General features: G+C 38.6%; 2 protein-coding genes, 2 long non-coding RNA genes and 1 other non-coding gene across 8 annotated transcripts in view; 4 read left to right on the top strand and 1 right to left on the bottom strand.

The window, feature by feature from the left end:
• The first annotated feature begins 36614 nt into the window (after nucleotides 1–36614).
• ERCC4 (ERCC excision repair 4, endonuclease catalytic subunit) lies at nucleotides 36615–51296 on the top strand. Its single transcript, XM_021545787.2, has 11 exons — nucleotides 36615–36815; nucleotides 38272–38452; nucleotides 40038–40233; nucleotides 41576–41783; nucleotides 42859–43039; nucleotides 43388–43522; nucleotides 44096–44206; nucleotides 45370–45958; nucleotides 46675–46767; nucleotides 47369–47481; nucleotides 48541–51296. Exons 1-11 carry the CDS (start codon nucleotides 36642–36644, stop codon nucleotides 49272–49274), a joined length of 2715 nt encoding a protein of 904 aa, XP_021401462.2. The 5' UTR covers nucleotides 36615–36641; the 3' UTR covers nucleotides 49275–51296.
• Nucleotides 51297–65335: 14039 nt separating this feature from the next.
• Nucleotides 65336–134662, top strand: MRTFB (myocardin related transcription factor B). 4 transcript variants are annotated; one of them, XM_021545782.3, is made up of 17 exons: nucleotides 65336–65403; nucleotides 68401–68443; nucleotides 82888–83060; nucleotides 107463–107528; nucleotides 108524–108579; nucleotides 109149–109224; nucleotides 109723–109884; nucleotides 110418–110602; nucleotides 114661–114801; nucleotides 116222–116469; nucleotides 118455–118608; nucleotides 120736–121758; nucleotides 123095–123250; nucleotides 125514–125672; nucleotides 125954–126091; nucleotides 127480–127540; nucleotides 129211–134662. In XM_021545782.3, exons 3-17 carry the CDS (start codon nucleotides 82907–82909, stop codon nucleotides 129747–129749), a joined length of 3318 nt encoding a protein of 1105 aa, XP_021401457.2. In that variant the 5' UTR covers nucleotides 65336–65403; nucleotides 68401–68443; nucleotides 82888–82906; the 3' UTR covers nucleotides 129750–134662. The 4 variants fall into 4 exon arrangements, with proteins under 4 accessions (XP_021401457.2, XP_021401460.2, XP_021401458.2 ...); XM_021545785.3 differs by lacking the exon at nucleotides 123095–123250 and having other exon boundaries at nucleotides 65337–65403; XM_021545783.3 differs by lacking the exon at nucleotides 65336–65403 and having other exon boundaries at nucleotides 67544–68443.
• On the bottom strand, nucleotides 94165–138577 carry LOC110478889 (uncharacterized). Its single transcript, XR_002466832.3, has 4 exons — nucleotides 138502–138577; nucleotides 137313–137380; nucleotides 136303–136378; nucleotides 94165–94250 (listed from the first exon to the last, which is right to left on the bottom strand). It is a non-coding gene; the product is annotated as an uncharacterized LOC110478889 (long non-coding RNA).
• Nucleotides 138578–138967: 390 nt separating this feature from the next.
• TRNAT-CGU (transfer RNA threonine (anticodon CGU)) lies at nucleotides 138968–139039 on the top strand. The gene has a single exon. It is a non-coding gene; the product is annotated as a tRNA-Thr (tRNA).
• A 4576-nt stretch (nucleotides 139040–143615) lies between these two features.
• LOC110474521 (uncharacterized) overlaps nucleotides 143616–144179 on the top strand; it is a 1956-nt gene continuing 1392 nt past the window's right edge. Inside the window, exon 1 of the long non-coding RNA XR_002466088.2 lies at nucleotides 143616–143783. This is a non-coding gene — a long non-coding RNA (uncharacterized LOC110474521). The remainder of the gene's footprint in view (nucleotides 143784–144179) is intronic.

Genomic DNA, 144179 nt, shown 5'->3' with positions numbered 1-144179 from the left:
ACCTCAAATTTAGCCATTTTTTGGGGTTTTTTTTGGTTTGTTTTTTTTTTGCCAGCCCAGCCAACTCAGATTAAACAGCCACTCTGCCTTTTCTCTCATAACCCCCATCACCACCAGCAATGGTCTGACCCTCAAAAAGCACAGCTGCAAATTCATTATCTTTAAGGAACACACATAAAATGACAGTTTTCTCAATATTGTGCCTCATGGACAGGTTTGGCGCTTTCCACGCAGTTCAGAGGTGCAGTAAAACACCAGTTCACCCTTCTGCATTGCAGTTCAGGGGGAGGAATCTGGTACCAGTAGTCAAAAAACTCTGGACAGCACTTCTGCAGCTTTATCACTTCTGTGTGCCAAGAAAAGTAAAAATAAAAGAAATTCATTTTAAAAATCACCTACTTGAGTCACTAATTCAGCAGAGACAAGCAAGCAAAAGATCTGAAATGGAGTTCTGTTTTAATAAAGACACTCCTTTTAAAGAGCAGTTTAATGCCAGGAGCACCCATTTCAGCCTTGTGGCCCATCTGTCAAAACATGGAGGAGATCATAGTCCTTCAAATGGCTCAACAAAGGCTTTGTACAGCCCATTCCCCTTCAGTGAAATTCCTTTCTAAAAGCTTTATTGTTGTTCAACTAGATAAAGGCTTGGCCTCTTTCTTTCTAACTTTTTTCTCCTCTCCTCCTTCCCTTGCTGTAAACACACATTTCAGGGAAGAGAAGATATTAAAGAGGGACAACAGAACAGCAATCACTACCTGAGCACTGCTCCATATGAAAATGATTTTACAGAGTCAGACAGTGCCTGTTCTCCAGAGAAAATAACTGGACCCATGCCACACACATAGGGTATTAATGTTCTTTATGAAGTGGAAAAAGACTCAGATGAGGCAGACACAGAGCTATCAAGAGAAACATGCATGAGTTTCACTTCAGGACATGTCAGAAGCTGTAAACGCCTTCCACTTCAAAAGGCATTCACCCTTCCCAGTCAGGACATGTGTGTTCATGTCTTTGTTAAAATGCAATGTCTCACACTGTCTCTCCTCCACCTTGTTTACCTACCTAGTGAATCTCCTTCATGTTTCATGCCCTTTTGCTGTACAGCATCTGCTCCCTACACCAAATTAAACTTAAGTCAGTGAGTCTGCTTAACCAGGCTTGGTTCAGCTTCTCAAAAACAGCTCTTCATACTGTACCCTTGTGCATTTACTAAAAAGTGTCCACATGCACACACACTCTTCATAGCTTAAAATGAAAAAAAATAGAAATTCTTATTTGTGTCAAGCACTGGCACATCACTTTGCTGTCAGAATAATTTTCTTCATTTGACTGACACTATCAAATTAAATCTGCATATGAAAAATAAATACACATTTTACTGCAGAGAATAAAAAGATAAATTATTCTAATTTGAGATTTTTCTTTTAATCTTTTGTAAACAGTGTAATTCAATCCCATATTAAACAAGCATTTCTTCTGCAGCATATTCCCTTGCAACAAATAATACTATAATCAGAATAATATTGTTCATAATGAATACAGAAAAATCTTCAAATTGTTGCAGCACTGAGCCACCAGAATTCTGCTGGATATTAGAATATGAGTCTTTAGAGATCTATGGACAAAAATACTACTTAAAGCCACCAACATTAACAACCTATTGTACCTGTACTATTTAGAAATATGGTAAGAATTTATGTGCCTTGCAAGCTTTTATTGACAGAGGAAGAAAAAACAGTTAAAGCTGATGATTGAAATGCATGTTATAAATGCAACAAAACACTGACCCACCCATATACATAGATTGTAAAGATTTGCATACACAGCACCCCACTGCACAACACTCCCAATGGAACTCTACAGTAATTCCTTAACATCCTCTACCACTCCAAGCATCTCTGAAGAGATGTCATTTTGTATTCAAAATTATGCCATAAGGGATAAGTTTCTCTGTATCTTAAAAAGCAAACCATTTAAGTCTAACAGAGACAGGAATGGTGGGAAGAAGTAGAGCTGCAGTGCTCACTGCAGGTTTACACACAAACATGCTCCAAAAGCTTTGGGAGATAAAACACATAATAGTCATTCCTGGGAAATGGAAAACAGCACATCTCTAACATATTTTCAACATCCCAAAAATACTAAGAAATAAATAATTAATTCTGGTTACAAAATTCTCTAGAGTTCCCACAATCAGTTTCTTTAATGTGAGGAAACAGCAGGACCAGGGACAAGGGAGCAGGGCAGTGCCCTGGCTGGCAAAGGGCACCACCCCACAGTACCTGAGCAAGGAGAGGTGAGCTGGCCAGGAGCAGCAGGCAGGGCCAGGGCACCACCCAAGGCCAGGACAGTGCAACAGGGCTGGGGCCAAGCCAGGGAGTCAGCATCAGCAAGGCAAAAGGCCCAGAACAGGCAGCAAAGCTCAGGCAAGCAGCTCCCAAAAGAAGCACAGAGGTCTCCAGCACAGCATCACACTGGTGCTCCCAGAGCACCTGAGCTAAGGTTTCACAGCTGCCCCTCAGCAATGCTGCCTTTGAGTGCAGGCAGCAAAGCCTGAGAGGGGAAGGGGTTGCAGTTAAGGCCTGACACTGCTAATTGAAAGCAGGTGTCTTGTGGAATCCAACTTGTTGTTGGCAGCACCAAGTCATTGGCTATTACTACACCTACTTACCTAATTCTTAACTACCTTGAGCTTCTGGAAGATTACAAATTTTGAAATGCTCTTATAAGACTAAGAACATCAAAAAGACTGGTAAGATGCAGGGAGTTATGAAGCCATGTGTAATGAGGCTCTGAAGATCATGAGAAGCTGATTTAAGCTGCACAGTTTAAATGTCATTGGATTGTTTTTGACAGTTCTTTCTATTCTGACACGGTGCATTTGGGAGACACGTTCACAATGGAGAAAATGTATGCATTATATATAAACACACAGAGACCTCCCTACATAGTAATACTCACAGCTGTTTCGTGCTGCTAATAGTTGTAAATGTATATCATTAGGATAATTTCTGTCTTTCAGTTTATATTGCTTTTCAAGGGGCATAGAAAAACCTTTTGCAGATATAGGGCATCAATTTGGCATCCTGAAACATTAGTCTGGCATGTTAAAGGTGTGAGGAATATGGTTAGCACTTATAGCATATTTGTTCTGCCACCAGTGCTTCAGTTAGAAAACAAAACACCATTCTTGAGCTCAAGTGGATGCTTATTACTGAGTTACAACCTTTGCATCCAATTGCAAGGCTATTACTGCTACAGGGTATTAAATCTGTTGTGGCTCAGTGGAGAAGTGAAATTGCAGTTATTGCAACCCACATTATTCATCCATACAGTTGAACTGTGAGCAAGAGAACATTGAGATGGTATTTCACATATTTTTGAGAGAAGAGATACAGGTGTTTTCACCTTACAGCTGAATTTACCAGGAGTAATGATAGAGAGGGAGCACCTTGCTGTACTTTGCCTTTGGATTTCTGCTCTGAAGAAAATACATCTTTCATTTTTTACATGCCACAGTCTCACACAAAGTTACTTTACGCTGGAAGTATTTGTACTTTGCTAACTGCTTTAAAGAGTCACCCAGTATTATTAAGTGCTCATTTAAAGTAACATTTGTGATCTGCCAAACTACTTAACAGCATGTAGTAAGAAATTTTAAGCCATTATCAAGCTTGCAGTTATATATAATAAGGAGGATGGGTTTAAATAGAAATCACTTTCAAGTAGAGGAATGATTAATCATTGCTGTTCTCTCCTTCATTTGTATTCTTAGCAAAAGTTGTCAACCTTTGTCCCAGCATTAATGGTGAGTTTTATGTGACTGTACATGGTATTCTTAAACTTGATTAATTAGCAAGGCCACTTTTTATTTGAAAGTGCAGAATGGAGTCACATTTTCATTCAGTTCCCTAGGGAACTAATTATAAGGTCTGCTCCACATACATCACAACAATATCTCCTATATGGCACAAGTAATTATTTAGATACTGTAAATATCCTTCCAAATACTTAAAACAGAACAGCTTCAGCTATTTTAAAGTTTCAGTAGAAACTGGTGCTAGCCTCTGCTGGGAAGTTCCAAATATTTCCTGCTCAGGAGAAACAGCAGGTACTCAGCATCCTGAAAAAATTTAAACCCTCTAACGGGAATCTATCTGGACCAGTACAAAGGAGAAAATGAAGAAAAGGAGAACATAGTAGCTAAGATTACACAACCCTTTAAAAAAAAAATGAACATAAATGTTTTACAACCCAATGATGTTGTTTTTTCTCCCTTAGCTCCAAGGCAGCAATCAATTCTTTTTATTCTCCACCCCCAGTACACTGGCAACTGGCAGTTTTGCTGCATTAAAAATCAGAGTAGAATATGCAAAAGCCCATCTTTTAGCCTTTTCCTTTTAGAAAAGGAAAAAATCCTTCTTTCCCATCTTCCATTAGCCTTGGGGCAGGGACAGTGGGCTAAGGAGTGGGAAAGGCTGACTAGTCATATTCCAAGAGCTTTGGGAATGGAATCCCATCATACTAGGTATACAAAGACATCAAAAGAAGTTTTGCAGTAGCACAAGATGTCTCCTAAACTTTACACCAGAGCTGGGAATTCAGCTGCTACGAAACTGCAATTTACCACTCGGGAGCACACACAAGGAACAAAAAACACTGCCTTGGAAAGGGGCAGAGTGGCTGCAAAGTAGCTGAGGAGCTACACCAAGCATCAGTTTACTATTTTTTGGTTTGTAGAATTCTCAACTTTCTTAGGCTGTGCTCCAATTCCCAGGATTTGCCCCTAAAGGCAAATTTTAGGGGGGAAAAAAAAAGGCTATTTGATTGGCTCCAAAGCTCTTCTAAATTGGATGATACAGTACACATCAAGCAGTAGAACAGCTTCCATAGCAACACACACTCTCTGCTTCATTATTTCTAGGGCATCTGTCAGTGACTGCTCCCTGCACAAAGTTGCAGGGAGGGACGCTTGCTCACAGCCTTGTAAACAGCCGCTGTTATTTTCCAAGTGTATCTGTATTATTGTCAGAGTGCTCCTTGTGAGGGCAGGCAGCAGCAAACTGCTCTTCCAAATTGATTGCAATACAGATTTATACTAACCAGAATCTCTCAAAGACTTCAGTGCAGGCTACAAATACTGTAAAAAACACCCTGCAAGAGACCAGAATTATAGATTAAACTTTCTGGAACCAGAAAAATAAAGTAGAAAAGATCATGCCATCTAGAAATATGCACCAGCTATGCTGAAGCAGAAGACAAATGTTTGCACATAGGAAAACAGTTTTAAATATTTCTAAATCTTCCCCACATCCACTTTTTCTGAAGGCTTATAAAATAGGTGAAAGTATCAATTTATCTCACCTTCACAATATAGCAAAACAAACCAAGAGTATAACTTGAAGTCCAATGAGCATGTCAAAGCACAAAAATTTATACCATTATAATGCTTTAGTTAAAATTACTCTGTTTCATCTTTGAAGATTTTCTTATATGAGTTCACAACTTACACAGTATCAGTATTTCTCCTTATTTTCATCACCTTGGAAACACCATTATATGCAGGAAAACAAATACCAGGAAAATAAATACGGATTTATTATTTATAACACAAGAAACTTTTAATCCAGAATCTTCTGTTTGATATTCTTAAAGAATTTTACAATAACTGAGACATTTTGTATCCAACTAAATCTCTTCTGTAGCTGAGTAATAGCAGTTGTGACCACGATTTTGAAGATTATGAGTTAGATAAATAAACAAGAGAGGGCTGATGAGCACCTACCATTTCCCTGAGCAACAATACCACAGGACTTCTGAAAAAAAATTGATCAAATTCAAGAGAAATGTACTTTTGATGCTAGATACTTCTTATTTTTAAAATGTCTAAAATGTAAATATAGAAGAAAACAGCTCTAGAAAATGTCAGCAGCTGCTGAAATCATTAACAATTAACACTGTAAGTCACAGGAAGAAAACATAAGTGCTCTCTTATTATTTAAGATTTTTCTAAAATAAACTAATACCTGGATTAGAAGTAGTTTGATCTAGTTTTTAGTAAACAACACTGAACGAGTCACCAAGAATACACTTCAAGCACACAGTTAGTAGTTAAAAGCTTTTGTCCTTGGAGTATTTTGGAGCCCACTACTATATTCACTAAACAATGAGTCAGTGGAGAAGATACAAAATGCTCTGCATTCCATATAACAACTATATTACCAAATAAAATATAAAGGAAGAAAAATGTTATCTGAAGAAGAAGAAAACTCAATTTTTTATTACCCACTCCCTGTCCAAAACAGCCAGTGTGTGTTGACTTTCAGGCCACACAGCAAACTTTATTTAGCTTTATTTGGCATTTGTAAATATATTTATTTGGCATTTGAAAACAGACAGCATTTGAAGGGACTTATAAACAGCAAAACTTTGTAAGTCTCTTTACCAATGTTTAGTACTGCAATTAGTAATTTAACTTTTTACTCTTGCTTATGCCAGGGTTGCTTATATCCTTGGAAATAGTATTCAGGGTTCAGTAAAAGAGGGAACACCTGCAGACAGAGCTAAGGAAAATGGAGGACACCATGTGTGAGCACCAGAGAGAAGTGCCAGGGAGAGAGACACTTAAAATAGATCAGAATAGTCCTATTATGGTACCACTACTAAAGTGCAGAGCCTCTGAGTTAATACTCTTTTGCTATCGACAATAACTCATGAAATCAGCAATAAAATGCAAATCTCATTAGATCTCTGTCCAGTTAAACCATTGCTTCCTGCTGCTTCATCAGCTCCAGACACAAAGGGAGTTGCAATGGTTCTGCCCTCTAACACATGGTAAATAAAATAGGTACTTAATCGAATTTGAGTGGTTAAAAGGGAGCTCCTTTTGAAATATTGGAAAAATTAAGCAAAGGGATCTTAGGGGAAAGAAGGTTATGAAAGCCACATGTGTACAACTGTACGCCTGTTTCATTCCCATCTGTGCAACTGTATGCCAGCTCTATCAGCCTCCTGCATCACATAATATTCCAAGGCATCCTCTCCAGAAGTTTTTCCACAAGACCAAATTTCCAAATGGCATTCAAGGCATGAGGTCACACAATGCTGAAAACAACAAAGCCTAACACAGAATAGATTGCTCACCATGTAAGTGCCATTCAGCCTCAGAACTGACTGAATCAAGATGGAAACTGTCTCTGGTGAGGTCACTTGAGTGGTTTATAAAGTGTTTTAGCAGCACTGCCAAACCCAGCCCAGGTCACTACTCGGATCTGTGCAAAGCAGTCCTGCATGTCCTGTGAGAAATGTGTGCAGTGAAGAGCCATGGAAGTGGTTGCATCATCCGAGACTCCCATAAAACCTGCACCTTTTGGCTTAGCCTGAACCCTTACCTGGAATCACATAGCTGTTAGGTGAAATAACAAAGAATTATTGCTACTCTCTAGCCTGGTTTGTAAGCACATGCCAGCAGTATTGCATGTCCAGCTCTAAGCTCTCAGTAATCAGCCAGAGTCAGTGAGAGAAGCTCCTGCAGAACTTGGTAAAAGCTGGAAAATAGTGAGTCAGATTTCAAGCACAATATAGGTAGTATAAAACCACATCAGATTTGAAAGGCTAAATCAGTATCTATTAGCTACTGTAACACTCTAATTGCTGTTAGGAAAGAAGTTCTTATTCTTCCTTCTCCTTTACCTATAACTTCTGCTGTTCCCTGTGCAAAAGCTTTGCCATTCCCAGCAGCGAGCTGGCTCAGAGAAGGGGATCAGAACAATCTGTGTCAGCTGGGGTGAGATCTGTCAGTGCACTCCCCTGCCCAGACTCACTGAAGGCACTGCAGCAGCAGAGCCAGCCCAATGAAAGGGGCAGGAGCAGGGCAGCAGGCACTGCCTCAGCTTAGCTCCATCATCACACATATTCACAGCAGAATCCTACAGGAACTGCCTTCTATCGAAAAGTTGGTGTGATAGCACAGAGAGCAGAACAGAAGCATTCTGTTTCTTTGGGAAGAAAACAGGCAGCTCTTTCAAACACCTACCAGTGACTTTAGTATTGAAATATTTTCCTTACAAAATCCAGCATGTAATTCTTTAGATCATGGCAGAGATAGAAGCAGTAACAAACCAACATCAACAACTAATGGGAATGTTTAATCAAAGTGCCATTTTCATTAACTGAAAGTCAGTCCCTGTTCTTTGTAGCTTAGTTTTCACTGATAAGTGTCTCCAAAATAAAGCACCTTCTAAATTCGCTCATAATCCAATACATACAAAGATTCCGGAGCAAGAAATTCTCCATATAGTTTCTATATATTTTTTTTTCTTAAATCTCCCCCAAGGTCTAAAATAAACCTTTTTATCCTGCACAAGCTTCACATTGGCTCTTAGAACAGGACTAGACTTAACTCCTAGGTTATAGTTTCACTGCTATCATGAAAGGCAGGACAAACTCGCTCCCTTTTATGCTTCCAGGTTTTGGCAAAGCTAACAGGAAAAACTACAGGAAAAAGAATATATAATAACAGAATCCCTAGTGGAAAATAAGCTGCAATAAATAATTTTACAATATGAAAGCTAATTTAAATTTTGCCATATTTTTGGCAGAGCAGTGTTCTGTTTACAAAACTCATAGTGCTCTACACTCTACTGTGAATGCTCATTTAAATTTATCTGAAAGAGGAAGGTGAATCCAATTCAACTTATTTTCATGCTGTGTTAGTTAGCTTTCACTCACTTAAGAAGCAGAGATAACAGCATATACCTTCCCTGGCACACTATGAATTGCAAATAATCTATCTTTTGCATCAGTGGCACAAACCAACAGCAACTAAAACAGGGACTTACAAGCAGGCAGCAAGACCTGTACCTTCTGTAAGACACATCATGTATGCCACAGTACAGGGGAAACGGCGAGAAGGGAAAAAGTTCTTCCCAATTTCATGTAGTGAACCAGGTCACAAAATAACTGAAGCACTCTAATTCCCACTGAGTTGACTGAAACTTCTTCAGTTATTTCAGGGTGATAAAAAAAAGATAAATTTGCAAGCATCTTCAAAAAAATACAATGAAGAATAATGTCATCTACTGAGTAAAATAATGAACAATTAAAAAGGGACAAAATATTTGAGAAAAACTAGAAAACTAGTTTAAATAATTCTCTGCTTTAAGAAAATGTTTTTAAGTTACCAAAACCTGAGCATTTCCAATATCTCACTTTCAATGCACTTACAATGTAGTATTTTTGAGAGAACCAGAAAAGAAGGCCTTACACTTAAAAAAAAAATTATACTTAGAATAAATCAAATTATCTCATTGAAACCCTAATATTTCTTGCCTGCAGCTTCACCAGATATGTCAGAATCAGAAAGTGTACCAGCAGAACCAGATTCAGAATTGGTACCTCTGATTTAAAACTGATGAATCTGTATCATTTTATTCACCAAGACCTCCTATACAAGGGAGTTTACTTGGTGTACATGAACTTAATAGGTATCAGGTGGTTAATAGATTATTTAACAAGAGTGTCGTTGTAAAAAGAATGTTAAAAAATAAAAATCAACTATTCCAACTGACATTAGTTACCCGACCAGGTTTTGCCATATTCTTTAAGATATACTAAAATATCAGAAATTCTTATTTTAGCAACCTAAGTGCACTAAGCTATCTAAAATACATCCAAAGTATTCTGTTTGTCAGCAAATGTATGTCATTATATATAATTTAGGATGATGGACAAACTCTCAAGGCTGATGGAGAAGTAAGGTGATGAATCTATTGTCTAGTGAATTGTTATGCAGCAGTTAAGCCTGTCCACATTTAAGCATTTATTGAAAGCTCACCAGGATACTGGACATGGTTCTCTTGAAAGCAGAAAACATCATTACAGCAATCAAACAATAATGCTTCCATATAAAGGAAAATATTTTTAATAAAGTCATCCACAACAGCTTTATGCAGTCAATTACCAGTCCAAAGCTGAGATAAAGTGTAAGTGCAATAAATCAATATTTTAAAAATATAGCATAATTGTTATGAAAATAATTCTATCACCTCTTTAATTCAGTTGAAATTCAAACTCAGAGAAACATACCTACAAAACTGGTTCTGGTGTAAGACTGACTGGTGAAAATAAACATATTTAGCTGCTACTCAATTAGAGATAATAATTGTCTCAGTAACATTGTTCATAATCAGCTGGAAAGACATAAAAACATCAGGGAACAAAAACAGCAAAGGAGAAACACTGCCCCAAATGATAAAACAGCACTTCAACCTGCACTGCCTTATTTGTGTTTCAATAAGTTTTGCAACTCACTTTGATTTGGAAGCATCATACACACAGGAACAGAGTCAATCAAATGACATCATTTTAATATGAAACCAAAGAAAGATCAAGTTACATGAATTCAGGGCTTGGGTCAGCAGTACAAAATGGAAATAGCAGCAAATGTCATCAATAACCAAAAAATTGTCAGGCAAACAATGGAACTAAGAAAAGATGACCTTAAAGCAGCTTTCAAAGAAATTTTTAGTAACCAGATTGCAAAGATGAAAAGGTTTTTTTCTCCAGTTAACTTGAACTGAGAGAGATGAAGGGGAATGACTGAAAATGAAAAAAAAAAAAAAAAAAAAAAAAGGAAAAGAAAGAGGGACAGAGTTCAGAGAGTTCAGAGAGACTCAGCTGGATACCAGAAACAGCGGAACAAGAAACAGACATTCCAAATGATCGGAAACTTAGATTTAGAAATACAAGAATTTGTACTTGTGTTGCAAGTATTTCTGAAGAGATATAAGCAGGATAAGGAAGAAGCACAAGGAGATTTGACATTTTAATGATGCCTTCTCTGAAACTATGTTTCTTAGTTATTTTGAGAAATGAAAACTTTAATAAACATCAGTGGAAATTTCTAGCATAGCTGTCCAGAAATAATCAGTGTTTCTTAGAGACCAACTAGACATATCTAAATGGTCCCTGATAATCACTGTCTTCAGCACCTTAATTAAATACCTGGTTTTTATTTTTTTACTCAAATACAGGCTACAGTCTCCAGGAGTGATGTTTATTTTTCAAGACTAAAAATCCAGTTTTAAAACAATTCTGCATCTATCAATAAGAGACAAGAAAAAAATACAACTTTCCTATGCTTGAAGAATGAGTGAACTAAATGACCTTGCTATTGGAAACAATTTGGCAGATATGTCATGCAATTTATAATAACCCTCATCCACAAAACAAAGTCTAGGTCCTCTCAAACATGGATCTAATCAGGGACCAGTGTGTTACAGCAGCCTGAAAGTGATGTTTCCCTCACCTCTCAGGGCCATGGGGAGTGCTTAGCACTGCCCCACAGGAGCAGCTGTGCAGCCACCAACTCCATCACCTACGCTGTAAATGCCCAGGACTGGAGCATTTCCCATCCTGTTTTAGCTGTAATTCAGCAGACAAGGGACTATTTTTACTTATCATGAGAGGAGACAGAACCTGCTGGTAATTAAAAGAAAAAATCATAAAACACTTAAAAATCTTCAGATGATCAAAATGTTTAAAACTATTTTACAAAGAAAGTATTTAGAGAGTAGGAATGAAAGAAACTGGAAAGACTCTGGCATTGTGATCTCACATTGCAGGCCATGGGATGTACCTTTCACTTTTGAACATCCACAGAAAAAGAACTCTTGAGACCAAGTGGCAGAAGATTAAAAAGTCATATTGAAAGAAGACTTTTGACACTGTCTCAAAATAAAGAAATAAAAGGCAGTTTCTTAACATGCTCTCTGATTTAATATTTCGCTTCTGCAATGTTCTGCTTGACTGCTGCTGAGTGACTGAAAATGAAATAACAAAAAGCCATTTTGTGTCCATATCTTGCTTTTTTCTATGAAGAAGAAATGACAGAGCTGATCATTAAAAATGTTACAATTAAGTCCTACAGTCACGAGATGTACAGCTGAAAAGTGGGATCAATTCTGAAAATTGCATCACAGGTAAAGAGAAAGAAAAACTGGTGAATAAATAGAGGAAACCAATAGAAAAAAAAAAAAACCTGTAGCCTCTTCTGCTAGATTGGAGGGAGGAAAAGATGCAGTATCATGTTTTTTGAATAATTTCTGTTATGCCCTTTCCTATGAAGATGCAACTGCAGGTTTAATGCAGGCTGTGATGTAACTCATTGCAAATAACCAATTTGTAATTTATCCTGATTCTAACTAAAAATATAATAGCAGGAAATGTGTAGAATCAGAAAAGTTGATCCTGACTGGGGCACTCACATGTTTGACAGCAGACACTATGCAAGCAACTATGGGAAGTCCTTGCTGCTCAGGGAGACGTGAAATCTCTCAGATGAACAAGATGGAGACACCAAATGTCACAGCGTTTGGGGTTTTCTTAGTTTGATACAGAGCAATTAAACAAGTAGCAATTTCTAGTACCCTCCATGAAGTGGTTACCACACAGTTATTGAGTGGCTACAAATGCATATACAAGTAGAGAGCACCAGCCTCTCCCCTTTCATGTGGAAAGTGAATGAGACCTCCCCCAGTCCACCACCCCTTTCCTCTTATTTACCTTATTCATTCATGTACACTGAATTTTAGGTTGTTGTTTTGGAGTTACTATTTTAAATTCTGAACCCTTATAAAATACAGTTGTCAAAAGAGTACAGCTAAATTATATTTTTTGTTATCTTTCTAAACTCAAAGATATATTGTCATTGATACTTTTTCTCATATATTTATATCATATATTTAATTAATAAATTATGAACAATTCCTCTTTGATAGGTAGAAATAAACAATTTTAACCAACTTAAAGGACAGAAATATTTTAGAATAAGAACTGTGGCAAAGATACTAACAGAAATCAAATTTCTCAGTAATTCAGTTCTGTAGATGTTTGGAATTTTGACTTGAAAAGTAGATCAACATTAAATAAAACTATTAAAATTTTAAAACTTTTAAAAAATCTGCATGGTCTTCTTGTTACTGTTTACTATCCCATCCTCCCCTGTTGTGCAGACACTAAACCTCTTTGCAGTATATATCTGGGGACCTGGTACAAAAACCTGAGCAGGTTTACCTGTCCCAAGGCACATGCATAGCAGCAGAGTGCTCCACACCCAGAGCCCAAAGCATTCCCTGAGACACCAGTGCCTCCTCCCACCTCTGGGTTAACCACACCAATTGCTGAAAGCAGAGAGGAGCTCCAAGGGGTGGGAATATCCCATGCAGATCTAGAGAGCTCTGAAAGAATTCCACTTTGACTAGGGTGGGATAGAGGAGCAGGGCACAGCAGGCCCCATCAACACAATGGAACCTTTCTGGAACCTTTCTTTAATTAACAGCTAAACTGTAGAGCAGAGGGAAATAAAATACACAACTATTCAAGGATGGGAAAGTAAATTGCACACATTTTTCCAGCAGAAGGTTTCACCAGGAGGAAGTTATTCTAAGTGCAGATCTTTCAAAGTTATTAAAGAAATTATGAGCAAAACAAGCTTACTTTGGGTATTATGTAGAGAAAGGTAAGGAGAAGACACAAAACCAGGAGCCACACTTTCTTTAGCAAAGACTTCTTTGGTCATTTATCTTATTCTAAACTCACTGAAGAAGCGTAGAGGCTGCTGTGAACTACAGCCAACCAGATCAGAGGGAGCAAGGAGCAAAGAGAGGACGGCGAGCTGCCGAACAGATGGAGCGATTAACTACACTGGGGGAATCCAGTCAAAGCTACCAAGAATAACTAGCAGGGAGCAGGGCTTTCAAGAGCATTTCACAGGAAACTGGGCTTTTTGGGACTTTCTTCTGCTTTTCTAAGCTGGTATTTTATTGTAGTTTCTTTCTGTAGCCTGTTGCCTCTCCACTATCTCAAATCCTCACCTTACTGTTGCAAATCTGGAAAAAGTGGTTATTTTTGAGTTACAAATGGAAAATCCCCTAGATGTTTGTGTAAAGGTTCAAAATTATATTAAATAGTTTAATAGTGAGCCCTAAAACTTGAACTGCAAGGAAGTTCCCATGTTGCTGTAAAGACCCTGACTTGGCTGATCGTTTGCTTATTTTTCTGGACTTACTGTCATCCATCTATCAAATAAAAACCATGATCTTTTGAAGTACTGTCTGCAGCTCCTGCTAATTTCAGTCTATATTTATGGAGCTTAGGTGTTTTGGAGATAAGATAGAAATGTGTTCTAAAATTGATAACTGAGCAAACATGAAGATTCACAAATACCATATTTCATACACATATTCTGGCAATTTTTAAAAATAATGCTGAAACTAGTATACAATGCAATAATTGTTTACAATTACCAAAAGTAGACTCAAATGTATCTCAACATTTTCCAGACATGCAGAAACATATACAAAGATGTCAAATTTTCCCAATTATAAATATTCAGCTCCTAGAATGTTAATCAAAAGTTTAATCAGATTTTAAAGTGATGAGAAACTTCTGCGGCACAGTATTTCATAGAACTACTTGTGTTGTGCAATTTTTCAGCAGAGCAAAATTATGTGAGCAAAATTTTGAAGTCATGCAAGAATCCATCAAAATAGATACTGCACTGGGAAGAAGAATGCTTGGATTCTATTTCTAGGGCTAGGCCAGACCTCAGATAAATCCTGAATCTCTTCTTTCATGCTCATTATCTGGTCTGCCTGCTACAATTACAGTCATCATAATTCTGCAATGACAACAGACACTCTAACTGTCCAGAGTCTGTATTTTCTGGTTTGACATTAATTGCAGCAGTAAACCAGGTATCAAGTGCTGATGCAAAGGCAAAAAATCTGTAGCTGCCTGGCGATCAAAAAACAATCTGAGGGTGAGCAATATTTTTAACTTACTGTGCTGCAAGACTTGGTGAGATGGCTGTGTGCACATACACAATATGCAACACAGAATAATCTTCCATCTTGCAGACTTACAGGCTCTTTAATTCAAAAATTTCCAAGATTTCCAATTCTCTTTTTGCTATGTCAGTTTTACTGTGTGAAAAGATGAAAAATGTGGTCCTACATAGAAAATATGCCTACTGAAGAGATAAAATATGCTTTATAGAAAAAATCAGACTCATATGAACTTTGCCTATTCTTTTCTAAATAGATGTCAAAGCAACAACCGAAGGAACCATCTCAAGAGACATCTGAGATCAGGAAGGTGAAATGGTGAGAACAGACAATGGTTCACTAGGTACAGGTTTTGTCAGCATTTTGTTCTCCTTTGATCAGATGTTCAAACAAAGAAACCCAGAGGGGAAATACTGTCCAAATAAACTCCTGAGTTGACAGGTTATCACATATCTGAGAAACTATGTCACATGCAAAAATCATCACATATGAGGAATAGTGAACCTTGCATTAATAAAAAAGTTATTGCTCTTTTTATTTTGAGCAAGAACCCCCCAAATAATGGTATAGATGGCAGTGTGTACTGGGTTGGCAGATACCATTAGGATCTCTTTATACTGTGTGTAAGATTTGCCCTTCTCCTGCCTGGGAAGAACCAATCAGAACAACTCTTTAATTTTTTTTTTTTTTATGATTAATGATAATTTCTGAGGTTCCTGAGATCCAAGTGCTTGTTTTCCAGAGATTGAGTGCTGTGACCCATTGTAGACTGTATTTCTAAGTGACTATAGGTTACATAACAAATATGCACATATACATTATCACATGAGGAAAAGCAAACCTGTTTGTTCTGCAAGATAAGCATTATCAGCTTGCATGGTGATAGGGAAAAGACAAAGTTGTCCAGGGCAAGAGCTGGATACCCTGGGGCACCCCCAGTACAGCAGTAGAAAGGTAAACCCACTTCAATCACACCAAATGATAAAACTGAGCTTTCTGTGGAGCTGGAGTCACAAAAGGGTACTACAATAAAAGGCAAAGTTGAATAATGTTGTAAAGAGCAGGAGCTGGTTACAGTCTGTCTTCTTGAATATGCACCCCTCCTACTACAAGCTGGCAAGTGAATTTTTTCTCACAATATGGTGCACCACGTGCATGTTTTCACTGCTGTAGTTTCCTGGAATAGCTCAGTATACAGTAAGATATGGGGCATTGGCAAAGGAAGAGAGGAAAGAGGTCACATTCATAGGAATCCCAAAGTACCTTCACTTCTGTTTAAAATGCTTCAATCTATATTCCTGGAACTGGTCCTGCTAATGAGAAAAGGAAAAGGTAACATAAAATCCACTTCTTATTTTTTTAAATAACCCTTCATTACTGTGGCACAAATTATTGCTCTTTAATACAGCAGACACTGCAAGGATTTGGACCTTTCAGATTATGTTATCAGGGAGACATAAATTTAAGGAGTTATATCAACTCCCTTGGCCAGTTTACTATTGAATCCTAATTTTCTAATACATAAGATATTGTATAGCATTCAATCACACATAACACTGGTAGTACATATTAACAAAAACTACCCATTGTCTTTCTTTTTTTGTGAAATTTTGTTTATTTTTTCAGTAAAAATAAAAACATATTATCATGATTCAAATAATTTAATCTGAGCAATTTAGATCTAAATATACAATATTTTATATACAGTGTTATGGCTATCTACAATTCAGACATTATATCAACTAGAACTTTTGTTTCTTATGTGATCATTATTTCTGCAGAGGAAACTGCACAGAGAGAAAGTGGCTCCCTGGAGAATAATCCTCATTTCTAGAAAGAGTTGGTATCTTTCTTTGAAAATAATATTAATACCACACAAAATTCAGCTGAAAGAAACTTTGAAACTAAGTTCACACCAATGTCTGTGAAATTGATGTCTTACACACTGTAGCAATTACACCAAGAAAATTCCAGTCGTGTAAAAGACCAGTCAAACCTGTCTCAAGGCTATGTTCTATTTCAAGCCTATATTCTTGTTACATATATTTTATAGCTCCTGGTTTAGACTATGAAGGTGCTAAAACATCCCACTATGTGGCAAATGGGTTGCAAACCAGTAAAACTAACAGTAGCTGCCAGAGCTAAGTTGGGACTGACAGGTTATCTGGGGAATTGTACCTTTAAAACATGTCTGTAAGGAGCCAGAACTTGACATCAAATAAAGCAGGTGCTTCCATTATTAGCTCAGATTGGTTTAACATGATCCTTTTGGGGCAATTGTGTGGCTAAGCTGGAAAATTTCAAGTTCTTCAAGTTCCCCGCTGAGGGAGAAGCAGAGCTCAGACACTAAACAGGAAGAGGGAGCAGAATTCACAAAGAGATTTGACAGAACACGGTAGGAGAAAAAGACTTGGCACTTTGAAGGAACACCAAGAAAGAAGAAGCAGGATGATGAGAAAAGTGATCAGAAGTGATGATCAGAAGTTCCTCTGGAGCAGTCTGATCAGTGTCTACCTGAGAACTGTACTTCCAACAGTTGCCTTATTTGAAGCCTTTCCTTCATTTATGTACATCATCACACTGGTTAAATTAAGTTATCCCCATTCCAACATTCAAAATACATTGAAAGCACCCTAAATAAAAATTAATAGGAAGGTTATAAAAAAATCTTATCCTAAAATAAGCTGTCAAGCACAAATACAGAATATAAATTACAGCTGAAGCTATAAAGCATTTGGATAGTGGATCAGTTTGCAGCAAGTAAGATTTATCAGGTAAATTGCACAAGAAATGGAATAACTAATACATAAGCACCCACACAAGCATGCCTTAGAATGCACACACTGAGAACAAATATAACCAGCAAAGAAAACAATCGGTGATGTTAAATCTTGTTTTATTTTTTGCCAATAGCAGAATAACGTGAAGGTGGTGACAGTCTACATGAGGGATGTCTCTTAAAAAATGTAATAAAAAGAACAGGCCCAAACAGATGAAAAAGGAAAACACCCTGTACCATGATCTTTGAGGAATGCTTTCTGTCATTTACTTAGAGAGCCATTTTCCACACATGCCCATTATAATATTCCCTAAATAGATAATGATGCAACTCTACAGGCATTCAGGAGACAGCTTCTACAGTACTGTTTCATACAAAACTGTATTCTAATGCAGAAGGGCTGAAAATCCTGTTTGCTTGTTTACCTGTTCCGTCAGCTTCTATTCTGATCTTCTGCAGAGACCCAAGTTATAAATCACAGTAAGGAATGGATAAGTTTAGAAACAACAGATCATACACCCACATAAAGAGGGGAACCTAAAACAAGGCAAGGTGTTTAGGAGATGAACTTTCAAAGCTGAAAGGTACCTGGATATGAAGGTAGAAAACTTACCATTCACTCATCTGAAACAAAAGAGCTAAACCAAAACCAACTCTGCCTGATGAACATTTGAGGACAAAGCTGAAGCAAATTTAGGAGACTTGGTCTAGTGGTAACAGGCATTGAATACAGAAGCAATGTCTGAGTGAACTCAAGGATTTGCATTATCTGTTGCTGGTTGAAGTGTTTTCCACATTATTCTTAGATGACTGAACTATCAATAATTCAAAGACACAAATAACCAAATCAATCTGAATGCTGCTCTTTCCCATTCCCTACATATTGAGAACCTGCTGCTGTTGCCCCAGCACACATACCACCTCTGCAGAGGCCAGTTTTCAGCTCTCCAGTTCACCTGTCGTCGCTTGCAGCAGTCCCCCTGCACTGTAAGAGAAAGGTTGCACAAGTTAGAACATATCACAAAAGATATTTAGCTTTAGGATTCATTAATGATTTTGATTTTCTCCTTTTCCACCCCCTAATTTTTTACCAGGAAAAAGCATTAATAGTGACTATCATTACAGTTTCTCCATATGGATGAGGAAAATGTTATTTCTAGCACAAATAGATAATAAATAAAAATAATATTTTTATCCTATAAAATCATAAACTTTGTGCATGTCCTTTTTGAATTTTCATTATATTTTAAGAATTGAAAGTCACAGCAAAATGTGATTGAATCAGAAAAAAATTGAAATATTGTTATATGATGTAATAAGAAGCATTGTCCATGCTTATTGGTAGCTGCAATTTTTTTATTAATGTATTTATAAAGTAGACAAAAACAGAGCTTCTAGAGCTAGCATTAAAAAATAAATAAATAAAACAAAAAGCTCCTAAATTCAGAAAGGAAGAAACAATCAATTATTCCATTTTCTGAAATACTGGGAATATCAAGCCCGTCTAGTAGCTGGTGGTTTTAATTCTTCATGTCAGAATTTAGAACCATGTAGGAAACAATTTCTTGTTTATTGACTTAGAATAATTGAGTTTTCTTTCTTCTGGAATCAGTGAAACAGGCTGTCTTCACCTGCTTTGTTCCTGATCCCCCTTTTTGAGTGGCACAATTTAAATAGTGTATCTTTCACTGACAGGTTTCTTCATGTTGTCAAGGAAGAAAGTTTCAGTTTTACTTTTTATTTTTCAGGTCTCCTTATGCTTATTTAATGAAGCATAAATATGGATGGCACCTTTTTCCTTACAGCAGCTGAAAACACAAAAATACATTCAGCTGCAAAAGCACCTCTTTTTTAGCCAGTGTTTAAATTGTTCCCTTGGTTTCCATTATTTTTACAGAGAACTTTACTGCCTTCATACATGTGAGCAACACCATCTCCAAAACAACTGTCCACATAAACTCATCACACTGATGTCAGGAAAAGAAAAAAACATATGGAACACTGAGAACAAGAAAGTCCCTTCACACAGAGATCCATATTACTATTAAATTCATTTTCACTTTTTATGAGCTAAGTGCTCAACACTGAAGGCCACGTCATTCTTTCCTTTTTAACTGTAATTAACGAGTCTGTCAGGACCATTTTAAAGTACTTATTACCTAAAATATTGATCACTGACAAGTTCTTATCAAAATATACCTAGAAGTACCAGAATTTTATGGATGTGCTATCTTCTGTTTCTGGATTGAAATCATCGGGTTTTGTCAGAAATATCTTGTCAAGCATTTCCTGTGCCAATGCCATAGCTCAAAAACTGTGGGCACCCTTGAAAAGTCAGAAAATATTTTATCAAAATATACAACTGAAATGTCTGCAGGAGGTCTTCAGGAGACAGACTGCACATGTCTTTTTTTTTCTTCAGTTTTCTAGACCTCTATCTCTTGTTTGGTAAACACCTTGTCTGAATAAAGTGTTTCTTATTCTCCTTTTTCCTCATATTCCCACTCGTGTTCTATGCCTCATGGCCATCATTTGTCTATATGCAAGGAGATTTTTTCAGCTGGATCTCTGGGGCTCAGTTTTGCCTTTCTACAAAGAGAAGGATAAAATAAAGAGAGGAAGGAGAGAAGATAAAGCTCCAATTAATTCATCTTGAGTGAATAGGCAAACAGGTGCAGCTGAGCAGGGATCACCCCTCAAGAAAACTCATATATTCTTTTGGTGACATTTAATTATACTTTTCAAAATATCTCAGTTCTAAAAAACAGGCATTTCATTTTAAAGAAAGGAGAAGGTAGCAACATTCTCTTATACAGAGATGAGAAAGCACATCTATGAATCATAACAGAAAGCCAGCTAACCCTGCAGCAGATTCTTCTGCCAACCAAACCTAGAAAGGACAGAGTTTGAAGGATTTTTGCATTTACTCAAACTAAAACATTCATGAGCCTGCAATATTAACACAACCCCACACTGATTCCCAGTGACAGAGCCCTGCTCCTCAGCCAGGACACTCCATTCCAAGCTGACACATTTCATTATGGCTTTGTTGTATTTCCAGACCCTTTGCGGGTACACCAGGGGCTCAACTACAAAGCTGATCAAGTATCCACTGTACGTTAATGTATATTTTATAGCTGGGCTTTTTGGAAAAGGACAGATTTTGTACACTGTATGGATTCTAAAGAGTTCCTATAAAGTGTGAAAGAAGAGTAAAATCTAGAACTAGAGGAACAGATTGCAGGGCAGAGCTGTCCTCCAAATCTCAGCCAGCAGTAAAGGAACACAGCATTTGGAGCTGGAGTGGTAAACATAAAAGAAAAATAAGGAGAAGAGATCCTAAGAAGTTGTTTCATCCATTAGGCTGCAAATTCCACCATTTCTGTGGTAATATAAGAAATAATTAGTCCTGAGAAAATATTCCTCCTACTGGAGGACAACAGAAAAATTACAGGCTCTAGAACATGTGTAATCAAAAATGTGTCACTTTATTCTTTCTCAATGCTTCCTTCGTCTTTTAATATTTACCCCAGCCCAGACACTTCCATTACAGCTAATGTTAAGAATAGTTATCCAACCTCAATACCCACTGGGCAGGCAGTTGTAAATCAAGTACATCGCATCTCAAAAAAAAAAAAAAAAAAGAAAAAAGAAACCAAACAACAACCAAAAAAAAGTAGGAATAAAGTAACCAGACTTCAGGCAAAGGCTTTGTGAAAGTCCTGGAAGAAGATTTAGAAAATCACTGACTTTTTTTGTGCCACAACTTTTACTGTAATGCTACTTTTGGAGTGAAAGAGATAACTCTCTTCACACAAAGGGTGCCGTTCCTCAGTGACAACACACATCCCTGGGGAGCCTACAAAGAGCACAGCAGACACTGCTCCATAATGGGTTTATTACAGATGGAGCCTAGCTGCAGAAAAACAAAAGTTGCTCCACAACACATCAGACTTGCCTTAACTTAACTAGGAATGCCTTTAATCTTGTCTTGGATAGGGATTTATTACAGATTAGTTACATTCAGACTAGGAGCTCTTTGTGCATTTCTACAGAATTTCAGGAACAATCTGCATGTGAACAAGTTGAGATGGGCCAGGGAGATGGAACTATAACTCCACATAAGAACATATCATCAGATCTCAAATGTATAGAAGCCAAAATGAACTTTAATTTACAACTGAATGAGAAACCTCTTCATTCTATTTAGATAAACCTTTACATTCCAATACACCATTTTTAAGCCCTTTGTGTACTTTTAATTATACAGTCTGATAACTGCTGAGATACCTGCAAAGCACCTGATAAAACACAGGAACATTTTATTTAGGTGGGTGATCATAGTTGATGTTTCCTACCTGTGAACTTTGACATCTCCCTATAGAAAATGCAAGTTTCAGCTTGAAGTGAGCCCATGGATAACAATTTGTTTGGGTGCCATAATGCAAGGCAGCACAGCAGGTCTATTTTGGTGTGTTTACTGCATGTATAAATACAAGCAGGAAGTACAAGCATCTTTCCATCCTCCTCACAAAACCACCTTTCATAATTTATTATCTCTTACTAAAGCCTACTGTTGGCTTGATTGAAGTGTGTAGGTTGCACTATACTTACCTGCAAATAAAGCAACTTCTTTTGGTCCTTAAGTTACTTCAGAAGCCCTCCCTGTTATTACATGCCTTCTTTTCAAATTATGAATTTCACACACTTTGCTGCTTTTGTGTTTCATTTAAAGCCTTGTTTATTGGTGGCACAAAAGTAAAGCTTGACTAGTAATGCCTGCCTATTTCTTTTCATGCTTTCCCTTAAGGGATGCAATTCAACTCATATTATTGATGTGAATTATTCATTTCTGAAAGTCTTTCAAGTAAGTCTGAAACAAGCAGGTGCCTACTTTTTCTACTCTCAGAAAGAGGGAAGAATCAAATTAGAGAGTTTCCATCCTTTCATACATATGATTTAATGACAGAGCATACGTAATCTTCTTTCCTAACAGATACTGTTGAAATTAAAATCTATATCTAGATGGACTACTGTACCAAGCCAAAATCAGGTTTTCTGTGACGGGACCACAGGATTGCTTCTTATGACTTCTTCAAATGTAAGGTTACTTTAACAAACAAAAGACTGTTATCTCTCAAATGGCTTAAGACAAACATGCAAAAAAGTAAAGTAGGTAAACCAAATTATATCTATGGCTGATTTTATTTAATATAAAATTAAAATGCATTCATTTGGTACATGTTTTATTACTATTTAAATTATTTTATATTCTTTGAAAAATAAATCACTCACTTTACCTGCATCCAGAAATATATAATTAAAGAAGAGATAATTCTACTAAGTTGTATAATACCTAACTCTGTAAAAGACTTTTTATCCACAGACTGAAAATTCAGTAACTATATGATCATGTTCATGTAATGTTCAGCAACTTTTTCCTTTAGTCCTATTTTCAAAATTAGGTAGGTCTGTCCACTGTAACAGAGAGCACATTAGATCTTCAGATTAAGTGGAAACATAGTTGTCATCTGCTATTAGCTATTTCCTTCAGCTTTTCTCTTTTAGTAAAATGTTCACCATAGGTCAAAAAAAAAAAAAAAAAAAAAAACTAGAAAATCAATCCTGCTGATTGGGGTGGGTTTGGGTTTGGGCTTTTTTCCAAAATTGGCAGGAGTTAGGAAAACAAACTGAAAAACTGCTAGACAATGTAAGTTTTATCCTCAGGTACTCCAGGAGTGAATGTGGTTTATATATCAGTTTCTATATATCCACATGCACACAAACCCCAAATGATGCGGACTCTCAACATTGTGACTCAAACACTAAGTTGTGCACATTCACTTAGTCATGTGAATTTCTGTAAGTTCAGTTAAATGCAGGTTACTGAATTCCAACCGCTCATTTTGAAAATTACAAAATTTTGCTTTCCATGCTAGTTTTGCAAGGAAATAAATTACACAGATGCACTGCCAGCCTGTCGGTTCTCACCCTTTCCCTCATAACTTTTGAATGAATTGGCTAATTTTGATCAAATTTGACAAGAGGACTCGGTCTAAAAGATTTGAAGTTCCAACAAGTTTCCATGAGAACTGACAGTTGAGTAGGAGATAAAGACTGACATGAGTCTTCCCAGTGAGGAAAATATTGCTGTGTAAGCTCAGCAATTACCTATTATGCTTGACATACCCACCAGTTGATGATTGTGTATATATCAGCCACACAATCCTCTTATGTGGAATTTGGAAGCAATTACAGGTGTCCCATTTCTCTCTGCCAGCCAAAGGCTGGTAAACAGGGGAGTGGTTGACAGCATATTTTGTAAGTTTTAGCAACAAAACATGAATGAAGAAGGGAGCTGTAATTTGATTGGACATAACTTCATTTGAAACCAAGCTTCAGCATATACACTGTAATCATACCAATTTGTTAAAGTTCCAAAGTGTTTATAATCATGACCCACTACAATCTGAAACAGTAAAGCCCAGGAACAGGTTGGAAACTGTCACTTTGACACCTACAGTGAGTTAACAAGGCTGCACACAAGTTGCTGTTTGCATTCTCTAGGGCAAGTTAAAGGTGCTTCCTTGGGGTGCCAGCACTTGCTCCAGGAGGCCACAGGCAATCACAACCTGTTTTGTCTGGGTCCACAGGAGCCCTGCTGGGAGCTGCCCAGTTGGCACTGGGGTTGTTGGTGACACATCCTGTGATAACACCCGAGAAACCTGAATCTTTTCAAATGCTTGATACATTGTGAAAGAACTCTTGTACCTTTCCAGACCTTTGTCTGGTGTTCCTTGGCTCACATCTGAGAGATTCCCAGTGATGCTGGTTCCTTGCCTCTGCCCAGTTCTGCTGATGGCAGCCCCTGGCTTTGAAGGTTATGCTGTGTTTTTTCCTGTCTCCTCAGCCAGTATCACCAATGCCACATAACAAATTAAAACAAACTCCCCTCATTCCTCATCCCTGTTTAGTTCCCCTGCTTATTCAGGAAAAGGATTGCATTACCCTTGTATGCAAAGGCATCACACCAGGACCTCGTGTTCTGTTGTTTTTCTGCTACTATGAATTCTTGATCTTCTGCAGTCATTGCTTCCAAAGACAATGCATTCTGCTGATGAAGTACTTCACTTACATCTGCTCAGACCTAATAAACACTCCAGAACTGGAGGTCCATCACTGTTACTCAAAATACTTGTTTGAATTATCATTTAGGCAGTCATATACCTCCTTTATTCAGATGTTGCAGAGCATAAATTGTAAGAAACCATTCCAAAGAAATCTGCATTGCAGTCATAATCAAAGTGAGTAAATAAAGAAAAGCTGACAGGCCCTCACACAGTATGCAAATTGCTGTGATCTTCACAGAGAAAGGTAATGATTTTGTTTTTCTTCTTTTCTTTTTAATACAGCTTTTCTTCTAGATTCAGAGGCCTTCATGTTAAATTAAATATTTTAGCACCCACACGACCATCTAGAATTAAATTTCACCAGTTCCTTAGCATCTATAAAAGAAAGCTGTGATAGATCACTGTGATTCTCCTGTCCTTGTACAGAATCAAAGAATCATTTACTAACACTGAATGCTTCCAAAAGCAGAAATCACACAGCTCCATCTTGTGGAAGATCAGATTCCTAGTGAAATGTCAGCTCAGTTCATCTGTCTTTGGTAATGATTTAGCCTTAGATGTTTTAACATATAAGCTTTACTTACCACAGACATTTCCTTTCATGTATGCTTTACACAACATCACCGAGAGCAGGAACAATCTGCCCAGTGTTTTTATTTATTTTATCCTGTTTTATTATATTTACCTGTAGCATTCTCCCAAACTGGTCCATACTTCAGCAGTTCACATTTGTACTAAGTGGTGCAGAATCAGCTATTTCATTTTCTTTCTATCCTCTTTCTATGTTCTCTAAGAGCTTGAACACCTTGCAAAAATGTCCTCAGTGAACACACCATATGTAAGTACTAAATATATTTGATTTTCAGCCTAGTCATACTTTTTAGCAGGAAGCATTTCCAATACAGTTTGGATGACATAAAAATGCAGAGCAGCAGAGTTTGTCTCATTCATGTACCACAGAACTTGGATCTGTAATGTTTCCATAATCTAATGCCATTAAAGTAAACCAAGTCAGAACTACTTTTAAGTCAGATGAACGAAGTAACTTTTCACAACACTACAAAAAACATCTTCATGAATTCTGGAAACATCTGTGGAATTGGTCCTTATTTCCTTGTTACAGAATCTTTGTCCTTTTGAGAGCTTTGGAATGGTTTGGACATCAAAAACCAGCAACAAAAACATGTACTTAATGTAATTCTCTGTGCCACACTACCAAGAAAAATTGAATGTTTATATTTTTGACCGTACATTGTACTTTGGGATAGCATATTAAACCACATGTACCAACACAGGTCTACAAACTGAAATCCGCCAAGATAAAAGTACCTTGGGCTTCAGTATAGAACTCTTTGTAAAACTTCACTATGTATTTGGGTATTTCCAACAATCATATTTGAAGAAGGTATTTCTCATAAGCCACAGCCAAATGTAAAACTTCTCTATCAGATTATCTCAGCCCACATTCACTGAAGTTTTCAGAAAAAGCAGCAGTAATATGACTCATGGGACTACTCACAGATGACTCTGGAAACTTATTTCCCATTAATTTTCAACTGAAATGCGTGAGTGGTCAAAAATGACCACAAACCTTCCCTCAAGTCTTTTAATTTAATTAAAAGTATAAATGATCCTAAGTATTTTCATGTTTTTAATTAGTTTTAAATTAATTGTCAGTGTGAGAGCCAGAAGTCCTAAGAGAAAAGTAAGGAATTGCTCATAGAAACTTCTATCCAAATCTGCATAATGAATGTCAACATGATAACCAAAAACAGCTCCTTATTAAAATACTGATTATGGACTACATTAATAATTATATAGACAAAAGAAAAAACTAAGTAGAGAAAAATCTCCTAAAAATAATCTAAAATATGTATTTTTAACTAGCATTCTGGAGCCCAAGGGGGAAAAAGAATAGAATAGCATCATAATTGTTTCCCTACAAAGGATATTCCTTATTGTCCTATTGAGATGATTCACCACTACTTCAATCCCCTGAATTCGTCTACCATACTGAGAAACCTTATAGCATTCCTTCCTCCTAGTAGAAGTCAAAATAGCAACTTTCAAGATATGACTGACAAGAAAAATATCTCATCTCTTCTGCTAACCTTTTTTCTTGTATAAAATTTATGGAGCAGTATCGACTTGTTTTTGTTTTACTAAGTCTTGAAGTGATCTTTGTTTCTCTCAGAAGTATTCATATTACTATGAAACACTAAAAACCCAAAATCCACAGAAAGTATGAAGAAAAAAGGCCAAAGGAAAAGACCTTCCAAGGTTCATATGCCACCCCACTAACAGCTGTCAATCCTGACAAGAAACAGCTGCCTCTGAACGTGGGTGGATGTGAGAGTTCATCTTTGTCTGATCACTCTTTGGGCCATGTTTCAGAATCTGCCAAGAATGTTGGCAATTAATGTCAATCATGACAGGCTTTTCTGTGATATGGATACCTATTCAAGAAATATTTGACTTATACTATCAAACTACTTTGCATCTTTATCTAAAGATCCTCTGTATGACTTTGCAACCTTCAGTTACTACCACGATTAGCCATGTAGATAGTGAAACCATATTCTTCCATCATAAAAAGGCTACACTATGCAGTTTACAGCTGGAAGTTCTCTTAAGCTTTTTGAGAAGGTACCAAGAGACAACTACTAGAAAGGCCAAGTAATTTGTCCAATAAAGCTTCCATTACTTCATTCCCCAAAAGCAGAGGATTAAAAATCATGTTAATCAGGATAAATATTGAGAAAGTATTAAAGCATTATTACAAGACAAACCAAACAACAAGAGTTGCTGACTATTACAACTGCTATGATTAATACTTTACAGTGATACACTGTGTTGCCTATGTTGCTTAGAAACCACATAATTACACACATTTAATCAGCCTTAACCTATGTATTTTCATTACCTTGATGTATACCATTAAAATTCAAATGTTATCAAAATATGACATTATAAATAATTTAGTATTTCCTATTTTATATTGAAAAAAATACATTATTAAATGCTATCTTTGAGGCAGGTCATTCTAGTTTAAAAAAGGACAAAGGGCAGTACCTGAATCTGAAACCCACTCATCTATTTATCTATTCCTTTTCTAATCCATATGCATTTTGAATAAGATATTGAAAGTATAATCCCAATTTCCCTGGTAACCTAAATGGGAGATTTGACTGCAGGAGAAATCAAACACCAGCCCTAGAGCAGAGGGATATAAAAAGTAAAAAGCCTATAAGACTTTGCAGGTAACCAGTTTTAATGTAAAGGCTGTTGTTTCATTATGCATGAATAGAAGTATGGTTCTTTGGATTCTAAAGTACTTTAATCAATGTTCAAGGGTTTTTAAGAACCTCATTATGTATCTCTTTTACAGGATTATGAATATTTGCAAATGGCATCATGTGGTAAAGCTTCAAAGACTAAGAAGTTAAATCAAGATATATTTTCTAAAACTCTTCAAAATATTTCAAAATCAGAAGAGCTGCCCAATATGTATTACCACATTCAAGGTATCAACCTTCCCTTTGAATTTTAGCAACATCAATTTTTCATATGTATTATATATATATTAATGTTCTCCTTCCTCACTGCTTTCCTGTAACAATGATGATGTCTGCATCAAAAGTAGTAAAAGTTTCATTCCAATTAAAAAAAAGGTACAAAATTAAAGCTCTGTATAATAAAGATTTAACTTAATTTACTCAGCAACAGTTTGCAAGGATTAATAAATAAACTTAGATTATAGGTGAGCACCTCTACAGCAGTTTTGTGCCTCTTCTGAGGAATTTTGTGCTCATTAGAGGAACAAGAAAATAAAAATGGAAAAAATTGGATAGGTCTGCAAAGACAGAATGGGTTTTAAGCAGCAACACTGCTTGAAAAAAAAGGATGTAGAGGGTCTCAGGACAGATTTTTTCCATCTTCAGCTCTCTGTCCATAAGTGACACTACCGGAGGCTCTCTGGGAAGGCAAGACCCAGAGTTAAGCACATGGTTTGACAGCACTGGAGGGGCGCATTGTAATGTATTGCAGCCAAAAAAGCTTTAAAAGGGGGGTACAGTGAAATCCAGAAAAAAAATTAGTTCCAACTTCCCTGAAGATATTTTTTAATTGTATCCATCTGTAAGGGGTGTCAGTCCCACCACCTCTTACATTTCTCAGCCCCACAGCCCCTGGAGAAAGACTGGCCTCTGTCTCTCACCCCATGGGCATCATACCCTGAGAGGAGCCCTGCCAAGTGTTGCTTTCAGAAGTAAAATAGGTTTTGTACAGGGAGGAGAGGATTGAGGTCTATGAAGAGCCTTCAGAGTGGAGACAGTGGTTGATAACAGCACAAAGAAAGAACAGAAGGCAGATTTGGTACACCAAGAGTGTGTCAAAGGAGGCATAGCAGAAGAAATAATATTCATAATGAGTTATTAATGGTACTGAAATTGTACCATTCATTTGTTAAAATGAATATGCTTGACTGTAGATTTTCTTGTCAGTCTATATATTTTGATTCTGTGCACCACACAGCTCAGCAGTAAATTACTGCAATTAACTTCAATTCCTTAGGATCCACAGCACTAGCATTTCCACATCTCATGACTGAGTCTAGAATTCAATTATAAATTCTTGTCTAAAGTGCTTTTACAAAGTAAGTGGTTACTTTGAAAAGTGCTGACAAACTTCAGCAGATATTCTACACAGGCTTCTTTCTCATAAGAAAAAATATTTCTAAAAAAAATCCAAAGAAATTTTAGTTTATCCATCACAGTAAAGTTTGAAAAAGAGCTGAACAGCTTGATTTAATTCCTTAACAAACACCTTATGAATTCAGTCACCATTTTTGGATTCCAAATATAGATATTTCAGTAAGACTCTCTGCTTACAGATAAGATGTTTTTCATGCTGTTCCTTTTAAATTTTAGTAGCACATCCACTGTGAAAGTAGCACCGTTCCATCTGTGCCCTTCTAGAGAGTCAGACACTTTATCTCATAACAAATCTGTGTAGCTCGGTGGTTTTTGGCTGTATGAGTACTAAAGAACTTGACACAAAACAAACTGCAAATAATAAGATACAAGGTGTAACTCTGTGGAAGAAAGTTAGAGCCCTACCTTGGTTAGGAGAAACCACAAATCACATGTCAGTAGAAGGTGAGCTAGGGAGGAGACAAAATATTAGAACTAGGGGGACTAAGAGATTACACAGTAAAAGATCTGCCAGGAAATAGCAAGAATCAAATTTGACAAAGTGTAAGAAGAGTCAAGACAGGTATTTATTTCTGATGAAGAACTACAGTAGTTTCTATGTATGAGACATGCTCTTCTGGTTTTGTTCCCACAACTTCACGGTGATCTACTGGGCAATTCCCAGTGCTGAATTAATTTAACTTCCAAAAGAAGTGAGCTTCTTTGATTTGTAAAAGTCATTGTGTGAAACAATTAATTGCTGCTGCATCACTAGAGTATAATTCAGAAAATGATACACAGATAGCAGACGTAATGGAGAATTTTGTCCTGACTTGGAAATCCTGTCAAGCAATCATGACAAAAAGGGCAAAAGCCAGCACAGAACTGGACCAAATCTCCTTGCCAGTACTTTTTTTTATATCACAGCAGACTTCAGGGACCACAAAGAGCATCTGATCCTCTTTTGGTAGTGCACAAGCAAAAAGGATTTTACAAGCTATGACACGACTTGCTCCATTTGACTCCACTCTGAAGAGCCAGGAAGATTAAGCATGTACACATCTCAACCACTCACAGCTCAAACTCTGACCTAGCTGCATGAAACCATTGCCCTGTGAAGTAGCACTCTTACATATTCCATTAGACTACAAATGTGTGGAGATAATAAAGGTAGTTTTATAATTGCCAAATTAATCACTATGGTTTTGACAAATACCATGGCTAAGATGGCTGGTGCCTTTCCCAAAAGCACTCAACAAATCCCCTTTGCAGCTCTCTTGTAAAGTTACCTTGCACCATTCATCTGGTAAATAAAAATCCTTGGAAAAATGGAAACAATGAGAAAGCAGTTCTGAGCATTTTCAGAAAGTTGTAATTGCTATGGAAACTGTATCTAGTAATAGTCTTTTGCTTCAGAGCATCAGAGGCAAATCATAATAAACTGACAGCAAAACAAAGTGTAATACTGCCTAAGAATTCAAAGTTCAAGATTCAAGAGAAAATTAAACCACTGCATGGGAAAAGCTTTCATGCCTTCCCATCTTTCAGGTTCCTTTTGCAGAACATCTCTGTGGATGAGCACTTTGGAATTGATTTCTGCCCAGGCTTCCCAAATTGCAGCTGAAGCAGCGCTTAGGGCTGGCAGCATAGTTACATTTCTTACAAAATACAAGGATACAGTTTCTTTAGCCTAGAAAAAATCCTAATTTTATGGCTAGAAAATTTGAGAAGCCTGGAAACATGTAACTCCATTCAAGCAATGCCAATTTTTTCAAGCTTCAAAGAGGGTAACGGGGTCATGGATTCAGAGATCATCAATGATAGCAATTAGCTTTAATAGCTTGCTGACCTAAATTATGGTGAGTAAAATAAGAAGCTACTAAATCTAGACTAAAAAAAAATTTTTTAGAATATTATATGCCTTGCTTTCATTTCTGTATATGAAATATTCTCAATTTAGTTTACTGTATTTGTACTACACTAATGTGTTAATGGACAGTTCAGAATATTTTCAACATTTCATCTCCTTTCCTTGCAGCAGCCTATGTGCTGATACACCAGAGGTTATCTCCCTACTCTTCCTAATCAACCCCAACACCTCTTTCTGAGTTTTATTATACCAGTTCTCAAATGTGTGTTCTGAATAAAATTAGACTATGCAATATGCATATCTACTACTCCAAATTCTCTCTAGTACATAATTCCCAGAAAGGGTACCAGCTCAAATATTACTGCAGAAAAGCACTGGACTTCAAACAGTAAACACTCCTTTTCCTTTCTTCAGGGACATCCCATCCTATTACAAACTCAAATAAAATTCCACAAACAGTTTCATTTATCAAAGGCTTACAGTAATACATCATTACTGTATTTGTTTATAAGCAACAACTTCTGCTTTTTAAAAAGTTATTTTGTTTGAAAATTCCACACAGCTGCCTATAAATTGGTATTTGTGTAATTAGGGTTTGGGTTTATGATCATCTGAATCCTGCCTTTCCACCTTTTTTTTCTTTTTTTAATTAAGGTCTTCTAAGCCACAGAAACCAACCAACTTACCACAAAAAAAATCTAGGAAACACCCATTTTCTATGCTACAATCAGTTAGATGGGAACAAACAACCCCATTTTGTCAAGAGAAGCAAGAGATGCAAATTTGTTCTAACATCATTCTGATAATCAGAAGGCAAATAATAACTACTCTCACTTAATGCCATTTGTTTCAGCAATAAACCATCAACATTTTTTTAAATAAATGCGAACAGGTAGGATGTGACCCTTACAAACCATCTGTCATGTGGTCACAGCCTTTCCATGATAGCTATTGTCAGTCAGAAAGGTGGATTTATCCAACCACCAAATCACATCCTGGGCTTTCTGAAAAAAGAGTGACCAAAATATACAGCAAGTTACACAATCAGCTAAACACAAACATTTAAACACTTGTTCACAAGCCAAAATAATGTTTGGTTTTAAAAAATAGTTAAATAAAGAACGCTTTCATTTATAAAACAAAGCAATGTAACACAAATATAGCAAGGACATTAATTTGGCTTCTCTAAAATGTACCACTGGATATCACCAGAATTACCAAACTAATGTATTAAAAACTGGCAGGAAAATTGTCACTTCTAATAATACTCATAACATTATACTGTCATCAATATTTTTTTTTTTCATTTCAGATCAGAAAACACAAAATCTTCAACTAAAGTTGAAAAAGCAAGTTGGTATTGTCACTACCACACAACAGCTCTACACTGGTCACAATGGTGCAAAGGTTCCCCATTGCTTTTGTTAATAACAAAATAAGTTATTTGAAAAATTACTTCTATTAAATGAGCAGCTAAACATAATTGAGTGAATATGCCCATGGCCCTCAGAAGTGTGTGAGAGACTGGAACACATGTAATGTATTAAAACATTTCATCTATCTGTCATTTCTGTATATTGCTACAGTAAAGAAACCTCTTTGCATTTCATGAATTTTGTCATCTAGAAATTATTAAGTAGGATAGTGTAGACAGTCACCACATATATTATGTACATAAGATGCAGAAAGAGAGGGGGAAAAGGTCAAAATTAAAGTTGTTCAGGATACTGAAGTACAAACTATACATATGTATCTTTGAAGTTTTAAACTTACCTTTGTAATTGTGGAGGAAAAAAACACCCTGTGGAAATCATTAACAGCTGCTTAGGTCGAACTCAGAGTTTGCTTAAGACAAATGATACTGCAGACACTTGCTGTGGCTTGTATGGCAGTTACACCTGAGGGGAAACAAAAGGGGATGTTGGTAATTCCAGGGTCTCCCGGCCTGGCAGAGCCAGTGCAGGATGAGAACTCACCTTTGCCTTACTAATGGCCCCTATCCATCAGACCTCAGCCCAAATCAGCTCTTTTATTGCAGCTCATTTTTTACCCAGCAAAAACATATTTAGTTTTTACAATAGCCTCATTGAAAAATAATAATTAGATTTTATTTTATAGGGGTAATATTTTTTAACTTATAAAGAATGTTCTGTATGTAGACTGTTGGAGAAAAACCTATTTCAGTCAATTACAGATCACAGAAAGTGCCCCCCTCAAAACTACCTGTTCTAAGAATATGAAATTTCCAGATTATAGAACACAATTGTTTTCATTTCCTATGTATATTTAAATATAAGACAAATACTAATATTTATAAATCCAAACAACAAAGCAAATCAAAGACACAATAAAAAATCCACAGGGTTGGCAATCTCACCATGTTTTTACAGCTGAAAAGATGGAATTTTATTTAAATAGAAAAGTTTTATGTAAGTTATTTAAATAGATTTTCTTCTCACAGGGAGTCCTCTTCAGCTCTTTATATGACCAGTAATAAAAATTTATGAATATGGCACAAAAGACCTGTTACTGTCTTCAGACAAGACTGTTGTCATTACCCAAATGAGCAGATTAATGACTTAGTCATGATTTTAGCATTTTCCTCTTTCACAGTAATGAGAAATAACTTGTAAACATTAAAATTTAAACACAAATTAGTTGTCAAAAGTGTATCATAAAGACTAACATTAACATTGCTGATCCAAATAACAAGGAGTGAGCCAAATTCTAATCTCCTCTCCAGGGATTTGTTCTATTGCACTACCAAGCAATTAACCTGACTTTCATTTAGTGTTATTATGATAAAATAAATAGATGTGTTAATGCATTTTTAAAATACACAAGCAAATGTCTTCCATGGGAGGTTGATAATGGGCTGTACTGATCATCTCATATCATCTATCAGTTTGAAAGTAACTTATCATTTGTGTGTGCTTACTATTTTATGAGGAATGAAACTCCTAAAGTTACATAAAAAACATGTTTAAAATTAAAAACAAACCTTGATTGTTGCAATAGAAATGTGTTCAAGCACTCCCCTGAATAACATTCTCCCAGCCTAATATTGCCAACTTTAAAATTAAATAGCTAATTCTTAGCTTATTCTTAGCCAAATTTTATTTATCCTGTTCCTATTCAGGTTATTTCTTGTGTGTTTATGATTTTTTTTTCAATATTAATCTAGTGTTTTGCAAAGAAAAATTGCATAAAAATAAATTGCAATATTTAAGCCTAAATTCTGGTCTCCTAAGGTAAGAAATGACAGCCCTCTGCTGGCTAATAAATATGTACCCACAAGAATTCACAGAATTCACAGAATCACTGGGTTGGAAGAGACTTTCAAGACCATCAAGTCCAACCCATGCCCCAACACCTCAACTAAACCATGGCATTGAGTGCCACATCACAACAGCTTTACATTAATGCATCATTTAGCCCAAGTAAAAAAATATAAAAATATAGAGAGTAAAAATAAAATTGTGATACAGGGATGCCAGAAATTTTTTATCTGGACCATTAGGAAATATTCTGTCTACTTCCTGTAGGAAACAGTAGGGCAAGGAAATGGCTGAACACTGAATTATATGGACAATTCTATAAAATACTGAAATTCCTCAAAGAAGTAACCTTACTGAGTTTCAGTTTTCCATAGAGTATTCAAAAACAGCAATAAATGTTAATGGTAATCATTGTGTTACGCTGTAAGACTTTGTTTTGTTCAATTAAATGACTTGTAGTCCACAAAAATGAAAAGTGTCAAAAAATACTGATTTTTTGGGCATTTTTATGGTCTTAAATAAGCTTTAAATGCAAACATCAGAGAGCTTATTGGCTGCCAGATAAAAATGAGACTCAAAGCATGGTATTTGGCACAACAATTAGCAATATGATCTAACTTGCAAAGAAAAAACCTGGTTTTATGTATCAGCATAAAATTTCATAAACATGAAATGTGCATGAGAAAAATCAAGACTAGTCCCCATATTTTATTATTTTTTCCTGTTTTTAAAGACTTGTTTTCTACTTTGCTCTGATGACCTGTACTGCATTTTAAAATAAAAAGGCATATATTGTAAATAATCTGTATTTGTCGTACATTAATTTAAAATGTTCCATAGCATATGTCTCTGTGGAAAATTTACAAATAATGTTTTGCAAAGTGCCTCTTCATTAACTGTGCTGACTGGAACAAGTGTGCACTGAAGGAACACACTGGCAGCGTACACTTTACTAGAAAAACACGGAAACCCAAAGGAACCTCCAGTGCAGCTGCCCACAGGTGACAGTGTGAAACAAAGAACTGAAAGTGTTTATTTTAATATATTTGACCGTTGTCTCAACGCCCTGATAACGGCATTCTACCAATGGAGACACTATCGGCAGAGATAACTGGAATCAGCACCCAAAGCAGAAGTGACGGGAACATCTAGCGCAGGTTCCCAGATGGAAGGAGCGGCGGTGCGCTGTCCCTGCCCAGCAGCTCTGCACACAGAGCTGGCAGCCTTCTCCTTCCCTTTCCAGAGGGGGATTTTGACCCAGCTGAACCGGGGCCACCCCGGGCCACAGGGCAGGGCGTGGAACTCGGAGATATGAGGGTCCTTCCCGTCCGAGCCCGTCTGTGTCCCATGGCGCTCGGCTGGATTAAGTCTGAGGAATGCCCTGCGTTTCCAGCTGTCTCGGCAAGCAGCTCTGAGGAGCCTTCACCCCCCCAGACACGAACTGCGTTTTGTGCGCTGACCGGGGCGGGCACCGCGCGAACGGCGAGGGGCCGATGCCTTGTGAGAGGAGTGCTCGGGAGAATTTGGGTTTGGTGCTTTAAAAATGCAACTATGCAGTGAAAAACAATGGAGCTACAGAATATTCTGAGTAGGAAGGACCCACAAGAACCATCGATCACTGTAACAATCCCATACTATGCCTGAGAGCGAGGTCCAAATGCTCCTGGAGCTCTCTCAGCCTTGGGGCCGTGACCACTGCCCTGGGGAGCCTGTTCAGTGCCCACCCTATGGATGAAAAAGTTTTTCCGCGTTTCTAACCCAACACAAAATGATTGAAGACCGGCTACCTCGCATTATCACTCGGCACACACTCCCCGCACGGGGAGAAGCGGAGGCTCATCTGGCCGCAGTAGGAGCCCGTGTGCGCGGTCCCGCTGCCGCCCGCTGCGGGTATCCGTGAGGGCCGGACGTTTCCCTGAGGGACCCTCCCGGCCGCGCGCCTCGGGAGCCCGCGCGCGGGGCGGGAAACCGCCCGGCCTGGAGGCCCGCGCGCGGGCCCGGCAGGGGGCGCTGTCGGGGCGCGCGCGTGCGCGGGAGCGGTGCCGCGATGGCGGCGCTGCTGGAGCACGAGAGCCAGATCTTCCTGGAGCTGTTCCAGCGCGACGGGCTCGTCGTGTGCGCCCGCGGGCTCGGCGTCGACCGCCTGCTGCTGCGCTTCCTGCGCCTCTACTGCGAGCCCGCCAGCCTCGTGCTCGTGCTCAACACCAGCCCCGCCGAGGAGGTGAGGGCAGCTGCCAGCGCCCGCCCCTTCCCCTGCCGGCTGCAGCGTCCCGGGTGCGGCCGGCGGCTCTGTCGCTGCCCCGGCCGGCGGAGCGGCTCCCCGGGCTGGCGGGAGGGTGTGCGGGCCCCGGTGAGGGCAGTGCGGCGGGTGGGCCGGTGCACAGAACCACAGAACGGGTCCGGTTGGTAGGAGCACAGTGCCTCCTCTCTCATTCCCTGTTCAGGCGGGGTCATTCCAGAGCACAGGGCACAGGAATCTGGAATATCTCCAGCGAGAGAGACTCCCCAGGGAAGAAGTTCTTCCTCGTGTTCAGGTGGAGCTTCCTGGGCATCAATTCCTGCCCGTTCCTGCTGTGCCATTGCTGGCCCGGGGAGCAGAGCCCGGGCTCTGCTCCGAGCCCTCCCTGCTCGCACTGACACTGCTGAGATCTCCTCTCAGCCATCTCCTCTGGAGGCTGCACAGCCCCAGCTCCTCCAGCCTTTCCTCACAAGAGAGATGCTCCAGTCCCCTCATCCTCTCTGTCACCCTCTGCTCCAGGGGCTCTGTGTCCCTTTTGTCCTGAGGAGCCCAAAACTGGACCCAGCACTCCAGATGTGCCCCAGCAGGGCTGAGCAGAGGGGCAGGGTCACCTCCCTGATCTGTTGGCAGGGCTCTTCCTAATGCATCCCAGGATCTGCTGAGCCACAAGGCACTGCTGGCTCAGGAACAGCTTGTTGTCCACCCCCAGGTCCTGGGGAAACTGCTAAACCACACACAGTCAGGATCCGGAGAGTTGAATTTCTACTCCTGCAGCACAATGAAGTCCCAGTGAGACTAATGAGTTAAAACAAGTACATAACTTATAAGTAACCAGTGAGGAGAAAGGGGTGAAACCTGCTTATTGGGCTTGACAGGTTTGTCCCTAATTGTACAAAAAAAAGCCGTTATTTTTTTATCTGGAACCAGACAAATTTCCCACCTTCAGGAAGGGGAGATCTTAGGGGACCTTTTATAGCAACCATAGGTGAATAAAGATCACAGCTGTAGTTCATAAGATTAAGCTTAGTGTATATGAGCTACCGGCTGTAGTCGTCTCATGACTACACATGATGGCACTAAAAGATGATCTCTTTCCAATTCTCTGTTCTTAAGGCAGTATTAAAATTGCATTTTCTCTGAAAATGAGATATTGAAATATAAGAAAATGTAAGCTCCTTGAAGTATCAGTGCTCATTTTTATGTAAGTATTGTCTAGTTACTACTGACTATTACCCAGATGAGTTTGAAAGTGAAGAAAGTATGTCAAAGAAGAAAAAACTCATAATTCTGATTTCTTCTACTATGTTATACTATCATGTCTTAATTTGTTTTTGATAACTCCTCAGAATTACTAGAGTATGTGTAATAAAGGTGGTTTTTGGATCCCTTTCCCTGGACACCACAATAATGTCTTGTGTTTTTGTTGTGTTTGGTTTAGGAGTATTTTATTGATCAGCTGAGGTCAGATGGAGTTGTTCATCTCCCTCGACGCGTTACCAATGAAATTGCAAATAACACTCGATATGAATTTTATACACAAGGAGGAGTCATCTTTGCAACAAGTCGGATCCTTGTGGTAGATTTCCTTACTGACAGAATTCCTGCCAATCTCATTACTGGTAAGAGCTTAATGAAATAAAGGTAGGAATGTTCTGTTTTCAAATACACAAAGCTTAATTCTATATGAAGAACTCTACTAACAGGTATTGAGGTTGAAGAATTATTCCTTTCTTTTCCCCCCACCAAGACTGAGATAAAAAGAGCAAATATGTACTTCTTTCATTCCTTTTTTTTTCACCTCTCAAGTCATTTGACTTATCATACAGTTTAAAAAGGCTTTCAAAGCAGAATAAATGATTGCACTTGGTGAAATAGTGTCCTGGGGTCTATTGAACACTGGTCTATCATTAAAACACATTTTAGATGTCATGCTTTATGAGCCATGTACACTACCTATAGTTTTGCATTAACAAATCACTCCTGATGACTTCTCATAAAAAAATACCTCACTAATCTTTGTATTGACACACTTGGATACTATGCAAATAGCAGTATTACGAAGTAATGTTACTGTAATTGTAAAGATTTGAGGAATAGCGTGCAACCTTTTTTTTGTACTTATATAGAAGCTGTACATGGAAGATGTAAGTTACCATTCTCTTCTCCTGTTCTGTTCCTCTTCTCCCCCAGCCACTCTTGTTTTTATGTTCCTGTCTAAGCTGGAAACCCTGTTACAGCCTGTAGAGCTGGAAAAAGAGGCATCTAAGAGCCCGGGATTTAAGAATATTTTACTGTTTTCTAAGTGTTAACATCTTAATGATAAAACATAGCTGAATATTGTATGCTTAGAAGAATGTGAGTTTCTGCTTCAGAAGTTGCACCTCCTTTTTTTTTGTCAAACTATAACAAGTTCTACTCTAAAACGTTTTGAACACTTCTGCTGGAGTTGAAGAACACCAGATTTCTAAGTTAAAAGAAGTGAATAGGTTTTCTGGGCAACCTGTGGTAATATCTCTTTTTCCTTGGTTCCTTCTTCTTTACCTTCCTAACCTACCAAAGAAGAAAAAAAATAGAAAGTTGGAAAGAAGAAATACTGTAAAGTTTTAAAATTGTTGCTGTCCTATAGTGCCACAGAACTATGACAGGTTTTGCATTGCCACCAGAGGTCGGTGTGAGAGCAGCTGCAATCGACTGGCAGCTTCATTCCCAGCCTCCCAACACCTTGGTCTGTGTCTGTCCCAACACCTGCCTTGTCTGTGTGTGAGATTGTGCAACAAAATCTTGTAGTAGTGTTTCATGAGGAGACAACAGCAAAAGTCTTTCTAGGTGTTAAAAATGTAGTTTGTAAAATTAGTGTGAATTAACATCTGATGAACTCATAAATCCAGCTAAATGAAGATAAATGCCGAAGGAGTAGAGAATTTTCGTAGCTAATAAGTCTTGCCACTCATGCACAAGCTTTTTTTTTTCTGTTAAAGATGTGTTATTAACCTAGTTCTGTTATTTGGCAATTCCATGGTACTGAAACTGAGGAATCCTTTGTTTCAACCCCAGTAAGTTTGTTCGACCTTCATTTTAGAAGATGTAAATTCCTGTGATTAAAAGAACAGTAGAAGAATTAGACAAGTGTGAGGAAAAATTTGTACAAACTTAGACCTTTCTGTATTTTTTTAACTTGATTTTTTTTTTTTTTTTTTTTGCCAGGCATTTTGGTATACAAAGCACACAAAATCATTGAATCCTGTCAGGAAGCGTTCATCTTGCGACTTTATCGCCAGAAGAACAAGCAAGGCTTCATTAAAGCTTTTACAGATAATGCAGTTGCATTTAACACTGGTTTCTGTCATGTGGAAAGAGTGATGAAAAATCTTTTTGTTGGGAAGCTTTATCTGTGGCCAAGGTGAGGCACTTCTTTCCTTCACTGGAGAGTTAAACTTAAGAACAAAGACAAAGGATGTTACAGCAGGTTCCTAAGAAAATGAGGTGTATTCAGTCACACTGCTAATCTGTGTTCCTTCCTGTATTCCCAAACAAATTTTTTTCAGTTTTTGACAGAAGTGGTTTTAAAGGTGCTGAATTCATGAGAGTATTTTTGAAAATGGACCCCAGTTGTCTCTGTTAAGGGGATGAACCTTATGGTAGAGCTGTCCTGTTAGTCAACAGAAATCACAGCAAAAAGTGTCATTCTTAACAGTTTAAGAAAAACTTCTCTTTCTAAACAAGAGTACTTAAGTCATGAAATGACAGGTAAACAGTCTCTCAGTTCTGCTATTCATGGAGATGGTTTTTTTTCCAGCTCTTACGAAACTCCATGCATCTCTTTTTACATGTCATATTTTTTAAATCTTCCTATACATCTATGCTGTGTATGAAGAAAATTTCTTGATGACTGTTCAAAAACAAAATGTGGCATGCACAGAGTCTTCCAGGAGCAGATCCACAAATGGAACTGAAGACTCTGATGACCCAGTCAGTGCTCTTGCACTGGGCAGGAGCTCTGCCCATTTGTTCCATTAATCCGAGCTGGAATGCGTTTCACTCCTTCTTAATGAATGGCTCCTCTGTATTGTAAATTCCTTAACAGTCTTTCTTTCAGTGTCCCAGGGAAGTAGAAGTGGACATACCTGGGTAGAAAAGGTTGAGTAGAAGCTCTCTAGATTTCTTTCCTTGACTTCCATGAAAACACCTGGGGCTGCAGGCTGCAGTAAGGGAAATGTCCATGGAGTTGCAGAGGTCAGCAGCCATCGGGGTTCTCTGATCCTCCTCCTGTCAGGGACAGTCAGGTGACATCTCTGGATCTGTGCAGCCGGAGTGGCTCCAAGGACAGGATTCCAGCAAGGACCTGCATGTTGTCATTGCAAGCTGGGAACATCATAAAATCTGCTGGTGCAGCCTTGTGATTTCAGAGAATTCCCTTCCAGTTTCTCCCTTATATGATTTTTTGGGCTTATTTTAATATTTGTTATGTGTGATGATGATGCAGAATCCAGTGCAGTAATTTTCCATGGATCATTCACCAGCACTATAGGCTCACATGACTAGGATGACCACAATCATAATTGTGGAACAGATGGTTTTCCAAGGCTGTTCATAAGATTGCAGTCTTCACATCAGTAGAAACTGATTTTGGAATTAACGTACTTGTTTACATTTAAAATAATTGTAGTTTATACAAACTTTTGAGTAATTCTAAGTCAAATAAAACTATCCATGTAAATTTTAAGAAGCTGTTTTTCTCTTAGATTTCATATAGCAGTGCACTCGTTTTTAGAGAAGCATAAACCTGAAGTGGTGGAAATACACGTGGCAATGACCCCTGCTATGCTTGCTATCCAGACTGCAATCCTGGACATTCTGAATGCATGTCTGAAGGAGCTCAAACGTTACAACCCAGTTCTTGAAGTAGAAGATCTATCTTTAGAAAATGCTATTGCTAAACCTTTTGACAAGGTAAAAATTTTGATTGTTTTGCAGTGTCTAAGTAACGGGATATAGATCTCCGAAGTGCCTGCCATGCAACAGAAATGTTATTTGCAAAATAAATAACCAGCAGCAGCTGAGTGTTCTCCCATGACATGTTTATTACTGGTGCAAGGGGATGTAATGATGATGTGACAGTTGCCAGTAGAATTTTTGATGTATTGGTATTATTGTTCTTCCTTCATTTCTAAAGCCCCAAGAGTAAGAACACCCCAATTCAGGGTTATAATAATTGTTGCTGCTGTTATTAAAAAGACAGCTGCAACTTCAGCTCAGAATATTTTGGAGATAAGTATCAGTAATTGCTGTACACATACTCCCCTTTTCCTTTTGAATTTCTTGCTTCTGTTTTTTATTTTCTTTAGTAGGAGAAGCACTGTATGTAATGGACAATATGCACATGCATGCATCTGCTGTGTCTTTAATCATTATGTATGTCAATAACTTTGCTGTTATTTTTGATCTGTAATGTGTGGTACACATATGCTTTCATTAGGGTGAAATCAGCTGTCATAGCGCAACACAGGTACTGGTTAACTGTGATTTAATCTGGATGGAAGGCCTTCTGTACTTTAAATATTTGAAGGTTCTTTTTTTGACTCTGTAAGTTGCACATCTTCATGGTACCTATCTTGATTTTGGAAACAAAATGACATTATAATGGTTTTTTTCTGTACCTGAGTAAAGAACACTAGATACTAAATACAACAGGCCAGTAGCAGTAAAATAAGGGTGTTTTTTTATAATTTTACCAGTATTTTATTATTAGATGAAGAGGAAAAAAATCTACTGAAAGCATTAAATTATATATGTCTGCTAATTGCTGAAATGTTTTTTATAAAGACATCATATTATGTTAACTTTGCTAAAATATGTTAACTTATATCAAACAAATATCTCACCAGTACATATTTATTTTGTTATCTAATAATTTTGGGAAACCAGAGCATCCCGTGTAAAGTAAAAATGTGTTCTCAGCTTGGTTTGACGCTATAATGCAATACTCTATGTTTGACACTCCAAACTTTCCAATTTTCATTTCCAGACAATACGTCACTATTTAGATCCTCTCTGGCATCAGCTTGGAGCTAAGACAAAGTCTTTGGTCCAGGATTTGAAGATCCTACGTACTTTGCTACTGTATCTAACCCAGTATGATTGTGTCACTTTCCTTAATCTCCTGGAGTCACTGAAAGCAAGTGAAAAAGCTTTTGGTGAGAATTCAGGTAAACACAGAATAACCATACAAGTTAATGCATGAAACGGTGCAATGTTGATGTTTTTAATTATCATTCCCAAACATATGAAGGTATCTAATTAGGTTTTACACAATCAGCCATAAGGACGTAGGTTTTTATTGACAGATAATTCTTTCATCTTCCCACTTAACTGCTGTTACTTAACAGTGTGAGATTTGCATCACATTTATGGTTTTTATTAAGCTGGTGATTACACAGCAAGCAGGTAGGGCAGGTATTCCAGCTGAAGATCCAGGGCTTTTACTGCAGAGAATTGGAACACATACACATTGCAGATGTCAAACTACTACTGCTTCCTTCTCATTTCCTCTCCAGGCTGGCTGTTCCTTGACTCCAGTACTTCAATGTTTGTGAATGCCCGAGCTCGAGTTTATCGCATTGCAGATGAGAAACTGAATCAGAAAGGCAAAGGCTCAGGCTCTGAAAAACGTGATGTAAAGAAGGAAAATGGTACTGATCATTCCTAATTTTAGGTTTTAAGAGTGTCACACGATTCCAAGTACTTTGTATATTATTACTTCTACTCTGGTTCCCTGCATGAACTTCTACAGCTCAGGATCTCAGTCTGTTAACTGGGATAAATTGAGACATAATCTTAGTTCCAAAAGCATACATAAACAACATAAAAGAGTCACGAAGTAGGGGATTCTCCTGAGCTTGCTCAGCTGATCACTGGATGAGCTTTTGTGGAATTGTTCTTGCATTACATTGATGTTTAGTTTCATCTTTATTATCTTACATGAAAGAGTAGGAGGCTGTAGTTGCTTTTATTAAAAAAAATATATTCAGGAGTTTCAGAATTGAAGAATGAGTGAATACTTCAGTGTTTTGCTTCACAAAAGCATTTATCTCCATTTTTAAATTTATGAGTGTTCTCCACCTCATTAACATAACAAGTTGCATATGTAGGCTGTTGAATATCATATGTGCCAACAACCATCACACTATTGACATCTAACCACTGATTTAAAGTCTGAAGGATATTTTGCCTGCAAGAGCTGCTATGTTCAATCTTTGTTTCAGAACTGAAAAGGGAATTGGTTCTGGAAAGTAACCCAAAATGGGAAGCTTTGAGAGAAGTACTGAAAGAGATTGAAAATGAGAATAAGAACAGTGACAGCCTTGGTGGTCCAGGTGAGAGAATACTAAATTATGCGTGTTTTCCAGGAAGTCTACTGGTTTGTACTTCTACTTGACCTTGGAGAGAAGGAACTAACTCTTTTCTGTAGTTTTATCAAAGAGCTGGTTTAAATTTAGTAATTTCTGGCCTTAAAATGAGGAATTTATGTAAATTATGTACATAAACTATGTAAAATTAGATAGTTTTACATAAACTCTTACTAGGTCTTGCTCTAAAAGAGAAATGCTGTTTGTTCCTACAATGAAATACTTTTTAGGAAAGAACCTGCATAATTCTGAAAAAAACCATTTTAAGTTACATTTCAGTAGTGTACTGATACCTTCAAATTCTAAGCCAAATAAAACGGATGTGGAGATTTATAATTATCAAGGTACTATTCACTAATTTCTGAAGTTTCAATTTCTGAAGGTTCAAAACAAAAATAGGGGTTCCCTCTTAGCCCCTTTATAACTTGCACACTCTTCTCATGCACCTGAAAATTTGCTTTGCATGGGTTGCATATAAATGAGGTAGAGATTAGGAGGCAGGGAAGAGAGTCTAACTGCTTTGCTGCCTTTCCTATTTTAGGGCTTTTCATTCCCTTAAAATCTGGCAAGTTTTATTTTAGGAAATAGTAAGGGTAAAAAAGTGCTCTTTTCTCCCACCCACAGTGTTCTGACTCTGGGTAAGAACTGGCTCTCTCTCTTAGTGTTGTAGGAGTTTATCTGAGTCAGCTTGCGGAGAATTGTTATTCACAAATGTCAATAATACTGTGTGAAACATGTGTTTTGTAGACTCTCTAACACAGGTGACAAATTAGAATGGTCTAAATCAAGTTCTCTCTTATTCCACATCTTAAAAATGAGTAGTTGTTCGAGTATGTTTCAACACACACTGTATCTGCCTCATTTCCAATGGTCAGAACGAAAACTTCATGAATTTAGATATTGTAAGAAAAAGGAATGTTGCGCTTCCATTAATCTACTCTAATTTTATTTGGTACAAAGAGCCATGCAATTTAGATTCTCTCAAAGTCCAGGGCAGCTGTGGCAGCCGAATGTCGAGGCATTTGGCAGGCACAGTGCTTGGATCAGTGCAAGCCATTGGCTCGGGAAGTGCTTGGAGCTGGATAAGAAGCACAGTATTATAGGCTGTAAACATGGTTTCTTGACTGCAGGGCAGGTGCTCATTTGTGCCAGTGATGACCGAGCCTGTGCACAGCTCAGGGAGTATATTATTGCTGGAGCAGAAGCTTTTTTAACAAGACTATATAACAAAACCTTCGGAAAGGACGAGAAAGCTGGAGAAGTGTGGATTAAGGACAGAAACACCATCAATTCCAAAGGAAATGCCAAACCAGACACAGGGCCTCAAGCAAAAAAAGCCAAACTGACAGCTTCAAAACAAAATAAACAGAAGAAGCAGCAAGACCGGACTCTAATCCAAATGATAGGGAAAACTGAGGAGGAAAAGAGAGAAGAGGTTGAGGTGGAAGACAACAAAGAATTAAGTGGTAGCCAAGAAGGCAACACTGAAGAGACTGTTCCTGAAGATTTTGATTTGAATTTGCCCTCAGATTGTTACTATGGGATTTTCAAGGACCCACTGACAATTATCCACCCGCTGCAGGGGTGTGGGGATCCCTACGCGCTCACTCGGGTGCTGCAGGAAGTAGAACCCAGATATGTTGTGTTGTATGATGCAGAACTCACTTTTGTTCGGCAGCTGGAAATCTACAAGGCAAGCAGGCCTGGGAAGCCTTTGAGGTAAGTTGACTGGGCCAGCGTAATTCTAGTCTGGAAAGAAAAAATAAGTAGAAGTGCACTGTCAGCAGTCAATGCAGAACATGCTGCTGTTCATTTTCGTTAGCTACCTTCCACTCCCTGTTGAGCCCTTAAGTTTAAACAAAAGCAGAATGTGTGGTGTAATCAAAAGATAATTTTTACTTTCCAGCAGGTATTTAGTCCCTTAACAGGAGAAGCATATCTGTTAAAAAAAAAGAAACAATTCCAAGATCTCTGCTTCAAAGATTTTAGTGGCAGTTGATCATTTTCAGGTAGTGTGGTCTCATTTTAAACCATCTCTGAAGATAAAATTTTTAAAGAAAAGGATTCATTTTTGGTTTAATAAATTTTCACATTTTGTGATGTTCATCTTGCTGAAGACCAGTAATTCAGAAACTGTAACAGAGAAGCAAGTAAAGAAAACACAATAAAGAAAATAAGTATTTGCAGTTATAGCATTTACTGACAGAAGATCACCACACTGAATATATGTATTTAATACACCTGGAAATTGCAAAACTCAGTTTTTGAATAAATGTCACATACTGATTAAAAATATAGAAATCTTGACATTTAATATGCTATTAACTAACTTGTCAGACATTTACTGCTACTAATCTTAAATTTATTGGTTGTGAATTTTTTTAACTTCATACAAAGTTGTGTGACCTCTTCTTTTTTCTCTTTTATACCTACAGAGTTTATTTCCTCATATATGGGGGCTCCACGGAAGAGCAGCGCTACCTCACAGCTCTGAGGAAGGAGAAGGAGGCCTTCGAAAAACTCATTCGGTAACACATTTTAACTGCCTTTATAATTAGAGTTTCATGTAATTCCCCAATATGCTTATATTTTAGAGAGTGAAGTTCTTATCATAACTGTGTGAAGGCTTTAAATAAGCATTCAATTCAATTCTTTGTCAGATGTAAAGACTATTTTCTTATTGAGAATCACCAAAAAGTCACAACTTTCCTTTTCAATAATTTTAGCGGGATTTAATATTAACGTAAAGGCTAATCAGCATCACTCGAATTTTTTCCTAATTTTATATGAAGTTCATTTGTGTAATTGTGTTTTTGCAGGTAACATTTCTTTTAAGATAATTTCTAAAGCTTTTATAATCTAAGTCAGTTGGGGAAACAAAACATTCCCTTAGCCTGTATGTGACAGTATTTTTACTGACAGTGCCTTCTCAGCGGGTTACAGTGCTATTACTAGTCATTAGTTCCTTTGTAAAAGGAAAAGTCTAGAAAAATTCAGTAAATTGCATTTCTGACTGGGGCTGCATTTAGTATTAAACTATATATAAGTTTACATCTGGATGAAGGGTATTGAAGTATTTCACTCCTGCATTTGCAGTTTTTAGTGTGTGTTTTGTTTGTGGTTCCTTAGAGAGAAGGCTAGCATGGTTGTTCCTGAAGAAAGAGAAGGAAGAGATGAAACAAACTTAGACCTCCTCAGAGATGCTAGACCTGCTTCTGTCTCTGCTGACACACGCAAAGCAGGTGAGCAGCTACTAGGTCAGGCTTGCAGCCCAGAGTTTTCCAAAAGTCCCATAACTATTGGCCTTTAAATCCCCCTCAAAGCATCTGGGGTAGAGGCAACATTGTACATTGGCTCTGCAGTCTTCATGCTAAAGAAACGTTATTTCCCAGTGACAATGAACTGTGGTTTCCTTTAAAAATACAAGTTAATGAAGTATTTTACCATTAAGACAGATACTGTTTGGATTGTTCCTAGTCAGATTGTTGGTTATCAGGCTGTCCAGTGCTGCTTGTAGGAAGAGAAATTAAAACATAGAAACTGAAGTCTACAGATGGTCAAAGGCAGAGTTGTCCTTGAGCTAGTAAATGTTGGGGATTTCTTTTCATCTTGACAAAACCTGCTGCCTGGGTAAACAATCATACATTATGGATTTGATCACTTCCTTTGTAATAAAGAGTCCTTTTTCTTTTGTTGCAATTCTAACGATATTTTTATTCTTTTCCTCTGACAGGTATGCTGTGCCTCTGCCTGTTTTTCTTTACTGTTGTTTCTATAATCCTGCTCTCCTTTGCCATATGCTCTCTAATCTTTGCTGTTATATCTTTTGTGGCCTTGGTGCTGCAGTCTCTTTATGTGTCCTGCAGATCTGTAGAGGGCAACACATAATTCCCACAATAAAGTGCTGTGTTTCTGTGGGAAACAGCTGGAAACAAAAGGGATCAACTTCATTATCTTGTTTTGCAAGCAGCCTTTTAAAGATTTCCCCAATTCATTTAAATAATTTTCATCTACAACTTAATATATTTCACTGTCAACTATACAAAGCTTTCAGCAAGTAGCATGGTAGTTCTATCAAGTTGCAGAGTATGCTCCATAAACTACAGTATATATTTAAGCAAGTAATTTTTTTCTCTAACAGTTAAAAATCAAATGAAGTCTGTATTTATTGTACTGCTGAATTTGAGGTGTAACTTAAGATGAGAAGTCCATCCATTGCAGAAGCCTGGTCAGCACACAGGAAAACAACCAGAGCAGGAGGTGCCAAGTGTGGGCATAACTGTGTTTATTTTGCTCTTTAGGTGGACAGGAACAGAAGGGTGTTCAGCAAACCATAATCGTGGATATGCGGGAATTCCGTAGTGAGCTTCCATCACTGATCCATCGCCGTGGGATCGACATTGAGCCCGTGACTCTGGAAGTTGGGGATTATATTCTAACCCCTGACATCTGCGTGGAGCGGAAGAGCATCAGCGATCTGATAGGCTCCTTAAACAATGGCAGGCTGTACACACAGTGCGTGTCCATGTGCCGCTACTACAAGCGCCCGGTTCTCCTCATTGAATTTGATCCTAACAAGCCCTTCTCCTTGATCCCACGAGGCTCTTTACAGCCAGAAATTTCCAGCAATGATGTTACCTCTAAACTAACCCTTCTCACACTGCACTTCCCAAAGTTACGAATCCTGTGGTGTCCCTCTCCCCACGCTACTGCTGAACTCTTTGAAGAGTTGAAACAAAACCGTCCCCAACCCGACGCAGAAACAGCGATGGCTGTCACCGCAGATTCCGAAATTCTCCCCGAATCAGACAAGTACAACCCTGGGCCTCAGGACTTCCTGCTAAAAATGCCAGGGGTTAATGCAAAGAACTGCCGTGCCTTAATGACCCACGTTAAAAGCATTGCAGAGCTGGTGACACTGTCCAAGGATGAGCTATCCAAAATTTTGGGTAATGCTGCCAGTGCCACACAACTCTTTGACTTTATTCACCTGACCTATGCAGAGGCACTAGCCAAAGGAAAAAGCAAAAAATGACTCACAAGATTGTTCAACACATAGCACAGATAAGCTTTTCTGGCACGGTACTTTGACAAATACATGAATTAAATGCCCCCTCTAAGATAACCAGCTGTTTCTTGCTAATGCTATTCCATCAGTTTTAATATGTGAGTTAATTATTACTGAAGGTAAGTTTCAAGAGGAAAAAATACTTTTAACAGAGAAATGTGAATTATTTTTAAAGCACTTTAACTCTATAATGCCACTGAATTAACTAGATGAAGTTTTTCACCAAGACCATAAGAATTAAGTGCTAAGACTAACTGATAAAGGTGTTTTTTTGTGAAAGTTATGATGTCTTGTTCAAGCTAAAAATGTGCTGTGTTTTGATTAGTCTGTGTGACCTGCTAAATGATAAAATGCTTTTGCAATATTTAATGTCTCTCTCTCTGGCAACTGCCAGTTTTTGATTGACAGTGATGGAGCTATTTGAAACACATTGTGGTCTTTGCTCAGGAGTTTGTATAGAATATATTGGGACTGAATCCTGAATTTTAGGACATGACCATAAGCCTTTGTCGCAGTAAAATCCATTTGTATATTATGCTCTACATTTTGTTTGCTTACCTTACTACTAGTTACACTTTTTACCTTTCCAAAGCTGGTACAGCTGTCTTGCTGGATTTTGCAAAGTGCTTTGCTTTGGCTTAACTGGGTAGAGATTCTTTGGTGCCACAGTGCAACTTAATTTTGAGTGTGCCTTACTTATACATTTAAGAGGCTTTGTTTTTTACTCAGTTTTGATAGCTCTTTCACCTCTTTCAATTGAAAGTGAAAAATCTGGGTATACCATTGGCACTGTTCCTTTATACTAGAGAATATTTCCTCTTGTAAAATGCAGTCATTTTCTAAGCAAGGTTTTCCAAAAGTGTTTAAACTCCTTCCAATATTGGCTTCTTTTGTGTCATATTGCTCTTGTCTTTTTATGTCCCAAATCAACTGTCTGTTAATAAACTCAGTAAAGCCATTGTCACATAGAAGATAATACTTTTAGCATTTTATCTAGCATAAAAGAGGGAAAGGTTTGTGAATATATGCATTGTTAAATTATATATTCAACATTGAACTTTGATACAACTGTGTTAACAAGCTGCCATTACCAAAAGGGTAGGTCCCGTGTTATTCCATGCTAATGTATTTACATTTGCTATTTACAAAACCTTTATCTATGACTTGCACATGTATTTATACAATTATAATGGGAACAACAGACCAATATTATCTCCTTCATGAAAGGAGAAAATATTTTTTGAGTTCAGGTTTGGTAAAAACTGTACTGTGCACTTTCAGGTAAAATGTTTATTGTGCATTTTAAGTGTGAATTATGATTAATTATGAAATTATTAACTTTAATCTGTGGTTGAGCTGTGACAAATTTCCAAAGGAACATTTTTCAGCAGATGCAGTTTTTACTATTAAATAAACCCATAATAAGATTAAAATTTGTTCATTATCTTGTTTTTCATTTGGCTGTATTGATATCAAAACATTTTTATTTTTAGTGTGTGGTTTACAGTCGAGATCTTAGGGTTTTTTGTTGCCCAAGATTCTAATATATTTAATATGAGAAGTCTTTCCATGTGACTTTTGCTTATTCAGACTAATTGTCAGATCTGCAGAGGGTTGAGAATGCCTGTAAAGTGGTGCTGAGTGAACTGGAAATCAGAGTAAGATCAAAGTATCCTGCGTGCATGGCCTGTAGAGCCTGATTCAGAAAGGGCAGCTGGCCAGCCTTTGAGAACAAACATTGCTTGTGCAATGGGCATTAAGGTGCTCCATGAACTGTGGGTTTGGGGTTTTTCACAGATGCTGCTTAGCTCTGTCAGTGAGGTTTGGAGTTTTTGCATTGATGTGTATGGGGTGAAAATGAAGGGTATAGTAATGGGTGATAAAGTTGTAGCTTTGTGTTGTATGCTAGATCAAAGGTATGCAATCTGCAATTAAATAATTGTGTAATATATGCAATTAAATAATTATTTGCTAACTATTTTAATGAAATTGCCTTTTGTGGAATTTTTTGAAAGCTTTCTTTTTCTATGCAGGATTTGCCCTTTTTCTCTAGAACAGAGTTGTCTTTTTATTCTAGACAGTATATATTGTTTCATGTTATTATTGCTCCTGTGCTTTGGCATTGCACTGTATTAGTTTCGATGGCCAGTTAGAGTTGTGTCCTCCTGGGGCAGGAGGTACAGACTGTGCTCCAAGGTAGGAGAGGTCCTGTGTCCTGAAACCACTTATCCCTGAAATAATAGAGCCAAAGGCTCTGCCTGAATGCAGTCACAGCACAGGGTTGGGTGAATAATGAAAACCCTCTCTTTGATCAACAGTCGTGGAATTTGTACATCTTGAATTTGCTGATGCTTTAAATTTGTGCTTTTTTTATTAAAAAAGCAAACACAAACACCCCCTACCTTCAGTTTGGGAATGTCTCAGCTTCTTGCTTGTCCCCAAATCAAGACTTCATGTTTCCAGGTCCCTCAGTAGGTGAAACCCCCCTGTGAGGGGTTCACATGCTATAGAGTTGCCAAGTTGCTCCTTTCTGCAAACTTCTCCTGGGCTTTGATCACTGACAGTTCTTCTGGAATAACCACACAACCTCTTAGGGGCAAATGCACTTACATTTGCAAAATATTTAGCACAGGGTAGATGAAGCTGCAGCCCCTGTGTTTCAGTTACCTGGTCACTATTCCAGCAGTTTTGAGCTACAGCTGCAAAAGGAAGCTTTGCTGGCAGTGTTGTCACTGTGCAGTCCCTAACCAAAGCAAACCTTACCTGCAAAATTACTTCTGCATGAACACACAAAGTGAGGCTTTTCTGGGAGCAGCTAGACTGATTGCTTTCAAAACTTAAATGTAAGCTACTTGACCAGAAATCCACACAGTTTATAAAATATGTAGCTATGCTGTTAAAAACAGTTACTCTTTTGGAAAGTGGAAAAATTTAAGTGGGAGTATTGTGATTTTGATTTCTCATTTGCAGACTGATAGTACAACCACAAATAACTTAATTTTTAACAATTAAAATTTGTCTCTAAAGATTTCCTTAGTCAGGATTCCCATTCTAACTGTAGAATAGAATCCAAAAGCAAACATCTGCCAAAAAATAATTATTACATGGGTACATTATTATATACAGCATAAAGAAATGTAACTGAGTGTCATTAAAGAAACATCCTGTTTCCAGTATTTTAGGCTCCATGAGCTGGATTTACAATCCTTTCCTAAGGACCATTTTAGGATTAAGTTCATCTTAGCCCTTACTCCAAGATAACCTAAGTTAAATTAATATTCAGTTGATCTGTTTTGTAAAATATGTGATTTTAAGAAATGCAAATAGGGTCAGAAACCAGAAAGTTCAGAAACCATTACTCCAGCATTTTGTAATACTTTGCCATTTTAACTTTTTTCATATATTCATTCTTCATCTAGTAGCAAGAATTTTGGATATTTGCAGAATCAATCTAAGAATAGACCCTCTTATATGCTTCATATGAAGTCTTTAATATCTTAACTGTTAGGTACCCTCTTGCATTGAAAATACACTTACCAATAGTATCTGCACTTTCTTAATTTGCATGTTTTGACAAGGTTTTAGTAGGAAATACTCAAGTGTTACGAGTTTCAGTGCCATTTTTAATTTTGAGTACAAAATATTAGGAGCTCATCTCCCATATCTTTCAATACAAATAAGCAGACCATTTTTTAATTTGAGTTTTGATCTGTATTTTGAAAGCTTTTCAACAAATTAAAGGGAAGAAATATCCTCAGTCACAGTCTTGAAATCAGGGAAGAACTGTTCTAGTAGCTTGGCTGGCCAAGACTTAGCTGAGAGATGAATTCTTACTGAAGTTAGTGAGGGTAACCAGGGCTGCTACACCGCTATGGTTTTTTTGTCTAAACAGAAGATGTTGCTGCAATATATCAAAATGGGCCTGTGTATGTACTAATTTTAGTGTCATTTTTTTTTTTTAAAGCATGGCAAAATTACCTTAATCCACAATTGCTCTAAAGCAGTCTCCCTAGGAATATTTAATCAGGGCTAAATAGACACCGTTTTCTCAGCTTGTATTCTACCCTAGTTCTGTCTGTAAGTTCCTCTATAAATTAAAGCATAATTTTCATTTCTAGGGTCCTCATTGTTACTTCTTTTTTCTTTCACCTTGATCATCTCCTGTCCAAGAGCAGGAGCCTGGAGTTATTAAACAGCTGGCATTATTAGTCAGCAGTGCAATCTTGTTTTTGCACTGTCAGCTTCTTTCTCAGCTCTCACAATGGCACCTAGACCATTCTTGTTTCTATTCTTTTTTGTTTAGGAAAACATAGAAGCTATGTGGCAAAACTTTTTGGAACTGACTTGCCTTTTTTAATGTAACCTTTCTCATGTAAGTTCAGATCACAATCAATAGTCAATGTAAAACCACATGTAAGTCTTCCTGTTTATGAGATGCTAAGGTTTACCATGAGCTGGGCCCAGAGTTTCAGATAATATTAAGCTGGGACTACTGATTAAAGGATTTTAGCCAGGAGCCAGAGAGTAAGTTTATAATTTTGAGGGTAGAATTTCCAGAATCACTACTAAATATATCACATTTGTACAATAAATATAATAAGAGTTTTATTTTTAAATCGCCATTTGTATCTTTAGCTTCACTTTGATAAATAGTTCAATGAATTCAAATTTAATCTACCTGAACTCAGAAAACTTGGAATTTTACATAACTGAATTAGCAAGAAGAGAAAAAAAATCCCCCCCTCTAAATTCAGTGCAATAGCTCTGGTTTCTGTCTCTTTAGTGACTATTACCTTTTGTCCACAGAAACATGCTAACCTTCATATTTCAAGCACATACAAAACCATCTCTCCATTCAAAGTCCAGGAGTTTTCCCAGTGAAATTGTCACATGAAGCCTAAACAAGGCTGCATTTCAACCTCTAAAAATAGGCAGCACAGTTCTAATCTGAGCTCTTTGCGTAGAGCCCTGCAGTTCCATGAGGATACACAGTGGCACATGTGCATTATCCCTCCTCTGAGCATCCTCTTAGGTGAATGGAATGTCCCAGCAATGTCCCAGCTGTGCAGCTGCAGTGGAGATCTGTATGTCCTGTACTCACAGTATCATTTAGCACTGAATTAAATAACATTTTACAGTTTCTTCATCACTTTTTTCTTGTGAAAATGTAAATTCTTGTGAATTTACATTATTCTCAGTCACTATTCAACTTTTATCTTTCTTCTATTTTTCCTCTGGAATTGTCTTAATTTTTTTTTTTTTTTCTTACATCCCTTATCCTAACCATGACTATCTGTATTCTTGTCCTTTTTTTTCTGTTCACGAATGCTGCTTAAATATTGTGGCAATTTGTGATGTCTGTTGAGCACAAATAACACTGAATTCTTTGCAAGACTGGCTGCATTGGAGCCTTGTCCAGTACTTATTATCAAGGGGATTACATAAAAAAGTATTGTAGTTTGCTTTCATTTTGGTCCCAGACTTAAGGCCTGTCACACTTGGAAAGCTAACACTCAGGGAAAAGAGCAGCAGGTTGGCAGTTCTTCCAACATTAAATTCTTGGGTTTGTCTTACATTTCTCTTGAAAGAAATGAAAAGCAGTTCAAATAACAGACACAATAAAATCATAATCAGTTGATTTTATAAATTTTTCCCACCCTGGCAAAATTTTGAAGTATTTTTTATGTGCCACAAAATTCTTGGGATCTTATGCATAGATAGCAGAAGTTGGAAATTTTCTTGTGGCATTTATATCCCACAACCATTTTTACATATTGCAGTACTACAACTGGCAAGTTCTCAGATCCTGCAAAAACTCTTATTCCATGCTTAAGCCTTTACATTAGGATGTGGGAGATCTGCAACAGCAAAAATATAAAATGCATGTCTTCTACTTTTGTCTAGTTTTTCTTTATCCCCCTCCCTACCTCCTCCTATTGTCAAAATATGCTTTGTTTCTGCATCATCTTAAATCTCTGAATGTTGAGTGTTGGGTATAACTACAGTCTTTAAAAACAACATATAATTGTGTAAGAGTATCATGATTCTAACTTCTGAAGTCTCTGTAATGCTCTGTAATGCTCTTTTTCATTTGTTCCAGAGGCATTTGGAAATCTATCAATCCACTTTCTCTACAGCTTACACAATGTCTTTCCAACACTTGCAGTGTGACAGCAAAGGGGGCAGATACTCCTAACAAAAGCTGGCCAGAATGTAAATCACCTGCAGCTATAGCACAACAGCAAAATCTAGAGATCCTTCCAGAAAAGTCCTGCCCATACTAAATATGAAAAAATACCTGAAATCTTCAAGACATGTCCTGTGCAAATCTTGGTGCATGAAGTACTGTCTATACAGTCTTTCAGAAAATGAAGATTTCTCTGCCAAGACTTGAACTGCAGCAATAAATCTGGTGTACTACAGTTCATATAACTATTAAAGTTGCTGTTTTCTAAATATTTGCATTATATTGCACATCATTAGCCGACACAAGTCATAACCAAGTTCTTCTTTTTCACTTTAATATTTACTTGAAAGAAGGACTGAATCACATACTAAGTTATCCGAGTTCTTTTCCACAAAATACTATTGGTATTAAAATGTAGAGATTTGGGTTTTCTTGGTCAGCCCCACCAGCTCATTAGGGATTTCTGACATATTTCTAGTGGCTTAAATAACTCTTGTGTTATTACCCGAACAGAGGAATTTCAACTGGTGTCCAGCAGCAATGTCTGACTCTCCTTGGGCCGTTACCAGCTGCAGGCTGTGCTGTCCCACATCAGCACAGAGTACCTGCAGGGGGGTGACACGAGCCTGCACATCTGCAGTGGCCGTGTCTCTGCAATGACCCTGAAAAACCAGCTAAGCCCATCCCCGGTTCTATATTTAAAACTGTTTGTTTAATTGGTGGAGTGCACCAAGAATAAATAATGAGCTAATTCTGAAGATCATTCCCAGAACAGCCAGCACAGATTTCTTTTCTGCAAGTCAGAACTCTCTCCTCTCATGTTTGGGTTTTCTGGATTTTGGTGTTTTTAATGGTTTCATTATCTGAAGATGAACAGCTTTATCTAAATGTAATTGTAGGAATAGTACAATATTTCAATCATGAAGCATTTTGAACATGAGTGAGGTTTTGCAGTGTTTGTTTACTAAATATAAAAATAGTTAAAAGTTCAAATTCTAAAACCGGATCAAGGATTCTAACCAGATCGGAGATGAAGAAACAACAACAAACCAAAACAAAACTCCATTAAGAAATAAGGAATACTACCACCAGAGTTTTTCCAATGTATTGTACAGACCTTCCTTACCTTCCCTGATTACAGTTAAAAATAAGGAATTTAACTACAGAAAATAATTTTTAAATACTTTAACAGATACAGCAATTCCATTTTCAAAATTTTCATTAGCTTTTTAGCTGTAATAGGTTATAAAGGTTTTATATTAAAAAAAAAACAAAACAAACTGCTCTTGTATTTTGCTTTGTTCTAATGCACTAGCAGGATCCATGGGTCTCTGTGTCTCAGTGAGTGCCCAGGCAGAGAGATGAGGTACAAAGTAAATACAAAGTTCAGAGTGCAGTGAAATGACTGTCCAGTAACAGAACAGGCTTGCTCGTGAACTTGATGATTAATAATATTAATACAGCAATTGTCCTTTTTAATCACTATGGACCTAAGTGGATCTGATTTGACTTGTGGTTGAAAGAATACAAGCTTTAGTCAAATACCAACCAGGCACTGTGAGAAGAGTACTGTGTCTCTTTGCTAGGTTATAAAAGAAAGAACTTAATTCTGTCATGCATTTGGTGTTGTATTCATTTTATCTCACAAATAGGGAGCCAGAAAAACTAAAGGCAAAGGGTTATGTCAAAGCTGATAAAGCAAGTCCATGATGAAGTGTGAAACTCACCACTGACTCATAGGTCAGTTAAACCTTAAAATCTTCTTTCATATATTTCCATATGCTTTTTCAGCTCTCATATGATGTCGTTTATTGCCAGTGTCAGATGAAATCTTTATTTCCGTAGGAGTGCAGTGATACTCTGAGCAGCTTACACTGAAGTTTTTCTTGATTCCTAGCACTGATGCACCGATTCATCCTGTCACATGCACAAGCATTCTGCCACCTCCAGTATAGCTTTGGGACCAAATATGACACCTATCCCATGGCACAAGCTCACCAAAAACCCTGTCTAGAATCCAGCTGAATCTTACCTTCTGGGTTGTGTCCAACTACCCTGTAAGACAGGAAAGCTGGGGATTAAGTGGTAGCATGAAGTCAAGAACCAAGAAGTTACTGTTTGCCACTAGAGTTTTTCAGTTCAAATCCTTTTCTTAAGAGAGGGTTTTAAATACTCAAGAATACCAAGAAATTCAAGCTGGCAGGCAGGACCCGGTTCAGACCTGGAAAATCTGGATTTCTGAGCAACTGTAATTAGCTTAACCCTTATTTTTAGGGTCACACTGCTTAAACTGGCAGATATCAAAATAGGCTGAGGGCCAAATCAGTTATGATCTGGTTTTATTTATCCAAAAGTCTCATATGGACCTAATTTGCTATTTTGTGTAAAGAAATAATAAGTAGAAAGGATTATGAACACATGTTTGGCATAGAGAGGAAAAGAGAATGCAGTCATAACTTCAATTTGGGAATGTCTTACTTCATCATAAGCTTAAGTTTCAAAGCTGACACAGGGATTTTGGTACATAATGCCTCGTTTTCAACTAATTGCATCTTAACTGAACATTGAAACCTTCAATTTGGAAGCTCAAATTAGCAGCTATATGGTGGTAGTTTTTTCCCCAGGTTGTGTGTAGATGCCAACTAGAGGATCTAGTCATATGATCAAGTCTTTAAATGTGGTTTTATTAAGTAATAAGAATAATCAATATATGGTGACAGTTTTTATAAAACAAAACTTCTTCTAGTCTGCTGTCTTATCCCTAGTCAATATCTTGAATAATTTACCCTGAAGTTTTCTCAGCACTCTTTTTAGAGAAAACCAGTACCTACCGTACCTTGAAGTGCCTTACTATTTGGCTAATTTAAAAAACAAAAAGCAAGCAAACAAACAAACAAACTGTTCTAGGTAATTCCCATACTATGTTGTGTCAAAATTGCATTTGAAAAGTTGAAGTTCCCCCAGGGAAAAGCAAAAACATCCCTGGTGGCATATACCTGTTAAATATGAATGCAAATCACTGCTTCCTTAACTATTTATGCAAATGAATCTTTCAGTTGGGTATGAGATGTTTATACTTTAAGCCTACCAAGTTGATTAATGACTTGGTCAACATAAGCTTTGGTTCACAGGGAAGGCATCTGCAGATAAATAAATCAAACAGTACTTGCCAATTTATAATATTGTATTTATACTTCTACCCTGTGCATGCTGAATGATGGCAGTGGCACATGAATCAAATGGGTACTTTACAGCTTCCCAAATGCCACAATCTACCAATTTCATTAGCAGTACCATAAAATAAATTATTCAATCTGGGGAATTTCCTAAGGAAATCAAACTTAGAAAAGCCACACCATGGTCTTTGAAAGTATGAAAATGACCCACAAACTCAAATTGTTGGAGAACAAGGGGTGAGAAGAAGTTGCAGGGGAGGAGATGCATCAAGGGTTGGTGGTGAATAGTGCAAATAGAGACAAATGTGTGTGTTTAGTGACACAGCCATCCACAGAAACTCCTCAGTCTGTGGTCCTCCCTTCCTTCCCAGACACCTCTGGGTCCCATTCCCTAGGGATCAGTGGGCATTGTGTCCAGCTCCAGCAGTGCTGCAGAGAACTGGAGAAACCTGAGCCAGAGCTCAGCAGCTGAATCACCCCTGCGTCAGCATGAGAATGGGGGATGACAAAACTGGGTTACATGGCTGAGCCTTCTCACAGTCCTCATCCCAAGAAAAAAGCAGAACAGGGGCATGAAAAGGATGGGACTTAAAAGGCAGAATGAACATGCATAATTAATTTTCAGGGACTGCAAGATGATGTGATCACCTTCAGATTTTCCCCATCTGTTGCTAAGCAGCATTCTTAAGTCACAAGCTTTGCCTTACAAAGTGAACAGCAGTCTCCTCACATTTTGCTATTTTTCCATTTTACACTGTTCTTTTGTCAAGCTTGCATTATAACTGTATTCAAAATGCTTTAAAACAAAGATGAGCCCTAACATAGCTGCAATCTTTGGGAAAAGGTTTCAATTACTACCTGGGACTAGTAGCCCATGGACTCACCAATCCCCAAAAAGGAATTAGAAAAGCCTCCGTCTTGCATGTACCAAAGGAATTGCTTTTTGCCTCTCATCCCTGAGATTTACATGAGAAATTAGACGTGCATCATGGAAAAGGCAAGAGTATCATACATTTGGGGTTGTATATTCATTATCAGTCTCAATCTCTATAAACAAAATCTTAGATTTTTTCCTGTGGTGGTAGCAAGTTAATTGTATTTATTCATTTGATCTGTGCTAAGGATGCTGTTCCAATGATCAGACACCCATTCAATACTCTGAGCATTCTGACAAATTTAAAATTAAATCAAGGAGCTCTCTCTGTTAGAAATTCTCTCTCTCATTTAATTAGAAGTAATGGGCTGGCTGCCAGTGTTCCAAAACTGATACCAAACATGCCCACTGCAAATACCCTCTCCACAAATGCTTTGATTCACACCAGAAACTTCAGAAATCCTTGTTCTTGAAGACCAAGAGAAGCAAGTAACAGAGTTCTGGATCTTTCAGCAACTGTGGGGAATTAATTCCTCACATTTAGATCCCACATGTCTGCAGTTTAACCACTCCACACTGTTACACAAAATGAGCAATCATTTTAAAGTGCAAAATGACCATCAGCTCAATTTTCAATATTCATTAAATGAACAAATCATAAAGCTGAATAACATAGGTGATCCTGAGGAGTGTGTGGCCTGAAGGAGAAAATGCCTTCCAATGAGAGAAAAGACATACTCAGAATCACAGCAGGTCTTTCCCTATATTTCTACAGAAAACACAGAAGGTTCTTGCTAAACCAGCACCAAGTTGATAAATTGTACATTTCCAGCAGTAAACAAGACTATAGTTACCATCATTCAGGTTTATTGTTTATTAAAGTTTTTCAGTCATTAGCAAGAGACTGATTGGAGATTCTGGAGTCCTCTGCCAAACCAAAGCATGTACGCTCAGCTCTCTAGAAAAACATTTCCCAAGGGGATAGGCCAAAAGTTTCCCAAGTCTCTGTGGCTAATTGTAGCAGCCTTTGGAACACCACAGCCAACAAATGCTTCTCACAAGCCACCAGCCCAAATCCACACACATTGGTCTATGATTTTTCATATTCTTCCAGATGCCTCAGCACGCACCAAAGCAACAATTCTACCTGGCCACACCCCTAGTTACAAACCCCAAACTTGAAGTAGCTGCACTGCTTTGCCACTGATTAAGGCATCGCTGTTTTGGCAATGAGTATTGCTTACTGAAGAAGATTTTTGTTTCACATAAATTAAGATATAAACAGAATAGCTTTAATAACCTGGGCATTTATATTTACCTACTTCCCAGGAGTAATGGGGATCTGTACTTTACATCTACACAAAGATAAATCCAAAGTCAGATTCGTTGCATTAGCTGCAATTAACAGTGCTTTCCTCACTCTTTTTGGTATATCTGGAGGAAAGAGAAACAGAGAGTGGGTTGTGGGGCTTTTTTTGTTGTTTTTTGTTTGTTTTTGTTTTTGGTTTTGGTTTTTGTTTTGTTTTCTTTTGTTTTTTCTTTGTTCACCTCTTTTTGTCTCCACCATCTGTTAAGAAAAAGGACAGGGAGCAAGTAACAAAACCTGCAGCCTAGGGGTAGGTAGGCAGACTCCTGTTGCCAACTCAATCTCCTCCCTGCAACCCTCCAATTTCTGCAAATCTGCAGGACTATGGCTGAGCCATGAAAGAACAGCAGTGTCTGGCATGTGTCTTGTTGCTTAAAGAACAGGCAAATGAGGAGAAAAGAGGCATGAGGAGGCTGCAGAAATGGAATACACACATATTCAAAGGTGAGGCTATATCTACACGAGAGGAAAAACAGGCAGAAAGGTCTAATGCAGGCAAAATGCACTGATAAAGGGGATACAGGTACCCCATAGGAGAAAATAGCAATAACAACAACAAATAAGTTATTAGGAGGATTAGAGGAAATAAAATAATGGAAAGACCAAACAAAAATGAAAAAATAACACTTAAATGCCATTAATAAATACCCATTTCTTGTGACAGACTATTAAAGCTTCAGTGCAAGACTGATTTTACAATTAGTATGAACAACCACTGTTTGGTCGTGTTAACACCTAATGTAATAACAGCCAATGGTGATCAGTAATATTATTTTCTCAGATGTAACCTGAAGTGCAATACTGTTTTCTTTTATGAGAAGCCACTGATGACCTGCAGTGAGCTCCATTCAGTTAGGTCAGCATGAGTATAGCTGTCAATGGAAACCAAAACTGCAGGAATATTGCTCTCAGACATCGAATTCATTCTGTAGAATCACTGGGTTCAGATCTTTGCAAGTTTCTCTAGAGAATACAAAACCATTATAGCAGAGATAAGGTCAACCTAATGTTTCTGTAACATGGCTGTTTCAAAATCATAATGATTTATATTGCTTATTTAACCTGCAAGCTGGTGAAAGGTTTTCCTATTTTTTTGCTTTTGTTCTTAGCTATAATGTTGATAAATGCTGCCTTTTCCTCTTTCAATTTCCTTGTCAAATAAGAACTGGTTCTTTAGTTTACACTAAAAGTCCGTCTAGTCCAGCACGTTCCCTTGAAGAATAGCCACAACAGGATACTTCCCAAAGAGATTCCTGATTTCTATTGAACTCGAGGAGTTGTATTCCTGTGAGAGAACCACTCCTTGTTAACTATGCTGCCATTTTGTAACTCGTGTTAAAAGCTTATACAAATGCAAATAACACTGTATCAACAACTCATCCACTTCCCCCTCACTTAGAGCCCTTTGGAAAAAGCTCTGTGGAGAAAGTAATTTCCTCCTCACATAAAATTTTTTGTCAATCTTTTGATCTCAGGCCTTTATGAAATATATTGAAACATAATAATTACAAATTATATGACTCTAGGAGAAGCTGCAATAGTTCTTGCCCTACTTTCAAAGTAGCTTTCTCAACTCTGAGCCAACTGCACTAGTATTCTGTAATCCCGTAAATTAGGTGGCAAAATTGTGTTCTTTACTCAATGAATTTTATCTACAAATTTAATACCCCCATCGAATATGTAGCTGACACTACTACAGAACATATTATTGTATGTTTTAAATAATGAAGTCTTTATTAACAAATCTAACCACAGTGTTTACATCTCTAGAATAATCAAATTCTTTATATAAAGCCTGTACTAGAACTGAAAAGCATAGGTTATTTCTGAATAATTCCTAAAAGATATTTGCATTATTTCATTAAACAAACAATCCTTCCCTATTTTACACAGTTTACAACTGCATAATTAAATATATATTCACTATCAATCACAACAAATATTTTTATGTGTGCATTAATTTGAATATTAAAATGCTGATATTGTGTCATTTATCTGTTTTTCATATTCAGCAGTTTCTAACAGTAGAACACCAGTTTGAAAGTGAAAGAGGGAGAGATGGGTCCATCCTTTCACTGCAGAGCACTGCATTGCTCTGCCAGCTTCAACCACTGTAACAGTGCTTCTTATCCTTATCCTGTTATAAAAAAGGGATTATAGAATCCATTGTTATTCCTGGAGGCATATGCCAAGGACTCTTATTGAACTATTCTGTAAGAAGAAGGAAGTGTTGTACATATCCATGCCCAAGACAGGAAAGGTGGTGCTCAGAAGTCAAAAACAATTGTGCGCAGCTGGACAATTTCCACAGAGTGAATTTATGGATGAAACTGTTTTTAAGTAGTTATTTGCCACTTTAAATGTGTCTTTTTCATTGACTCCCATTACTATGTGGTTTCATAAAGCTCAAATGCCTTCAAGAAATGAGCACCATCTGTGTTTAATGGCAAACCCTTTAACATACCTTTTTGTCTCAGACATCATTTTTTCCAGGTTTTTCAAGTTCTATAGTACTCTTTAGCAAGGAATACTCCATGTGTTCTGCAATATGGTCCATGTCTATACCCTTCTGATCAATGGATGGGCAATGCCCATTAAAGCAGCCATTGGAACAACTAGAATGATCTAATCTGCATTGTAACATTAAAGAGATTTCCATCTCTCGCACAATGCTCTTGTACATTATTGTTTTTAGTTTGCTTCTGGAATTGGATAAAATATTATTAGCTAACTGTAATCTAGTGAAATATAAATTTACCGTGTTTTACAAAGCTTAACAAAAACAAACAAACAAAAACCCACCTTCCAATCCATCTAAAACAATTTGAACAAGTAATTATTTCAATGTCAAAGTATCTATTTGTAGTGAAGTGTATTGGGATGTTGTCTTAAAATAATAAGGAATTAAAAATTGATTCCTTTTTTGTGCCTGTGGTATCACTGCTGAACAAGGGCACTGAAAAACTCTTTTGGAGCAGGGAACCATGTTTTGCTTGGCCAGCACGCAGCATAAGCCTGATGCAGTCTCTTAGCAAGCTCCTGGACCATCAGCAAATTGCAAGTAATAATAAAAAAAGCTGTATTAGACCAAGTGGCAGCTTAGTACTTAATCTGTGAGCTAAAAAAAAAAAAAAATACAACTCAAAAGCAGGGTTGCATAATACTGGGCCTGATGCAGTATGTACTTACAGAACAGGACTGGCTCGGTACTAGTAAAAGTCAATTTGTTAAATATTCGCTGTAAGCATAGTGTTGCACAATATGTGCAATAAATTACTGCGTGCATGCATGATCATATTCTGATCGCAGAATAAATGCCTGTGTTCTCTATTGCACATTCTCAAGTGTAAATCATCAGGTTTCCAAAACTTCTTTGAAGAATTTTTTTTTCCTTGTGATTGGTTTGATGTTGAATCAAGTTCAGTCACCTCAGACACTGACAGCTAAGCCTGAAGGTGAAATACATGAGCTATGAGTCCCATCTTGATAGTGAATGTTTGCACAGCCAGCATTTGAAGCCATCCCCAATCCATTTGCTTCGAATTGCAGTCCGTGTGGCCGCAGCGCCCCGAGAAGCGGCGCTGGCGGCCTCGGCCTGCGCCTGCCCCGGGCCCGAGCCCTGCGCACGGGTCGGTCCGGCCCTCCCGCCAGCGCCGGGCGCCCCCAGAGGGACGCTGTGAGGGACGGGGGATTTACCGGGCCTGGGGAGGGATCCCGGAGAACTTTCAGAAGTACCTGCACCAGGAATAGTGTGGGCAGCGGGATTGTCCTGTAGAAATTATTGTCCTGTACTTGGCACTGGTGAGGGCACACCTCGAGCGCTGCGTCCAGTTCTGGAGCCCTCAGTTCAGGCAGGAGCTTGAGGTGCTGGAGAGTCCAGAGAAAGGCAACGAAGTTTGGGAAGGGTCTGAAGCACAACTCCTGTGAGGAGCTGATGAGGGGGCTCGGCCTGGAGAAAAGTAAGCTCAAGGGAGACCTTATTACTCCACAAGTACATAAAAGGAGGTTGTTGGGGTAGGGGCTGAACTCTTCTCCCAGACACCCAGTGAGTACACAGTCTTAAACTACGCCAGTGGAGGCTTAGTTTAAGGAGGAATTTACGCAGGAAGAATTTCTTTCCAGAAGGGGTGATTAGATATTGGAATGGGTTGACCAGATTAGTGGTGGAGTCACCGTCCCTGGAGGTGTTTAAGGACAGGCTGGACGTGGCCCTTAGTGCCATGGTCTGGTTGACACGGTGGTGCTCGGTCACAGGTCAGGGTCGATGATCTCCGAGCTCTTTTCCAAGCGCAGCGTTTCAGTGCCCGGCTCCCCCGAGCCCCGCTCTCTGAGGGCGCGAGTGCCCGGATGTGCCGCCCCGCCTCCCGCACGTGCGCTGCGCCAGCGCGCGCGGCTCCCCCGCCCCGCCCGCGGGCCAACCGCCGGGCGCGCGCCCGGGGAGGGCGGTCCCGGGCGCAGCGCTCGCGAGAGGAACATGGCCGCGGCGGGCCGGGGTGAGCGGGGCCGCGGGCGGGGGGCGCGGGGCGCGCGCGGCCGGGCGCCCCTCACCGGGGCCGCGCCTGGCGGGGCGGCCGCGCTGCCGCGGCTGGAGCGGGCCGGGCCGGGCCGGGCCGGGCCGGGCGCTGAGAGGGAGCGGCACCGCCGGCAGCCGGCCCCGGGGTGGGCTGCGCGCCGCCCCGCCCGCAGAGCCTTCTGAAGGAGGTTGAGGGGGGCGGGAGTGCCGAGAGCGGCGGCCGCCCCCTCTCTGCCGGGGGCGGGCAGGGTCCCCGCGAGGCCGCAGCCGGGCACGGGGAGAGCGGCGGCCCCCCGGCCCCGCCGGGCCGCTCTGGGCCCCGGGCAGGTGGAGGTGCCGGTGCCCGCGCCGGCCCGGCCGCTGGTGGATGTGTCCCGTGTTGTTATTTGCCAGTAAGGAACGCTCGCTCCCGGGGGAGCTGCGGGGCTGCAGGGCAGCAGGGCGGCGCTGCGGGCCCGGCCCGAACCCTGCGGGCGGTGAGATGAGAGCGCCTCGCCCGGGGGAGACCCGAGCCCTCCGTGACCCCAGTCGTGCAGCTGCAGCGGAGATCACTGGGCTGTGAGAAGAGCTGCGATCCTTAGAGCAGCGGCTGTTAACCAGTTCGACTCGTTTTCTGCGACATGCGTGGATTTAGGTGGCACTTGGTTAATCCATTATAGCGTGGTCAGGCATTGGAATAGGTTGCCCAAGAAGGCGGTGGAGTCATCATCCGTAAGGCGTTTGAGAGACGATGTGCGCTGGATGATGTGGTTTAGAGGTTTCGGTGGCAGTGCTGGGTTGATGGTTGGACTGGACGATATTGAAGGTCTCTTCCAATCCTGATGATTCCAGGATCAGCGTTGTTAACGAGTGTATCCACAGCACCTGTGTGCACAGATCCACATCGCGGGTGCAGGTCGCTTGGCTGACACTTGCGACAGTGACATTCTTTGGGACGCGGGGAGCCAGGTGGAGAGCTGTGCTGCCGTGCCGTGCCTTTCTGCCAGCCTTTGTTCCATTTCTGTGGGTTTTGTATTGGTGTGCAAGTGTGCAGGGCGGAAAACTGCTGTTAGTCAGTCTCTGTGCACTCAAGAGATATCAGGACTTCTGCCTGCTGCAGGCAATTGGCTGAAATAAAGACTAGAGGATTTTAAGTGAGTAACTTGTTTAGCTATGAAGTATCAGGAAAATTATCTTTTTATGAATGTTTTGAAAGCACCTCCATAAAGTCTGGTATGTCAATATGTCTAAAATACTTAAAGCTTAAACATCAATCACCTTTTAAGAAAAAATCCAAGATTACGCTGTCCTGTGAGTACAGCATGTTCTGAAGTTCTTGTTTATGGGAAGGTGTTCACGCTTCTTCCTCATGCTGCATATTTTCCTTTATGAGAAAAAAATGCCCAGGTTTTGAATTAATTGAGATTTTAAAGATTTCAACAAAGGCACAGCTGGCATTTCATAAAGTGATTCTATTAATTTGTGACATTTTATCTTGTTCCTTCCTAAACTTTTTTTTCCAGTGTAATTACTTAGAGCAGATGTGACTTTGTGGTATAACTTAAAACTTGACAAGATTGCTGTCTGGTAGTGACATCAGTTATTAAGCAAATAAAAATACCTGGAAGCTGAACATCCTTAGTACATTATCAGGAGTGCAGAATATCTTTCAGGATTTGGCAGTATTTGGACAAGTGTAGAAAACGGAATTTAATGATGCAAATGAGTTTTTAGAAGCAGTCATACAATAACATGAAAATCACCTTTATATTTACCTTTTGTTTGCAAGATTCTGTTGAATTATAAGGTAGTATCAAACGGCTGTAATAGTGCGTGTTAATACAGAGATATTCAGACAAGTTTAGTGGTTTTTATGCATAAAATACTTTAAAAGTTGGAACTTTTACTTGTTAGCCTAGCAATGAAATTAGGTAATTGATGACACGATGGATTAATGGAATATTGGATAGGGAATATGCTTAGTTGAGGTTTGGGGGTTTTTAAACAGTGTTTAGATTACTGATGAAATGATTATTGAAAGGAAGAGGGAATATATTTTATCATAGGCCATTTATTTTTGTGGGCCTTTTTGGCATTTCTGCCTTGTAACCTCTTCCTCTTGTGTGTTTTGCTTTGGTTTTTTTACATGTACAGCTTTTAACCTCTGTCACTGACGTGTACTGAAACCATCAGCTTAAACCTTTAAAATAATTAAAAGTAGTCTGTTAGGATTCATCTCTGGGATCAAAAGTAAAATTGTGGGGCTGAGCAACATCAGGGATGTTCTAAGTCTGATACCTGTGGATTCAAAGCCAAAACTGGAAAACTCCATTAGTGTTACTGTATGAAACAGCATTTGATAAATGCCAGACTTGAAAATAACTGTTTTTTTAAAGCATTAGCTTTCTGTTGACTTAATCATATGTGTCTGTATATGTATATATATACACACACAGTCTAAAATATTCTAATAAATGACATGTTGATGTTGGAACAAGTGCATTTGAGCTGGTGACATAGCAAAAAGACAAAATGTGAATGTGAACAGTTTCCTTTTTTTGTAAACATTCCATTGTATTGGAATTTATAGAAAACTAAAATGCATTTCTGTTGTATAATTGGCACTTCCAAGTGTGAAGACTTGAAGGAACTAGGGCCAAGTTTGTGTATTGCAGTTGAGTTAAAAGGAGCAGATTATGCACCTCTGGTACTGCTGTTCTTGCCAGAAGTAATTGGAAAGGCAAATATTGTCTTAGAATTTGAGCAGGAATAGGTGCTAAAAGATGCACATAGAGTATATTGAAGTCACTTTTTTCCTCAGGATTTTAATCTAATAACACACCTTTACATCTGAAAATTGCAGAAACTGAGAAAGCTGAACTAGTATTCTTAAGGCTTTAATTTCTCAGGTAGAACAAAAAATGTAACTTTTTAAATAATGAATCCTTGAGACATCTTTGTGATTTTTGTTTTTCCTTTTTGCTTTCCAACCAATCAGGAATGTGCTGAAACAGACACTAGAAGGGTGCTAGAGATAGCAGGTAAGTGCAGTATTTTAAAAAATTTAAACTCTTTAAATAAGTTTTTTTAAATAAAGCTGCTATGCTATTTTTTTAGTGAGTAGTGTATCCCTTTAAGTTGTGCTTAAGGTTTTATAATCCTGTTAAAATGGAAGATTTTCCTGGAAATCTGTTCCTGTACAAACAGAAATTTGGTTATATGTAGTACTTGTATTACATAAACTTAAGAGCAAGTTATTGTGATTTTATGCTTTGGCCTTTGATATGAGTGGATTTTAATCACCTCTTAAGATTATGACTTAAATACTTATATGCTGATTAAACAATATTTTCTCTTTTTAAAGGACTGTCATGCTTGCAAGCCTTCACAGATGTTAGCTGGTTTCCAAATGTGAATAGTTTTGATATTAAAACTTCAGCCTATAGAACATTTTGTTTACTTTTAACAGTTTTTCTGCAGTGACTCAGGCTTGTACCAGCACAGCACCTCCAGAGAGATTCCAGACCCTTTGTGGTTTGGTTAAATCAATCCAGTTATTGATGAGAAAAATTCTCTCAAGGGGGATCACCAAGGGTGTTTAATGGCTGCTGATAGTGCTGTTTCAGGAGGTGTTAGGAAGGGAAGTCAAGCAGCTTAGTAAAACAAGGGAGTTGGGTTATATTGGCTAACACATTTTCAGTCCTGGAACTGTGTGCTTCTGGAGTTAGCTGGTCCCTAAATGGTGAAAATTCTGATCCTGCCCTTCCCTCCTCATCTTCAGTGTGGGAAAAAGAGGGTGGGACAGGTTGCCTGATTTTCAGGATAACCAAGACAGAGCATCAAACTTAAAGCCTCTTGATAGTTTCCACTGAGGCCTCCTAGATGAACCAGAGCATTGGTTCCACTTCTACAGAAAAAGCAGACACTGCACACGACTGACATGGCTAAGAGTTGCTCCAGAGACTGGAAGAACAAGATGTACAGAACTGGATATACACAGAAGGGGGTATGTATCTGTAGCATTGATGTATCCCAGCAAACCCCAGAACTGTGTTAGGCAAAAAATCCTAACTAGAAACACTTAAAAAATCCCAACTAGAACACTTAAAACCTGCACCATGAAGAGTAGGTTTGATTAGACTTGGCAAACCAGTTCACTTTGTGTCCTTTTTAGTAAATCTACAACCTTTGACTCTTACTGTGAATAAATTTGCTGCTTTTTTAGCTGCATGTCCAAAAAAAAAAAAAAAAAAATGAACGACTGAAATTAAGACTATTTGCACTTGACAGCCATGAATGTTTCATGTTTGCTTCTTCAAATGAAGAAATTATTCTTCTTTTTCCTTACTGTCCTGAGGATGGAGAACCAGTATTTCTGGCATTGTTTTGAAGCATTTTTAGCACCTGAAGTTCAAGAGCCAAAATTGCCCAGTGTTAGTTACAGAATGCAACTTTGTTCAAACTTTCCTTTTGTGGCAAAGATTGATGTCTACCACAAAAATTTCCATATCTTGAAACTCCAAAGTAAATGCACATTACAGAATTTATTGAAGTGTTCAGATTACTGTTATTAAATCCAGATGTTAATGTAACAGTTTTGCACTTGTGCAATAAACTGAATCTCTCTGATTGTTGACTTAGTAGAGAGTATTTTAAGATTTCATATTTGGTCTTTGGATTAAACATTAATTAAATGTTTGAAAAGGGGCTTTTACCTGGGCATGGTGCCAAAAGCAACAGAGTGAGAGAGAAGTCCTAGTTATACTCAGTTTTGATCTTCACACCAACTACTGAAACACAAATTAACAAAACAAAAAATAAAGACAAAAAGGAAACCCACAGTTTTTTATCCTTCTAAGTGAATTTATGACATAGATACTCCTAGTTACATACCTGAGAAGGACATGCAGTTATGTTTGTGTTTCCACATTTTGTGTCTAATGCTAGAAGCCTGCTGGAAGGCTAGGGAACAGTTGCTGAAAACTTGTTTACAAGTTCTAGAGACATTAAAATTAATTTCTTAGTCATTCTTTAAATGTAAAGGAGGTAGCTCATAAAAATTCAGCAGAGAAACTCATGATTAGCATGAGTTCAAATTGTTAGCGTATTCAGTGAAGTCCAGTGAAATGGTTCTTACATCTCATGTAGAGGCAAATTTCTCAGTATTTCCTACACGAAAAAGGTAGAAGAGACACAGAATTCTAGCTGCTGAAATTTGTTTAATTTCATTGCTGCAATGCTTAATTTTGTTCCCCATATTTTTAAAATGGAAAATGTATAGCTTGGTAAAGTTGCAGTCCAGCAAAGCTTTAAGCATGTGTTTCTGACACTAAATGGGTTGCAGAAAGTTGAACACGTGTTTAAGGCTTTTCATGATTTAGAATCCCTGTTAGTAAAGCTTTGGGAAGGTAATGTTGTGACACAGGCAGAGCAGTGTGTGTGACAGTGTGTCTGTGGTGGCTGTCTCCTTACAGTTCTGTAAGGACTGCTGGTCCTTACTGCACCTGCACACAGAACTGCACTGCTGCAGGTCTGTGTGCAGGTGCTGTCCTACATTGGTAGGGGTTCAGTGTAAGGAGGGAATTAGGGGTTTGTACCTGGGTGTTGTCTAAGGGAACACCTGATGTCACTGTTAATTTCACATTGTGTTTTTAAAATGCTGCGAAGTGTGTTACTAGTCCTTCTGTAGATTGTGCACTGGCCATCTTGGCACATTTCCCTTGTACGTGAGTGGCTGGAACTGTGAAAGCAAAGGAGTCTTTGCACTTTCATAATCTTCCCTTGGTGCTCAGGCAGGTGAGAGTCTCAGGATTGGTGTATTCTGAGAATGGAGCTTGCTGAATATACTGAGATGGCTATACAGAAACTAATGGGGATCTCCCCATTCATTAGGGTTGGCCTGAATTCTACCATTTGTGTGTTATTTTAGGAGTTTTTAAATGGACTAATAAATCTATCTGAACTATTTTTGAGTGTGTTTTTTCATTATATATCACTTGGTACATGATTTTTTTTTTTTAGAGTTTCATCTTTAAAAATAAAATTTTAAACATATTTTTCCATGAAAAGTGCAACTAAGGTACCCAAAAAGAAAGGCCTTAATGTTTTGTTAATGTTTTTACTGATGTTTCTCAGTATGTAATTTCTATTTTTTTGTACAGCTATACTCTTTATAAATATACTCAATATATTTATAAGGTTTTTGTTAAAGACTTGTAACCTGTATGAATTAGCAATTTATAGAAACAACTGGAAACCTCACCATGTTCTACTTAATGTTTTCAACACTAATTTCATTTGCAGTGTCTGGACTGCAGAAGGTTTTTAATACCCAGTTTATGAGGGTAGAGCTCACTTATGCACTTTCTAGTAAATTCTTAACTAAAGAGAAGTTTCTTTATTTTGCAATCTTGATTATTTCTGAATTTGTATGGGTTAATTACAGTATTGCTTCTTTATGTTAATGTCAAATAATACAGCAGCACGCAAATACTGTCAGTTTTTGCAAAATATAAACTGTCTTTATGGGAATTATTAGTCTTCCAATGTGAATCAAGCCCTAAATAATTGTCTCTAGACAGTTTTTACCAACTTTCTTTGCTTCTATGAATAACTGAGTGTAATTTGTGATTTCTTCTGTAATCAGATCCTCCCTCCTCTGCCAGATGTTCCACCCTTCCTCTGTTCTGCCAGTTAAACCATTTGATGATTTTTTACCAGGTCCTGCATTAGAAGCCTAATTTTAAAAACTTGTCATGCAAAATTGGTAACAGAGAAAAGTGGAATCTCTTGGAAAGGCTGAAATGCAGGTGGTGAGAACCTGCTCTTGCCGTAATTCATCTTTACTGTCCTGGGAGTGTTGTGGGCAGGAGCACAGGTGGGAATGTGGAGCCAGCCCAGCCCTTGGACATGGGGGATGGGTAAAACACTGGGACTGCTTCCCTTTGCTGCAGAGTAAACCACGCTCACAGGAGAGCCTTGGACACTGTTCTACACCAAATTTTCCTCAAATACCTGGGGCAGCTGGAGCCTGAAGGTGGTACAGAAGAGACTTCTGTAGTTTCTCCCATGTGCCTTGGGGTTCTTGGCACCAGTAGTAGATTTTGGAAAGCCTAAGCCAAGCCTTGTGCTGGCTGAGGAACATGTTCAGGAAAAGGTTATGAAAGAAGGATGGTATACAGAGCATTTTTGATGGGTAAAGCTGAGTTGATTTAGTGATAGATGGAGGATAGAAAAAATAGAGAATTCAAGAGTAGAAATCAGGAAAGTGGGTATTGAAATGACCTGGGAAAAATAGCTATTGTCTGACACTAGAAAAAAGAACAATGAAAATAAACGAAGGGAAAAATTTATTTGGCTACAATATTTATATTGGATACCAGATTAATTAATATCTGTTTTCATCACATGATCAGTATTTTCCAACAGAGTTTCTAATAAAGCTTTGTAGTATCATTTTGAAATATACTCAAACTAAAAGAATTACAGAAAGTAAATGTGTGACAGCTGCTAAGTGCAGAAATCTGTAATCTACTGTAAACAATTTTATGTTACCATCTATTTCTTACTTATTTTTAAACAAGCAGCATTGTATGAAATGAAATATTGGAACACAATAGTTTAACAGATAAGACTTCTTTGAAACTGGCCTTAGGCAACATAAACTCTCCTGACCCAGAGTTTCTGCCCTATTAGTCTTTAGCTAATTTCAGTAGGGAAAATGGAATTCAAGATCATTTTAGCTTTGGAGATCGTGAGAAATGGGTTCTTAAAGTACTGAGGGCATGGACTGTGGATTATAGCATTAAACTGTTTAGAACATCAGAGTTTTCAGGCACCATACTAATAACATACTTTTTCTGATGATTTTAGGATATGGGTGTTGATCTGGAGATTAGGCTTCATCAGTTATGATCTTCAATCTGTATTTATAAAGAAGCAATAACTTATATTCTTTCCTGTGGTTTTACTCTGTTCCTTGTTAGAAGAAATGTGTTTGATTTGAAAAGTAAAAATTTGGCTTCTGTTAAGTGAAGAGTCTAATTTTGTCTTTATCAAATTATTTATTGTAGTGTTAGTCATAATACTATGTGTGTGGCATATCTTCATGCTTAATTTCCAGTGTTTAGGAGTCTCAGGGCTAGGATTTTGTGGTTTGTTATGGGATTTTTCTTCCTGGAAGTCTGCTTAACTGCATGGAATTCAGTATTCTTTCAGTCTGCATCCTTGTTGTTTCTATTAAAAAAACCCCATGACTTTAATTCTTAGGAAGATGCTGTAAGGTGTAAATCTAGTACAAGTGATATAATTGCATTCAGATTGTGACCTTTTGTCACTGCTATATAAAAAATGAGGCCACATGGGATTAGAAGTAAGAAACAGGAAAGAATATTGTAGGTGAACACTTGGTCAGGTAAAGAGTGCACAGTAAATAGCTGCTGCTTGAGATGCACCACAAGTTGGTTCATATATTTTATAAATTAAACATTAATGTGTCATCTTCTAAGTTTTCCTTTTGTCCATTAGCAGATTTAATATTAAAAGTTCCATTTTCAGAAGTTGGGAGCAACAAGTTGACTGGTTCCATGGGAGCTAATTCAAGTTCTTGTTTGCATTGTTAATACCTCAAAGTAGCTGTGTTGGTCCAAGTCAATATGCAGCAAAAGGTTTGTGAGTGAGAAATTTTCTTAGCTCTCGTAAGGTTTTACATAGGGACTGCTTAATTGAGGACCTTCTGCACATGCCACTGAATTTCAGCTCAAGATACAATCGTTCTGATTTTTGCAAGATCCCCTAAATTGAAGTTGCTTGTAATCTCTAATTACACTTACCTTATTTTGAATTAATGTCTAATTAGCACTTAGTTTCTTGCTGAATGTAAATAGTGTGTTAAATTCTGTCCAATAGAAGTTGATTGTATTTTTTAAGACACATTTAGCACCAAATATTACAATAATAAAATAATTACAATAATAAAACTTTGCTAATCTCTGTAAAGTGTGTAGATATAAAAAGAAGCAAAATATAGATTTTTCAAGAAATCTCATGTCCTAGAAGTGATTGTGCAATCTTCAGTCCTGCTTCCGATAGGAGGCAGAAAGCAGCATGTTCAACTGGAGCCAGTCCTGCAGTTCCTTCCTCTTTGATTTGAATCCTTGTGCTTTCCTTGTTTTGTACAATTCAAGGGCTTGGTTTGCAGGCAGTAAAATAAACAGAATAGCACCTGCAGCTTAGTCATAAATGGGAACATCTCGCAGTATCCAAACAAACAAATTAAATAATGGAGTCATCTAACCTTTCCTGAAATGCCTTAAGAACTTTACCAACATTCATTTTTAAGATATTCCACTATTTTGGCTATCAAAGGTCTCTGAACATATAGGGAAAGATTATAATCCAATTCAGTGCCTGAGCTATTAAGTGCATTTATTATACAAAAACAAACACTTGGGTTTTGACTTTTTTTCCTATGTTGGCAACTTAAATTGTATAAATAGAGTCTTCTGGCTACACAGAAAATCATGGAGTACATGGGACCTAATTCCTTCCACAAAGTCATAGACCAGAAGAACTGAACTTGCTTTTGGGCTGGTTAATCCGAGTTGATCTCACAATTACTCAAACACTCCTGTAAAGCACTTCATATTAAAACTGAGATTAAGAACTTTGGGATTTTTATTAACTGGAATTCAAGTAAGTAGCTTTGGAAGTCATATGTCACTATGTTTCATTGTAAAAAAAATATTATGTAAATATGTAGACATTTATGAGGGTGAGAAACTAGGAGCATTATTTGTTTGCATACCACACTAATGCAGATAGCTGTAGTTTGGTTGGTTTCTTTGTTTCTTTGCCTTGCTAAATTTAGGTATAAAACTGACCTTGTGTTGCTTTGTAAACTCAACCCAAATGTATTTGTTGCCAATGTTAATGTCAGCTTTTTAAATCCGAGTATTAAAGCAAATTTAGAATATTGACAATCAACATCATCTTCACAGAGTGAAAAATAGGAATGCCATGTTTAGGTTTTTCTGACTATTTGCACACAGCATATTTCCATATACAGTAACATCTAAACAAGATACTACTTCATGTTTTGCCTATCTAGTTTTAAGTATTTTATTAAGGTCTTAATTTTAATAGAGCTAGTGAAGATATGTGCTATGACAGCTTTGTATTTATTTAATGCAGTGGAACCAGCTGAACCACTTAACGTTGCCTTAAGAGGAGCATTGTTTATTAAGAATATCCACAGAAAAGATGAGATTAAATCAAATTATGTCTGTTCATATGGTGATTAATAGTAAAAAGTTGTTGAGGTCTGAATCCTTCACTTACAACAAGTTATGGGTCAATGTTTTCTGCACTTCAGCTATTGGGGCCAGAATTCTGGTTGCTGCTGAGTGCTCAGGCAGCAGCTCTTGGGGAAGATGGACTTAGTTGTAGATTAAATAAATAATTGTCCTCTCGTGATTCAGAGTTTTCAGCACAAATCTTTATAAACTCTGCTGCAAACACTGCAAGTTAGCATGGCTTCTGCTATGTCACTAGAAGGTAAATTGAAAGCTGTCCTGGGTTATCAGGGTGGGTTAATGGATGTTTGCCTCCATGCTGGGTCTTAAACAGCTCTCCAGACATGAGCATCTCTTTTGCAGGGAGGAATAGCAGAGCAGTTCAGACTTCTCCTTAAAAATGGAGGTTGTTGACTGTGTGGTGCCTTTAAGAGGCAGTTAATTTTAGACTTTACTTTTTGTTTGGTCCCTTAGACAGATTTATTGATTTTGGTGCACACTGTGGAGTTTCTCAGCTGTTTCTTAAAGGAAGATGACGTAGTTTGAACAGTTTTATATAATAAGTAAACAATTTAAACATCACTTTTGTCTGAAGGTGGGGGTTCTGTTTCAGTGATGACTATTGTGCATATTGAACCTTTGCTTGTTTTATTTAAAATATTTGTAAGAAGTTTAGCATTTTGAACAGGTTCTATTATTATAATTTTAAAGCCCTTGAAATGTGAATACAGAAGATATTTGTAATATTTACAACTACTTAAAACATTTGAAACCTGAAGGTATTTAAACACTAAGCTTCACAGCATTGCAATGAGGTAGATTCTTTCCAGTGAAGGTTTATGTGTCATCCAGATTTCACAAACTCATGTTTGAACAGGTTAGTTTGAGAAGGCAGTAATGTGAGAAAAGAATAGATAAATCATCTCTATGGCCCTGCACAGCGACAGGGTAGGCTTTAGTTTCCCCACACTTTAATGGAGCTGTGGGAGGTTGCCTTTATTCCTCACAGCCCCACACTGCAGGGTAATTCATTTGCACTTAGCAGGGCTCAGCTCCCATTACCAATTACTGTGATTTTTTTTTTCCCCTGCCTGGAGGTAGCAGTGGAGGGAATGTATCATCAAGGATTCTACTGACTCATCCCCAGCCTCTGTCCAGGTACAAGTAATTCTCTGTACATTACCTCATGGACAAGGTGCATTTACTACTGTAGCTTATTCATTTTTCATTTTTTGATCAGTCCAAAGACTTAAGATTTAAAGACTTCCTCTGAAGAATTAGTAAAGAGAATCTCAGTATAGCATTGTCATCAAAATCTGCAGAAGTGTTAAAAGAGTTTCTGGAGGTTTTTCAGTGTCTGTTCAGTGGTATTAATTTAGCTAGAGCAGACAGTTACAAAAATTTAATCTCAGTTAATTATTAAAAGTGGACATTTTTCTGAAGTATCAACCAGCCCAGTCCTGTTTTTTAAGGAAATGAATAGTAATAGTGATTTTTTCATGATGCTTTATCCAAGGTGATTACTCACAGTTAGTCAGCTGCTGATATTTCTCATATTTTTCTGCTTTTGTATAATTACCTTGATAAAAATAGCTGTATGATTTAAATCCTTATTGCCCTGTGTTTGACCACAAAACTTAATTAAGTTTATCAACACCGTGTTTCAACTGTAAGATTGCAGTTTCTCCTTCATTGTGGTAATGAAATGCCAGTTCCCATGTCCAAGTTCCGTGCTGCAGTAAGGAGGTGTGTGTACCAAGGGAGCCAGCCCAGCAGAGGTGAGGCTGTGCCTGTCCCATGGGGGCTCGTGCCCCGCAGCCCTTGCTGCCTTTCTGAGCTCCAGCAGCCGCTGTGGCTGGGCTGAGGAGCACAGCCTCCCTTTGGTGTTGCTCCAGGAGCTGATGGAGATGGAGACTGCAGGAAGCCATGACTTGTTTCTGTATTTCTCTCTACCCTTGCTGATAGGCAGCATGGTGAGAGGAGCCATCCTTTAAAACCCTGCATCTCTTCCTCTCCTTGCAGTGGGTGTTCCGTCGCAGGGCTTGTCTCCGGGAAGTGACTCCCGCAGCTTCCAATTCCCAGACTGTTCAGTGAGCTGAATGTTCCCGACTGCTTTGTTTATGTTCAGGCCTGACGTGTGTTGATCCTTGGAAGAAAGGAGAGACTGAGCATTCCAAGGGTCTGACCATGGACTGGACTAATTTGTAGCCTAGGAAGGAAGTTTGCTGTAGGCTTGTGTAGGCATAGGTAGGGTCTGCTGAATTCTGAAAGCACAATCCTTACCCTTCATGAGAAGGGAAGGGGAATTGCCAAGTCAGTCTCAGATTGTGACTTCTCACATACTCTCAGGTCATTAGTGCCCACTGCTCAAATAGAAGGAATATTTAAAACTATAACAGCCCCCAAAGTCCTTATTGGCCTCAGTGTCAGAAATCACTGTTCCCACTGCACATATCTCCAAGCCTTTCCAGGCACTGACTGGAAGACTAAACATGCAATGGCCTGCCTTGGCAGCTGTTAGATCTGCTGGATCTCACACTTTTAAAGGATCTTTTTTAGTATTTTCTGATACATTGAAGAAAAAGGTAAGAAAAAACAAACTGAACATTTTACATTTAGAGTATTTTCCATTTTACATCTTGATTATTCATTTGAGATTCTGGTGTAATACAAACTTCTAGAGCTTTAAATTTTACTGAGTTTTACAAATGGAGAAACTGTGTGCTCATATTCACACCATGATTTTGTAAATCCTGGAGCTGAAATTGCTAGTATCTGATGATTGTTAATTCAATACTGTACTGGGTACAGTGACCCACGTTCCTTGCAGGTGTGAGTGAGTGAGCAGTGTTAATGTCAGCCAGTTGTCTTGGCCAGAATTTGAATGCACTGTCATTCGTGAACTGTTATTTTCCAGCAGATTGCTAAAATAAAAGCTGATTTACTACTGAAGCGTCATCCAAATTTCAGAGCTTGTGCCAAGTAAAATACCAGTTCTGGTGTCTCAAGTAGCAGGGAAGTATAAGATTATAAGATTTTTCCAAGGAAATAAATTTTGTCTTTTGAAGATAAAATGTTTAAAAATAAAAGGAGCATTTGTCTTCAGCAGTTAAGAAGATAGCAACCACCTACAATCTGTGAGAACACTTACATAAGGCTCATACATTGTACAGGAGTTCTGGTTTCCCAGTGCTGGAACGCTGTTCCTATGTACTTGTCAGGGAAATGTGAACCAAAGCCTCCTAGCAGTGCTGATGGAGATTCTATTTTGATAATGTATTCTAAAGGCTAAGTAGGAAAATAATTTTTTTCTAGTTTTCACTTTCCTACTCTTAAAAATTTTGCTGAATTCTATGTTAAAAAAAAAAACCAAAACAACAAACAACCACCTAGCTGTAATCATTTAAGACTATTGGAACAATTCAATAATGTGATTTTTAGTTTCTGGAAATAAATTGGTATTATGCTTTCCAACAGTTCATAAGCAGAAATGGTTTTCATACCTAGCAGAGTGATGGCTCATGCAACTTGAGGTGTTTTAGTTGCAAGGAAAAGAGGGAAATCCCTTGAGTGACAACTGATTTTTGTCAGATCAACCTGGTATAAAGGTGCTTTCTTGGATTATATTAAGTAGAATTCTGAAACTTTAGTAGAATGGATTTTTTTAAATTGTATTTTCCTGTACATGTTTTTACTTTTGAGTTTCATTTATGTTATTATTATACTTTGTGTATAGGTCTGTTCAGTTCAGGGGTTACACAGATAATGGTTACCATCTGTAAATGCAGATGGCAGATCTGAAGTAATTCTTCAGGATTGAGGAGGCTTCAAACAAATGAGAAAGGGGAGGTAAATTGTTATCTTTAATATAAAATATGAGAGTGTCATGGGCTTTACATTCTAAATCAGAGGTTTCTGTTTTGCACATGGTTGCTGGATAAAGTCTTTATTGTACAGGGTTTGATTTTAAACAAGGTGATCAAATGTTTTCTACTACTCATTTTCATGTTTGAATTGTTAATGTACAAACAGTTGGTTATATTAGATACATCAGAATGAAATTACTTTTGAAGACTGAAAATAGATGGGAGACATTCTGCATATCTTTAGTTGAGTTTTATGTGAAGTAAATGCTATTGGTTGTAGCCTGCACCAGATGCTAAAGCAGTTGTATTCGTGTGGAGCAGTTAAAATGAGTGTGCTAGAAAATGGTAATGGTTTATTATCATACATGCAGCAGTGTAAAAATACATTTACAGAGATGTTTACAGATGTTTTTTGTCCTCATTTATTTCTTTTTTGTTTGTTTAGAAAGGTATTTATAAAAGTTATTTTTAAGTTCCCAAATTAGTTATTTCAGTCAATAAGGAAGACTCTATGCCAAACAAAAACTAGTAATTTCATGGATGCCAAGTTCAGGAGTTGTCTTCAGAGAGTTGAACAGCTGAATTAATTCTTTATTAGATTCTAAAAAAACAAGATATAATAATCAAATTAATTGTTTATATTTTATTATTGCAAGTCTTCCATTTGTCATCTTTATAGTATTTTTTTGAAGTTCTGTTTGTTGATTCAGTAAGGAGCTGTAAGAATTCTAATGTATCTATGCCAGATGTTCATGATGTAGGTCACTATTTTTTTTACTCCCTACCAAAAAACCCTGGAAATGTTGGGTGGGGATGTGTGTTTTCCTTTTTGGGGAAGGTTAAGAGAATTTGTTTTTTTTAGCTCAGAAATATTTCTGTAGTCTGATACAGCAGCAGTTCATAAGTAATAATGAAAAGAAATGGGAGCAAAATGTGATTGGAGAGATAAGTAAAGAATTTGAGGAATTTAGACTTTCTGGGAATACTAGAGTGTCTTTTGTTCAAAGATTACGTAGCAACATAGCAATAGGGTTGTTCTAGTGTTAGAGGATTATTTGAGAACATACCTGGGTTTTTAGCAGCCTATCTAAAAGATTAAGGAAAAGGGAAGTGCAGTATCTGGGACTTCACTGTGAATTGGAAAGCTTAAAATTAGGGTTAGCGTTCTGCACTGGAGAACTTTGGATTTAGACGTTTCCTAATGATGACATTCATGTACTGTTCTGAAACCACAATGAAAATAGGGTCCTGAGAGTCATGACCAGCGGGAAAAGAAATTCTGTGTGAAGTAGGTGGGCAGAGCATTCATACTGAGGTTACCCAGAGATGGTGAAATCACCTGCTTTGGAGACTTTCAGAAGCTGACAAGGCAAGTTCCTGAGAGCTGGTAATCCCATGAGATGGGGGGATGGACTAGATGACCTCCAGAAGATCCCTTCCAACCTGATCTATTAATGTTCAAACCACGGATCAAGCACATTTTGTGTGGGAAGTCAAACTTGTTTTGAGTTGTGCTGCTGTGCTACAATCAATATCATTTAATTGCATGCTGTGTTCTCAGTTGGATCTGGACAATAAATCCACATTTCTGTACATTCCTGAAACAAAAATGAAGATATGGACATGTTACCAGTTCCACAGTGCGTTGTAGAAGTGAAAGTCAAGCTGGTTTTATTCAAAGCATGATGTTTACTTATCTGTCATGGGGAAAAAAAACTAGTCAAAGCTAACCTGCAGCATAACAAATGCTTTAGTACAAGAAGATGTTTCTATTAATTTCATCTGATTTGAAAGCATGAGTACAGCTCACGTGGCTTAATCTTTTTGAAAAGTGACTCCAAGGCAACTCATAACTAGTAAATTCTGGATAAAATGCTGTGAATATGAACAGATAAGCAGCTAAATTTTCAGTTAAATTCTGCTCTGGAGAGACCTGCTTGGTTAATAATGTACTTAATTTGTATGAGTGAGTGGGAGTTTGAGGAGAGTGTAATGTCAGGAAATCGAGTGAGAGCTGAGTAAATTATGCTTCTAGAAGCTAAGAACAAAGAAAAAAAATCTTGCATAACAGTAAGTTAATGTGTCTTCATTTAATGTGAAAACTCCAGTTGGTAACTAGGGAAAATAATGAAAAATATGCATGTAACCATGATAATTGTTCTATTTAGGTTGTATATCAAGCAGTACTTGCTTATATTTCTTATTTTTCAACTCACACTTTCAGAACATGATTCTCTGCCCTTTTGTAGTGTAGGCCATTCTTTGGTGGTCATGATAATTTTTTGTCATCTTGGTTTTGAAATATCATGTTAACACTTAAAATATTTTGGTATTGATCATTGAAACATATATTGCATTTTCAAAATTCTGAATACACACCCCAACATGTGGTGTTTGTATTCAGAATATTTGAAGTTTAGGGCTGAGTATGGCAAGCAGTTGTGTTTCTTAAGAAAAATAATTAAAAATTAACAAAGAATCTCACAATAATAAGACATTTCTTCATTTTTCTGAGTTGGATCTTCCTGAGTTGTTCATATTTCATATCATTCAAGTTTCCAAGAATCCAGGGATAGGACTTCATTGATGTCCATATTGATTTATTGAAATTTTAATGACTTGATAGTTCTGTGAGGTATAAAAAGCCTGTACCAGTAATTCATACTTCTGTCTCTCCTTACTGTGGATTAAGTATTACACTAATGATGGAAAGGAAGGATATAGTAAATTGGGACTTTTCTTCAACTATTCAATAAGTAGCTAGTGTGCAGCAAAATTAATTTTAAAATATTCATGGCTAAAAGCCTTGCTGGAGAGACTGAGGATTGACTAGTTCTGATACAGTCCTTTGGTGGTGTGAAGTCCTGTGTAAGTACTGACATTGATTTGGGATCTGAAAGAGAGTTGTGCGGAGCTTCAAAATATTAAAAGCCACTTGTATGTTACAGTACACATAACATAAATGATACAATGCACATTAACATAAAGCACAATATATTAATTTGGCATTCTCTAATACAAAGAGGGATATTGGGAAAAAGGGATGTGCAGATATGCGGGTGGGGCACAGGAGCTTCTGGACATCCACCGTGAAGGTTAACACTGGGTGATTTGTGTCAGCATGAGCAGAGAAACTCCTGCTTTCTGTTAAATTGCCTCTGACTATATTTTTGCCAACCCCGTAATATTTGTGGGAAATCAGTAGGTAATGTCCATTTTTGTGAAGCTGAATTCTGCGTGCGAAGGCCAGATGTGCGGGCAGAGCAGTGTGCGGAGCGCGTGTCGGTGTTGGCGGAGCAGAGAGTGACCAGCGCGTTGTTCCCGCAGAGCGCCGAGGCTGCCCAGGATGGAGCCCGCGGGGCCGGCGGACGGCGAGGACGAGCCCGGGCCGCCGGCGCGCCTGGCGCCCAGCCCGCACAGCGAGGCCGTGGCACACGAGCTGCGGGGGCTGTCGCTGCAGCCCAGCCCCTGCCTGCCGCCCCTCACCGAGCGCAAGAATGGTGAGTGAGGGAGGGAGGGAGGGAGGAGTGGGTGCCCGGGCCGCGGCGAGCGCCGGGCCGTGACCGCTCCTGCCGCGCCCGGCGCGGGTGCTGCGGGTGTCGGGAAGCCGCTCCCGGAGCTTCATCCAGGGCAGCTCTTGGAGCAGCAGCAGGCGCCCTGGAGCCTAGAGCGGAGCTGAGATTTCTCAGTTTTAGTTTAAAAGCTACAGCTGGTGCATTACTACAAGTATTGATGAAATATTTTTGAGAGTTGTATTGTTATTAGACAAAAAGGGATAATTTTCAATAATGGGTTTTTTTCCTGCATAGATAATACATAATTAATGTTTTGCATTCTATCATACAAATTTTAATTCAACATTAGAATACTTCTGGAAAATTTGTTTTTTCTTAGTTTCCTGTAAAACTAAAATGGATGAGGTAGGTAGCTGTGTACTGTCAAACCTCCAGAGCAGCCAAACTATTGCTCATCTATAAGTTCAGATTTAGTAATTTTGGTTAATTTGGTTAGAAACAATTTTTTGTAGAAATTATGAAAGTCAGAAGCAAATTTGTAAAAGTGAACTTTGAACTTGATGAATTTGCATTTAAAGTAGCTTTAATAATTTAATAATTTTACTTTTTACTAAAAATCGGATATTTGCAAGAATATTTTAGCATGTCACTACTTTATAAAGTCTATAAGTGTAAGAGATTGCTGTTCACAGAAATACAGTGGTGCTTAAAAATATTCTGAAATTTTTAAGGGTATTTTTTTGGTAAGATATTTTTATGCAGGAAGCATTGTGCTTACTGTGAGCTCTGGTAGTGATCCTTTAAACCTTTTGTTTACTTGAATGAGTCTTTTGGCAGTAGTCCAGTAGGAGGCTGAACTGTTCTAGTGTTTTTCTGCAGTGTTGTTAAGCTGACTTGCACAAGTTAGTACAGAAACTGTGTTTCCAGCTTTTCCAATGTCACTGCAAGGGTAGGAGGCTTCTGCTCTGGTTTGGTTTTGTTTACCATTGAAGTAATCACATCATGCCTGGGTGAGCCAGCAGTCACTGGAGCTGTTACTACCTTCTCCTTTTTCACATTTTCCTCCTCTCCCCTGCCCTCTGCCCCACAGATCCCAGTCACAGAGCAAAGCAGGAGTAAGTGTTTGGAGGAGTAAGGGTGGGCAGAGCTCGGTGGGTTTGCTGCAAATTCGCATGGTTAGCTTAAGCTCCAGTGGAATTATTGTCCCTTGAGTTTACAAAGGAACATTTATATGCTGTGCCAACTCTGTCAAAGAGGTTTTAACTTCCAGCAGAGGATCAATAACAAAACAGTTGGAGTGCATTAGGAGCTTAAGCTTTTCTAGTCACTTATTACATGCAGGTATTTACTCCCTGAACAAAGACGAATGGATAATTTTGGGAGCTGGATGTTAAATGTCAGTTTCCTGGACTGTCATCATTTTAAGATTCTCCTATTTCATTTGAATTGTTTTCAAGTTCATGGCTGTATTGCTAATGAAACTAATTTCAGGTTCTCATTAGTCTGCATTTTTCTGGACAATGGGGCAGTACCTACAGTGCATTGATCATGTAAACATGTGCCCTGTGTATTGCAGTGGTTTATCATGCCTGTTCTCTGGAGGCCAACTCTTGCTCCACTTGCTAAAAAGCAACAAAAGTGCTTATTTCATTGGTTCTGCTCTTCACACTTGTCACCTCTTGAGTGATGACAGAGATGTGTCTGTGACTCTGGCAGTCTCATGACAGCCATGGGTGTACAGTCCCTCTCATGAGCAGTGGGCCTGCTCACGTACATGGAGTTTGAGAAACAGGCTCTGCATTTGCATCCCTGCCTGAAGGATGCCGGGTTGGGTCCAGTATGTGCTTTTTAGGCAAGATGCTGTGTCCTTAGGAAGGACAGCTTGGGGGAAAAGTGACATGGATGAGGCTCTTTGGAAGCAGGAGGGAGAAGACTGATGCCTGGGTGTTGAGTTGGGCTGTGGTGGAGGGAGGCTGACAAGAGTAGCAGCAGCATGGCACGGCCCAAGTACCAGTGAGAACAATGTACAGTGCCCACACACTGTACCACAGCTCCACGAGCTTCTGTCTGAGAGCCAGGAGGTGGCAAGGGAGGGAAGGATAGGCTGTCTGCTGCTGACAGCAGGAGGGTGGATGGGAATGATGCTGCCTGCAGCTTTCCAACCTGCTGTTTCAGAGCCAAATGATGGGAAGGGATTGCACATGTAGATACCATCAAAAAAAGGAAGTAGTGCATGACCAGAGCTTTTTGCATGCTGAATTAAAACTCTTCCAGAACTGGTGGGCATGCCACTTCGGCTGGAAGAAGGAGCTGTGAAGGGTTTGGGTGTGAGGAGCCAACCTCACAGCAATCATTATTTCAAGGTACATGTAAAATAGAAAACTCCTAGCTTGTGTTTTACAGCAGCCTCTCTTGGCTCTGCAGTGCCTTCCTTGACTCTCACTGTGCCAAATTCTTCTTGTGACAGTGGCTACTAGTTTCTGAAAAAGAGACATGTAAGTTGCCCTTCTGCGGTTGTCATCCACAGGTGGGAGCCTGGTTATATTCTTGTAAAATGAGTGGATAAGTGGCTGGCACCTGTTGGGGCCATTCAGCTCTGAATTTTGACCATAAATCACGTCAGAAGGGGAGTGTGCCCATTCCTGCCCTTTATGTGGTGTGGAGAAGCAGTTCTGTTCCAGGCAGTGGGGGCTGTGTCTGCTCCTCCAAACTCACAGCCAGCATAGGAGTGGGATTGCTTCTGCTTCTCTTTGGGGTTGTGCACAATGAACTGGAAGAGGATAGAGAAGGTGGTGCTGTGCCTCCCATGGCTGGCAGAAACTGTTCTCCAGCAGAATTGGGGTAATTGAGAGAGGAACCAAGAGTCTTGGATATTTTGTAGGAAAAAAGCCTTGGAACAGTGAACATATTAAAGTAAAAGCAAGACTGGTAAAATCTCAATTAGGAGAAAGCAAGAAAGCAGCCCAAAGAAAGCAGTGCCCCTGGCTGTGTAAGAACAGGGACACTCAGGAGAATTGACCCTGAGGCACTGAAGGTCAGGTGAGAATTGTGGCTTCCTGTGGGCCTGAAGCGCTTGTGGGATATTGTGTGGAATTCAGGGGAAGATGGAAGACACACTCACACACACACAAAACCCAACACAATCAAAACCAGATACTCCAAATGGTGTATATTGAGTCGTCCTGAGAGACCAGTCAAGTCAGCTGGGAGACACAGTTCTTAAAATAACTGAATGAAATCCGCATCTCACTTAACCTAATGGCATTATTTAAATAAATGTGATGATCCAAGGGATTTTTTTCTGGCATCTAAGAGTTGTGGTATATTAGTTTGCCTGTTATGTCTTATCTTCCACTCCCTCAGTATGTAGCACTGGTAACATGCATTCTTGGCATAGTTTTATGGCTTCTGAACAAATTCTCAATCCTCTGTGCAATTAATGGATTTGAACTGCAAATTTGATATTAGGGAATCAGTGAGATTTGGGACATTCTTCTTGCATCTGTGTATGACAGGTTTTTCTTCACTCCTCTAAGATCAGTGATTAGGTCTGCTTTTTCCTCTTGTAATGATATATAGGTAGGTCACTGTACTTAGTGTTTATTTTCATGAGAGAACTGGGAGAGACACAGTGTAGAAAAGATGGTTAGTGGAAAGACTAGAGAAAAAAAATTGAAAACTTAGTTCTGATTAAAGTAATAGCTTGGCAGGGAATATAATTGAAAAATCATCTTAAATTCAGCAGTTTCATAATCACTAAGCTGAAAGCAGTGGAATCTGGAAAACAGCACGCAGATATTCTGATTAACAGCACCACCACCACCAAAACATCAACAAACCAAACACAGAAATCCCCCACAAACCAGACCTCTAAGGAAGTATATCCTTAAAGGCCTGTCTAGATAAAGAGGTGCACAATTTCTGTAAGCTTACAGTAGAAATGTGTGTCTGCATTTATAGTCATAAATAATGTGTGTGTGTACAGTGGACGTCCAGAGAGGCTGTGGAATCTCCACCCATGGAAATACTAAAAATCAGACTGGGCACTGTACTGGGTGAGCCTGTTCCAGCTGACCCTGCTCCAGCAGCACTTGGGCCAGGGGATCTCAAGAGGCTGCTGCCAGCTTCAGTGATTCTGGGGTTTGTCTTTCCATTAAGGTTTTAATAGCCCATGGAACATCCAATGCAAATATTCTATTAAATAATCTTTGCTAGGCACACGCAGCATATAGTAATTAATATATGTTTGTCTTTAAGCTTTGGGTTTTTTGTTAGTGCTCTGGTTTTTTGGGGTGCTGTTTGGTTTTTTAACATGTCAGTAGAAAAACAGAAGTCCCTTGGTCTCCCTGTAAATATTTGAATGTCATGCTATCTGTTCTGAGAGGAGAGCTCAAACTGAGTAGGTACTGATTTCCCAGTAAGTCTGTCTTTGTCATTGGTACTGCCAGTTCCCACAATCCTAGCATTCCCAGGCCATCAGTCAGTGTCTACAAGGAACAATTTTCAAATATTAAAGCATGTGAAAAGACATACAAGCCAAAACCCAGAGATCTCTAGGGACTGTGACCTCTTAAATGGAATATATTCTGACATTTTCACAGGCTACATGAAAGAATTCCAGAAGGGTCATTCCATTTGGTAAACTTCTAAACAAACATTCCATCATTTTAGTTTGATTTATAGATATTATTTTTTTTAATTATCTGCTTATTGTGAAGAGATTAACACAGGAGACATGACCTGTGACTGACTCAATTCAAGGCATCTGGTATATGTGAAATCCTGTTTGAGGGCCTGACATTTGAGTGATTATAGGAGATACAGAAAGCATGTTTTCCTTTAAAGAGATCACTTGATCAAACTGTCTTATTCTGACCTTTTTTCTTGAAACTCCTTGTGCATAACTAAATGCATAGCTAGACAAGAATGTTGAGTTAATTTTAAATTCCATTTATAATTGTTTTAAGTTGTTACAACTACGTCCTAACTGCAAATGTTGTTGTTGAAGTGTCAATTTGTGACAGAGCCACTACAAGAAGGTAACGCAGAGCAAACACAACAGGTAATTGCTGTGCAGCACTTATTATAAGCAACTTTTTCAAATCAGAGGTAGCACAGTGGATGCCTAAATATTGTCCTCTACAGGAGATATATATATGCAGTTAAATGTAGATCTTTATAGTTAAAGATATACAAAAATTAGCATTTTTATGTATTCTATATACACATTTTAAAAATATTTATTAATTTAGATGTGTATATGGGCAAGACCAAATGGAAGCTTTTCATTTCAGCAATGAACATTGCCAACATATGTCTTCCCTTAAAAGGAATTTGTGTGGGTTTCAGTGGGAGAAGTAAAACATGCAGACTTGTAAATTTGACATCACTGTAAGTGTTTGGTATTTTTCTGGGAAGGGTGACTGAGGTAGATGGTGACCATTATTTGTTTTGTTTGGGTCTTTCTTGCCACAGTGGCGGAGAATGTAGGCAGAACAGAACTCCCCTAAAACAATTCCCCTTAATTAATAATTTGAAGTAATGTTCTTAATGTTTATAGAAGTAATAGAATAAATTATAAAAGGGGTTATGTAAACTGGTGCTTTAGTTTGTGTAGTCAGAGCACTGTTTTCGTATGTGAAGAAATTATTACACCATGATTGAGAACTAGATTATCCTAACACAATGTAAAGCACCAAGATATTCATCAAGGTGTATGTAAAGCCAAGGTGAAATAGACATTTGAGTAATTAGGCTTTTTTCCCACTTGAAAATGTTATTGTGGTAGTGAAAGAGTTTAAACACCCAAGGGCATTTGGTTTGGTTCTGTTTTTCTTTTTGATGGGATTGCGAAGGAATGAGTTCCATATGATGTGAAGAGTTGGAATGTAGTGTTAAAGCAATTGTTGCTTAGTTACTTGGTGTTTAATAAGGTTGTGAAGCAGCTCCCAGTGAGTGATGTCACTCAGCACATCACTGATGCTTCACCAGATAAGGGTTTGTTGTGAGGGGCAGACAGGCAGGCACTGGGGAGGTGCTGTGGGGCTGCATTGCTTCCTCCTGTACTTTGGAATTTTGGTTAATATCTACTAGACACTTCCACTTTTTAAATAACACTCTTGCTGTAGGCTGAAGGTTGGCAGAACACTTGGAAGTCTGTGTTGCAGAAGAATGGAAGGAACAAGCCTGATGACCTTAGATGTAAAGCAAACGTTTGTGAAGAACTTGTGCCATACATTGCTATTAAATGAGATTCTGGCTTATGGAACTGACAGAAATGTTCCATTCTGAGGCCTTTTTTCTTTATTTCACCCACTCTTATGCAACATATTCAACTTTAATTGAAATTCAAATGAGAGGTACTTCTGCCCTCTGAAAATAATGCAAATTTTAACAGATTTTATTTTCACTGAAACCAAGACTTCTTGTGTGTCTTTTACTTCAGCTTCTGGTTTGGATACACTGATGAAGTTTTTAACAAAGTTCAAACCTGTAACTGAAAAACACAACATGCAGGACTCAAGATTTTCTTTCAGCTGAAAGAGATACTTCAGTTTGTTGTTTGATAGAAACTAGTCTCTCAGCCATAATTTTGTTTCTAGGTCGTTTTAGGTTTCTCTGTGAGCCTCAGTTTAATTTTGCTATGTGTAATGTTAAAAACAGCTAATTTGAAACAGGTATATGCTCAAATTGCAGAGGTTTTATGTCCAGTGTTTAGTTTGGAAATGAGTAGTTCTCTCTCTTACAAAACATTCTCTATTTAAATAGACAGCAGCAGAAAGAGAAGATGAAAAATTTGCAATTTGAAAAAGTTTTCTGCTTGTTTTTAACAATGCCATCAATTTCAAATGACAATCCAAATTCCAGCTCACTTTTAGATACTGAACACAAAATAATTTCAAACTCTGAGTGGAGTTGTAAGATCCCAAGCTTTTTCTGTCGCTAATTTATATTGTGTAATTCATGAGATGTTCTATTAACTGTATTACTGCTAAAATAAAGAGTAGTCAAAGAACAAACAAGTTACTATTGTTTTGCTAATACTTACTCTGGAAAATTTTTTGTGGTAGGTAAAAATGGGTGATTTGAGTGGGAAGGTATTAAGTTCCCACTTGTAAAATCACAATTTCTTTTCATAGAAATGTGGAATTAGGGTCCTATAAAACCAGCAACAAAAGTAACTGAAATACAAATCAATTTTTATCTGTCAAAACAATCTTCAAGGCAGATGCTGCCCAAACATGGGTAGTGTATTCCATGTATCAGTGTGGTGGTGGTGGCTTATGACAGAACTTCTGCTATTTCATAAGAGCTTAAAATATTGCCATCAGACTTGAAAGTGCATGAGTAAATCTGAGGAGTCATTGTGGTGCTTTAGTCACAGGTAAGAATGTATGTAAACCATTCTAGAGGAGTTACAAACTTATTTCCTTCGGCAGGGAAGGAGTCCTTAAATGGGAGGTGGGTCAGCACGGGGGACAGCAGGCAGCACTCTGCCTTGGTTCACATGGGACCTGCTCAGGACCCCTTTGAACACCTGGGCATTGGCAGGGAGCAGGGGAATTCAGGACTGGAACAAGCTAACAGTGTTTCTGTTCCTTCTAGTACAGCTCTTGGGAATGCTGACCAAGTCCATCATAAGAACATGCACTTTTCCCCCATTGCAGTGCTGTGGAGCTGGGAATTGTGAGATGCCTCCAGGTGCCTGTGAAGCTGTCCCAGAATTTTAGACTTTTCCAACAGACATGTTGAGATGATGATTAGTTTTTCTTTGAAGCATTACCAGTAAAAATATAAGAACTATATTGTTGCACACCCAAATCACCAGTAAAACCGTTATCAACTGAGCTTGGATTAAGGTATATTCAAGACTGCTGGTAAAACAAAAGGTTGTTGGAATAGGAATATTTTTTCATGATATAGGACATAAATGTTATTCTTCATGCAGGAATTTAAGACAAACTTATCCCTGAGCAGAATATCTAGATAGTCTCCATATTCACAGTGTAACTGATTCTGGAGCAGAATTATTTCCTTCTTGAAATGCATATTTTCTTTGTCTTCATTTGTAATGTCTGTCCTCACCCAACTATTCCAAATTGTATAGCATTTATTGGCAACAGCAGTATTTGGTTACATGAAAAATACACAGACCTTTCATCTCTCCTAGTCTGTACAAGAATTTCCTCATTCTTATTTTTCATGAATTCTGTGATTCCTGCTTTTCTTACTAAAGATTTTGCAGGTTATTGTTGAGATTTTCAGATCAGACTTCTTAAAGGTCTTCCAAAAATTTCATCTCTATGTTAAGCTTGTATTGAACTAAGAGGTGAAGTTGAAGCAAAATATGAGGTATAACTCCAAGTAGCTGAAGCATAAGCACATAAGGGTGGCTACCCTTGGAAGGGGGAGGAGTGGATAGCACAAACTCTTGGCTAAACTTCTCTTTCTGAACAAGAGAAATGCTCCTGAAAGCTTGAACTGCTCCCACTGCTCCCAGCTGCTGTTACAGTGGTCAGCTTTCACCTGAGCACTCTCAATGTATATAAAGCACTATAAAGGGATAGGAATGGATAGAACTTCCTTCAGAAATATGGTGTTTGAAGAAAAATGTCTTCCTCTGGCTTCTTTAATTACACATTTCCTCATTAGAGCATGGAATTTTTAAAATTTCAAAATACTGTTTTCTGAATCATTGGGAAATCAGTTCAGTGGTGAAGTGCACTGTACCCTTTTGTAAAACAATTTGTGCTGTTATATATTGTTACACTGTTAGAATATAGTTCACCCATCCAAACAATTAACTTCTCTCTTGGTACAAGAAAAATGTGGAGTTATAATCTGTTACATCGGTAAGTGTGTAATATTCTGTTTATTGACTGTGTCAGAGTTTAATGTGTGTTTGAGTTTAAGCAGTATGTGTTTGTATTCTGCTTGTGTCAGTTTTTATTCTCTGAACGTGTGGAGTTTCTCAACAGTAGTTTTGTTTCTTAAGCACAGTAAGTGTTCAGCTGCAGGCAGTGAGGAAGTTAATTTGATTTATGAAGGAGCTTTTCCGCAGTATTTTTTTCTTGTGTTCAGTTAAAATCACTGCAAAAGGAAATGTATTGGAATAGTCTGTAACTTGTATTTAAGCAGAACATAATTTAAGCTGATAATTTTTATACAAATGATGTGCAGACAGCTGATTTTTAGGCCTGGAAGGTGGCCTCAAATCATTCATGCTGCAAAGAGTTTTTGCCTGTATTGTCAGCTCCTTAGTGTCAAGAGGCTGCTGAAGCCTGGTGAGCTCATGCCTCCTTGGAGCCTGCAGCTCTGAGCAGATCTGGGTCTCCCTTCTCCCAGCAGCAGGCAAACAGGGAGAGGCTCCAAATCCTGCTGGCTGCGCCAGGCAGCTTCACAGCCCGTGCTGTCACTTGCCCTGGGAGTGCACTGTCAAGGTGAAGAGTCAGTGCTTGCTGACTGTCTTGTAGAAAGATCCAAAGAGGAAAACATGGAGATTTTTTTTCTAGCTTCCACTTTAAAAAATTCTGCATCCAAATGTGTATAGGTATTTTCAAATCTGATTCTATGGAAGTGAAACATTTTATCTCAATGGAGATGTCCTTTATAATTTCAGGTTGAAGGATTTAAAATACAAAGAAGAGGCGTGGAAAATGTATGCAATGATAGCATTTTTAGGCCAAAGGGAAGGGAAAAAATGCCTGCCAGAGTTCCTAGCTGACATGTAGAGACTCTTTAACATTATGTATAGTTTCTTTTCTGTAAGTACAGGAAATTAAATGCAGACTCGTTTGCTGTTCCCTTATGGCCAATGCCAGGTAATTAGAGGGGATCCATTTCCCTGAAATCTTCCAGGTTGACACTGAAGTTGATGACTCATGTAAGATAAATGGGATATGCTGCAGAGAATGGCAGATCAGAAGCTGTGGGAGGAAATACTCCTGAAACTGCTGAGAATAATGAGATGTGTAACTAATGCAAAAAGGAAAATAATAAAATACTCGGGGCTTAGATATTTACAACAAGGAAAAGAGTCTCTCACACTGCAGGGAAAGGCATGGAAACAATCATTGGTTTTCCCAGCCTCTGCTAGATAAATGTCTCTGGAACCAGACCTGGGGTTGGTGGGTGGGAAGGTTCCTTAACGTAACTGTAACTTTTTAAAATGCCGCTGTGCAGCTTTGTTTGCTGGTGAGACTTAATGAATGTGCCGGCCACGCAAAGATGAAGTGTTTCTGCTGCCTGCAGCAGTGTGCCGAGGAGTGGGGGGCAGCGACAAGGAAGGGGAGAAAAGAAGAGAGACCTCAGCAGTAGTTTGTCTTAGGTATCAGCGAATGCTGCTCCAGCAACTGCTGGATTTATTTTTAACCGCTTGACTCATTCTTTGTCAGATGATTGACCACCGAGCTGCACGTTGAAACACCAATGTGCAGAGGAAGCGAGCGTAGCTACGGGCGGAGCGGGAGCGCCTGTCTGGGAAGAGGCGGGGTTTGGGACTTGTGCTTCACATGCTCCGTGCCCGCGGAGAGAGCGCGCTGCGGGCTGGCGGCGGGCACAGCCGACCCAGCCGGGGTGGGCTGAGCCGGGCCGGGCCGAGCCGGGCCGAGCCGAGCCGGGGTGGGCTGAGCCGGGGTGGGCACAGCTGACCCAGCCGGGGTGGGCTGAGCCGAGCCGAGCCGAGCCGAGCCGGGGTGGGCCGAGCCGAGCCGAGCCGGGCCGGGCCGAGCCGGGGTGGGCTGAGCCGGGCCGAGCCGAGCCGGGGTGGGCCGAGCCGAGCCGGGCCGGGCCGAGCCGGGCCGAGCCGGGCCGAGCCGAGCCGAGCCGTCGGGCAGCGCCATGGGCGGCGCGGCGGCGCCGGGGCTGCTGCCGTAGGAGTCCGCGCCGGGCCCCGCGCGGAGCGCGCTGCACCGCTGCCCACCGCGGCCTGCGTTCTTTTCGGTGCTGGATGTTGCCATTCTGAAGGATTCCCACCATGATCGATAGCTCCAAGAAACAGCAGCAGGGCTTTTCCGAGATCTTGCCTGCAGGAGATCTTAAGCCACTGAAGGAGAAGCAATGCCTTGAGGTGACCAGCCAGAAAAGTCTCAAGGAAGGTCAGTCACTTGCTGGTTGGGGGACAGAGAATGCAGAAGTTCTGGGCACGTTCATTTCACCAGCATGCCTGATGTAATGCTGTAGGTCAGGAAGAGTTTTTGTACATTAAATGAGGTACTGTTTTTCCCTCTGGAAAAAAAAAAAAAAAACAACCCTAAAAGCTGAATTTAAATTTTACCTGAGACTAGTAAAATAATGATGATGATCACTTGATAGGAATTGCAGTATGAAGAAAAATGAGCAATCAAGTAGTCTTTTCAGTGTATTATTTAGTGCTGAATTAATGAAGGACTCTGATATTGTCCTGTAAATATTGCAGAAAATGCTTCAAAATGTCACTATGGGAATAAATATAATAAACATCATTAAATATGGCATAGCAAAATAAAATCCCACACACCTTTAGTATTAGACATCTTGCTGCCTCATTTTCAACAGTGCTTTTCTCAGCTCTTTTCTTTCTTTGGAATTCGGTTCTCCCCTCATACTTTAAATTAGCCTTTATTCTGGTCTTGAGACGTGTGCTTTTCAGACCACATTATGTCTCTTTAAATGATTTTATTTCAACTGGGCATTAAATTGATAAAATGCAAAGGCTTTAGTTTCTAAAATAGCAGTAGTCTAAGAATATTTGGAACAGCATTTAAAGCTGACGAATAGAACTATACAAAACTCATTTAAAGTTATGTTTGTTAGGCTGAGGCAATGATGCTGCTGAGACAGGGAAATTGTCTTACTCCTGGCGGGCAGGATTCCTCCCGCTGGCCAGGTGAAGGAGAAGGAAGAGACCTCTGGAGGGCGGCTGCCAGCCCTGCCCAGGGCCGTCTGACACCAGCTGGAGCTAACACAGCAGGCTCTTGCAGCTTGGGCTCAACTCCAGCTGCTTAATCAATAGTTCACAAGCTGCATTTGTAGTTGGCAAATTTCCTGCTTTCCTTTTACAGCACTCTGCTTTGGCTTTTCCTCCAGATATCTCTAGATTGTCTGGTGATTTGGGGATTTCTCCCTTGGTGTGGTGGCAAGAGTTCTATATGAGATCCTGCCTTTCTTAGAACTTAAATGCTGGGTTTGTTTGGGAGTTTTGTTCATGTCTTTTTTAAATTTGGACCTTAATAATGTTTAAAATGGCAAAAAGCCAATATTCATTATGAAATTCAGTACCTGACAGGTTAGTTTAAAACCCCCATTACTTAGCTTTAAGTTCAAGCTAGAGAAAAGACGGATCTTTGTGCAATGTACTATACCGAAGGTCTGTTAGTGATTAGGTCCTGAGAGCTTGAGTGCTGCTGTGTGTAGCAGTCAGTGGCTGAGAGCAGAACAGTTCTGCTTCTTTAGTGGCAGGAAAGGACAGCCTGGGGCCAGTGACTGAAGGAAAGCGCCAGCAGTGGCCTCTGGCTCGGGATGGTTTTGCCTCACAACTCAGGCCCAGTTAAAGCCCTGCTGCTGCTGTGGCTCTGGGGACAGCAGCGAGAGAGGAGGGTCACAGTGCTGTGGGAAATAAAACCTGTCTGGGTAAGCTACTGAGAAAGAAAGGCAGAAAAACATGGCAAACCCAGCACAGTGGGTAGTGTAGGTGGGCTGATGAGTAACCACAGTAATGATTATCTTCAAGCCTCTTCAAGCATGTCAGTTATGGAGAAAGTGGATGAAAGAATGTACATTACAGTAATGATGGTCTGTCAGAGTAGCAAAAAACCTGCAATTATGGGATATTCTGCCAGTCTAGATTTATTAATATTTTAGAGCTTAAATTATTCAGTGCATACAAGAAGATATGTTTTCTATAATCACTATCTTTGCTTCCTTTTCTGTGTTTTAGTACCTGTTCTCCATTTTCACTTTCCCCAGTGAATATTGCTTATTCTTTTCTCTCTCCCAAGTTTGGCAGTGTAATGATTAAAATAATGAACCTCTTCTTGAGAGTTTGATTGACTACAGGATCTCCTCTTCCAGCCTTTCCTCCTTCTAAAGCTTAGAAAAACAATAATTTTCTTTCTTGTGGTATATAGAATGAATTATTGAAAACACTCCCAATCTTGATTTACATCTAGAGGGACTAAAACAGAGTTTCATGTTTTTAGTTTATAACGTTATGAAATATGTAGTTCAAATATTTTACAGATTTTTAAAAATTCAGTTGCAGTTGTTAGTTTAATCCTATTTAAATAATACTGCAGGTAACACCTTTTACTTTTTTAAAAACATAAATTGTAGGCAACTTATTTTACAGAACAATATCTTCTAAATTAGCTTGTGCCATTCTTTTTTTTGCCCTCCTCTCTTCTCCTCCTTTCTTTTTCCTTAAAATGATGTGGCTGGTTTTGCCATGTGAATTCTCATACGTTTCTTCCTTAGGACACAAAAATACTTAAAACTATGATATGTGAATTATAAAACCTGCAAAAATTAAAAATGTAATTATGAAGAGATCCAGTAATTCAAAAGGTGCCCTTTTTCATGAGCTAATTTGCACAGGTTTGATAAATCTAAAAATCCTGAGATAGTGCAGTGATTATTTCAGCAATGAGTACCTTAAGAGAACTGCAAGGTGCAATTTTTTTTTTTTACTTAGTATTTCTTTTTAAGAAAAGGGATTTTTGATGGAAACAAACAACCCTAACATTGTCTTCAGCTAATTAATATTAAGGACATTACCAGTTTAGATTGCAGAGCTGAATTTTTTTCTTTCCTTAGGGTATTGATACACATTCTAGCATCCTGTAGCATGGCAGAAGATCCTCTTAATTACCCCACTTTCTTGTAAACAGCTCCAATACTATTGTTGCATATTGCCTTTTTTATGAAAAAAGTTCTTACTTTTATCTGTCTGATCAAAATTACCTTTTGTCTGAGCAAGGAACAAAGGTACTGTCTCTGAGGTCAACCACACAGTGCTAACTAAACATCTTTTTCAGAAATTCCTGTACCATTGACTGTACCTCCTGCAGCATCTTGTCAAGTAAGCAACCAAAACATTTGGAAAATTCAAGTGAAAAGCCTTAAATGTGCATAGAGTTACTAAGGAATATTCAGTGTCATCAAAGAGTGCATGTATTAGGACGTGGGAATATATCTGGACTGCAGATTGAAAGGTTTCCAACAACACTGGAGAGAATTGAGGAAGTCTTGTTTTATACCCTGAATTGTTTCAGTATAAGGATGGATGAGCTTTGTGACCATGCAGAACTCTCGGAGACACCGTATTAAATTGGTGAAACAGATCAGTCTGGTGCTTAGGTGGGATTTAAAAGGAGGTTGGATCCCTGTTTGTTTGCACCATATTTTTCATACCATAATCTGAGTTTCAAAGTTACCAGTTGCCTGCAGGCTACTCTAATTAAAAAAACACTAGCTAGGAAGGAAATTTTATTTCCACCTTGAAACATAATTTCTTTCCGGGATTTGTTATGCATTTTAAATTTACTGGTTTGTGAGGAACTGGAGACTGGCAAGTGCTGGAAACAGGATACAGGGTGGAATGAGTGGATTTCTCAGGTGTGCACTGGAATTGTATTTGTGCTGCCTGAGTAACAGATTACCAGTTGTAGTCAGGAAGGATTTCTTCCCCTCATCCCTTGCAATCAAATCCATGTGGCATGAGAATTGTTTATTCAACAGACTTCCTGCTATTGCTGGCATGTTGAGTATTGATTATACTCTTGACCTCTTCTGCTCTCCTGCCCTGGCACGATAAAGATTCTGCTCTTGGTTTATTTGGGTTGGTTGGTTTTTATAAAGAAAAAGCTCTAAGTTGTGTTATCTGGTGTTCAGAGGTGTTTTTATGACGCCTTATCAGTGGTAGTCCATCAGGTATGTTTCTTGAGACACAGATAATGAGAAAAATACTGACAAAAAAGTGTTATTCCTTTGTTAATAAAGGAAGCCACTGTAAATTCTGTGTACTGATCCTGCAGGGGTGTGCTAAACTGTACCATAAACAGTCTCTTTAATGTCATGGGATAATTGTTGTGAAAGTGAATCAGCACTTACTCCACAGAATGTTCTTCTTCAGTGTAGCACTTTAATAATAAATGTATTGTAATACCATTATAATAAAACACACGCTTAATTACATCAATAAATCAAGACTACGATGTACTAATTTGATTTTGTATGTAATTGGTATACAATTAGAAGATGATGGTGGCTAACCAAGAGCTTTTAAAAAACTTGCTATGGCAACTGTAAGATATCTTGAAGTTTTTATAAAAGGATTAAGACTGCTGCTGCCAAAAGCCAGGTGTATTCCCATGCAGCCCTACCCTGCTTACTGCCAGCCTCTTTCTCGTGTTGGCATTAGGAGTCACACAGCCCAAAGTGAGTGGATATTGTTGAAGAGCACTTATTTCACAGGCCAGAGCATAGACCTGACAGGAGGCACCTCTGCCAGTGTGAAAGCAACAGAAAGAGCTGGGGTTGGAGTAGGGCACAGAAATCCTGTGTTAGATCATACTGAGTTATGAAACCACGCTCTGAAACCACTGTCTGCTTTGCTGCTCTGCTGGGGCACATCCAACACAACACGTGGGAGCCTCAGCCTCTAGTGCAGGGTCCTCCCTAATGCAGCAGCTTCCCCGTCCCTGTGATCAGCTGGACTCACCCACTGAGCATCTGCAGAGTCTGGAGCTGTCTGCAGCAGAGTTGACTCAGTACCATTGCTCACATCCCCCTTTGCAATCAGGCAGCTCGGTGGCAATCCACCTTCCTCTGTTTTGAATTAATGTGTAGTCTCCTGAGCCTGAGAATCTGCTTGGGGTGCATTTTGTTTTCTGCACCTAGGAACAGCATGGACAATGGAGGGGGCTTGGCTGGAAATCATCTGTCATCATTCAGTGTAATACACTCCAAATTATCACAAAGGAAGTTGTAATAGGTGTAGAATTTAAACTCAAGTTTCATGAGTCCCTTGACAGTACACTTTTTGGCTAATAGTAGTATTTGAGGAAATGCAGATTATCTTTTAAAATATCAGAGGTCTGCAGTAAGCAGAGTAATACTTTACTTGCAGATTTAGAAAATGTTATTGTCAATACGCTTAAGTTATGCAATTTTACAGAAAATGGTTACAGAAAATGGAATATAAGCTTTAGTTTGTTGAAACTTCTCACCCAAGATGGTAATGATTTTTCTCATTTTAAAGATGTAAATAGAATCATGAAAAGTATAGATTTTGCTTTTTACATATCCATGCATATATATATATATATATATATATATATATTCATCCCAGCAATCCCAGCAGACATCCCAGTTATTTGTTTGGAGGCCTGTGTATGTTCTGGCTTGTTTCTAAGCAACATGTTCCACAGCAATAGGATACAATACAAATTGTTCTATATCCTAGTCATTTAAGCCTTTCAACTAATGATATTGTTATAGTTCATATGTTTGTTTGAAATGTTGAGTTTACATGCAGCTCTCTTTGCCATCTGGGTTTTCATTTTCTGTTTTCAGTGGATGCTGTTACTGCTGGAAGCACTCACCTGAGCATCAGCACTGGCTGCAGACAAAAGCTTTAAATCACAGTGGTATCATTAGAGAGATATGGAGGTCCTGCAGAGCTTCCCTCCAGAATTCTGGAGAGATTATCCTGAATGGCCCTCAGTCGTCTCCTCTCACGTACTTTACACTTACACAGTACATTTCTAAGCTAAAATGGAACTATGACTGAATAATTGTTTAAAATGAATATGCAGAAGAGCTGCTTCAACTTTTCTTAATTATTTTGGATATAGTCTTAGCAGAAAAATCACTTATACAATAATGGAAAAAATAACATTAAAATTATATAACAAGTAAGTAAAGGGTTTTTTTAACAAAAGCAAGTTAAACTAAGTAAAATAGTTCCTTTTTAAAATTATATTCTGGCATGCATGGAAGTTGTGAATGCATTCACCCATGATTAGATGATGTCTGATACTTTTTACAAGATGAATTGGTGATATTGGTGATAAATTATTTTTGGTTTAAAGCTAAGAGTATTTAACATGCTGTTATTACCATCTGCAGGCTGATGGGGAATGAGTATCACAATTTAAAATGCATTTTATCTTAAAATTCTATACAACTTGCTTAGAATAATTTCCAACAAATTAAAGCTAGCTACTTCCATTGTTTTCCCTCCTCTCCTTCTTTGACATTCTATATAAATTAAGTGAACATTATATGAACAAATTTCTGACTCTGGACTAGTGGAATGTGTAGTACCATATGCAAACTACCATATTCCATAGCCTTCCTGAATTATGTATCTTGCATATCACCTGCTCTTTCTTTTGCTTACTATACAAAATATAATTTCTACTATTTTTTTTTATTCACAGAACAATATTAGTGGGAAAAATTAATCATTTTTGAATAAATGGAGTACAATACCTCATCATAGAGTTGAGGAAGGAACAATCTCAACTCAGGAGAAAGCAAAACCTATCTTGGGAAGATTAACGTAGCATAAAGTTGCAGTGTTTAGAAATTACAGACTTTAGGCTGCGAGCAGATGGGGCTTGGGGTGCAGGGTAACAATGCAGGATGCCCAGAGAGCACTTGGTGCTCAGGTTCTGCAGTTCTGGAGCTGCTGCCCTGTGAGGCTGGGCCACAATTCCAGGCCAAAGGTGATGCTGGGATGGCTCCCGGAGTTCAGCTGCGCTGGTGGAATTCTCTGCTCCGTGCCCTGCCTGCGCTGGTGGCACACCTGCGGTAAGGGTACAGCTCAGCCCGGGCCCAGGGGACACTTCTGTGTCCACCCGCGGGGCCCGGAGCCTCTGCCCTCTGTGCCCCAGCTCCAAGGGGCAGCAGCTGCAGGAAAGCTGTTGGCAGCTGGCAGAGAGAAATGGAGGTTTCAGTGTAACAGCTCTCATTTAAAGGAAAGGGCCGTGTTTCCAGCACTGTCTGTTTCCATGGCAGCCAGCCCAGCAGCTTGCGCTGGAGTTTCTGCTGCTCTTGGAAATTTCCAAGGGGTTATGGAGGAATGTTGGACGCTACATTTTCTCATTTCCACTTGCAATTTTAAGTGTTTAAATAGGTAATGTCTGTTGGATTTTAACTTTGAGAGAATAATGAGATGATTACATACAGAACATTAAAAAAAATCTCAAGGTGTTGTTTTTCTTCTGGCCGCCATTTGAAAGGACTGTGGTGTCTGCTGGACACCGTGTCCATGGTGAAATCTTTGTTTCAGCTGTGTAATTGGGAAATGACAACAACTGTTTGCTTTTTCATAGTACCTTCTATTAAAAGATTAAATTTTGATCTTAATAGGGTATGTAATGAAGTATGTAAGATGTGGAATTATTAGTGCTGGAACTGTGCACAATATGTGTTCTGTTTTTTTTCAGGGCAAGAAGCAGTGGTGAAAGCTTGTCAATCAGTGTAGATAGCATTGTTCCTGCAGGACAACTATCGATTTATTTTTGGCCTCTTTACATTCCAGTGCTTGTGATTATGTAGTACTACTTTGAAACTGCTCTTCTATAGGATACACATTACAGATTCCTAACAGGAATCACTTGCTTAGCTCTGATAAAAGCTGTTTGTTGTGCGTGATTTAATAATAAAGTTTATTTCACTCCTGCCACTCACAGCAAGTAAGACATGCCCAGAGCACTCTGTTTGCTGCCTTTCCAAGGTATACAGAATGTGCTGTGTCTCCTCAAGTGCCTGTTTGTGGCACTTCTCCTGCTCTCACCCCCTCGGGGCGCTTCAGCAGGAGATTGAGGAGCTGCTGGTTCTGGTTATCCTCAGTCTCTGCCCCTTTGGGACACACTGTGTGTGAACCTGAGCAGGATCCTGGTGTGAGAGCGGGGCATTGGCTTTATTAAAGTTACTGCTTTAAGAAATACACTTCCACATAACCAAGTGCATTGGTTAACAGATGAGCTCCCATTTCTGCACCATCATCTCCATTCCCTGGCTGGAAGTGTTGATTCCCTGGTGTGCTAACACTGGAAGGAGCTGGAAGAGTGGGAACACCAGCTTCTGGCACTTGGCTTTTGTGCTGGCTAAAGGCTCTACCTCCAGTGCAGTCACAAGACTTCTGCTGACTCTGAGAGTCAGATAACCAGATGTTCTTACTGTGAGGAGGGATTATGCTTTTTTGTTTTGTCAGTAAGTATTAAATAAGCTCTCCAAGCTTTAATGATCATGTTATTGACTTAAGAAAACACATGGAAATTTTGGAATCTCTCCACTATGGTGTCCATGTGTTAAAATCGTATGCTTGGTTGAAAACAAAAAAGAATATCCTCCCTTCTCTCTCAGTCAAAGCAGGAATTGGACTGACCTCTCCCTGCATGGCTTTTTTTCAGAAGCAGTTCACAGACAATTTTTAGATTTGCAGTGGTGTGAAGGAGGATTCCTGCCAGATAATGTGAAGTGCAAAATATTTGTACTTTTACCAACTGCATTTACTCACTGGTGTTAACATTGCCCTTCTTGTACTTTAAATAGGAGGAACAGTATTAACAACATTAACTGTTTATCAACATATATAAATATTTATTAATTTTGTGCCTTCATTTTGGAGATCACTTATGATTTTAAATGTTATGTAGGTAACTGCCTGATTTGAAAAGTGAAAGGTGAACTGTCTGGCAACAAGCTGAATGGATTTACTCTGATAAGAACCATCTGTAAAACACAAAATTTGAGTAAATACCATTCCAAGCGCAACTTTGCTTTGTAGTACCTCTACCTCTTGTCTTTTGAATTCTCCCTTCTCCACATTCCATGATGGTTTGTCTGTAAATGGTTCTTTAAAATAAAGGGGAGGGGCAAAAACAAAAGAAGAAAAAAAAAATCCACTAGAACAAGAGTAAAAAATATATATGCATATATATAGATAGATAGATAGTATTTGGTTTTAGATTCTTTTTGTGGGTTTGGGGTTTTTTTGGGGTTTTTTTGGGTTGTTTTTTTTTTTTTTTTTTTTTTTTGTTTTGTTTTTTTGGTTTTTTTGTGGGTTTTTTTTTAGGCTGTGTCCTCTTATCCAGCTTTGCTAGAATTATCATTTCATGTGCATGTGTTACAGACTGTTCTAGAAATCTCTTGCTCTATGGATTTCCATATATATATGATAAGTAAAGTCTGTATTAGCTTTAATTACATCAGATTTAAACCAACCTGTGTTCTGTTCTAGATAGTTTCTCACAGAAATAAATGAGCAATTCTTTGTCATAAGTGGAATTCTCATATGGCTCATCCTTGTCTCTGAAGATAATTTCATTATATTTTCCTTATTGAAAACATGTGATTCAGTTTCCATGACTCCCATCCTCCTGTCAGGCTGGCTGTTCTTTGAGCTGCTTCTTGAGTCCCCATTTCCTTCTGAGCTTTTCACAGACCTCACTCCTGTTCCCTTTCTTCACACCCACTTCAGGTCCCCCTCCAGTATAAAGAGACACATCTGTCTGTAAGTCCAGAGACAATGAAGGGTCACTCCTGACTGGGGTGTGACCACCTGCTCTGACACCCTGACCCCTAACCCAGGTGTGCTCTGACTATGGAAAGTTGCAGCTCTCACAGACAGGTGTTTTCTGTTTCTCCCTTATAAACGCCTCTGCTTTTTACTTCATGTCACTGTAGGGGCTGAAAGTATTTTAGATTCTCTAGGTCTTTATATCTCTTTTATAGAGATATCAATATTGGCTTTTTTTCTGATGGATTTGCTTTGGAATAGCAAAACCTTTTTAGCTTTCCAGCTTTGAAAAATAATATATTTAGGAGTTTTATTCAAGATTGCTTTCCATTTGAAAATTTTCTATTCTTTAATAATTCATTTGACTGCTCAATATTTATATTTTTAAAAAGTGTAGATGTGAAACACTGTTTCAATGTTAGTTTTGGAGTTGATTGCAAAAGCAAACATCTGGTTTTCATCCAGCTTGGTTTCTGTTTAACCTCCTTGCTCTGGTCAAGTCAAAATCTTCACTTATTATCTTATACCATCTTCCTAACCATGAGTCATCTCTTCTTTAGCATTCCCCCTGCAGTGCTTTCCTATTAGTCATGCTACAGGCTGTCCTTTCCTTATTATGTAATATATAAGTTCATGATATTTATCTAGTAAGTGAATAACTACATGTTCTATATCTTCTATATTTCTGATTTTCTCACTGTTTTTATGACTTGTCCAGATACAGATGGGACAACTTTAAAATCTTCCCTTATTGCTTTGTAATGCCCAGTGTACATGAACAGATGATGGGCAAACAAGTAATGTTATGAGAGACAAGAAAGTTTGTTATATATTTTTCTTAAAAATGCTAAAGCTTCTAACATGAGCACGTAAGGCTTATGTGCAGGTACGTTCTTATTATTCTTCTCGCCCTTTTGCTCTAGTCCCACTGCATATTCTCTTTTTACACTGTGTGTTGTTTAGGTTATGGCTCAGATTTTAGTCTTTCTGTAAAGCTTAAGCCAAATATATGACAATAACTGAAGCCACAAATCATAGATACATTCCTAAACTGCACAGCAGGGCGTCCCATCATTTATATTTAGAAATAATGTTCAGTATAATATATTCAAAAATAATGTTTTTTCCCATGATTACTAATACTGAAAGCACATCCCTAGCAGTGCTTAGGTAGTTATAGCTGAACCAGCTCCACCTACAGAATGGGGTTTATGAGCAAGCTTAGTGAAAAAGAAAGTCTGCATAAAATACATATTAGAAATCTGGAATATCACTATAAATGCATTATTTCTTAATAGATTACCTGACTATGATATGTTGGTATACGAGTCATAGCAGTACTAATATTCCTGTACCTGCTGTGATACTGCCAGCATTCACTTGTTGACCCACTGTGTTTCAGGTAATGGAAGTGAAAAAGAAATACTAATTCTGGTTTATTTACTTTGTCTGACATACATCAGCTCTACTGTGGACATCAGTGATCTTGGAGCAGATTATTCTGCTTGAAGACCTTGGGCCAGAAATAAAGAGGCATATGTTTAAAACTGACTTGTAACTGGGTAAAGATTTGGTAGGCATATCTGTCATTTGCTTAGTGTTCCAAGAAAGCCAGATTTAAGTATGGCATGAATTTGGACCAAATAGAGCTGCTAGCATGGGTGAGATTCCTGCCCAGACCAGGACATGATTTTCTAGCCTTGTCACAGTCTCCTAGTGATGTAAAATAAAGCACAGTTTAAGCAAAGAATGGAAGAATCAGAAGTTTTCATCTACTCAGGACTAAAACCACTGGAATATGATAGTCTTGCCATCCTGCTTATAAATTGTCTTTCACATCATTTGGATGGGTAGAGCTTATTTAAGATTTTTTAAAAGGATTGCACATACAGTTTTCAGGCTGACTCTAAGCTTTCCTACCTTACTAATTGTAGGCAAGGAACCCCAAGCCAAGAACATACCAGAGTTCTTTTGCTTTTCTGTAAACAGTGTTGCAGTCAGTGAATTTCTCCATGCTTTGGGATTGTGATGTACACCAGGATTGAAACATAACATGACAACATTATACTGTGTGCTTGAAATGCATTTCCATTGACGTTATTTTTTTTTTTTTTTAATGCACACTTGTCTAGTAAAACTGGTGCAGGATTCCAGGCAGTACAAATTTGCAGCTACTGGTGAGAGATACCTTAAGAAGCAGTTATGGCTTATCTGAAGCCACAGGAAATTAAGGAACACAAAACGAAACTATTATAAAGTTATTCTTTTGTTAATTTCTCACAGTTAATATTACTTGGAAAATACAATGCCCTACTTAAAGCAGGTATTTTAGAGTTTCCAGAGGAACTCAATACTTTTTGAATGACTTTTCACCAATTTGCATTTTAATGTTATTCTTTTGCATTCTCACATCTCTGTCCTTTGCGATTCTTGTGTCACTATATTGTAAAGTCTGAACAGATCTGCTGTGCCACAGCCCTGAAATGTTTGTATTTGAACTCAATGTTTGTGTGATACAAGAAAATAATGTCCTTGTTTTCAGGACTTGCTATTCCCGGTCTTAATGCTTTAGCCAGAGGAATATCCTTCCTGTACTGCAGAACAGGAAATAAGCTGGTTCCTTTTAAATTCTGGAAACAATTAACTTTGTCCTTAGCTTAATTTTTTAGAAATTACATTCATTTTGATGTTTTGGACAATGCATTAGCTTGTTTTGCTTCCTTGTGAAATACAATAGGAACAGCATACAATAATCATACACCCATAATAAGCTCTCAAGTCTGAATTTCAGCAGGTAAATACTACATCTTTAATATATTTTGTCTCTTGACTGTCCCTTGTTCAGAAGATGAAATTTCACTTTGGGGTAGTAGCTATATGTGTCAAAGAGATAATGAAGTATTATGATAAATTGATATAGAAACAAGAGGAAGGGAGGACTAGAAGAAGGAAACAAAATTTTTTTTCCCTTGTTTTTCTCCTTGGCAACAAAAAAACCATAATCTTTAAAAGTATAAAACTTGCATGTCTACCTCTTCCCCCAGGTTTTGTGGTTTTTGGTGTAGTATTTAATATGTGTCACATTGGTTGACACACAGGAATGTGTGAGAAACATTTTATTAAATGCAATGAAATGTTAAGAAGTTTACCTCTGAAGCTTTATAAACTGTTTTTCCACATTTGACAGTATTTGATTTATTCTGTCCTTTAAATAATTACGATAACACATATCTCAATCAAAAAAACATTTTCTGATGTTCAGAGAGAGAATAAGGTGTTCCTGATTATAACACTTTCTTGTGTTTTTTAAGTAAGGCAGATAAAATCCCACTTCTCTTCAGTTTCTTGTGCTTCAGCAAGGTTTATTTAAATGATCAACCAGTCTTTATATTAAAAAAACCTTAAGAAGAAACAATCAATGAGACACACAGAGCTTTTCTTCTAGAATGCTCTGCACAGTTCATTTCTATTTCAGCACAGTGAAGTTATGTAAGATTGGCTTAGGACACACAGCAAGGTAATCATTATGGGATCCAGTTTATGGTTTAAGGTCTTTTTACCTTACTGTTTTCTTGATGTAAGCTCAACACTGCTCATGAGTCCTGGCTGATAGGAAAAGTGGATGCATGTGGGAAATAAAGTCCTGGCATCAGATGAGATTGAAAAGCAAACTCCAATAAAAGTAGGGATGGAAGTAATCCCTGGGAACTCTGTTAACAGCAGCTGTTCCTAGGATGGCTCTTGGGGGGTTACTGTCAAGTCTGAATATACAGCAAAAAGTATTTCTAAGCTTGCAGTACTTGGCATCATTGGAATGGGGGTTTTGCACTTCATGAGGACACCGTGCTCACACAGGAATCAATATTTTCTTTTGGCAGTACTTCAGCTGAGGCTGCAACAGAGACGGACACGAGAACAGCTGGTGGACCAGGGCATCATGCCACGTAAGACTTACATCTAGTAATTTGTGTTTCTGCTGTGTTAATTATGAATTGAATACATAAAATAAGGAAGATAAGTATTTCTGGGAGATCATTAAAAATAACTTCAGCATTTGAAAAGACTTGTGGGATCCTTTTGATAACCTAAGTGAGTGTGTAGCAAATTCATTGTGCTTACATCATGTTTCAGTTAAAATAGCCATTGTGATGAAAATGCAAGGATTAGTAGACATAGTCTGATTCTGGTTTTATCTTCTCTGTTTAAATAATTATGACTAATTTACTAAATAAACTGAATTACTTAAATGAGTGGACATAATAACAAAACCAGCAGTTTTTAAAGAGTAGAATGACAAAGGTTGCCAAACAACCTTTTGCATAGAGGGTTGCATAGAAAACATGGAGAATCTCTAAGTGGACAGCACTGAGATGGAGCACTCTACAGTTTATGTTGTTACTAGGTGAACAGTGGGTTTTTTTTATGCTTTTTGGTTGTTTAGAAGCTAACCATCATTCTGTTTTCTAAGATGAACATTTAAGGCCTCTATATTTTTCTATTTTGTTTTTAAATCAACACATAGTTCTTAAGGGAAGGTCCAGTTCTCTCTAACAACAGCAAGTATGAGGTATGGATGGTCAGAAAACTCAGTGGAATAAATTAAATTAAATTGGCATTTTGGCATTCTAAACCTTACCTCACAAAATTTCCACCGAGGGATAGTTTTAATAAGTAAACAAACACCTTTGTACATAGCGAAAAAGTTAACCATTACATGGTAATAATCTGTTAAAATCAAATATTCCAGGTATTCTATATAAGAGTATTGCTCATCTCTGCTAAATATAGCATGAATATAACTAGCATGAATCAAATGTAATCCTGGTCAGATGCAAACACAACTCTGAGGTGGTGTTAAACACCCATACACACGTTCTGGTTAGCATATTTCTTTTGAAAATTACTTCCTGTCTGTTTAACTCTTACTCTCCCTTCACAGCTTTGAAAAGTCCAGCTGCATTCCATGAGCAGATAAAGAGCCTGGAGCGAGCCAGGGTAAATCACTTTGTGTAAATTGGTGATTAACATCTGGAAATGGAGAGTCAGTTTTTTGTGATACTAAATTCTCTGAGTACATGGAAAAATTCTTACTGTTACAGTAATAATATCTGCTTTTATTTTGGGAGAATTCATTAAAATAAAATAAATGTTTCAAATCTGAGAGGAACTTGCCTGAGCCTTCACAGATCAGTATGGGCAACTAAACTTACGGGGGCTCAACTCGTAGGTACCTCCAAGTTAAGGATTGGATATTTGGGGAAATTATGATTGTGCAGTTTTTCTATGGCAAATCTATACTATTGTGATTATGTGGTGGTGTAGGATCAAATCCAGAAACATTCCCATCTTGTTTGGGGAAGCTGGAAATCCATCAGCCCTGCTTTACTGCTAGGAAAACAGAACAAAGCAAGAGGAACCCCTCTACTGCCTGTGTTCTGACAGTGCTACCCACCCATCTGAATGAGAAACTGCAACTATTCATTAATTGGACGTGGGTGATTTGTCAAACTGCTTTGAGTTTTTAAGTGAACAGTAGCTAATGTTGTTTCCTCCTTTCTTTTAAGACTGAAAATTTCTTGAAGCACAAGATCCGGAGCAGGCCGGACCGCTCGGAGCTGGTCAGAATGCACATCCTGGAAGGTACGTGCTGCTCTGCTGGGAGCTGCTCACAGCAGGGACCTGCTTGTGCTCTCAGTTGTCTCCCTGAATGACACTTTGATGGGAATTATTTCTAAAGGTTTATCTGCTCTATTTCTCTACTTGTGCAGTGTCTGTGGTAGTCTGTATTCTAAATCTGTATATTAACAGATACATCTGTGGCAGTGAAGGTATTCTCACCAGTCTATTTGTTTGCTATTGCATATTGTTCTTGATCTGTAATGGTAATTACAGCATGGGGTCTGTACACAGAGTGTTTCTATTGCTTCAGTTTCTACTCATGCCCTAAAATGACCTGACAGCCTTGTGCTCTCCCCTGACCCTAAAGAACCTTTAACAAATGTGACTGTTACCCTGTTACCTGTTATACCTGGCTGCTTTTGATATAAGTGGAATGGTTATTGCAGAGACAAGACAGTTGTTTGTCTTGAAATTTGGAAACAACTGGAACAGAATATTTAAATCAGTATATCCTTTTAGAGACCTTTGCAGAGCCTTCACTACAGGCCACTCAGATGAAACTGAAGAGAGCTCGGTTGGCAGATGATCTGAATGAGAAGATTGCTCAGAGACCTGGCCCTATGGAACTGGTAGAAAAAAATATTCTTCCTGTAGACTCCAGCGTTAAAGAAGCAATTATAGGCAAGTAAAAGTCCCACAGCTTCTGTTTGTGATCTACATGGCATTGTGGAAAAGAAACAATTTAACTCTTAAGGGTAAAATTCTCTAGAAGATAACATATGTTAAGTTTATTACTACTTACTCTTTCTGCTTCTGAGACCTAAACTTTGTTATCATTTAAATAAAGTAATCCTATTTTTACATGAAACTTTGAAAATAATATTTTTTAAAATAAAAATCATTACTAAGTAATCAAATATCTGTAGCCATTCCTCAGCCTGTAGTAGGTGTCTGCATGCATTCCACATCTGTTCAACATACCTTTTAATCTCTTACTAAAACCACTTCTGCTCCACACTTGATTTTATTGATTCCTTGAATGTGATTTAATATGGCTCTCATATTAAAAACACAATAAATACCTAGGTACCATATGTTTAGACTGCTGAAAACGGATAATTTTCCAGGAATTAGCTTATTCTGCCATAAATGTCTGAATTCAATTTGTGCAATTAAAAAAAAAAACATTGTTTCTGTCTATGTAAACATTTTAGCAGTTGGACAAGAGAATTACCCTCAAGCTTTGGATGATTTTTCATTTGATGAAGACAGCAGTGATGCTTTATCACCAGATCAACCAGCCAGCCAAGAATCCCAGGGTTCAGCAGCTTCCCCTGGTGAGCCAAAAACAAGTGACTCACCCTCACCTATAACCCCAAATGCTGCTACATCAACACAGGTACAGTTTTTAAATTTTAAGATTTTCACAGTATGGTTTTAGGTCTGGGACTGTAGAAATGAGGCATGGTTTCACATAGAATGAATACATCTCCTTCTACAAAAGGGTATCTGGGACTCACTGGTTGGGAGTTTACAGAGTAGAATCCTGGCTTAGCTGGTGGCAGTGATGAAATTCCCATAGGCTGCAGTGAAGCCAAAAATTCCCTGAAATTTATTATGACCCACAGAAAATCTGCAGCTTTCCCAGAAGTTATTTAAAAGGTCATGGCCATAGTTTTCTCCAGCTGTTATTGATTACTTAATGTCTGTCTTCCTTCTGGGCAAGGTCTTGAACTAATTTAGAATTAAACTTAGCAGTTGACGTCAGTTCCATTATCTTAAAAAAAAAATATTTCCCACATAATTTAAATATTCTTTCCTATAGTTTTTAAAATACTGCCTAAGGAATTCGCTATTTAAGAAAGCAAAATAACAGTTATGTTGATTTTTCTGAGGTTTTTAGTGTTTTCTCAAGGTATTTACAAAGAAGGGAAAGTAACTGTGTCATGGCAGATAAAATGTTATCTTTACAGCAGAGCATTTAGATGTGTGAAGATTTAGAGAGCTGTGGATTTGCTCCTTACTGCAGAAAGTAATGTAAAAGTCAACTGTTAAATAAGTAAAAAGACATAGCGGTTGTTAATGCTCCAAAGAATATACTGTCTTTATGACCATGGACACTTGACAGCTGAGTGGTTCAGGATCTGGTATTACTTTCCTTGGTTTTCTTATTTACCAGAGTAGATAGAAAAAGTATTGTACAGTTAATATACAGAAACAATGCTGGATGCAAAGTACAGCACATCCATTTTATTTCACTGTTCCCTAACATACAGATTAATGTGTGAGTTTGGTTTCACATTGAGAGAACATAATTTGTGTTGAATAAATTGAAAACAAACCAAATGAAATTAGATTCCTGAGTAAGGAATTAGGTTTCTAATGGAGAGTTAAATAAAAATACTCAAAGCAATACATGCCAAAATCTTTCTAAGTAGGAAGTGTAAGAGAGATCTGATTGCAGAAAGAAAAAGTAAGGCACTTGAACTTGATTGAAAAAGTGCTTCAGATAGAACTTTAAGCCTTTGCTTATGGATTACGTATCACATTACAGCCACTTCTGTGCACACATCTAAAATGAGAAGTTGTTCTTCTCCAGAATAAAACAGATGCTCTCCTTGTTGTTCCTTTTGAATTAAAGAATAATAGCACAGCAGGTCTCTACAGGAGATGTGTCTGGGAATGGCTCCTTTATTCTTTTAATTTCCTCTGATAAATTTTAAATTTTATGACAACAAAAAAATACAAAGAAAGTTTTGAATAAAGCGGAGTGTGGCCAGAGTTCTTTTCAAGGCTTCCTCCTCTGCACATCTCCAAACATCAGAGGATGTAACATAATTTTGAGAACCTTCAGCTCTTGTTGACTGATGACCTCTAACTTGCTTCAACCCCGTTTACTTGCATCTGGTAAGGATTAGGCATTTTAGTCATACTCTAAACAGATCAAATTAGATCAAATTAGGGATAGTCACAATTCAGAAGATTTTAAACAGTTTTCTTCAAAACAGCTGAAGAATTTTGCTTGATGGTACAGAATGACTGTTTCCTTAATATATTCTCTGTAGCCTGTTGACCTGCTAGATTCTTGTTGACATCTAGCAGAAAAGTCATCTAGCAGGAAATAAGGATCTGTTCAGATTAAATAACGACTAGTTTATGAAGTAATCAAGTGAAGAAGTCAAGACCTGTTAAATCTAAGGTTTTGAATTTAAAAATAAATTGTGTGTATGGTTCATTGCCTCAACACTTGCAGGTAAAATTGGAAAGTCTGTAAAAAGCTTTGTGTATAGGTTAGGATAATGACTAGTGTAAGGAAAAAGAATCTACTCTCTGGCAAGAGGAAAATGTTTCACACAATGTGAAAAGAGGTAATTTGGGGTTTTGGTGGTGCTTTTTTTCTGTTGTGCAAGTCCAGCAAATAACAAACACTGTGTAGATATCAGATGCTTTCCAGAGCAAACATTTGAAACTTGGATATAAAAATAAAGACATTTCTATCTTTATCCTGCCACCATAAACTGACAGGAGCCTAGGACAGGCATGTGCACAGTTTCTAGGGAGGACATGTAAATCTGCTGTTTAGTAAAGCCCTCATCAGGAGCTGTTCCTCTGTGTGGCTACAGGACATAGAGATCAAACCCGCTATTCAGTTTTGCTGGGTTATGGGAAGGCAGCTATAGTTGCCTCTTGATAGTCGGGAACACAGCAGGATGCCTAAATGAAACACGAAGATAAAATTAAAATTTATTACAAATTAATTGTAAGCAAAAGTCGGAGAGCTTTGTTCATGCAGACTGGCACCTTGGGAACTGCTATCTCAGAAATACAAAAGAACCAGTACATAGAGTTGCAAAATGTGTACCAAGTTAAGTCCTTTGTGGTACAATCTCATAGAAAAATGTAGGAAAGGTACAGGAAGAAATGAAACAGAAAGAAGTACCTGTCGGACTTAATTATAATGCAAGTCTTGGAATTAATTTGGAAGAAAAAGGATGTTTACTGATGGAATATAAAGAAGGGGCTTTTATAAAAGGAGCATTGTACTTAGGTGATCTAATTGCTTTCTTAAACAATGGAAGTGCAACTGATGTCATCCAGCTGGATTTATTACTGGATGATATTAACCTCTAGGAAAATGAGGATGGAGATTACCAGAAATGAGACAGAAAGAGGAAAGTCCTGGGCTGCAAGGAAGCTGGTACCAGTGCTCTGTGGGAGTTGATCTGGGACATTCTGGTTTCATGTTATCGTTAAACCTTGACGTAAGAATGGGTCACCTAACAAAAGTAGGAAGGCATAGTCAGCACACAGTTGGATTGTTATTAGCAGAAAGAACTGTTTTGGCTTTTAGGAGAGAAATGCAATTCCGATAGAATTAATATTCTTGGAAAGAAAAATACACAATGCTCCTCTTTCCCATGACAAAGAAATTGGAAACCTGGGGACTCTTGACTCAAGAGAAAACTGAGGAGGAAGAGAGCTGGGGTGAAGTGTTCAGCAGTGGAATCCGGGAGCTACTGTGGACATCCTCTGTAAAACTGCAAATCTGTCAGAAGAGATTATTCCAGTAGAAGTGCTAATGCCACTGTAAGGATGCAGTGAGACCCTACATGGGATATCCTGTACATTTTCAGTTACTTATATCCAAGAAAGGCTTATGAAAACTGTTAACACAGTTAACTGTAGCAGGTAAATATAATCAGAGAATGAAAAATCTGTGAGAAAAGATCAAATATTCTTTTGTGTCTCTAGGAATACAAGGACTGAGATCTGTTTATGTAGAGTCTATACTCCATCAGAGGAATATTCACCACAGAAGAAAATAATAAGGTTTCTTTAAGATTTAAAATCACAAACCAATTTCAGCACAGTAAAAATTGGTATGACAAATTTAAGATGACCAAGGTTTGTGTTTACACTTCTGCTGTCATAAGATACAGAAGAAATGCATCTCTTGGCACAGTCAGAGATTTCACAGGTTCTGTGAAAATACCATAGGAAGGGTGAAAATACACCTGCTGTCCTGCTGCGTGATCAGTCTGAAACAAGAAGTTTGTTTGCCTGTGTTGAAGTTTGACCTTTATGAAAGCAATGCTTTTCTGACAGTACTTGTTTGGGTGGTAAGATCCAACTTGTATACACAAAAATCTGACTCCACAGAAAAAAAATACTGAAGGCCTCAATTTATAGTAATAAAGTAGTATTTTCTTAGCTAACTAAGAAGTCAAAGTAAGAAACCATTTTGTTTTATTTGTCGTGTTTGAAGTGTGCCAAAATGTGCCCTTATAGAATACTTGTACAAATGCACAGGAGTTCTCTTTTCACCATTCCTCTGAAAAATACTTTGTAAATTTGATGTGATAGTAAATTGTGTTAACTTTTTCACATTTTTTCCAGTTACTCAGGTGGTCTATGTTTTTAATGTTTCTCTTTTTCCTTATATTTTTTTAATACTAGTATCCACCTTTAACTTCTCCAGTTCCTGAATTCCTCAAAACTCCCTCTACAATCGAACAGCATGTGACTCGTTCCACTGCTGCAACCACCCTGACCACAACCACTGTATCTGCAGCAAAGCCTGGGCCAACATTAGTGAAGGTGGGTACCAGGAACAGTGGCCCCTGGAGGACAACATTCTTCATCTGTGTCCTAAACACACTGTGCAGTGTTTAATGGAAAACTACACAAGTAACCTTACAGTGCTTGTAGCTAAGAACAACTTCTGCTGCTGTTCAGGGGGCATACTGGGCTGGTGACTCAAAGCTTTTGTGTGCTAAGGTCAGCCAGTAACCCACAAACCAGCTCATTATTCCAAGAAGTCCTTACAGAACAGTTGACAAAAGGTTTCAGGCAGAATTGTGCATTACATTGCTATGGAAGTTTTTAAGAAATAAGGATAATAGGTTTTTGCAATACGAAGTTTCTTCTTTCTATCTGCCTTCTAATCTAGTTTTGTATGGAGGATAGCTGAATAGAAAGAGTCACTGCATTCACAGTCTACCTGGAACCAAAGTGGTGAACAGCATTGCTCCTTTTCCACAACTATTTTCTTAGTTGGTTTAATGTATAATTACAATGCATTGTGAGGGAGAAGTTACTGTATCCTTGATGAATATGAGAAGAACATACTCAATTCTCTTTTCTGCACTGACCTAGCCAGCAGCATTGAAAACCCTTTCATATACAGTTAGAGAGAGATTTCTTTTAGATGTCCATAGTGTTTCATTTCAGTAACTTCACTGTCTTCAGCTGTGTTAATGAATATACATATGTAGACTTCTACTTACCTACATGAAATTAACTCAGTTAAATGTACAAGGATGACCTCTGGCAGTTATTTTCTCATATAAATTTGGCTATATCCTTTGAAATCACTGGATATGTACCAGCTTACTTAATACAGGACGTTAATTCAAATGTGTCCCAGAAGAGGCTATCTGTGTAGTAAACAGGCATGGATCAACACAGCATTTCTGCTTTGATAGCTTCTGTATGATTAGGTAACTGCCTTCAATTTTTCCCTCGAAATAATTTCAAAGAGCTTGTAAAGGAAGAGAGTTTTACCACTTGATCATTGCTAATGAAGATATTGCTGCTTGTGATTTATAGGAGTGTCTGTCCACGCTTTTAGTCTAGACCTCTAAGTACCTCTGATGTTTACATATGGAATTTAGAATATTGGCTGTTACTTCCACAAACTGCTAAGTGGCTTTCAGCGTACCTGCTTAAGAATGCCTCGTTGCAATAACAGGTCATGACTAGTAGAATCCCTTAGCTGTGTCACCTTTAAATAAAAACAATCACTGTGATTTGATGACCCCTACTTGTGCATGGATAAACCAGCTAGAGTATTTTAACCTTCCAAGGATGGTACGTTTGGGGATGTTTTCAAGGGCAATTGCTTTAAGCAGCTCTCCACAGTAAAAGTGCTCTGGTATGCTGCATATCTGAGCCATGCATAAGTGCTTTAAGTGACATCTGATGTGGTTTTGTTTCAATCTTTTCCATCCATAAACAGCAAAGCCACCCAAAGAACCCAAATGATAAACATCGGAGCAAGAAATGTAAAGAACCTAAGCCAAGGGTGAAAAAATTGAAGTATCATCAGTATATTCCACCTGATCAGAAAGGTGAGAAAAATGAGCCACAGATGGACTCCAACTATGCTCGTCTGCTACAACAGCAGCAACTGTTTTTGCAGCTGCAGATCCTGAGCCAACAGCAACAACACTACAACTACCAGACAATTCTACCTGCACTGCTGAAGTATGTGAAGCATTGTTTGTGTCCTTTTAAGAAAAAAAATACACATCAGTTATAGGCTTAGGGCTATAGAAGTAAACATGGTTTGCAAACATTAAAGAGACAGTTGGAACCCAAGAAAACTTTAAATGGTATTTTGCATCACTGTGGGTATTACTTGTCTTATTTAACAAGGTGATGAGGTTGTTCTTTTGTTAAAATAATCCTCAAATCTGAGAAGCCTTGAGGTGGTCCTAGTTATTTTTATGTGAAATGGAAACAGAACATCTTACCTGTCAGATGTGTTTTTTCTGACCAAATGTATATTTGAAGCTCAAAAGCACTTGTGCAAAATCAAAAAAATTTTTACACCATTTTCACTCAAGTGTGAGATAGGTAGGTAAAGCAGGAGAGAAGCTTGCAGACCATATCTTTAACAAAGACATGCATTATTCCTGTGGGTTTATTTTTTAATGTCAATTTCTCAAACCATATTCTTGCAGTTTACAAATAAGCCATAACCGTAATTTTAAATTTGGTAAGATCTGTGTGTTGTTTATAGACTCACCTCTAATGCTTATATGAGTTCCTCATTAGTACTGATCTTTAGCACTTCTAACAGTGACAAGTGCACTCACGATTTATAGGTAGAAGTGGTCAAAAAAATAAATGTTTAAAGAATTTCCAGAAACCCATAACAAAGCAAGAAGTTGACTATCTGCAGTGTTTCATTCTCACGATCTAAGACCAATCCTTTCCTAGAAGTCCTTAAAGTTTAACATGCCACAGTCACACAACCCTAAATTCAAATTGACTTTCAGCTGTTTTTTTAAAATGAATTTTCACTGAGTTCTTTTTCTTCAGCAAGTGAGGCTAGAAAAGTTAAACCTACCATCTGTGGTTGTATTTATAATTACCATGTATCCTAACATTTGGACTGGCGATGTTTCTGCCTGCTTGCCCACACTTCTTATGTTCCGTTTACTGACATTTCAGAAACATTTCTTTATAAATCAGCTGAACGAAATAAAAGAGCTGACTTATGGTACCTAGTGTAAATGGTGGAATTTTTAATTTTTTACAATTACTTCAGAATCCTTATATGAGATTCTTGAGTATAGCTGATAAAAATGCATAATCTTCAAAGTGAACTGCTTTATGTCAGTCCATAATGTGTGTGGACACTGGACATTGTGGCAAGCACATTTCTCGCCCTCTCAGGATTTTTCACAGAGGTGCACAGAGAGAAATGAAAGAGAAAACAATTTCTATTTCTGCTCTTTGTTTTTTCTATGTGGAATGTGTTTAGAGAATTGTTTACCTGGAGTGAGTGCTTGATTGGATTCTGGTGAGGATTGTTTGAGCCTGATGGCCAATCCAATCAACCTGTGTCTGGACTCTCAAGAGAGAGTCATGACTTGTGGGGAGTTAGAGTCAGAGAAAGTAATATGTAGTTTTAGTATCCTCCTTTTATATAGTATATTAATGTATTTTAGCATAGTTATAATAAGGAAATAATTCAGTCTTCTGAATTGAGTCAGACATCATCATTTCTTCCCATGGGGTTCACCTGCATTTACAATAGGACATCTATGGAAGGGTTGAACCACAGAGCTCAGTACTGGGAGGTGGTTATTGATGCCAGACAAAAAACTTAAACTAATTGCCCTGGCTCATGATTAATTTGTGTAAATGGAGTTTGAAGTCCATAGTGTTCTTCAGAGATACCATTACAATAATCAAAATTGTGAAGCATAAAAATGGTATGCTTAACTGCAAAACCAAACCAAAACAGCAACATACTACTCTCTGTTATCTTTTCTGTTTTGTTTTACTGAAAATATTTAACAGTAATGTGTTAGGTTAAGCATGGATTTGTAAAAAAAGTTAATTTGTTCATTAGCTTCACTAGCTTCACAGACATGAGATTAAGAATCACAGCCTCTTGATAGAAAACATAATATATTTAGCATTGACATTCTTGTCCATCTTTTTCCTATTACTTGAAGGCCACTGAATGACAAACAGAGCAACAATGGGACTTCACCACTGAATACTTTGAACAATAGTACACCAACATCAGCTGCCAATTCACCAAGACAGAACAGTAATGTTCCTAGCAGGAAACCAGGACTTCTGCCTTCCAGCTTGGATGACTTGAAGGTAAAAGATAAGAGGGATTTGTCCATTCCTGTGCATTACTGTAATTCATAACTTGTGAGCTGTTGTTGTCGAGATGATGCCTGGTAATTTGTACCAATGAAAATTGTCCTTTCCTCCTCATTGGTTAGATTGACAAAGTTTTCATACACAACTCTCCTGGACTGAAATATTTGATTCTTCATATGCATATGTTCCAGAACTGACATTTCTTTCCCAAAGAATTAGAAGAGGAGGAATTTCAGACACATTGTATTGGTCCCTCACTATGACATCTTGGGTAATCTGTGAGGTTCACTTCATGTGAAGTTTCAGCTCAGGCAGATATAAACATGTGAGCAGTAATTTCCTTATGACAATTTCAGTGTATCAGTGAATAGGTTTAGTTAAGCAATATAAATTAAAAGATGCCCTAATAAAAACATACTCTGAGAGGTCAATGCTATAAACAGAAACAGAAATAAGACTGTAAAGAGAGAATAGAAAAGATCTTCTGACCAGAGTTCAACACATCTGAAAATGAACCCTAAATTCTGAAGTTTCTCGAAATTAACTAACTGTGTAGACTGTTCAGGTTGCACTATGAGGGCATTTCATAGGATCTTCTTCTTTCTGAAATATATGAGAAGGAATAAAGATTGTGAGGGACAAATCTGAAGCAGCTTGTGGGGGTTTAGGATTCGGCAGATGTAGTAATGTGCCAAACTTCAGCAGCAGCATAAGGACATCTAGTGGACAATTAATTCCTTTCTATCTGCCTTTACCAAGGTGTAGGAGGGAGGATTCTTTTAGATTTGAAGACATTTCAGAAGATTGGATTCTCAAGACAGTAATATATTGTCCTAAGTTAAAGCCAATCTTTTAATGTGGATTAAGTCTATAAAATGCAATTCAAACAACAGTTTTTGAAATCAGTTTTCCAGTCTTTAAATTTTTAACTAAAAACTTGTAGATATTTAAGTTAATACCTGAAACTGTGCTTTGCAGTGATTAAAGCTGTTCACGTACCTATTTCTGCACAATCTATTGGTATTCCTGCTGATGTGTTAACACTAACATAAGCCTTCCTTACAGACCTGCTGCTGGTGGTGGTTTTACCACTGAATCAGCTAAATCAGTTCTGAGTAAGAGTTCAGAAATGAATTGTTGAAAAAGAGAAAAATTAGAACATACTCTCAAGTGTCAAGGGTACCAGACTGGGGGAAACAGCTGATAGTCATTGGCTAGGGAGTTATTATTAGCCAATTTATAAAATTGCTGTGGGTTTTAGAGATGTAAAATGTCTTTCTGTGACTTTTCAACATTTCCAAATCAGAAATACCTCCAACATAAATTCTAGGCTGGCTGAGTACTGAAATACTACTGAGGTCACTAACTTTTATTCTATTAGAGGTAGCTGTAATATGCAGGGAGCCCCAACTCTGCAGTTAGCTGTGGCGCATGTTTATGATAAACAGAAGCCATTCTTTATGACTGCTTTTCTTTAACTGTTATTTTGAAGCATGAAATCAATTTACACTCAACACATCTGCACTTTACTTTGTCTCTAAGCTTACTGGAAAAAACTGAGAATGTTTTTCTGTCAGAAAGTAAATTCGATTGCTTATACTGTTTCTGTAAAGGAAACAGAGATGGCACATAGGGTCACTGTTTGGTTGCTAATTATCAAGAGAGCCTTTTGTGTTTGATGGGTCTATTTAATCATCAGCTGACCTGATAAAGTTTCTCAGAAACAGATCTGTCTGTCCTGATGGTGTAACAAAGGGGCTCAGCGTGCTGCTGTTCACTGCTTTTATCTCCACTGCTGCCATTGTCTGCTGGTTTGCTTCAGAGGTTTTTAGGTCAGAACTGCAGCTGTAGGTACATTTTTCCGTGTTGAAAATTTATGAAAAAACATCACCAGTTTGCTACTATTCACTGTATGACTGAACACTGCTAAGATTTTGGCCACTTAAACACTGAAGTAGGAGGTCATGGAAATGTGTTCATAGATAATGCATGCTGTCAGAACCTAGAGGTGTAATAACTAGCAAATATGCTAATGAAAATACCTTTTATTATTAAGAATACATATCAGTAAGTTTAAATATTTTTTATTATAGTGTTTTGTTTTGTTTTATTTTATTTCAGGTAGCAGAGCTTAAAATGGAGTTGAAACTGAGGGGATTACCAGTGTCTGGAACAAAAACAGATCTTATTGAGCGTCTGAAAACCTATCAAGATCTTAACAACAATGGGGTTGCTACAAGTACCTCTGTGACAGTGACCACTTCTAGTGGGGCCACAGGTAACACTGGGGAAGTGACTGTGGCATTTCCTGTTGCAACAGTAAATACACCAGTGGCTAATACGATATCCAGCTTCCCACCAGAAAAAACATCTACTGGACCTGGCAGCAAAGCAGTAAATACTGAAAACATCACCTCTCCCCTGCCTATATCTCCCTCTCCCTCCGAACAGTCGAGTCTAAGCACAGATGATACGAGTATGGCAGACACCTTCCCAGAAATGACCATGATGTCACCATCCCAGTTCCTAAGTACTTCACCACTGAGAGCAAGTACAAATGAGGATAATCAGAATCGCAGCAGTGGAAGCATCTCAACCATGGAGTTTGATGTAGCAGAAAAGGACCGCAAGCTTCAAGAAAAAGAAAAACAGATTGAAGAGCTCAAAAGAAAACTGGAACAAGAGCAAAAACTTGTAGAAGTATTGAAAATGCAACTTGAGGTTGAAAAAAGGGGACAACAGCAACAGTCTCAGACTTTTGGTAACTCAGCTGCTTTGGAACAGAAGCAGTTCAGTGCCGCTGTCAAAGATGAGACTGCTCCTGCTGACTGCTCAAGTACAAGTCAATCTGTACCCGTAGCCAGCCATTCCTTAGGACAGTCAGTGTACACCGCTGGCCAGACTCCAGTTGCCAAAAAGGCGGTTGTTATCAAGCAGGAGATACCTGTGGCCAAAGCTGAACCTCAGAATGCCATTTCTCAGTTTTATGTTAGTCCACAGAGGCAGCCACAAACTGCAGTTGTTGCCCAGCCTCAAGCTTTATTAACTACCCAAGGAACTGCCCAGCTGCTCCTCCCACTGTCTATCCAGGGACCGAATACTGCTACTGCAGTGCAGCTACCAGTCGGAAATATCAAGTTGCAGGTAAGGGTGTTTCTATTTTTTTATCATGTAACCTGCATGGCAGTATTTCATAACTTAGTGTACATAGGTAAATATGCTGCCTGTAAGATTACTTTAAAAATCAGGCTTAGCCTGTTTCTGCTTAAGGGAAACAGTAGAAAAGCTTGAGCTGATCTTGTAATACCCGCTTCTAATACTTGTTCCTCTGCAACTTTTGTTCCTAGGTACTTTTTCCTGAAAAGCCTTACCATGTACTGCCTCCATGCACAATTTGATTTAAAGTAGCATATACCATCAATTTGTTAACTGCAAATTGTAATAGAGAGCTACAATCTCGGTACTTTATTTTGAGATAGCCCTTTTTGCAAAACATATGTGAACTACCTTGTGTGGTGGTGCTTTGATATATTTAAAAATGTGAACGTTAGGCTGTAGAACTCTCCTGTGGACTTAGAAAAAGAAAGCATGGTTATGCAAATATTATTTCTAGTGAAAAAATACAGCATAAACCAAGACAGGTTATAAATACAGAGGTATAGGAGTAATCTGACCGAGCTGAATCAGTGTAACCTGTTGGTCTGAGGTAGAATTAAGCAGTAATGCACTTCCCAGTGGCATTGTTGGAACATCTCCTGCTACCCATCATGGCAGCAAAGTATTCTTCCAGCTGCAGCGTGTCCCTGGCTGTTGTACGTGCTGTGGGCCAAGGCTTGCTGCAAGCCTGTGCAGCAGCACATCCATCAACCTTTATGAGGGGTGGAAAATTCTGGTGAGGATGGGCCCCAGTCTGCAGCGCAGGAACTGTTCCTAGGAGCTATACACCCAGATCTCCACTGAATTGTTCTAAAATCCTGCTAGAATTCCCTAACAACCTTAAGCAGCTTGTCCTGGTATTTTACTTCACCTATACTCCAGAAAGTTTTCCACTATCACTTAAAATTGTTTTTCATGAGGTTGGACACACTTCTTGCCTTTTCACTGACTATTAAAAATTGCCATGGTCTTAAAAGCAACCTTTTTCTTGCATCATCAGTATTGTCTTCTGATTACTCAAGCTAGTTCTCATAGTCCTTTCTTACTGATTTCTGCTCTCTCTGTTCCCTGTTATTTTTAGCATTTCTGCTGGACTCTCTCCAGTTAGTCTTTGTCTTAAACTGTTGGCAACATAAACATGACCTTTTAGCTAGGAACTCCCCAGTTCCAAACACAGTACCAGTTTGGTTTCCTGTACAGTTCCCACTCCTTCCTCCCAGAATATGTGTTACTGCTATTCTGCATAAGGTGTGTAATAGATTTTTACATGATGTAACTTACAGTGAGATACAAATAATGCAAATATTTTATCTTCATCCTTTAGGCTCAATCACAAGCTGGAATACAGACCCCATCACAAATACCTGCTCCTATCTCTTCCTCTGGCCTGGTGCAGACAGCACCTCAGATGCATGCTCCACAATCAAAACAAAATACCATCACGCAGCACGCACTTGGTCAAACCCAACAAATCAGAAAGGTTTGTGGATAGCGATAAACATTAAGATAAATAGTTGTAACATCTAGTTCTAGGCAGTACTTTTAGAATCTTTTATGTGTCATCTGTGTTATATACAAATGATCGAGTCACCTAACATCTGTACCATGTTCTTCTGTGTGATACAATGGGCTTGTAACACCTTTTCCCAAAATTTTATTCTGTGCAGGACTTTATTTTTCAGTTGCAGATAAATACATTGTCAAAAAACTTTTAATCTTAATGGTACACTTAGGGCATGACTCTTACTACATCCTTCCTTACGCTTGGCACAAGTGGTGTGTACCAGGTATATTCCAGTCAGTTTCTCTTATTTGCCACTGGCTCTAAATGGGAGATTCTCATAGGCAGTTCTTAAGAGAAAGCTTTTACTTATGACTTCAAAGATTTATTCTTTTATAGAAGTTTATTCTGGTTTTGTGACTTTACTTGTTGATTTCATCCCTCTTTATGAAGAAAGCTATGGACTCAAGATCTTGAGGATGGTAATTCCAGTGAGTTAAAACCCTACCATACATCCTCTTAAGGATGGTAGGGTATGATTCAGAGAGATCCTTCTCTTCCTCTCTACCAAAACCAGTCAGCTATGCAATGTCCCATTCCAAAACATGTTCCTCAGCACTGGATGTACAGTTGTGACTGCCAATCCAGTTATGTTCATATGGGAACCGATATCAACCCATCAGCACCAGTCATCACAAAAGAAAGGGTTTTCTCCTCCTCTGAGCCTCTTCTAGACTGACCTCTGTTATTAGGAACATGGAGATTAGTTTTGGACCTTTATTACATCCTTATCAGTGGACAGCAAGGTTTTCCAGCCTGCCCCTATGGACAGATAATTCAGAAACAACTCAAATTCCAGGATGTAGAGGGTCATTTTTACAGTATATTATATAACTGTTATATCTCAGCCTTCGGAGTTCTTATCTCAGTTTACAAAAGTGCATCATGAACCCCATGTTCTGCTGTGACTTGGGAATTGTACCTGAGCAGTGTAACCTTATCTACCTCTGCTTGGGCTATTGTTGCAGATAAGAACTTACCTTATGGGTAGTAAAGGGGAACACAGCTAAAGGAGCATCAATACCCTTCACACTGCTTGTTCAGTCTGTAATTTCATGGACATTGAGGTTATCCTCCAGAAGTCAAAACTGACATACATCCTAAATGCAGATTTCATGCAGGTTCTCTGGGATTTGGTGAGGGGCTAATATTACCTTGTTAATGCAATAGGTCCTATAGAGAAATTTTCCAGTCATCCTGAGGCATGTACTTGTACCAGAGACTGGCAGCTTGCTGCCATTGCTGCCTCCCAGTTCCTTGAAATGTCTGTAGAACATAACCAACATCTGTACACTCCAGTCCTCCCCGTTATTCAGATGAGTTGTCATAAAGACCACAGTTCCCAGCAGAGTTTGCAGCTTGCTATTGCACTGGATTTTACATCAAAATGAAAAAAAATTATGTGATACAACAGATCAGGACACCCCTCATGCATTCAGCATGACCATCCATGACATAAGATTTGTCACCTTTGTTATAAAGGTATTTGGGAGTGATACTGAATTTAAAACAGCCTTACTTGCTGATGCATTCATAGCTTCTCTTCATCTCCCTTTAATTCCAAAGTATGAGGAGCAGGATACTGCTGGGAATCATTTGCAATGAGTATGTGAACTACCAGTTGAAGAAATAAAAACTTTAATATACCAGTAACCAAACTTATAATTGATACCCGTGTTCATCAGTTTTATCTTTTGCATCTCCCTCAATCCTCATAGATACCTGTAGGTACTTAACAAAAAAAATTAGAATTATATGGCACAGACAAACCATTCTGTCTTAAAACCAGCAAGAGAGGGCAAATGTTTGTATCAGGTCAGAAATAAGCTCATGTTATTGACTGTCCACTAGATGGGGAAATCATGGATATGCTATTGAACTGTTCCATACACTTTACTCATGCTTCCTGGAAAGTTGCAGGAAAATGTTGTTAGTAATGAGTGATGAATGAAAGTATGTCAGAGCACAAAGTTTCTTTCAGAAACTAACTGTTCTGAATTTAAAAATTATTCCACTGAAAGGAAAAATCAGTATAAATAACATTCACTTAATAGGGAATTTAAGCAAGAAAATCTTTTAGAAAAAAAGTCTTATATTGCATTAATGTAATTTATCCAATATTACCCTTTTTTTAAAAACTAAAAAACCCACAATCTGAGACTTATCTGTTAATCCTTTTCAGGTTTTTCCACCTGCCACATCAAATGCAGTATTTTCCTATCAGACTGCACCAGTTTCAACACCTTCACAATCTTTTATTAATAAAACATCAAATTCTAACATTCACCCTGGTGGTAATCAGGTCCCTTCTGTGCAGAATGGACCTGCTGCTCCCAACAAGGTAAGGATATCTCAACAGTCTTCCATAAGGTTCAGGTTTATATTACTATTCTTATATAACATGTGACTGCTTAATATGGCAGTTCACTCAAAGAAGAATGTTTTGTAGATTTTAATAATGCTTATATATGCATATGTGTTAGGGAGAAAGAAACTTATTTTATCCCTCTGATTACACTAATACGTAGATTGATGTGACAAAATAGAATAATCTGTAGAGCTTGATATATCCTGAATTCACTAAATCACATTATTTAGTCATTATTTTGCCATTTCATGCAGCCTGGGTCTCCATCTCAAGCCCAGCCTTACATTGTTCAGCAGCCCCTCTTCAACAACACAGTGTCCAAGACAAAAGATCCTCCTCGTTACGAAGAGGCCATAAAACAGACCCGCAGTATTCAGCCATCACAGCGTGAGGTACTTATCTTCTTTAGTCTGTTAAACAAAACTTTTCTCTACAATTACCAAAGCCACTGCTTGTTTTAGGTTTTGATTTTTTTTGTTCGGTGTAAAGATTTTTTAAGATACCCTGTCACTAGTTTCATAACTGTGTTTAACCAGTGGACTCCTGTTTCATTATTCTTTTATTAAAGTAGCATATATGTAAATAAGTCTTACAGTTCCCAGTTGGTGATACATCAAATTGGGATAATGCTGCTGTTGCTACTAACAGTAACTAGCCTTCAAATTACTTGTTTTGAGAATATGGGATACCCAAACCCCACACTTAAGAGAGGAAATATGTTCATATTTTCCAAAGTGAGTGAAGTTGAGGATAATGTGAATGTGTTTATACACACAGGCAAACATGAGCTTAGGTGCTTGCTTGAAAAGAGTCTGTACTGAGTGATCTTGGTGAACAATCCTGTGTAGTGTTTAACCTTGATAAGGGTAGAAGTTCCTTTGTATTGGAGCAAATCTGTAAACAAAACTAATGAGTATTCCTAATTTTGTGCATTTCAGAACTACTTCAAAAGATAAAACCTTGTAGCCTTGTGTTGGCTGCGTTTTTGTGGTGGCAGGCACACCTATGGTGTCTAATGCCCTTTCCTGTGTCCTTGGCATGTGTGGGACATCCCCACAGTGAGGGCACACAGGTTGTCTTATGTCACTCTATCCCTACCAGTTAGCCAGGGGTTCCCCACTAGATCTCCTGATGACAAATCACTTCCCATCCTTGGAGTATAAGCAATGGTTTAAAACACTTCTTCAGACCTTCATGAAAGTCTCCACTTTTTCTGGACTTTTTGAATGAGTGGGTTTGTGGGGGGTTTTCTTACCTTTTGCTTAAGGGTCAGTTATTTAGGGGATGGCTGTTTAAAACAAAGATGAGCAATTCTTAAAAGCTTACCCTCTCCTTTAAAAAAAGAAAAGAACATAAATTTACAAATTGGGAAAAAGCCCCGAAGACACTATTGAAATGTATCTTACATGATGGACATTCACAGGCTATCTCTGAGAGATGGTAGAGCAGGGTTTGCAACCCCAAAGTGCTGCAGTTATTATTACCCTGGTACAAAATGGGGCCAGTAACTCTCCTGATCCGTAGCTTCCTGCACCTCTCTCCTAGGTTGCCTTCATGAAGGCTTTGTCATGCTTTTTCTCTATTCCTTTGTACTGAAACCAACTATAGAGATTGCAAATGTTTCTCCAAAGTATCTGTTTTCTAGATAGACAATTTCATATTAAGGATTTTAGTCTTTATTATAGGTTAGTATTTACATACTGTTGATAGGAACTAGGAACAATGAGCATAGGAAAAAATGCTACATGAAAGAGAATAACCCTGTTCTCCTGCACTACAGATTTCCAGTGCACACAGTCAGCAGATGGATGATCTTTTTGATATTCTTATCAAGAGTGGAGGTAAGCTCATTGACAGCTGTGTGATGTAAAAATATAAAACCTGGTAATGAAAACTTGCTGCTGTAATCAAATGAGAATTCTTTTACGGACAGGAGTTGGAATCTATCTAGCCTGAAAAAGCTAAATTTCTGAAAATTCTGAAAATTTGCTTAGTTCCTTATTAAAGAAAACACTTACCAAAACACAAACAGTGAACCTGCTGTGGAACTTCAATGCTTGCAAATTAGCTGAAGCAGACCTTTACAATAATCTCTAAAGCATTCAAATGATTAAAATAACACCTTAGGTTAGCACAGACATACTTTATCAAAATTAGAAAGGTTCGGCAAGTCCATAACGTATTTATTGAAATTATACAAAGAATAGAATAAGGTAAGAGTTAAAGCATGTTGATAGTAAAATTTCATTAAATATAACTATGTGTTATCAACTATAAACATCAAAGATACATTACTGGGAAAAGTCTGCATGAACTACATGGAGACATTAATGAATAACAACTTTATGTCAGTTAAAATAAGAGAGCTATCAGAAAGGCAGTGATATAACTAGAGTAATAAACAGAGTAGCTCAGCCGTAAAAGAAGGAGGCTTTCAGCCATGATTAGGCTTAGTAGACTAGGAAGCCATTACAATACTGGGAAATGTTGTGGTGCCAAGTGATTCAATTAACGGAATGGTTTGTAACTGCTGTCATATAAGGATCTTGACAGGAGTGAATGCCAGGGCAGAGGGATGGGTTCTCAGCTACTGGAAGACTTTAGCCATTTTCTAAACATCAGAGTATTTTTTTCTTTTTCAAAGCAAATTACAAGGTCACCTGCAGAAAATGTGAGTAGACTGAGATAAGTAACTTGAGTACTCAACAACTCAAGCCAAATTATGTCATCTTTATGAAAAAAAAACAAAGTAAAGCATTCAGGGCTGTTGCACTTAATGTAAGTAAGCTCTGCACTGAAAAATGTTTTGTTTACTAATGTACTTTAGGAAAGTTAGAAGGATGTGGGGTTTTGCTTGGAAAACCAGCACAAAATGCATTGTCAGGTATATTTTTTCTGCTAGGAACGTCACTTGTGCTAGAGGATTTATTTGCATATTTGTCTGTCTTGTTTTTGGGCTTCATTCACATATAAGAATAAATTGGAACTTATGCTTTATTTCCCCTTACTGTTACTTCCACTGTCTTATAAAGAAGTGTAGTTTTAGATTCTAGAATTGGGAATAAATGCTTCTTAATCACATAATTTCATCCCGTGAACTCTTAATTAACCAATGTGGACAGTACTAAACGGATGAAACTGAAAATTGGTTTGTGTACTCTTCTCTAGACAAGGAAATGTGTTGGTTCCATAATTATTCCAGTTAATGAGAAGAACTATAAACATGAAGGAGGTTAAGGTAATATCTAGAGATACATTCCTTTTTTTGTCAACACTCATACTAATTGGCTGAGCTATCACTGAAAGCTGAACTCTGGGACTTTTAAAAAATACTCTATTGTTCATGGAGGCTGTGCCAGAGTGATGTGTGTGAATATGAGTGGAGCAGCAAAGTGACTGTTACTGCCCTTAATTCACTTTGGATGCATCCTAAAGTGGGCTGGAAGTTATAAGTTTGAGGATATTATGTCATTATCTGTTTGAATTCAACAGTGGGGTTTTTTTATTACAGAGATTTCCCTTCCAATAAAAGAAGAACCATCTCCCATATCTAAAATGAGACCAGTAACAGCCAACATCACTACAATGCCAGTGAACACAGTAATATCCCGTCCACCTCCGCAGATCCAAATGGCCCCTCCTCCTGTGTCCTTAGAACCAACGACCAGTTTATCTATAAGTTTGGAAAACCAACTTGAAGCCCTCTTGGATGGAACTTTACCATCAGGTAATGAAATTCCTCAACTGACAAGCAGTAATGAGGACAGAGAGTCATTTTCTTTAATTGAAGACCTCCAGAATGATCTGCTTAATCACTCCAGCATTTTAGATAACTCTCATTCACCCATGGAAACATCTGACCCACAGTTTACTACTAGTAATTCTTGTCTGTCTCTTGACCTTCCCGATACAAATTTGGACAATATGGAATGGCTGGACATTACAATGCCTAGCTCCTCATCTGGACTCACCCCTCTCAGTTCTGCTGCCCCAAGTGTGTTTTCCACTGACTTTCTAGATCCACAAGATCTGCAGTTGCACTGGGATTAATTTATAGCCAATGAGAACACGACCTGCAAGTCTCTTTACAGCAGAGGTCCATTATTATACCGTTCTGATTGCAGTTAACATAAACTAAGACAGTAATGTTTGGAAGAACAAATGCTTGAAGCTAATTCCGTATTGATTTTCAAGTTTACAACAGTGAATCACTTTATGCACCTATCAGTAATGCAGATCAGGGCCCTCTGAAAGCTGTATTTCACAAGTCAAGAAAGGATAATTGTACTTCGTGATTAAAAGTACTCCAAGGTAAATGTATCACAGATATTTAAGAAAGAAGTTACATCTCTGACCTTGTAATGCTTAAATGAGCAACACAACATGACTAAACTTAGAGTGAGATGTCAGTTCTCTGTATTGACCCAGTGAACAAATGTCTGGGAGAGGGGAGGGAGGTATCACTGCACTTCATTGTTCCTGTGGAAAGCCTGAGCCAGGTTCAGAACTAATTGTGAGGGCAAGGGCAAGTAGAAGCACTGGCTGGTTCAGTGAAATTTCATATATCTAGTCTCTTAATTTGTTCAAATCGTTTTTATATTTTGCTTTTGTGGATTTTAAAACACTTCCCCCATTCTTTAATCATGAGGGAGGAATTTAACTGCATCCAAAGGGATATTAAGTATAATTGCAAGAAATCCACTGTCACTGAAGCCAGGTAATATTGAGAACACTGAATTTTCTATAGCAATGCTTTGGATTTAATAGGTAGGTTTTAATGTGTATATCAGACAGTTATTTGTATACTCTTTTAACTTTATATAGCTTATTTTTGTGAACAGAGGGGAACACAGTGGTCTTCAAACAAGAGATTATTATAATGGAAGTAAATATCCCATTGTGCTTTGTGTTTGAGGATACTTTGTTTTGTCTAACAAAATACAACTTTGTTAGATCATTGAATCCAGTATCTCAGCATATTAGAAAAGTTTGAGGAAGTAGAAAAGTTTAATTAATAGTATTGTATACTACAATCCTGCAAGCATCTATGCAAGAATAGTCCAAATGCCCTCCATAAAAGATGTTTATAGGACAAGATCAAGTTGCAGGGGACTGCTTACAGGACAAACCATAATTTCTTAATGAACACTTCGTCTGTTGAACAGCTTTGTCAACCACTACATAACATCAGGAAAACCAACAGAGAAGCTGCTCAGTGTGAATCCTAAACACCAGGATCAGAATGTATTGTTTGTGATAAGAAGGCATATTGCATATCTGAAACAGAGAATAGCAAAAATTAAGCTCTGACCTCACAGCACAGCATATGAATTTTTTTGTTTGTTTTAATGCCCTTAGTTGTTGTTTCCAGAGTCTATTTTGAAAGCAGTTAGAAAAACAAACAAAAAATTCAAGTAGAACTAATATACTTTGACATTCTATGGTTGTCTCTCAGGTAATAGCCTTTAAATGTTGCCATAGATGATGGAGGCTGATAATCAAACACAAAATTGGAACTTCCTATTAGGGAATTCCTAAGTTAAGATAAAAGGAAACACTCCGTGTTTCCTGAAATGGGGAAACATTGTATGTTTTGCTAGTCTGAAAACTGATCTCATTGCATGGTTCTTTCCTCACCCATAAGCTTCAAAAATACAATTCTGTAGGATTGAATGAAAAAATGCCCTAAAGCTTTTGCCTACTTGTTAGAATCATGATATGTATCAAAGAAATACTGAAAACAGTAAATAGCTGTTATCCATTTAGCAACCTTCATCACATTTTCAAAACGAAAAACAAAACACAATCATGTTAACATCAAACAAATACTTTTGTCAGAAAATGTTATGGAATTAACTGAAAATTTGTGTCTCGAGATATAATGCAGTCTGGTTGACTGATATGACAGAATTCCATTGGCTTCAGATAAAATAATGTATTACATCATTGATTCAGGGTTTGAACTGATACCATATGTTTGCATCATATCAATTACAGCACTTTAAATCATTATGTATCTTCACTGGTTTTACTGGCCAATTACTGTAATATGAAACTAAGTACAAGAAAACAATCTTTGGAGATTTTCACTACACGCAGTTGAAAGACATAATTCCTTACTCTTTTTTGCTGTGCCTACAATACTTAAGTACAATATTACATGTGGACTGTCTGCCTTAAGCTTTGATGGTATAGGACTTTCCAATAAGAGTGAACACTTAACATTCAACTTTTTGCATTCCTGTTCATCATCCTGTCTTGGGAGCTGATACTCTGAGATACGAAGTGCCCTCGGCTGTTACAAGAATAAGAATTAAGGACTCTTGGTCTGATAGGAACAACTCTGAATGAAATTTAGTGTTCTGCAGTACTGTCAGTTTATTATGTGTGATACACCAGACATCATACAATATATGTGTGGTTAGAGTTATCCCTTTTTGACCCTGCCTCCTGATTAAATAAGAGGCAAGTAAATTAATTTTTAGACGACAAATTAACCTAGAGCAACTGTACTGTCATTTTTGATGTGCATGTAAATACAGCTTGAAACTGGCAAAGTCATCTTGCTACAGAATTACCCTTATTGGCAGTGTAGAATGTTAATTAATCCATAGGAATCTTTGTGCAAAAATAAATCCAAACAGTTGAGATGTCTTGTTATCAGTGTGGTATAGCTTTCTGCTCTGAACATCTATTTGGAAAAAAAAAAATTAAGGGATCATTTTAGTTTCTGAAGTACAAATATTCTAGTGTAGGGAATGTGTGATTACTTTTCTGTACATTTCAGAATTGTGTATTAAACCTTATATAAAATGGTTTGCTTTAGACTTTGTTCTGAAATGTGATATGTTTGCCACAGTTGTATATGCCTGTTTATGGCAGAAATAGGTTTTGCTTAGACTTTTGTGTGTGCATGTTTTACATGAAAATTTTTGTAGCACAAATACATCTTAGAAATTAATCATGACTGTGCAGTTTGACTGCACAGAACTGAATCTTTCTCATTACGAGAACAGTTGCAAAGGAATGCACTGGCACTAAATTTGCCATTTAATGGCTGCAGTATACTAACAGAACGCATCCTATCAAATGTGGTGTTAGTGGGTCCTTCAAAATAATTTAGAATACCTTTTAATCAGTATGAAAATCAAAAGTTGGTTGTTTTCACATCTAGACAGAGAGAGCTCAGACAATGTTTTCCTATGCTCATGTTACTCAAGAGGAGTCACATCCTGTGTTTAGTAGAGAAATGGAATTTGCACACTTTTCATGCCATTCAGCATCAGTTACAGCAAGGAAGTATGCAGGCCAAATTTTGTTTTAACATTAGAAATAGTTAAAAGAGCATTGTCATACTCTCTCTGACAATAACATTAATTTATGGCAGTTGTTTTCTACAGAAATTTAAAGTATAACCCAGTAATGTGGGCTTGCAGATCTGCAGAATCAGAACTTCAAAAAGCTGAGGCCACAGCTTTTAGAAATGATTACTACTTAATACATTTATTTCCCAGTTATTTCTAAATTCACCAACAAGAGTCATGTTCAGAGAAGATGGTGATCCAAACAGAAGTGTCAAACTTTTCTGTTACATAATCTCAAATATTCAGGTGCCTCAAACATGTAGGTACTGTAATGAGAACACAAGCACAAGCTGCTAAATTATATTCAAGGCAAAGAAACTGCAATTACAAGATACATTGAACTGGAAGGGCATTATGTAATCAAAACACAGGAAAGTTCACCGATGTAAACAATTATTATTTGGATGACATCTTAAGTATATTATAAACTTAAAGAAAACTCTGTTAAAACTGGAAAAAAAATCTTCCACTTATCTCTAGTAAATGTTCTGTTGAAACTCTTTGTATTGTGGTCTGTGAAATCACCTTTCAGTGACTTCTAGACCATAGCCCAGAAGGTATTTCGTGGGAGATTGTGGAATTGAGTTACATATAGTATATACGTGGCCAATAAAGAGCATACATTAAAACCTGAAACCAATCTCAAATACTCCTTTTATACCAGTTTGCTAGGAATAAAGTGCAAAAAAGAGACACCTACATCATTCTGTAGTGTCCAGTACTGAATATAAAGTGTTTTTAATTTAAAAGTGCATACATGTATTTGTAGAAATCTAGCCAAAAAAAAAGCCATTCTAGCTATGAGAGCAAATTCTCAAAAAAAAAAAAAAAAAAAAAGCAGGGAATGGTTAATAACTATAGAATCACACTATTTTTATAAAATTATACAGCTCAGATATTCAAAAGACAGCCTAAAATAAATTATAATAATATAAACATTTAAATAGGAACCAAAGCATTGCCATTTATATTGCCAAAGGAGGCACTTTGTATTTTAAAACATAGGAAATTTAAGTCCCCAAAAGTGTTATCCGTACTTTTTTAAAATTAAGGATGTAGATATTTTCAAAGCTGTTTTTGATGTTTAACAGTACAGATTTGTTTTTGTTGTTTGAGAAATTTGTAGTAACTAATAGCACAGGCTTTTTTTCCAGATAGGAATTTCTTCACAGTACTGCTTGCAGTAGAAATAACGCTAACCCTAGTAGATGTTTCTCTTCATCTTTTCATAGTCATAATTATGTCTTAGCATCTCATTTTGTGAAAAGAAGAAGATAAACACCTGTCTCTGGGGCCCTCTTCATTTAAGCACTACTTTACTAAATGCAAATTATGGCAATCAGGGCGTCAGTTTATGTATTGCCTTTCTAGAACCATGATGCCTTTGTATTTGCTGTTTGCACCCCTAAAATCAATTCCATATGTTTGAATGCCATATGTTTTGCACATTGTACTGTATATATGTAATGCATACTGTATTTTTATATGTGTACTACATTTATCAAATATTTTGTACATAGTGGCAATATTGTAGCTACTGAGGAAATGTTTGATATTTCAGCATTTTTGCCAAGTGTCTCAAATAAAAAAGGAAAACTGTTCATTTGTCCATGGTTACTACTTAAAATGAAAAATATCATTCTGACATTTATGAGTCTGATACATTTGGCCTATGTTCTAAGTACCCTTCTCACAAAAAGGAGTAAGAACGAATCTGCACTTAGACAAACCCCAAAAGAATTATGGTTGTCTTTAAAATCAGAGCCAAAATCTTTAAGAACAGACTTCCCGAACCCTTGAAATTTAGGTTTGGATTTCCATTTTTCTTAGCATTTTTTTAATATAGCATCATTTACTCATAGCATGGCCTGGGTTGCAATGGACCTTGATGTTCATCTTGTTCCCTGTCCTGGGCAAGGACACCTTCCACTATCCCAGGTTGCTTCAAGCCCCATTGAACCTGGCCTTGGACACTGCCAGGGATGGGGCAGCCAGAGCTTCTCTGAGTGACTCATCCAGTATCTCAGCAGCCTCACGGTAAAGAACTTCCTCCTAATCCCCAATCCAGACCTTCTCTCTTTCAGTTTGAATCCGTTCCCCTTTGTCCTCTCACTACAAACCTCTTGTAATGCACTTTAATACATGACTTTCCCAAATTCTTCCAAGGTTTTCAAGATGTGTTGGGTTGTGAGATTTTGTATTTTTGATTTGCATTCTGCTCAGCTTCTAGAACACCTGAATGCATTTTTTCATGAGAATGAGCAATGAGCTGTTTGTACAAGCTTTCTTTCATTTAAATACATAGTATAACACTTCCCTTTGTGAAGGCGGTCCTGTAATAATCACCCACCCTTTCCTCATGAAAGTCTGTTCTACAATGATGACATTAGAAATTTTAATATTTGGTGAAATATTAAAAACTCCATAAAGTAGAAAATAGTAATTAAGTAAAACTGAAAAAATTAAAAATTACTAATAAACACTGTAAACTTCATATAATACCTTTTCTCTGTGAACTTTAACCATTGTAAAAGTTTGTAGGCTGTATATGCCACAAACTTACCTTTGATATCACATGCCAAACACAAGTATTGCAAAACAAAGTGCAGCACTTTTTGACTATGTATTTGTGCAATTAAGAAATTACAGCTGGAGTATAACAGAGATAAAGGACTTGTTTTGGTGTCAGCTGAGAGTTTGATTGTTTTACAGTGACAAAATACAAAATACAAACACATAACCTTCTTTCACAAGCTGTGTTCATATTACTGTTTGATGTAAACACAAAACAAGGCTTGATAAAACTTGAGATTATGCTGAACTTTTTCCACAGGCTAAACCTTGATTTTCAGTAAAAACTCAATTTATTCAAACATGCTCTACAGATGGCCATCAGCACATTTGTCTTTACTGTGTACCACATTCAATGCCATTTGCTCCTGCCTATTGGCTTGTTGTTTATAGTACAGATGTTGCTAGAGAGACATATTTCTTAGAGTATTTGTAATGTCTCACGTAGGAGATGTTTCTTTGATGGCAAAGAAGTCACATGGATTTCCCCACCCCTCAAAGTATAGTCTGCTACTTTACCGAGACATTCCTAACACAAAATCAAAGTAACAAATTAGAGCTTCTGAGAGCCAACAGCCAGGGCCTGGTGTTTTTCTATTCAAGTTGTTTATCCATAAAAGAAATTAGAAACTCTAAGATAAATAATTGCCTTCATGTAAAAAAATTACCTGTGAGTCTCCAGTCTTCTGTGCAGAAAAAGGACTGCAGGGCCACTCTGCCATCTACTGCATCATTCTTGAACCCCTTCCAAGAGAAGTGCTATGGATTAGAAACTAAAATAGTGAACAGAAACATTCTTTCATACAGCTAAAACAAAGTCAAAGCTCAAGTAACTCACTGAGGAGTAGTCCAGCTCCTCAGCATCCCATAGCAAGTCTATATAAAACTCAATTGCACCAAATCTACATAAATAGGATTGCTCCCCTGTATCTCTGAAGAGTCAGGGAATGTGTTGAAAGGCCTTGTTTTGCACGTGAAACAGGCATCAAAGCCTCTCCTAAAGCCAACACCTCCATCTCATATGGAAGCTAAGGAAAGAAAGAAAGAAAAAAAAAAAACAACAGTTCATTATTCCTCCATCCAACAAAATCTCTGCCAGTATCTTTTCAGCAATAGAGTCCTCTAAGACTTCCCTTTTGAAAAGCCATGTTGTGTTTAAAAGAAGCTTGTGTCAGAAGAGAACAGCCCTTAATGCACAAGGAGGGTTCAGCATGGAGGAAGGGCTTTAACACCCAGCTCAAACAAGGGTAAGGACCAGCATAAAAGACACTTCCAAACAAAAGAATCCAGACACTGAAAGAGCAATTACAGTTTTTTAAAATCCAGGTAACTTTTTAAATTATAAAAGCTATTGTGATAAATCAGCACACCAATAAACAGCACTTTGTTTAGACAAAAAGTTTCTCCAGACACACTAAGGAAGTTAGGCTCAGAGAGTAGACAAATTTTTTAAACCTTATCAAGCATTTCCTATTAATTTAGTTAGAAGATCTTTATGAATTAAAATTGAAGATCCCATCTCTCCATATAGTTAAGGAAGAACTTGATGAACAGGAGTTGATTTACCATTAAATACTATTCCTGATGCCAAGCAAATACATTTAATAAAATGCAGTGTATTTGAAGACATAAACCCCACATGAATTCCACCAACAATTCAAACAGTTCTTGCACTCACCACAGAATTACCTCTCAGCTCCAAGGATCCAAAACCATTCATAAACACAGATGTGACCTGCACAGAAACTGTGATGACAAGTTACAACTGGCAGGTATGGCACATAATATATTTTGTAATAAGCAAGCAGGCCAGAAATGGCATATCATCAGTCAAACATGAATGATTAAAACTGAACTCCTTTCTGCTGTCAGCTTGGTAACACAAAGAGTAAGTCCTTCAGCCAGGGGAGGTAAGTGGCTCTCTGAGGCCTCCCTGTTGATAAACACTACATGGGTGAGAGCTGAGGGAGGCAGCTTCCACTCCTACACACCATCACACTTCGAGATGCTGCAGTGATTACACTGACAAGACAAAAGCAGAATACAACAGTGCTATTCTCATTTCCCAGCTTTCCATAGTCCAGATGAGGGCATGTGATGCACAAGACTAGCAGTTAAATTCCAGCAAGCTTTTGGATTGGCCATGCCATCAGTTATGCCCACAGGGACTGGAAAACCAGGTCACTTTTGGGGCAGTTTATCCAAGGTAACAGCAAACACACTTTAAAAAGGCTGACTATCCAGTAAAGTAGTTTAAATTAAACACTTTTCACTGCAGGGCAAGCTAATTCAAATCACTCTGTCTAAGTACAGGCAGGCATAGAGTTATCACAGACAAACTAAAATGGTAAGTTTTAAAGAACTAAAATATTTTCATACAGTCAAGGTATCAAGCATGACTTTCCATTATGAGAATTCAAAGAACATCCCCAAAGGCTACGTATTTCCCTGCTCACTGCAGAGTGGTTCAACTAGAGGACCTTTGAAAGTCTCTTCCAAGCCAAATTATTTTGGCTCTATATCAACCTTGTAATGCATCTGCATTATGGCACTACCAAATCACTGCTCTGATCTAAACCTTTACAGCTCTGTAGTATGTTCACATACTTCTTCCACAAGGAAACCAAAACTACACCCAAAGGAATATAAAACTTGGATATCAAGCAACAGTTTCATGGAGAATTTAAACAGACCTCCACAACGAACATTAAATGAAAACTAAAACTTTTGTTTTCAGGTCACACTTGTAAAAATCTAGGCGATCCCGTCTAGAAGATACCTAGTAAGTATCTTTTCTGCAATTCACAACAATGAGTTTTTTGAGGGAACAGCTACCAGGCAGCAAATGTGCTTAATTTAGTATTTACCATTTAGTTATTCCAACGTTTTGCATTCCTGTTTCTCTTCTTGGTGGAGGAAAGTTTTGATCCCGCTCTTTTCTCCCTCTGCAAGCCGCGCTGGCCGGTGCCGTCCCCAACGCTGCGCCCTCAGAGCCCCGGGGCCGCGCTGCACAGGGCGCTGCCCTCACAACGCCTCCGCAGCCGGAGGGGAGGCTCCTGGCAGCTCCAAGAGCGGGAGACAGCGAGAGACGGGGGGAATCGAAGGAGAAGGGAGAGCGAGACCGAGAGCGAGAGCCAGAACGAGACGGGACCGGCGGCAGCCCCGGCCGATCCCTCCCTCCTGGTCCGCCCCCTCAGCCGCTGCCGCGCCCTCAGCGCCTCAGGGCCGCGCGCCCCCGGCAGGTGGCAGCGCGGGCGCGCGAGGGCGGGCCGTGGGCGGGCGCGCGGGCGTGGCGCCAGTGATAGAAGGGCGTCAGGAGGAGTCCTTAACGCAGGCGCGGTGGCCAAGTGGTAAGGCGTCGGTCTCGTAAACCGAAGATCACGGGTTCGAACCCCGTCCGTGCCTCGGCGGGTCTGTGCAGGCGGGAGCTCTCCCCTCCTTTTTCGGCGGCCGCAGCCGGGACCCTGCACGGAGCGTCCGACCCGACCCGGACCCGCCCGGCACCGGGCACGGCGGCTCTGCAGAGCTCCGGCCGCCGGAGCGCGCCCCGCAGCGGTAGAGCCGCTCCCCCCGAGCGCAGGTACCCAGCACGGGTCTCATGGTCAATGTCGTGCCATCCACCTCGGTCGTTCCTGTCCGCGCCTCAGCGGCTGCCTGGCTGCCTTCCTCACATCTGCAGGAACAGAACTGCTTTTCTTCGTTTTTTCTTGGAGCCTAATCCTGTTTTCAAGAGACCCTCAGCTCAGCCTGAAGGAACAAAAAATAGTTTGAAATGTGAAAGGCCAAGGTGACTGCTGAGGCCGAGTGGAAGTCATGTCAAACGCCTTTTCTACACAGCACTCTTAAGGCAAGTGCTGGTGCCTACCTTATTGTTCCTTCCAGACATTCCTAGGAGAAACAAGTGGAGCCTCTGCAGGGTCTTGTTTGAAGAGATCCTCCGGCTCCTTGTCTGAAGAGAGCCTTCTCCAGAGGCTGCAGCTATCCTGTAATCCCCTTTTCATTGGTTCACCCCCACCCTGCCACCATGTAATTAAATATTTATTAATTTTGTTCCGTCTTCTGATTAGTAAACCATGAGGTTTCTTCATGTGTATCACTAGCCACTTAGAAGGATTGTTTGCAATCTGATTAGTGTGTACTTTACATTTTCTAATAGGAAAAAACTCCCTGTGACACTGAAAATAGGTAAGGAGAGGGTGCAGTGGTTACGCTCACAGGAGCCCAGCAGTGCTCCCCTTCTCCAAGTGAAACAAACACTGGGTGCTTTGGACACAGATGATCCAGCAGGACCACAAGTGGCCAGGAGGTCCAACTCAGTGCCACTGACCAAACGAGGTACCAAACCTGCCCACACAGTTAAAGGGTTGACAGCACTTAAACACATCCTAACAGTATAAATAGGAAAAGAATTACTAAATGAAGGAAATATTTATTGATTCATGTTTGATATTTACTTACCATTTGAAATTTTACTGACCACTGCGTCCACACAATCAATTTTGCTCTCTGCCTGACAAATCTTGCTCTCATATTCTGCACCACTGTTGTCAGGAATATAAACTGTACATTTGTTGTATGAACAGAAATAAATGTCCTTAACTATTTATACTGGATTTTGTAAATATTCTTCAATATTTTTACTTATGGATACAAAGGACAGTGAGCTACATCCATGTCCCTGAAACTACTTTCATAGGAGAGTTGTAAAAACTAAATGCAAAAATCAAACTCAAGGACAAAACACATATCTGATAAATACTGCTTTCTGTTTACTACAGTCTCAGCGATAAGCCTCTTGGGGAGGGTGGGGGTGAGCCACCTTGCCACTGATGAATAAAGCTTTCATATATTTGTGCTTGTTTTTTGGACAAAACCAGGTATGCATAAGAGCTGTGGCTCTTAACGATGGTTTGAGGCCTGTGTTAAATGACACAGAAATCAGATAACACAGAGCCTGTTTTTTCTAGTTTGCAGACAGAACTTACATTTTGTTGAGTAATATTGCTAAACTATTAGCATGATAACAATGTTGCAAAATAACATTTTTAGACATGTCTGTGGTTATCTATCTGAAATTAATTTTGTAATTAGAAAACTATCTGTGCACTCACAGCCTAGGAGAAACTTGTGTGGCCCAGAAATATAACTCTAGCAGCAGTTAAGAAGTAGAAATAATTAACATATCATACAGGTGTGCTGCCATTATGAATTCATTTACTTGATGTTAAACCTTTTTTCAGTGTTGCTCTATTTGCCTTCAACTTCTTTTTAGACAACTCAATGCCCAAATTTTAAAATCTCTCATTTTAGGCCAGTTTTTCTACACCTCTAATCATCCTTGCTACAATCTCTCCAATCCTCTCCAGATGCTACATATTATTGTTGACCTGAGCAGCCAGCAAGGCTTAGCATTAGCACTCAGAGAGGGCATTTTCACCCAGCAGGGCTCACAGGGATCCTGGCAGAGGCCGAGTGGGAATGTGCATCCCACACAAATTTAAACCCCAAACTTCTCTCTGGCCATGCCCTTGCCACCGCTGCACACCCCTGCTGCCCTGGCTCCCAAGGACACCTGCAGCTCACTGTGGCACCCACACGCCGGGCACAGAGGGTGAACCAGCAACTGGGGGGGCTGGGGAATGCCAGGGCAGAATTTGTACTACAGTCATGTGAAATGAGTCCTCTCCATAATCTAGTTTCTATCACTGCATAATTAAAAAAATAAATCCCTTACACTGTGCAGTGTCATTGGTGAATGCAGAAGGTGAAGAAAATTTAATTTAGTTTCATATTCTTTTTTTTTTTTTCATTGTCGCTGTAACAGCCTCTTGCTGCCTTTTAAATTTAATTTTACTTGTGACAACCAGTATGACCAACAGAGGACAGCACATCCATTTCTTTTAATGAAAAAGATCCTGAGCTTGAAACTGCCATTCACTTTTTCACTCAGGAAATGAGAGTGACAGGCAGAGTGGAGCAGTGTGCCGTAAGTAAGCCAGCCAGATTAAAAAGGCCTTTTTGCAATTAACTAGAGCTGTTTTGAATTCCAGGAGATTACTTAAAGTAAATCTACTTCTAACCAGGCATTATTGCTAACGAAACACTGTGGGCGCATGTCGGTGAAACCTGGGTCTGTATTTTGAGGCAATTGTTTGCTGAGCACTGCAATAACAGTTAAAACACACTTAGGAGTTAAAGCACACTCAGGAGTGTCAGGTGAACTCAGCTAATTCCCCTTCAAAGCTGCAGACAGACAAGGTGTCTGTAACCAAGTTTTGATTAAATGTGAGTGTTCATAAAACACTGAAGTGAAGCCAACTCCACTGTTTTTATTGCATTTGATTTGGGGACAGAGAAGACTCTGCAAGTCATAATGAAATTCAAAGAACAAACCCAAGGATTTCATGTGGCTGAGGGGAATTTCATTAAGGAAATCCAATTAACCTGCAAGAGTTGCACACATTGAAATCTATTATCTTCCCCCAAAAGCTGGCTTTGTGATTTTTATAGCAACCTTTGCTATTCCTGGATAAATAATGCTTTATTACAAATGCACTGACATCTTTATATAATTAAGATTATAATAACATCTTCATTTGTCTCTGCTTTGCAAACATTCAATTCTGCTTCCTATGAAACATATCAAATAGTGTTTTTAAAGAAGATATGAGTCAGGATGGATTGGGCGTTAGACACTAGCACAAAGCAAACAGAGATTTAGGAGACACATGAGAAATAATGTGGCTCCTGACAGCATGCGGGTCTCCATTAGTCGATCAGGGCCTGATCCTGTGAATTGCTGAACTGAATTAATTAAGAGCCTAAGATACCATTAAGTCCATGGGGACTGACAGTGCTCAGCAGTACTCAGTGTTAAAGCCCTTAAATAAAAGCCAACCTACACATTTCGATTCATGTGAGTAACAATATTGCACACATCTACAGTGGGGACATGAATTATTCACATCAGTGTAGCATGAAAGATGCAAACGGCAAAGCCTGTTTAAAATAACACATAAACACTCAGTGTTTCTGTGATATGTGGGAGGGTTGTCATTTGGCCCATTTTTCACTCATATGTACATTCATTTTATTTGCTGCGTGCATAGGTCTGATAGGAGGATGTGGAAAAAATAAATACAGGAGATAGACATCTAGTAAACATTATTAGAAAATGAGGAAAGGGGGTTATTGATTAGCATTCTTCCCATATAAAACGACTAGATTGTATTGGAGAAATGTGAGTTAAGTGTTTTACCGTTCTTTTTTTTAACCATTATCTGATCAGAGAAGCATGAAAAGCACTTTATTGCCTTTTTTTTTTTTTATCCCTGTGCTAGGAGCCCTCTGCAGGAAGTGAAGCTGAATTTCACAAATCTTCCCTTTCTGACGTCTCCCGAATTTCTAGGAATACCCCTTCCCTGTTACTATATTTGGTGGTAGTTTCTAGGAAAAAAAATAATTTTCGGACGGTCTTGGACTCACCACACCTCCTCGCAGAGGACTGTGCGCCCCGGGTCTCCTGGCACGGCCCCCACGGAGTTGAGGAGCTCACGGCTCGGGCTCACAACTCCCGGCGCAGACTGCACGTCTTTGTAGCACTGTTGGAGGAATGAGCATGGAGAAGGAGTGGGAAGGAGAGAGGTGTCTTTGTGGCAACAATGAGTGAATCTTCTCTAGTTTTTTGGGGGGTTTTTTTGGGGTTTTTTTTAGCTTTTTTTTTTCCTGGCGGCTGCTCTTTGTTTTTTGTTTTTTTTTTTTTTTTTTCTCTCTGCACTTTTTTTCCCCCCCGCTTTTTTCAAGGAAGAGGATCTTAATGAAAGAAAAGAAAACCCTGGATTTTTTTTTTTTTTCCTCTCCGCTTCCCCCCTCTCCCCCTCCCCTAGATGTGGCCTCTTGTTTAGCTTGTGGCGTGACCGTGATGAAGAAATGTTTCAGGGCGCCTGGCAGGGTGATCTTTTTATGTAATGAGTCAGGATTTTGCCAACGGAAGGAGCCGGCTCGGAGCGAGGACCGGAGGCTGTCTCCTTTCAAGAACGGGGACCTGCCCGGCGAGCGGCTCCCTGCGCGCGGGATCCCCGCCCGCTGCGGGCGCCGATCCATTCCCGTTCCCGGCTCGCCGGGGCACCGCCGCGGGCACTGACAAGTGGTGAGTTGCGCGCTCCCCCCGCGCCCCCGCTCCGCGCCGCCCGCCGGCCCGCGGGGAGCGGCGCGGCCGCGCGACGTCCCCGCCGAGGCCGCAGGTGCGGCCGCCGCCCCGCGCCCCGTTCCGCGGGCAGCCGGGGCCGCGCCCTGCCGGGGATGGGGCGGCTCCGCGGCGGGCGCGCTCCGGGGCGCGCGGGCGAGGCCGAGGCAGCGCGGCGGCGGAAAGGCGCCCCGGGAGCGGCGGCGCCGCGGGGCCGCGCATGGCCGGGCGCGCGGCCCCGGGCAGCTCCCGGCGCGGCCCCGCGCCCACCTGCCGCAGGCCGCGGACGGTGCGCGCCGGGCGGGGCGCCGGGCCCGCCGCGCCCCGCGGGGAAGGGGCGGTTGGCCGCCGCGCCGGCAC

The sequence above is a fragment of the Lonchura striata genome, chromosome 16 (assembly GCF_046129695.1).
Source record: "Lonchura striata isolate bLonStr1 chromosome 16, bLonStr1.mat, whole genome shotgun sequence".
Lineage (NCBI taxonomy): Eukaryota > Metazoa > Chordata > Aves > Passeriformes > Estrildidae > Lonchura > Lonchura striata.
Note: the sequence above shows the minus strand (reverse complement) of the source record. Positions and strands in the feature narration are given on the sequence as shown.

Coding starts and splice junctions, on each gene's coding strand:
- MRTFB (XM_021545782.3), top strand. CDS start 82,907: ATGGAGCCCGCGGGGCCGGCGGACGGCGAGGACGAGCCCGGGCCGCCG. Junction 107,529..108,523: donor GGACCAGGGCATCATGCCAC/GTAAGACTTACA, acceptor CTCCCTTCACAG/CTTTGAAAAGTCCAGCTGCA. Junction 125,673..125,953: donor GACCTGCTGCTCCCAACAAG/GTAAGGATATCT, acceptor CATTTCATGCAG/CCTGGGTCTCCATCTCAAGC.
- ERCC4 (XM_021545787.2), top strand. CDS start 36,642: ATGGCGGCGCTGCTGGAGCACGAGAGCCAGATCTTCCTGGAGCTGTTC. Junction 43,523..44,095: donor TGATGTAAAGAAGGAAAATG/GTACTGATCATT, acceptor TCTTTGTTTCAG/AACTGAAAAGGGAATTGGTT. Junction 44,207..45,369: donor TGACAGCCTTGGTGGTCCAG/GTGAGAGAATAC, acceptor TCTTGACTGCAG/GGCAGGTGCTCATTTGTGCC.